Source organism: Homo sapiens, chromosome 7 (assembly GCF_000001405.40).
Source record: "Homo sapiens chromosome 7, GRCh38.p14 Primary Assembly".
Lineage (NCBI taxonomy): Eukaryota > Metazoa > Chordata > Mammalia > Primates > Hominidae > Homo > Homo sapiens.
The window spans coordinates 59,805,519-59,949,697 of record NC_000007.14 but is presented as its reverse complement, the minus strand read 5'-3'; the positions used below and the strand labels follow the sequence as shown (position 1 = coordinate 59,949,697).

General features: G+C 38.9%; 1 annotated feature.

Annotated features, from left to right (window-relative positions):
* Positions 1 to 144,179: part of a centromere (Linear centromere model derived predominantly from reads generated in PMID: 17803354. This region does not represent an actual centromere sequence, as long-range ordering of repeats and unmapped WGS contigs is not provided by the model. For details of model production, see http://arxiv.org/abs/1307.0035.) that runs on past both edges of the window.

Here is a 144,179-nt window from a genome sequence, read left to right as displayed (position 1 = left end):
TCCTCAAATCGCTTGAAATCTCCACCTGAAAATTCCACAGCGAGAGTGTTTCAAATCTGCTCTCTCTAAAGCAAGGTTCAACTCTGTGAGTTGAATACACACAACACAGAAAAGTTACTGAGAACTCTTCTTAGTCTAGCATGAAAGGAAGAAACCCCGTTTGCAACGAAGGCCTCAAAGAGGTCCAAATATCCACTTGCAGACATAACAAGCAGAGTGTTTCTAAACTGCTCTAAGAAAAGAAAAGGTTAAACTCTGTGAGTTGAAGGCACACATCACAAAGTAGTTTCTGAGAATGATTCTGTCTAGTTTTTATTTGAAGATATTTCCTTTTCTACTGTTGGCATCAAATCGCTTGAAATCTCCACTTGCAAACTCCACAAAAAGAGTGTTTCAAATCTGCTCTGTGCAAAGGGACGTTCCACTCTGTGAGTTGAATACACACAGCACAAAGAAGTTACTGAGAATTCTTCTGTCTAGCATGAAATGAAGAAATCCCGTTTCCAACGAAGGCCTCAATGCGGTCCATATATCCACTTGCAGACTTTACAAACAGAGTGTTTCCAAACTGCTCTATGAAAAGAAAGGTTAAACTATGTGAGTTGAACGCACACATCACAAAGAATCTTCTGAGAATGATTCTGTCTGGTTTTTATTTGAAGATGTTTCCCTTTCTACTGTTGGCATCAAATGGCTAGAAATCTCCACTTGCAAATTCCGCAAAAAGAGTGTTTCAAATCTGCTCTGTCTAAAGGGACGTTCCACTCTGTCAGTTGAATGCACACAACACAAAGAATTTACTGAGAATTCTTCCGTCTAGCATTCAATGAAGAAATCCCGTTTCCAACGAAGGCCTCAAACAGGTCCATATATCCACTTGCAGACTTTACAAACAGAGTGTTTCCAAACTCCTCTATGAAAAGAAAGGTTAAACTATGTGAGTTGAACGCACACATCACAAAGAATTTTCTGAGAATGATTCTGTCTGGTTATTATACGAAGATATTTCCTTTTCTGCAATTGTCCTCAAATCGCTTGAAATCTCCACCTGAAAATGCCACAGCAAGAGTGTTTCAAATCTGCTCTCTCTAAAGCAAGGTTCAACTCTGTGAGTTGAATACACACAACACAAAAAAGTTACTGAGAACTCTTCTTAGTCTAGCATTAAAGGAAGAAACCCCGTTTGCAACGAAGGCCTCAAAGAGGTCCAAATATCCACTTGCAGACATAACAAGCAGAGTGTTTCTAAACTGCTCTAAGAAAAGAAAGGTTAAACTCTGTGAGTTGAAGGCACACATCACAAAGTAGTTCCTGAGAATGATTCTGTCTAGTTTTTATTTGAAGATATTTCCTTTTCTACTGTTGGCATCAAATCGCTTGAAATCTCCACTTGCAAACTCCACAAAAAGAGTGTTTCAAATCTGCTCTGTGCAAAGGGACGTTCCACTCTGTGAGTTGAATACACACAGCACAAAGAAGTTACTGAGAATTCTTCTGTCTAGCATGAAATGAAGAAATCCCGTTTCCAACGAAGGCCTCAATGCGGTCCATATATCCACTTGCAGACTTTACAAACAGAGTGTTTCCAAACTGCTCTATGAAAAGAAAGGTTAAACTATTTGAGTTGAACGCACACATCACAAAGAATTTTCTGAGAATGATTCTGTCTGGTTTTTATTTGAAGATATTTCCCTTTCTACTGTTGGCATCAAATGGCTAGAAATCTCCACTTGCAAATTCCGCAAAAAGAGTGTTTCAAATCTGCTCTGTCTAAAGGGACGTTCCACTCTGTCAGTTGAATGCACACAACACAAAGTATTTACTGAGAATTCTTCCGTCTAGCATTCAATGAAGAAATCCCGTTTCCAACGAAGGCCTCAAACAGGTCCATATATCCAATTGCAGACTTTACAAACAGTGTGTTTCCAAACTCCTCTATGAAAAGAAAGGTTAAACTCTGTGAGTTGAACGCACACATCACAAAGCACTTTCTGAGAATGATTCTGTCTGGTTATTATACGAAGATATTTCCTTTTCTGCAATTGTCCTCAAATCGCTTGAAATCTCCACCTGAAAATGCCACAGCAAGAGTGTTTCATATCTGCTCTCTCTAAAGCAAGGTTCAACTCTGTTAGTTGAATACACACAACACAAAAAAGTTACTGAGAACTCTTCTTAGTCTAGCATGAAAGGAAGAAACCCCGTTTGCAACGAAGGCCTCAAAGAGGTCCAAATATCCACTTGCAGACATAACAAGCAGAGTGTTTCTAAACTGCTCTAAGAAAAGAAAGGTTAAACTCTGTGAGTTGAAGGCACACATCACAAAGTAGTTTCTGAGAATGATTCTGTCTAGTTTTTATTTGAAGATATTTCCTTTTCTACTGTTGGCATCAAATCGCTTGAAATCTCCACTTGCAAATTCCACAAAAAGAGTGTTTCAAATCTGCTCTGTGCAAAGGGACGTTCCACTCTGTGAGTTGAATACACACAGCACAAAGAAGTTACTGAGAATTCTTCTGTCTAGCATGAAATGAAGAAATCCCGTTTCCAACGAAGGCCTCATTGCGGTCCGTATATCCACTTGCAGACTTTACAAACAGACTGTTTCCAAACTGCTCTATGAAAAGAAAGGTTAAACTATGTGAGTTGAACGCACACATCACAAAGAATTTTCTGAGAATGATTCTGTCTGGTTTTTATTTGAAGATATTTCCCTTTCTACTGTTGGCATCAAATGGCTAGAAATCTCCACTTGCAAATTCCGCAAAAAGAGTGTTTCAAATCTGCTCTGTCTAAAGGGACGTTCCACTCTGTGAGTTGAATGCACACAACACAAAGAATTTACTGAGAATTCTTCCGTCTAGCATTCAATGAAGAAATCCCGTTTCCAACGAAGGCCTCAAACAGGTCCATATATCCACTTGCAGACTTTACAAACAGTGTGTTTCCAAACTCCTCTATGAAAAGAAAGGTTAAACTCTGTGAGTGGAACGCACACATCACAAAGCACTTTCTGAGAATGATTCTGTCTGGTTATTATACGAAGATATTTCCTTTTCTGCAATTGTCCTCAAATCGCTTGAAATCTCCACCTGAAAATGCCACAGCAAGAGTGTTTCAAATCTGCTCTCTCTAAAGCAAGGTTCAACTCTGTGAGTTGAATACACACAACACAAAAAAGTTACTGAGAACTCTTCTTAGTCTAGCATGAAAGGAAGAAACCCCGTTTGCAACGAAGGCCTCAAAGAGGTCCAAATATCCACTTGCAGACATAACAAGCAGAGTGTTTCTAAACTGCTCTAAGAAAAGAAAGGTTAAACTCTGTGAGTTGAAGGCACACATCACAAAGTAGTTTCTGAGAATGATTCTGTCTAGTTTTTATTTGAAGATATTTCCTTTTCTACTGTTGGCATCAAATCGCTTGAAATCTCCACTTGCAAACTCCACAAAAAGAGTGTTTCAAATCTGCTCTGTGCAAAGGGATGTTCCACTCTGTGAGTTGAATACACACAGCACAAAGAAGTTACTGAGAATTCTTCTGTCTAGTATGAAATGAAGAAATCCCGTTTCCAACGAAGGCCTCAATGCGGTCCATATATCCACTTGCAGACTTTACAAACAGAGTGTTTCCAAACTGCTCCATGAAAAGAAAGGTTAAACTATGTGAGTTGAACGCACACATCACAAAGAATTTTCTGAGAATGATTCTGTCTGGTTTTTATTTGAAGATATTTCCCTTTCCACTGTTGGCATCAAATGGCTAGAAATCTCCACTTGCAAATTCCGCAAAAAGACTGTTTCAAATCTGCTCTGTCTAAAGGGACGTTCCACTCTGTGAGTTGAATGCACACAACACAAAGAATTTACTGAGAATTCTTCCGTCTAGCATTCAATGAAGAAATCCCGTTTCCAACGAAGGCCTCAAACAGGTCCATATATCCAATTGCAGATTTTACAAACAGTGTGTTTCCAAACTCCTCTATGAAAAGAAAGGTTAAACTCTGTGAGTTGAACGCACACATCACAAAGTACTTTCTGAGAATGATTCCGTCTGGTTATTATACGAAGATATTTTCTTTTCTGCAATTGTCCTCAAATCGCTTGAAATCTCCACCTGAAAATGCCACAGCAAGAGTGTTTCAAATCTGCTCTCTCTAAAGCAAGGTTCAACTCTGTGAGTTGAATACACACAACACAAAAAAGTTACTGAGAACTCTCTTAGTCTAGCATGAAAGGAAGAAACCCCGTTTGCAACGAAGGCCTCAAAGAGGTCCAAATATCCACTTGCAGACATAACAAGCAGAGTGTTTCTAAACTGCTCTAAGAAAAGAAAGGTTAAACTCTGTGAGTTGAAGGCACACATCACAAAGTAGTTTCTGAGAATGATTCTGTCTAGTTTTTATTTGAAGATATTTCCTTTTCTACTGTTGGCATCAAATCGCTTGAAATCTCCACTTGCAAACTCCACAAAAAGAGTGTTTCAAATCTGCTCTGTGCAAAGGGACGTTCCACTCTGTGAGTTGAATACACACAGCACAAAGAAGTTACTGAGAATTCTTCTGTCTAGCATGAAATGAAGAAATCCCGTTTGCAACGAAGGCCTCAATGCGGTCCATATATCCACTTGCAGACTTTACAAACAGAGTGTTTCCAAACTGCTCTATGAAAAGAAAGGTTATACTATGTGAGTTGAACGCACACATCACAAAGAATTTTCTGAGAATGATTCTGTCTGGTTTTTATTTGAAGATATTTCCCTTTCTACTGTTGGCATCAAATGGCTAGAAATCTCCACTTGCAAATTCCGCAAAAAGAGTGTTTCAAATCTGCTCTGTCTAAAGGGACGTTCCACTCTGTGAGTTGAATGCACACCACACAAAGAATTTACTGAGAATTCTTCCGTCTAGCATTCAATGAAGAAATCCCGTTTCCAACGAAGGCCTCAAACAGGTCCATATATCCAATTGCAGACTTTACAAACAGTGTGTTTCCAAACTCCTCTATGAAAAGAAAGGTTAAACTCTGTGAGTTGAACGCACACATCACAAAGCACTTTCTGAGAATGATTCTGTCTGGTTATTATACGAAGATATTTCCTTTTCTGCAATTGTCCTCAAATCGCTTGAAATCTCCACCTGAAAATGTCACAGCAAGAGTGTTTCAAATCTGCTCTCTCTAAAGCAAGGTTCAACTCTGTGAGTTGAATACACACAACACAGAAAAGTTACTGAGAACTCTTCTTAGTCTAGCATGAAAGGAAGAAACCCCGTTTGCAACGAAGGCCTCAAAGAGGTCCAAATATCCACTTGCAGACATAACAAGCAGAGTGTTTCTAAACTGCTCTAAGAAAAGAAAGGTTAAACTCTGTGAGTTGAAGGCACACATCACAAAGTAGTTTCTGAGAATGATTCTGTCTAGTTTTTATTTGAAGATATTTCCTTTTCTACTGTTGGCAACAAATCGCTTGAAATCTCCACTTGCAAAGTCCACAAAAAGAGTGTTTCAAATCTGCTCTGTGTAAAGGGACGTTCCACTCTGTGAGTTGAATACACACAGCACAAAGAAGTTACTGAGAATTCTTCTGTCTAGCATGAAATGAAGAAATCCCGTTTCCAACGAAGGCCTCAATGCGGTCCATATATCCACTTGCAGACTTTACAAACAGAGTGTTTCCAAACTGCTCTATGAAAAGAAAGGTTAAACTATGTGAGTTGAACGCACACATCACAAAGAATTTTCTGAGAATGATTCTGTCTGGTTTTTATTTGAAGATATTTCCCTTTCTACTGTTGGCATCAAATGGCTAGAAATCTCCACTTGCAAATTCCGCAAAAAGAGTGTTTCAAATCTGCTCTGTCTAAAGGGACGTTCCACTCTGTGAGTTGAATGCACACAACACAAAGAATTTACTGAGAATTCTTCCGTCTAGCATTCAATGAAGAAATCCCGTTTCCAACGAAGGCCTCAAACAGGTCCATATATCCACTTGCAGACTTTACAAACAGTGTGTTTCCAAACTCCTCTATGAAAAGAAAGGTTAAACTCTGTGAGTTGAACGCACACATCACAAAGCACTTTCTGAGAATGATTCTGTCTGGTTATTATACGAAGATATTTCCTTTTCTGCAATTGTCCTCAAATCGCTTGAAATCTCCACCTGAAAATGCCACAGCAAGAGTGTTTCAAATCTGCTCTCTCTAAAGCAAGGTTCAACTCTGTGAGTTGAATACACACAACACAAAAAAGTTACTGAGAACTCTTCTTAGTCTAGCATGAAAGGAAGAATCCCCGTTTGCAACGAAGGCCTCAAAGAGGTCCAAATATCCACTTGCAGACATAACAAGCAGAGTGTTTCTAAACTGCTCTAAGAAAAGAAAGGTTAAACTCTGTGAGTTGAAGGCACACATCACAAAGTAGTTTCTGAGAATGATTCTGTCTAGTTTTTATTTGAAGATATTTCCTTTTCTACTGTTGGCATCAAATCGCTTGAAATCTCCACTTGCAAATTCCACAAAAAGAGTGTTTCAAATCTGCTCTGTGCAAAGGGACGTTCCACTCTGTGAGTTGAATACACACAGCACAAAGAAGTTACTGAGAATTCTTCTGTCTAGCATGAAATGAAGAAATCCCGTTTCCAACGAAGGCCTCAATGCGGTCCATATATCCACTTGCAGACTTTACAAACAGAGTGTTTCCAAACTGCTCTATGAAAAGAAAGGTTAAACTCTGTGAGTTGAACGCACACATCACAAAGAATTTTCTGAGAATGATTCTGTCTGGTTTTTATTTGAAGATATTTCCCTTTCTACTGTTGGCATCAAATGGCTAGAAATCTCCACTTGCAAATTCCGCAAAAAGAGTGTTTCAAATCTGCTCTGTCTAAAGGGACGTTCCACTCTGTGAGTTGAATGCACACAACACAAAGAATTTACTGAGAATTCTTCCGTCTAGCATTCAATGAAGAAATCCCGTTTCCAACGAAGGCCTCAAACAGGTCCATATATCCACTTGCAGAGTTTACAAACAGTGTGTTTCCAAACTCCTCTATGAAAAGAAAGGTTAAACTCTGTGAGTGGAACGCACACATCACAAAGCACTTTCTGAGAATGATTCTGTCTGGTTATTATACGAAGATATTTCCTTTTCTGCAATTGTCCTCAAATCGCTTGAAATCTCCACCTGAAAATGCCACAGCAAGAGTGTTTCAAATCTGCTCTCTCTAAAGCAAGGTTCAGCTCTGTGAGTTGAATACACACAACACAAAAAAGTTACTGAGAACTCTTCTTAGTCTAGCATGAAAGGAAGAAACCCCGTTTGCAACGAAGGCCTCAAAGAGGTCCAAATATCCACTTGCAGACATAACAAGCAGAGTGTTTCTAAACTGCTCTAAGAAAAGAAAGGTTAAACTCTGTGAGTTGAAGGCACACATCACAAAGTAGTTTCTGAGAATGATTCTGTCTAGTTTTTATTTGAAGATATTTCCTTTTCTACTGTTGGCATCAAATCGCTTGAAATCTCCAATTACAAACTCCACAAAAAGAGTGTTTCAAATCTGCTCTGTGCAAAGGGACGTTCCACTCTGTGAGTTGAATACACACAGCACAAAGAAGTTACTGAGAATTCTTCTGTCTAGCATGAAATGAAGAAATCCCGTTTCCAACGAAGGCCTCAATGCGGTCCATATATCCACTTGCAGACTTTACAAACAGAGTGTTTCCAAACTGCTCTATGAAAAGAAAGGTTAAACTATGTGAGTTGAACGCACACATCACAAAGAATTTTCTGAGAATGATTCTGTCTGGTTTTTATTTGAAGATATTTCCCTTTCTACTGTTGGCATCAAATGGCTAGTAAATCTCCACTTGCAAATTCCGCAAAAAGAGTGTTTCAAATCTGCTCTGTCTAAAGGGACGTTCCACTCTGTGAGTTGAATGCACACCACACAAAGAATTTACTGAGAATTCTTCCGTCTAGCATTCAATGAAGAAATCCCGTTTCCAACGAAGGCCTCAAACAGGTCCATATATCCAATTGCAGACTTTACAAACAGTGTGTTTCCAAACTCCTCTATGAAAAGAAAGGTTAAACTCTGTGAGTTGAACGCACACATCACAAAGCACTTTCTGAGAATGATTCTGTCTGGTTGTTATACGAAGATATTTCCTTTTCTGAAATTGTCCTCAAATCGCTTGAAATCTCCACCTGAAAATGCCACAGCAAGAGTGTTTCAAATCTGCTCTCTCTAAAGCAAGGTTCAGCTCTGTGAGTTGAATACACACAACACAAAAAAGTTACTGAGAACTCTTCTTAGTCTAGCATTAAAGGAAGAAACCCCGTTTGCAACGAAGGCCTCAAAGAGGTCCAAATATCCACTTGCAGACATAACAAGCAGAGTGTTTCTAAACTGCTCTAAGAAAAGAAAGGTTAAACTCTGTGAGTTGAAGGCACACATCACAAAGTAGTTTCTGAGAATGATTCTGTCTAGTTTTTATTTGAAGATATTTCCTTTTCTACTGTTGGCATCAAATCGCTTGAAATCTCCACTTGCAAACTCCACAAAAAGAGTGTTTCAAATCTGCTCTGTGCAAAGGGACGTTCCACTCTGTGAGTTGAATACACACAGCACAAAGAAGTTACTGAGAATTCTTCTGTCTAGCATGAAATGAAGAAATCCCGTTTCCAACGAAGGCCTCAATGCGGTCCATATATCCACTTGCAGACTTTACAAACAGAGTGTTTCCAAACTGCTCTATGAAAAGAAAGGTTAAACTATGTGAGTTGAACGCACACATCACAAAGAATTTTCTGAGAATGATTCTGTCTGGTTTTTATTTGAAGATATTTCCCTTTCTACTGTTGGCATCAAATGGCTAGAAATCTCCACTTGCAAATTCCGCAAAAAGAGTGTTTCAAATCTGCTCTGTCTAAAGGGACGTTCCACTCTGTGAGTTGAATGCACACAACACAAAGAATTTACTGAGAATTCTTCCGTCTAGCATTCAATGAAGAAATCCCGTTTCCAACGAAGGCCTCAAACAGGTCCATATATCCAATTGCAGACTTTACAAACAGTGTGTTTCCAAACTCCTCTATGAAAAGAAAGGTTAAACTCTGTGAGTTGAACGCACACAACACAAAGCACTTTCTGAGAATGATTCTGTCTGGTTGTTATACGAAGATATTTCCTTTTCTGCAATTGTCCTCAAATCGCTTGAAATCTCCACCTGAAAATGCCACAGCAAGAGTGTTTCAAATCTGCTCTCTCTAAAGCAAGGTTCAACTCTGTGAGTTGAATACACACAACACAAAAATGTTACTGAGAACTCTTCTTAGTCTAGCATGAAAGGAAGAAACCCCGTTTGCAACGAAGGCCTCAAAGAGGTCCAAATATCCACTTGCAGACATAACAAGCAGAGTGTTTCTAAACTGCTCTAAGAAAAGAAAGGTTAAACTCTGTGAGTTGAAGGCACACATCACAAAGTAGTTTCTGAGAATGATTCTGTCTAGTTTTTATTTGAAGATATTTCCTTTTCTACTGTTGGCATCAAATCGCTTGAAATCTCCACTTGCAAACTCCACAAAAAGAGTGTTTCAAATCTGCTCTGTGTAAAGGGACGTTCCACTCTGTGAGTTGAATACACACAGCACAAAGAAGTTACTGAGAATTCTTCTGTCTAGCATGAAATGAAGAAATCCCGTTTCCAACGAAGGCCTCAATGCGGTCCATATATCCACTTGCAGACTTTACAAACAGAGTGTTTCCAAACTGCTCTATGAAAAGAAAGGTTAAACTATGTGAGTTGAACGCACACATCACAAAGAATTTTCTGAGAATGATTCTGTCTGGTTTTTATTTGAAGATATTTCCCTTTCTACTGTTGGCATCAAATGGCTAGAAATCTCCACTTGCAAATTCCGCAAAAAGAGTGTTTCAAATCTGCTCTGTCTAAAGGGACGTTCCACTCTGTGAGTTGAATGCACACAACACAAAGAATTTACTGAGAATTCTTCCGTCTAGCATTCAATGAAGAAATCCCGTTTCCAACGAAGGCCTCAAACAGGTCCATATATCCAATTGCAGACTTTACAAACAGTGTGTTTCCAAACTCCTTTATGAAAAGAAAGGTTAACTCTGTGAGTTGAATGCACACATCACAAAGCACTTTCTGATAATGATTCTGTCTAGTTTTTGTTTGCAGATATTTCCTTTTCTACTGTTGGCATCAAATCGCTTGAAATCTCCACTTGCAAATTCCACAAAAAGAGTGTTTCAAATCTGCTCTGTGTAAAGGGACGTTCCAATCTGTGAGTTGAATACACACAACACAAAGAAGTTACTGAGAATTCTTCTGTCTAGCATGAAATGAAGAAATCCCGTTTCCAACGAAGGCCTCAAAGCGGTCCATATATCCACTTGCAGACATTACCAACAGAGTGTTCCCAAACTGCTCTATGAAAAGAAAGGTTAAACTATGTGAGTTGAACGCACACATCACAAAGAATTTTCTGAGAATGATTCTGTCTGGTTTTTATTTGAAGATATTTCCCTTTCTACTGTTGGCATCAAATGGCTAGAAATCTCCACTTGCAAATTCCGCAAAAAGAGTGTTTCAAATCTGCTCTGTCTAAAGGGACGTTCCACTCTGTGAGTTGAATGCACACAACACAAAGAATTTACTGAGAATTCTTCCGTCTAGCATTCAATGAAGAAATCCCGTTTCCAACGAAGGCCTCAAACAGGTCCATATATCCACTTGCAGACTTTACAAACAGTGTGTTTCCAAACTCCTCTATGAAAAGAAAGGTTAAACTCTGTGAGTGGAACGCACACATCACAAAGCACTTTCTGAGAATGATTCTGTCTGGTTATTATACGAAGATATTTCCTTTTCTGCAATTGTCCTCAAAACGCTTGAAATCTCCACCTGAAAATGCCACAGCAAGAGTGTTTCAAATCTGCTCTCTCTAAAGCAAGGTTCAACTCTGTGAGTTGAATACACACAACACAAAAAAGTTACTGAGAACTCTTCTTAGTCTAGCATGAAAGGAAGAAACCCCGTTTGCAACGAAGGCCTCAAAGAGGTCCAAATATCCACTTGCAGACATAACAAGCAGAGTGTTTCTAAACTGCTCTAAGAAAAGAAAGGTTAAACTCTGTGAGTTGAAGGCACACATCACAAAGTAGTTTCTGAGAATGATTCTGTCTAGTTTTTATTTGAAGATATTTCCTTTTCTACTGTTGGCATCAAATCGCTTGAAATCTCCACTTGCAAACTCCACAAAAAGAGTGTTTCAAATCTGCTCTGTGCAAAGGGACGTTCCACTCTGTGAGTTGAATACACACAGCACAAAGAAGTTACTGAGAATTCTTCTGTCTAGCATGAAATGGAGAAATCCCGTTTCCAACGAAGGCCTCAATGCGGTCCATATATCCACTTGAAGACTTTACAAACAGAGTGTTTCCAAACTGCTCTATGAAAAGAAAGGTTAAACTATGTGATTTGAACGCACACATCACAAAGAATTTTCTGAGAATGATTCTGTCTGGTTTTTATTTGAAGATATTTCCCTTTCTACTGTTGGCATCAAATGGCTAGAAATCTCCACTTGCAAATTGCGCAAAAAGAGTGTTTCAAATCTGCTCTGTCTAAAGGGACGTTCCATTCTGTGAGTTGAATGCACACTACACAAAGAATTTACTGAGAATTCTTCCGTCTAGCATTCAATGAAGAAATCCCGTTTCCAACGAAGGCCTCAAACTGGTCCATATATCCACTTGCAGACTTTACAAACAGTGTGTTTCCAAACTCCTCTATGAAAAGAAAGGTTAAACTCTGTGAGTTGAACGCACACATCACAAAGCACTTTCTGAGAATGATTCTGTCTGGTTATTATACGAAGATATTTCCTTTTCTGCAATTGTCCTCAAATCGCTTGAAATCTCCACCTGAAAATGCCACAGCAAGAGTGTTTCAAATCTGCTCTCTCTAAAGCAAGGTTCAACTCTGTGAGTTGAATACACACAACACAAAAAAGTTACTGAGAACTCTTCTTAGTCTAGCATGAAAGGAAGAAACCCCGTTTGCAACGAAGGCCTCAAAGAGGTCCAAATATCCACTTGCAGACATAATAAGCAGAGTGTTTCTAAACTGCTCTAAGAAAAGAAAGGTTAAACTCTGTGAGTTGAAGGCACACATCACAAAGTAGTTTCTGAGAATGATTCTGTCTAGTTTTTATTTGAAGATATTTCCTTTTCTACTGTTGGCATCAAATCGCTTGAAATCTCCACTTGCAAATTCCACAAAAAGAGTGTTTCAAATCTGCTCTGTGTAAAGGGACGTTCCACTCTGTGAGTTGAATACACACAGCACAAAGAAGTTACTGAGAATTCTTCTGTCTAGCATGAAATGAAGAAATCCCGTTTCCAACGAAGGCCTCAATGCGGTCCATATATCCACTTGCAGACTTTACAAACAGAGTGTTTCCAAACTGCTCTATGAAAAGAAAGGTTAAACTATGTGAGTTGAACGCACACATCACAAAGAATTTTCTGAGAATGATTCTGTCTGGTTTTTATTTGAAGATATTTCCCTTTCTACTGTTGGCATCAAATGGCTAGAAATCTCCACTTGCAAATTCCGCAAAAAGAGTGTTTCAAATCTGCTCTGTCTAAAGGGACGTTCCACTCTGTGAGTTGAATGCACACAACACAAAGAATTTACTGAGAATTCTTCCGTCTAGCATTCAATGAAGAAATCCCGTTTCCAACGAAGGCCTCAAACAGGTCCATATATCCAATTGCAGACGTTACAAACAGTGTGTTTCCAAACTCCTCTATGAAAAGAAAGGTTAAACTCTGTGAGTTGAACGCACACATCACAAAGCACTTTCTGAGAATGATTCTGTCTGGTTATTATACGAAGATATTTCCTTTTCTGCAATTGTCCTCAAATCGCTTGAAATCTCCACCTGAAAATGCCACAGCAAGAGTGTTTCACATCTGCTCTCTCTAAAGCAAGGTTCAACTCTGTGAGTTGAATACACACAACACAAAAAAGTTACTGAGAACTCTTCTTAGTCTAGCATGAAAGGAAGAAACCCCGTTTGCAACGAAGGCCTCAAAGAGGTCCAAATATCCACTTGCAGACATAACAAGCAGAGTGTTTCTAAACTGCTCTAAGAAAAGAAAGGTTAAACTCTGTGAGTTGAAGGCACACATCACAAAGTAGTTTCTGAAAATGATTCTGTCTAGTTTTTATTTGAAGATATTTCCTTTTCTACTGTTGGCATCAAATCGCTTGAAATCTCCACTTGCAAACTCCACAAAAAGAGTGTTTCAAATCTGCTCTGTGTAAAGGGACGTTCCACTCTGTGAGTTGAATACACACAGCACAAAGAAGTTACTGAGAATTCTTCTGTCTAGCATGAAATGAAGAAATCCCGTTTCCAACGAAGGCCTCAATACAGTCCATATATCCACTTGCAGACTTTACAAACAGAGTGTTTCCAAACTGCTCTATGAAAAGAAAGGTTAAACTATGTGAGTTGAATGCACACATCACAAAGAATTTTCTGAGAATGATTCTGTCTGGTTTTTATTTGAAGATATTTCCCTTTCTACTGTTGGCATCAAATGGCTAGAAATCTCCACTTGCAAATTCCGCAAAAAGAGTGTTTCAAATCTGCTCTGTCTAAAGGGACGTTCCACTCTGTGAGTTGAATGCACACAACACAAAGAATTTACTGAGAATTCTTCCGTCTAGCATTCAATGAAGAAATCCCGTTTCCAAAGAAGGCCTCAAACAGGTCCATATATCCAATTGCAGACTTTACAAACAGTGTGTTTCCAAACTCCTCTATGAAAAGAAAGGTTAAACTCTGTGAGTTGAACGCACACATCACAAAGCACTTTCTGAGAATGATTCTGTCTGGTTATTATACGAAGATATTTCCTTTTCTGCAATTGTCCTCAAATCGCTTGAAATCTCCACCTGAAAATGCCACAGCAAGAGTGTTTCAAATCTGCTCTCTCTAAAGCAAGGTTCAACTCTGTGAGTTGAATACACACAACACAAAAAAGTTACTGAGAACTCTTCTTAGTCTAGCATGAAAGGAAGAAACCCCGTTTGCAACGAAGGCCTCAAAGAGGTCCAAATATCCACTTGCAGACATAACAAGCAGAGTGTTTCTAAACTGCTCTAAGAAAAGAAAGGTTAAACTCTGTGAGTTGAAGGCACACATCACAAAGTAGTTTCTGAGAATGATTCTGTCTAGTTTTTATTTGAAGATATTTCCTTTTCTACTGTTGGCATCAAATCGCTTGAAATCTCCACTTGCAAACTCCACAAAAAGAGTGTTTCAAATCTGCTCTGTGTAAAGGGACGTTCCACTCTGTGAGTTGAATACACACAGCACAAAGAAGTTACTGAGAATTCTTCTGTCTAGCATGAAATGAAGAAATCCCGTTTCCAACGAAGGCCTCAATGCGGTCCATATATCCACTTGCAGACTTTACAAACAGAGTGTTTCCAAACTGCTCTATGAAAAGAAAGGTTAAACTATGTGAGTTGAACGCACACATCACAAAGAATTTTCTGAGAATGATTCTGTCTGGTTTTTATTTGAAGATATTTCCCTTTCTACTGTTGGCATCAAATGGCTAGAAATCTCCACTTGCAAATTCCGCAAAAAGAGTGTTTCAAATCTGCTCTGTCTAAAGGGACGTTCCACTCTGTCAGTTGAATGCACACAACACAAAGAATTTACTGAGAATTCTTCCGTCTAGCATTCAATGAAGAAATCCCGTTTCCAACGAAGGCCTCAAAGAGGTCCATATATCCACTTGCAGACTTTACAAACAGTGTGTTTCCAAACTCCTCTATGAAAAGAAAGGTTAAACTCTGTGAGTTGAACGCACACATCACAAAGCACTTTCTGAGAATGATTCTGTCTGGTTATTATACGAAGATATTTCCTTTTCTGCAATTGTCCTCAAATCGCTTGAAATCTCCACCTGAAAATGCCACAGCAAGAGTGTTTCAAATCTGCTCTCTCTAAAGCAAGGTTCAACTCTGTGAGTTGAATACACACAACACAAAAAAGTTACTGAGAACTCTTCTTAGTCTAGCATGAAAGGAAGAAACCCCGTTTGCAACGAAGGCCTCAAAGAGGTCCAAATATCCACTTGCAGACATAACAAGCAGAGTGTTTCTAAACTGCTCTAAGAAAAGAAAGGTTAAACTCTGTGAGTTGAAGGCACACATCACAAAGCAGTTTCTGAGAATGATTCTGTCTAGTTTTTATTTGAAGATATTTCCTTTTCTACTGTTGGCATCAAATCGCTTGAAATCTCCACTTGCAAACTCCACAAAAAGAGTGTTTCAAATCTGCTCTGTGTAAAGGGACGTTCCACTCTGTGAGTTGAATACACACAGCACAAAGAAGTTACTGAGAATTCTTCTGTCTAGCATGAAATGAAGAAATCCCGTTTCCAACGAAGGCCTCAATGCGGTCCATATATCCACTTGCAGACTTTACAGAGTGTTTCCAAACTGCTCTATGAAAAGAAAGGTTAAACTATGTGAGTTGAACGCACACATCACAAAGAATTTTCTGAGAATGATTCTGTCTGGTTTTTATTTGAAGATATTTCCCTTTCTACTGTTGGCATCAAATGGCTAGAAATCTCCACTTGCAAATTCCGCAAAAAGAGTGTTTCAAATCTGCTCTGTCTAAAGGGACGTTCCACTCTGTGAGTTGAATGCACACAACACAAAGAATTTACTGAGAATTCTTCCGTCTAGCATTCAATGAAGAAATCCCGTTTCCAACGAAGGCCTCAAACAGGTCCATATATCCAATTGCAGACTTTACAAACAGTGTGTTTCCAAACTCCTCTATGAAAAGAAAGGTTAAACTCTGTGAGTTGAACGCACACATCACAAAGCACTTTCTGAGAATGATTCTGTCTGGTTATTATACGAAGATATTTCCTTTTCTGCAATTGTCCTCAAATCGCTTGAAATCTCCACCTGAAAATGCCACAGCAAGAGTGTTTCAAATCTGCTCTCTCTAAAGCAAGGTTCAACTCTGTGAGTTGAATACACACAACACAAAAAAGTTACTGAGAACTCTTCTTAGTCTAGCATGAAAGGAAGAAACCCCGTTTGCAACGAAGGCCTCAAAGAGGTCCAAATATCCACTTGCAGACATAACAAGCAGAGTGTTTCTAAACTGCTCTAAGAAAAGAAAGGTTAAACTCTGTGAGTTGAAGGCACACATCACAAAGTAGTTTCTGAGAATGATTCTGTCTAGTTTTTATTTGAAGATATTTCCTTTTCTACTGTTGGCATCAAATCGCTTGAAATCTCCACTTGCAAATTCCACAAAAAGAGTGTTTCAAATCTGCTCTGTGCAAAGGGACGTTCCACTCTGTGAGTTGAATACACACAGCACAAAGAAGTTACTGAGAATTCTTCTGTCTAGCATGAAATGAAGAAATCCCGTTTCCAACGAAGGCCTCAATGCGGTCCATATATCCACTTGCAGACTTTACAAACAGAGTGTTTCCAAACTGCTCTATGAAAAGAAAGGTTAAACTATGTGAGTTGAACGCACACATCACAAAGAATTTTCTGAGAATGATTCTGTCTGGTTTTTATTTGAAGATATTTCCCTTTCTACTGTTGGCATCAAATGGCTAGAAATCTCCACTTGCAAATTCCGCAAAAAGAGTGTTTCAAATCTGCTCTGTCTAAAGGGACGTTCCACTCTGTGAGTTGAATGCACACAACACAAAGAATTTACTGAGAATTCTTCCGTCTAGCATTCAATGAAGAAATCCCGTTTCCAACGAAGGCCTCAAACAGGTCCATATATCCAATTGCAGACTTTACAAACAGTGTGTTTCCAAACTCCTCTATGAAAAGAAAGGTTAAACTCTGTGAGTTGAACGCACACAACACAAAGCACTTTCTGAGAATGATTCTGTCTGGTTATTATACGAAGATATTTCCTTTTCTGCAATTGTTCTCAAATCGCTTGAAATCTCCACCTGAAAATTCCACAGCGAGAGTGTTTCAAATCTGCTCTCTCTAAAGCAAGGTTCAACTCTGTGAGTTGAATACACACAACACAAAAAAGTTACTGAGAACTCTTCTTAGTCTAGCATGAAAGGAAGAAACCCCGTTTGCAACGAAGGCCTCAAAGAGGTCCAAATATCCACTTGCAGACATAACAAGCAGAGTGTTTCTAAACTGCTCTAAGAAAAGAAAGGTTAAACTCTGTGAGTTGAAGGCACACATCACAAAGTAGTTTCTGAGAATGATTCTGTCTAGTTTTTATTTGAAGATATTTCCTTTTCTACTGTTGGCATCAAATCGCTTGAAATCTCCACTTGCAAACTCCACAAAAAGAGTGTTTCAAATCTGCTCTGTGCAAAGGGACGTTCCACTCTGTGAGTTGAATACACACAGCACAAAGAAGTTACTGAGAATTCTTCTGTGTAGCATGAAATGAAGAAATCCCGTTTCCAACGAAGGCCTCAATGCGGTCCATATATCCACTTGCAGACTTTACAAACAGAGTGTTTCCAAACTGCTCTATGAAAAGAAAGGTTAAACTATGTGAGTTGAACGCACACATCACAAAGAATTTTCTGAGAATGATTCTGTCTGGTTTTTATTTGAAGATATTTCCCTTTCTACTGTTGGCATCAAATGGCTAGAAATCTCCACTTGCAAATTCCGCAAAAAGAGTGTTTCAAATCTGCTCTGTCTAAAGGGACGTTCCACTCTGTGAGTTGAATGCACACAACACAAAGAATTTACTGAGAATTCTTCCGTCTAGCATTCAATGAAGTAAATCCCGTTTCCAACAGAAGGCCTCAAACAGGTCCATATATCCAATTGCAGACTTTACAAACAGTGTGTTTCCAAACTCCTCTATGAAAAGAAAGGTTAAACTCTGTGAGTTGAACGCACACATCTCAAAGCACTTTCTGAGAATGATTCTGTCTGGTTATTATACGAAGATATTTCCTTTTCTGCAATTGTCCTCAAATCGCTTGAAATCTCCACCTGAAAATGCCACAGCAAGAGTGTTTCAAATCTGCTCTCTCTAAAGCAAGGTTCAACTCTGTGAGTTGAATACACACAACACAAAAAAGTTACTGAGAACTCTTCTTAGTCTAGCATTAAAGGAAGAAACCCCGTTTGCAACGAAGGCCTCAAAGAGGTCCAAATATCCACTTGCAGACATAACAAGCAGAGTGTTTCTAAACTGCTCTAAGAAAAGAAAGGTTAAACTCTGTGAGTTGAAGGCACACATCACAAAGTAGTTTCTGAGAATGATTCTGTCTAGTTTTTATTTGAAGATATTTCCTTTTCTACTGTTGGCATCAAATCGCTTGAAATCTCCACTTGCAAACTCCACAAAAAGAGTGTTTCAAATCTGCTCTGTGCAAAGGGACGTTCCATTCTGTGAGTTGAATACACACAGCACAAAGAAGTTACTGAGAATTCTTCTGTCTAGCATGAAATGAAGAAATCCCGTTTCCAACGAAGGCCTCAATGCGGTCCATATATCCACTTGCAGACTTTACAAACAGAGTGTTTCCAAACTGCTCTATGAAAAGAAAGGTTAAACTATGTGAGTTGAACGCACACATCACAAAGAATTTTCTGAGAATGATTCTGTCTGGTTTTTATTTGAAGATATTTCCCTTTCTACTGTTGGCATCAAATGGCTAGAAATCTCCACTTGCAAATTCCGCAAAAAGAGTGTTTCAAATCTGCTCTGTCTAAAGGGACGTTCCACTCTGTCAGTTGAATGCACACAACACAAAGTATTTACTGAGAATTCTTCCGTCTAGCATTCAATGAAGAAATCCCGTTTCCAACGAAGGCCTCAAACAGGTCCATATATCCAATTGCAGACTTTACAAACAGTGTGTTTCCAAACTCCTCTATGAAAAGAAAGGTTAAACTCTGTGAGTTGAACGCACACATCACAAAGCACTTTCTGAGAATGATTCTGTCTGGTTGTTATACGAAGATATTTCCTTTTCTGCAATTGTCCTCAAATCGCTTGAAATCTCCACCTGAAAATGCCACAGCAAGAGTGTTTCAAATCTGCTCTCTCTAAAGCAAGGTTCAACTCTGTGAGTTGAATACACACAACACAAAAAAGTTACTGAGAACTCTTCTTAGTCTAGCATGAAAGGAAGAAACCCCGTTTGCAACGAAGGCCTCAAAGAGGTCCAAATATCCACTTGCAGACATAACAAGCAGAGTGTTTCTAAACTGCTCTAAGAAAAGAAAGGTTAAACTCTGTGAGTTGAAGGCACACATCACAAAGTAGTTTCTGAGAATGATTCTGTCTAGTTTTTATTTGAAGATATTTCCTTTTCTACTGTTGGCATCAAATCGCTTGAAATCTCCACTTGCAAACTCCACAAAAAGAGTGTTTCAAATCTGCTCTGTGCAAAGGGACGTTCCACTCTGTGAGTTGAATACACACAGCACAAAGAAGTTACTGAGAATTCTTCTGTCTAGCATGAAATGAAGAAATCCCGTTTCCAACGAAGGCCTCAATGCGGTCCATATATCCACTTGCAGACTTTACAAACAGAGTGTTTCCAAACTGCTCTATGAAAAGAAAGGTTAAACTATGTGAGTTGAACGCACACATCACAAAGAATTTTCTGAGAATGATTCTGTCTGGTTTTTATTTGAAGATATTTCCCTTTCTACTGTTGGCATCAAATGGCTAGAAATCTCCACTTGCAAATTCCGCAAAAAGAGTGTTTCAAATCTGCTCTGTCTAAAGGGACGTTCCACTCTGTGAGTTGAATGCACACAACACAAAGAATTTACTGAGAATTCTTCCGTCTAGCATTCAATGAAGAAATCCCGTTTCCAACGAAGGCCTCAAAGAGGTCCATATATCCACTTGCAGACTTTACAAACAGTGTGTTTCCAAACTCCTCTATGAAAAGAAAGGTTAAACTCTGTGAGTGGAATGCACACATCACAAAGCACTTTCTGAGAATGATTCTGTCTGGTTATTATACGAAGATATTTCCTTTTCTGCAATTGTCCTCAAATCGCTTGAAATCTCCACCTGAAAATGCCACAGCAAGAGTGTTTCAAATCTGCTCTCTCTAAAGCAAGGTTCAACTCTGTGAGTTGAATACACACAACACAAAAAAGTTACTGAGAACTCTTCTTAGTCTAGCATGAAAGGAAGAAACCCCGTTTGCAACGAAGGCCTCAAAGAGGTCCAAATATCCACTTGCAGACATAACAAGCAGAGTGTTTCTAAACTGCTCTAAGAAAAGAAAGGTTAAACTCTGTGAGTTGAAGGCACACATCACAAAGTAGTTTCTGAGAATGATTCTGTCTAGTTTTTATTTGAAGATATTTCCTTTTCTACTGTTGGCATCAAATCGCTTGAAATCTCCACTTGCAAACTCCACAAAAAGAGTGTTTCAAATCTGCTCTGTGCAAAGGGACGTTCCACTCTGTGAGTTGAATACACACAGCACAAAGAAGTTACTGAGAATTCTTCTGTCTAGCATGAAATGAAGAAATCCCGTTTCCAACGAAGGCCTCAATGCGGTCCATAGATCCACTTGCAGACTTTACAAACAGAGTGTTTCCAAACTGCTCTATGAAAAGAAAGGTTAAACTATGTGAGTTGAACGCACACATCACAAAGAATTTTCTGAGAATGATTCTGTCTGGTTTTTATTTGAAGATATTTCCCTTTCTACTGTTGGCATCAAATGGCTAGAAATCTCCACTTGCAAATTCCGCAAAAAGAGTGTTTCAAATCTGCTCTGTCTAAAGGGACGTTCCACTCTGTCAGTTGAATGCACACAACACAAAGAATTTACTGAGAATTCTTCCGTCTAGCATGCAATGAAGAAATCCCGTTTCCAACGAAGGCCTCAAACAGGTCCATATATCCAATTGCAGACTTTACAAACAGTGTGTTTCCAAACTCCTCTATGAAAAGAAAGGTTAAACTCTGTGAGTTGAACGCACACATCACAAAGCACTTTCTGAGAATGATTCTGTCTGGTTATTATACGAAGATATTTCCTTTTCTGCAATTGTCCTCAAATCGCTTGAAATCTCCACCTGAAAATTCCACAGCAAGAGTGTTTCAAATCTGCTCTCTCTAAAGCAAGGTTCAACTCTGTGAGTTGAATACACACAACACAAAAAAGTTGCTGAGAACTCTTCTTAGTCTAGCATTAAAGGAAGAAACCCCGTTTGCAACGAAGGCCTCAAAGAGGTCCAAATATCCACTTGCAGACATAACAAGCAGAGTGTTTCTAAACTGCTCTAAGAAAAGAAAGGTTAAACTCTGTGAGTTGAAGGCACACATCACAAAGTAGTTTCTGAGAATGATTCTGTCTAGTTTTTATTTGAAGATATTTCCTTTTCTACTGTTGGCATCAAATCGCTTGAAATCTCCACTTGCAAACTCCACAAAAAGAGTGTTTCAAATCTGCTCTGTGCAAAGGGACGTTCCACTCTGTGAGTTGAATACACACAGCACAAAGAAGTTACTGAGAATTCTTCTGTCTAGCATGAAATGAAGAAATCCCGTTTCCAACGAAGGCCTCAATGCGGTCCATATATCCACTTGCAGACTTTACAAACAGAGTGTTTCCAAACTGCTCTATGAAAAGAAAGGTTAAACTATGTGAGTTGAACGCACACATCACAAAGAATTTTCTGAGAATGATTCTGTCTGGTTTTTATTTGAAGATATTTCCCTTTCTACTGTTGGCATCAAATGGCTAGAAATCTCCACTTGCAAATTCCGCAAAAAGAGTGTTTCAAATCTGCTCTGTCTAAAGGGACGTTCCACTCTGTGAGTTGAATGCACACAACACAAAGAATTTACTGAGAATTCTTCCGTCTAGCATTCAATGAAGAAATCCCGTTTCCAACGAAGGCCTCAAACAGGTCCATATATCCAATTGCAGACTTTACAAACAGTGTGTTTCCAAACTCCTCTATGAAAAGAAAGGTTAAACTCTGTGAGTTGAACGCACACATCACAAAGCACTTTCTGAGAATGATTCTGTCTGGTTATTATACGAAGATATTTCCTTTTCTGCAATTGTCCTCAAATCGCTTGAAATCTCCACCTGAAAATGCCACAGCAAGAGTGTTTCAAATCTGCTCTCTCTAAAGCAAGGTTCAACTCTGTGAGTTGAATACACACAACACAAAAAAGTTACTGAGAACTCTTCTTAGTCTAGCATGAAAGGAAGAAACCCCGTTTGCAACGAAGGCCTCAAAGAGGTCCAAATATCCACTTGCAGACATAACAAGCAGAGTGTTTCTAAACTGCTCTAAGAAAAGAAAGGTTAAACTCTGTGAGTTGAAGGCACACATCACAAAGTAGTTTCTGAGAATGATTCTGTCTAGTTTTTATTTGAAGATATTTCCTTTTCTACTGTTGGCATCAAATCGCTTGAAATTTCCACTTGCAAATTCCACAAAAAGAGTGTTTCAAATCTGCTCTGTGCAAAGGGACGTTCCACTCTGTGAGTTGAATACACACAGCACAAAGAAGTTACTGAGAATTCTTCTGTCTAGCATGAAATGAAGAAATCCCGTTTCCAACGAAGGCCTCAATGCGGTCCATATATCCACTTGCAGACTTTACAAACAGAGTGTTTCCAAACTGCTCTATGAAAAGAAAGGTTAAACTATGTGAGTTGAACGCACACATCACAAAGAATTTTCTGAGAATGATTCTGTCTGGTTTTTATTTGAAGATATTTCCCTTTCTACTGTTGGCATCAAATGGCTAGAAATCTCCACTTGCAAATTCCGCAAAAAGTGTGTTTCAAATCTGCTCTGTCTAAAGTGACGTTCCACTCTGTGAGTTGAATGCACACAACACAAAGAATTTACTGAGAATTCTTCCGTGTAGCATTCAATGAAGAAATCCCGTTTCCAACGAAGGCCTCAAACAGGTCCATATATCCACTTGCAGACTTTACAAACAGTGTGTTTCCAAACTCCTCTATGAAAAGAAAGGTTAAACTCTGTGAGTTGAACGCACACATCACAAAGCACTTTCTGAGAATGATTCTGTCTGGTTATTATACGAAGATATTTCCTTTTCTGCAATTGTCCTCAAAACGCTTGAAATCTCCACCTGAAAATGCCACAGCAAGAGTGTTTCAAATCTGCTCTCTCTAAAGCAAGGTTCAACTCTGTGAGTTGAATACACACAACACAAAAAAGTTACTGAGAACTCTTCTTAGTCTAGCATGAAAGGAAGAAACCCCGTTTGCAACGAAGGCCTCAAAGAGGTCCAAATATCCACTTGCAGACATAACAAGCAGAGTGTTTCTAAACTGCTCTATGAAAAGAAAGGTTAAACTCTGTGAGTTGAAGGCACACATCACAAAGTAGTTTCTGAGAATGATTCTGTCTAGTTTTTATTTGAAGATATTTCCTTTTCTACTGTTGGCATCAAATCGCTTGAAATTTCCACTTGCAAATTCCACAAAAAGAGTGTTTCAAATCTGCTCTGTGCAAAGGGACGTTCCACTCTGTGAGTTGAATACACACAGCACAAAGGAGTTACTGAGAATTCTTCTGTCTAGCATGAAATGAAGAAATCCCGTTTCCAACGAAGGCCTCAATGCGGTCCATATGTCCACTTGCAGACTTTACAAACAGAGTGTTTCCAAACTGCTCTATGAAAAGAAAGGTTAAACTATGTGAGTTGAACGCACACATCACAAAGAATTTTCTGAGAATGATTCTGTCTGGTTTTTATTTGAAGATATTTCCCTTTCTACTGTTGGCATCAAATGGCTAGAAATCTCCACTTGCAAATTCCGCAAAAAGAGTGTTTCAAATCTGCTCTGTCTAAAGGGACGTTCCATTCTGTGAGTTGAATGCACACAACACAAAGAATTTACTGAGAACCCTTCCGTCTAGCATTCAATGAAGAAATCCCGTTTCCAACGAAGGCCTCAAACAGGTCCATATATCCAATTGCAGACTTTACAAACAGTGTGTTTCGAAACTCCTCTATGGAAAGAAAGGTTAAACTCTGTGAATTGAACGCACACATCACAAAGCAATTTCTGAGAATGATTCTGTCTGGTTATTATACGAAGATATTTCCTTTTCTGCAATTGTCCTCAAATCGCTTGAAATCTCCACCTGAAAATGCCACAGCAAGAGTGTTTCAAATCTGCTCTCTCTAAAGCAAGGTTCAACTCTGTGAGTTGAATAAACACAACACAAAAAAGTTACTGAGAACTCTTCTTAGTCTAGCATGAAAGGAAGAAACCCCGTTTGCAACGAAGGCCTCAAAGAGGTCCAAATATCCACTTGCAGACATAACAAGCAGAGTGTTTCTAAACTGCTCTAAGAAAAGAAAGGTTAAACTCTGTGAGTTGAAGGCACACATCACAAAGTAGTTTCTGAGAATGATTCTGTCTAGTTTTTATTTGAAGATATTTCATTTTCTACTGTTGGCATCAAATCGCTTGAAATCTCCACTTGCAAACTCCACAAAAAGAGTGTTTCAAATCTGCTCTGTGTAAAGAGACGTTCCACTCTGTGAGTTGAATACACACAGCACAAAGAAGTTACTGAGAATTCTTCTGTCTAGCATGAAATGAAGAAATCCCGTTTCCAACGAAGGCCTCAATGCGGTCCATAGATCCACTTGCAGACTTTACAAACAGAGTGTTTCCAAACTGCTCTATGAAAAGAAAGGTTAAACTATGTGAGTTGAACGCACACATCACAAAGAATTTTCTGAGAATGATTCTGTCTGGTTTTTATTTGAAGATATTTCCCTTTCTACTGTTGGCATCAAATGGCTAGAAATCTCCACTTGCAAATTCCGCAAAAAGAGTGTTTCAAATCTGCTCTGTCTAAAGGGACGTTCCACTCTGTGAGTTGAATGCACACAACACAAAGAATTTACTGAGAATTCTTCCGTCTAGCATTCAATGAAGAAATCCCGTTTCCAACGAAGGCCTCAAACAGGTCCATGTATCCACCTGCAGACTTTACAAACAGTGTGTTTCCAAACTCCTCTATGAAAAGAAAGGTTAAACTCTGTGAGTTGAACGCACACATCACAAAGCACTTTCTGAGAATGATTCTGTCTGGTTATTATACGAAGATATTTCCTTTTCTGCAATTGTCCTCAAATCGCTTGAAATCTCCACCTGAAAATGCCACAGCAAGAGTGTTTCAAATCTGCTCTCTCTAAAGCAAGGTTCAACTCTGTGAGTTGAATACACACAACACAAAAAAGTTACTGAGAACACTTCTTAGTCTAGCATGAAAGGAAGAAACCCCGTTTGCAACGAAGGCCTCAAAGAGGTCCAAATATCCACTTGCAGACATAACAAGCAGAGTGTTTCTAAACTGCTCTAAGAAAAGAAAGGTTAAACTCTGTGAGTTGAAGGCACACATCACAAAGTAGTTTCTGAGAATGATTCTGTCTAGTTTTTATTTGAAGATATTTCCTTTTCTACTGTTGGCATCAAATCGCTTGAAATCTCCACTTGCAAACTCCACAAAAAGAGTGTTTCAAATCTGCTCTGTGTAAAGGGACGTTCCACTCTGTGAGTTGAATACACACAGCACAAAGAAGTTACTGAGAATTCTTCTGTCTAGCATGAAATGAAGAAATCCCGTTTCCAACGAAGGCCTCAATGCGGTCCATATATCCACTTGCAGACTTTACAAACAGAGTGTTTCCAAACTGCTCTATGAAAAGAAAGGTTAAACTATGTGAGTTGAACGCACACATCACAAAGAATTTTCTGAGAATGATTCTGTCTGGTTTTTATTTGAAGATATTTCCCTTTCTACTGTTGGCATCAAATGGCTAGAAATCTCCACTTGCAAATTCCGCAAAAAGAGTGTTTCAAATCTGCTCTGTCTAAAGGGACGTTCCACTCTGTCAGTTGAATGCACACAACACAAAGAATTTACTGAGAATTCTTCCGTCTAGCATTCAATGAAGAAATCCCGTTTCCAACGAAGGCCTCAAACAGGTCCATATATCCACTTGCAGACTTTACAAACAGTGTGTTTCCAAACTCCTCTATGAAAAGAAAGGTTAAACTCTGTGAGTGGAACGCACACATCACAAAGCACTTTCTGAGAATGATTCTGTCTGGTTATTATACGAAGATATTTCCTTTTCTGCAATTGTCCTCAAATCGCTTGAAATCTCCACCTGAAAATGCCACAGCAAGAGTGTTTCAAATCTGCTCTCTCTAAAGCAAGGTTCAACTCTGTGAGTTGAATACACACAACACAAAAAAGTTACTGAGAACTCTCTTAGTCTAGCATGAAAGGAAGAAACCCCGTTTGCAACGAAGGCCTCAAAGAGGTCCAAATATCCACTTGCAGACATAACAAGCAGAGTGTTTCTAAACTGCTCTAAGAAAAGAAAGGTTAAACTCTGTGAGTTGAAGGCACACATCACAAAGTAGTTTCTGAGAATGATTCTGTCTAGTTTTTATTTGAAGATATTTCCTTTTCTACTGTTGGCATCAAATCGCTTGAAATCTCCACTTGCAAATTCCACAAAAAGAGTGTTTCAAATCTGCTCTGTGCAAAGGGACGTTCCACTCTGTGAGTTGAATACACACAGCACAAAGAAGTTACTGAGAATTCTTCTGTCTAGCATGAAATGAAGAAATCCCGTTTCCAACGAAGGCCTCAATGCGGTCCATATATCCACTTGCAGACTTTACAAACAGAGTGTTTCCAAACTGCTCTATGAAAAGAAAGGTTAAACTATGTGAGTTGAACGCACACATCACAAAGAATTTTCTGAGAATGATTCTGTCTGGTTTTTATTTGAAGATATTTCCCTTTCTACTGTTGGCATCAAATGGCTAGAAATCTCCACTTGCAAATTCCGCAAAAAGAGTGTTTCAAATCTGCTCTGTCTAAAGGGACGTTCCACTCTGTGAGTTGAATGCACACAACACAAAGAATTTACTGAGAATTCTTCCGTCTAGCATTCAATGAAGAAATCCCGTTTCCAACGAAGGCCTCAAACAGGTCCATATATCCAATTGCAGACTTTACAAACAGTGTGTTTCCAAACTCCTCTATGAAAAGAAAGGTTAAACTCTGTGAGTTGAACGCACACATCACAAAGCACTTTCTGAGAATGATTCTGTCTGGTTATTATACGAAGATATTTCCTTTTCTGCAATTGTCCTCAAATCGCTTGAAATCTCCACCTGAAAATGCCACAGCAAGAGTGTTTCAAATCTGCTCTCTCTAAAGCAAGGTTCAACTCTGTGAGTTGAATACACACAACACAAAAAAGTTACTGAGAACTCTTCTTAGTCTAGCATGAAAGGAAGAAACCCCGTTTGCAACGAAGGCCTCAAAGAGGTCCAAATATCCACTTGCAGACATAACAAGCAGAGTGTTTCTAAACTGCTCTAAGAAAAGAAAGGTTAAACTCTGTGAGTTGAAGGCACACATCACAAAGTAGTTTCTGAGAATGATTCTGTCTAGTTTTTATTTGAAGATATTTCCTTTTCTACTGTTGGCATCAAATCGCTTGAAATCTCCACTTGCAAATTCCACAAAAAGAGTGTTTCAAATCTGCTCTGTGCAAAGGGACGTTCCACTCTGTGAGTTGAATACACACAGCACAAAGAAGTTACTGAGAATTCTTCTGTCTAGCATGAAATGAAGAAATCCCGTTTCCAAAGAAGGCCTCAATGCGGTCCATATATCCACTTGCAGACTTTACAAACAGAGTGTTTCCAAACTGCTCTATGAAAAGAAAGGTTAAACTATGTGAGTTGAACGCACACATCACAAAGAATTTTCTGAGAATGATTCTGTCTGGTTTTTATTTGAAGATATTTCCCTTTCTACTGTTGGCATCAAATGGCTAGAAATCTCCACTTGCAAATTCCGCAAAAAGAGTGTTTCAAATCTGCTCTGTCTAAAGGGACGTTCCACTCTGTGAGTTGAATGCACACAACACAAAGAATTTACTGAGAATTCTTCCGTCTAGCATTCAATGAAGAAATCCCGTTTCCAACGAAGGCCTCAAACAGGTCCATATATCCAATTGCAGACTTTACAAACAGTGTGTTTCCAAACTCCTCTATGAAAAGAAAGGTTAAACTCTGTGAGTTGAACGCACACATCACAAAGCACTTTCTGAGAATGATTCTGTCTGGTTGTTATACGAAGATATTTCCTTTTCTGCAATTGTCCTCAAATCGCTTGAAATCTCCACCTGAAAATGCCACAGCAAGAGTGTTTCAAATCTGCTCTCTCTAAAGCAAGGTTCAACTCTGTGAGTTGAATACACACAACACAAAAAAGTTACTGAGAACTCTTCTTAGTCTAGCATGAAAGGAAGAAACCCCGTTTGCAACGAAGGCCTCAAAGAGGTCCAAATATCCACTTGCAGACATAACAAGCAGAGTGTTTCTAAACTGCTCTAAGAAAAGAAAGGTTAAACTCTGTGAGTTGAAGGCACACATCACAAAGTAGTTTCTGAGAATGATTCTGTCTAGTTTTTATTTGAAGATATTTCCTTTTCTACTGTTGGCATCAAATCGCTTGAAATCTCCACTTGCAAACTCCACAAAAAGAGTGTTTCAAATCTGCTCTGTGCAAAGGGACGTTCCACTCTGTGAGTTGAATACACACAGCACAAAGAAGTTACTGAGAATTCTTCTGTCTAGCATGAAATGAAGAAATCCCGTTTCCAACGAAGGCCTCAATGCGGTCCATATATCCACTTGCAGACTTTACAAACAGAGTGTTTCCAAACTGCTCTATGAAAAGAAAGGTTAAACTATGTGAGTTGAACGCACACATCACAAAGAATTTTCTGAGAATGATTCTGTCTGGTTTTTATTTGAAGATATTTCCCTTTGCACTGTTGGCATCAAATGGCTAGAAATCTCCACTTGCAAATTCCGCAAAAAGAGTGTTTCAAATCTGCTCTGTCTAAAGGGACGTTCCACTCTGTGAGTTGAATGCACACAACACAAAGAATTTACTGAGAATTCTTCCGTCTAGCATTCAATGAAGAAATCCCGTTTCCAACGAAGGCCTCAAACAGGTCCATATATCCACTTGCAGACTTTACAAACAGTGTGTTTCCAAACTCCTCTATGAAAAGAAAGGTTAAACTCTGTGAGTTGAATGCACACATCACAAAGCACTTTCTGAGAATGATTCTGTCTGGTTATTATACGAAGATATTTCCTTTTCTGCAATTGTCCTCAAAACGCTTGAAATCTCCACCTGAAAATGCCACAGCAAGAGTGTTTCAAATCTGCTCTCTCTAAAGCAAGGTTCAACTCTGTGAGTTGAATACACACAACACAAAAAAGTTACTGAGAACTCTTCTTAGTCTAGCATTAAAGGAAGAAACCCCGTTTGCAACGAAGGCCTCAAAGAGGTCCAAATATCCACTTGCAGACATAACAAGCAGAGTGTTTCTAAACTGCTCTAAGAAAAGAAAGGTTAAACTCTGTGAGTTGAAGGCACACATCACAAAGTAGTTTCTGAGAATGATTCTGTCTAGTTTTTATTTGAAGATATTTCCTTTTCTACTGTTGGCATCAAATCGCTTGAAATCTCCACTTGCAAACTCCACAAAAAGAGTGTTTCAAATCTGCTCTGTGTAAAGGGACGTTCCACTCTGTGAGTTGAATACACACAGCACAAAGAAGTTACTGAGAATTCTTCTGTCTAGCATGAAATGAAGAAATCCCGTTTCCAACGAAGGCCTCAATGCGGTCCATATATCCACTTGCAGACTTTACAAACAGAGTGTTTCCAAACTGCTCTATGAAAAGAAAGGTTAAACTATGTGAGTTGAACGCACACATCACAAAGAATTTTCTGAGAATGATTCTGTCTGGTTTTTATTTGAAGATATTTCCCTTTCTACTGTTGGCATCAAATGGCTAGAAATCTCCACTTGCAAATTCCGCAAAAAGAGTGTTTCAAATCTGCTCTGTCTAAAGGGACGTTCCACTCTGTGAGTTGAATGCACACAACACAAAGAATTTACTGAGAATTCTTCCGTCTAGCATTCAATGAAGAAATCCCGTTTCCAACGAAGGCCTCAAACAGGTCCATATATCCAATTGCAGACATTACAAATAGTGTGTTTCCAAACTCCTCTATGAAAAGAAAGGTTAAACTCTGTGAGTTGAACGCACACATCACAAAGCACTTTCTGAGAATGATTCTGTCTGGTTATTATACGAAGATATTTCCTTTTCTGCAATTGTCCTCAAAACGCTTGAAATCTCCATCTGAAAATGCCACAGCAAGAGTGTTTCAAATCTCCTCTCTCTAAAGCAAGGTTCAACTCTGTGAGTTGAATACACACAACACAAAAAAGTTACTGAGAACTCTTCTTAGTCTAGCATGAAAGGAAGAAACCCCGTTTGCAACGAAGGCCTCAAAGAGGTCCAAATATCCACTTGCAGACATAACAAGCAGAGTGTTTCTAAACTGCTCTAAGAAAAGAAAGGTTAAACTCTGTGAGTTGAAGGCACACATCACAAAGTAGTTTCTGAGAATGATTCTGTCTAGTTTTTATTTGAAGATATTTCCTTTTCTACTGTTGGCATCAAATCGCTTGAAATCTCCACTTGCAAACTCCACAAAAAGAGTGTTTCAAATCTGCTCTGTGTAAAGGGACGTTCCACTCTGTGAGTTGAATACACACAGCACAAAGAAGTTACTGAGAATTCTTCTGTCTAGCATGAAATGAAGAAATCCCGTTTCCAACGAAGGCCTCAATGCGGTCCATATATCCACTTGCAGACTTTACAAACAGAGTGTTTCCAAACTGCTCTATGAAAAGAAAGGTTAAACTATGTGAGTTGAACGCACACATCACAAAGAATTTTCTGAGAATGATTCTGTCTGGTTTTTATTTGAAGATATTTCCCTTTCTACTGTTGGCATCAAATGGCTAGAAATCTCCACTTGCAAATTCCGCAAAAAGAGTGTTTCAAATCTGCTCTGTCTAAAGGGACGTTCCACTCTGTGAGTTGAATGCACACAACACAAAGAATTTACTGAGAATTCTTCCGTCTAGCATTCAATGAAGAAATCCCGTTTCCAACGAAGTCCTCAAACAGGTCCATATATCCACTTGCAGACTTTACAAACAGTGTGTTTCCAAACTCCTCTATGAAAAGAAAGGTTAAACTCTGTGAGTGGAACGCACACATCACAAAGCACTTTCTGAGAATGATTCTGTCTGGTTATTATACGAAGATATTTCCTTTTCTGCAATTGTCCTCAAATCGCTTGAAATCTCCACCTGAAAATGCCACAGCAAGAGTGTTTCAAATCTGCTCTCTCTAAAGCAAGGTTCAACTCTGTGAGTTGAATACACACAACACAAAAAAGTTACTGAGAACTCTTCTTAGTCTAGCATTAAAGGAAGAAACCCCGTTTGCAACGAAGGCATCAAAGAGGTCCAAATATACACTTGCAGACATAACAAGCAGAGTGTTTCTAAACTGCTCTAAGAAAAGAAAGGTTAAACTCTGTGAGTTGAAGGCACACATCACAAAGTAGTTTCTGAGAATGATTCTGTCTAGTTTTTATCTGAAGATATTTCCTTTTCTACTGTTGGCATCAAATCGCTTGAAATCTCCACTTGCAAACTCCACAAAAAGAGTGTTTCAAATCTGCTCTGTGTAAAGGGACGTTCCACTCTGTGAGTTGAATACACACAGCACAAAGAAGTTACTGAGAATTCTTCTGTCTAGCATGAAATGAAGAAATCCCGTTTCCAACGAAGGCCTCAATGCGGTCCATATATCCACTTGCAGACTTTACAAACAGAGTGTTTCCAAACTGCTCTATGAAAAGAACGGTTAAACTATGTGAGTTGAAAGCACACATCACAAAGAATTTTCTGAGAATGATTCTGTCTGGTTTTTATTTGAAGATATTTCCCTTTCTACTGTTGGCATCAAATGGCTAGAAATCTCCACTTGCAAATTCCGCAAAAAGAGTGTTTCAAATCTGCTCTGTCTAAAGGGACGTTCCACTCTGTGAGTTGAATGCACACAACACAAAGAATTTACAGAGATTTCTTCCGCCTAGCATTCAATGAAGAAATCCCGTTTCCAACGAAGGCCTCAAACAGGTCCATATATCCAATTGCAGACTTTACAAACAGTGTGTTTCCAAACTCCTCTATGAAAAGAAAGGTTAAACTCTGTGAGTTGAACGCACACATCACAAAGCACTTTCTGAGAATGATTCTGTCTGGTTATTATACGAAGATATTTCCTTTTCTGCAATTGTCCTCAAATCGCTTGAAATCTCCACCTGAAAATGCCACAGCAAGAGTGTTTCAAATCTGCTCTCTCTAAAGCAAGGTTCAACTCTGTGAGTTGAATACACACAACACAAAAAAAGTTACTGAGAACTCTTCTTAGTCTAGCATGAAAGGAAGAAACCCCGTTTGCAACGAAGGCCTCAAAGAGGTCCAAATATCCACTTGCAGACATAACAAGCAGAGTGTTTCTAAACTGCTCTAAGAAAAGAAAGGTTAAACTCTGTGAGTTGAAGGCACACATCACAAAGTAGTTTCTGAGAATGATTCTGTCTAGTTTTTATTTGAAGATATTTCCTTTTCTACTGTTGGCATCAAATCGCTTGAAATCTCCACTTGCAAACTCCACAAAAAGAGTGTTTCAAATCTGCTCTGTGTAAAGGGACGTTCCACTCTGTGAGTTGAATACACACAGCACAAAGAAGTTACTGAGAATTCTTCTGTCTAGCATGAAATGAAGAAATCCCGTTTCCAACGAAGGCCTCAATGCGGTCCATATATCCACTTGCAGACTTTACAAACAGAGTGTTTCCAAACTGCTCTATGAAAAGAAAGGTTAAACTATGTGAGTTGAACGCACACATCACAAAGAATTTTCTGAGAATGATTCTGTCTGGTTTTTATTTGAAGATATTTCCCTTTCTACTGTTGGCATCAAATGGCTAGAAATCTCCACTTGCAAATTCCGCAAAAAGAGTGTTTCAAATCTGCTCTGTCTAAAGGGACGTTCCACTCTGTGAGTTGAATGCACACAACACAAAGAATTTACTGAGAATTCTTCCGTCTAGCATTCAATGAAGAAATCCCGTTTCCAACGAAGGCCTCAAACAGGTCCATATATCCAATTGCAGACTTTACAAACAGTGTGTTTCCAAACTCCTCTATGAAAAGAAAGGTTAAACTCTGTGAGTTGAACGCACACATCACAAAGCACTTTCTGAGAATGATTCTGTCTGGTTATTATACGAAGATATTTCCTTTTCTGCAATTGTCCTCAAATCGCTTGAAATCTCCACCTGAAAATGCCACAGCAAGAGTGTTTCAAATCTGCTCTCTCTAAAGCAAGGTTCAACTCTGTGAGTTGAATACACACAACACAAAAAAGTTACTGAGAACTCTTCTTAGTCTAGCATGAAAGGAAGAAACCCCGTTTGCAACGAAGGCCTCAAAGAGGTCCAAATATCCACTTGCAGACATAACAAGCAGAGTGTTTCTAAACTGCTCTAAGAAAAGAAAGGTTAAACTCTGTGAGTTGAAGGCACACATCACAAAGTAGTTTCTGAGAATGATTCTGTCTAGTTTTTATTTGAAGATATTTCCTTTTCTACTGTTGGCATCAAATCGCTTGAAATCTCCACTTGCAAACTCCACAAATAGAGTGTTTCAAATCTGCTCTGTGTAAAGGGACGTTCCACTCTGTGAGTTGAATACACACAGCACAAAGAAGTTACTGAGAATTCTTCTGTCTAGCATGAAATGAAGAAATCCCGTTTCCAACGAAGGCCTCAATGCGGTCCATATATCCACTTGCAGACTTTACAAACAGAGTGTTTCCAAACTGCTCTATGAAAAGAAAGGTTAAACTATGTGAGTTGAATGCACACATCACAAAGAATTTTCTGAGAATGATTCTGTCTGGTTTTTATTTGAAGATATTTCCCTTTCTACTGTTGGCATCAAATGGCTAGAAATCTCCACTTGCAAATTCCGCAAAAAGAGTGTTTCAAATCTGCTCTGTCTAAAGGGACGTTCCACTCTGTGAGTTGAATGCACACAACACAAAGAATTTACTGAGAATTCTTCCGTCTAGCATTCAATGAAGAAATCCCGTTTCCAACGAAGGCCTCAAACAGGTCCATATATCCAATTGCAGACTTTACAAACAGTGTGTTTCCAAACTCCTCTATGAAAAGAAAGGTTAAACTCTGTGAGTTGAACGCACACATCACAAAGCACTTTCTGAGAATGATTCTGTCTGGTTATTATACGAAGATATTTCCTTTTCTGCAATTGTCCTCAAATCGCTTGAAATCTCCACCTGAAAATTCCACAGCGAGAGTGTTTCAAATCTGCTCTCTCTAAAGCAAGGTTCAACTCTGTGAGTTGAATACACACAACACAGAAAAGTTACTGAGAACTCTTCTTAGTCTAGCATTAAAGGAAGAAACCCCGTTTGCAACGAAGGCCTCAAAGAGGTCCAAATATCAACTTGCAGACATAACAAGCAGAGTGTTTCTAAGCTGCTCTCAGAAAAGAAAGGTTAAACTCGGTGAGTTGAAGGCACACATCACAAAGTAGTTTCTGAGAATGATTCTGTCTAGTTTTTATTTGAAGATACTTCCTTTTCTACTGTTGGCATCAAATCGCTTGAAATCTCCACTTGCAAACTCCACAAAAAGAGTGTTTCAAATCTGCTCTGTGCAAAGGGACGTTCCACTCTGTGAGTTGAATACACACAGCACAAAGAAGTTACTGAGAATTCTTCTGTCTAGCATGAAATGAAGAAATCCCGTTTCCAACGAAGGCCTCAATGCGGTCCATATATCCACTTGCAGACTTTACAAACAGAGTGTTTCCAAACTGCTCTATGAAAAGAAAGGTTAAACTATGTGAGTTGAACGCACACATCACAAAGAATTTTCTGAGAATGATTCTGCCTGGTTTTTATTTGAAGATATTTCCCTTTCTACTGTTGGCATCAAATGGCTAGAAATCTCCACTTGCAAATTCCGCAAAAAGAGTGTTTCAAATCTGCTCTGTCTAAAGGGACGTTCCACTCTGTGAGTTGAATGCACACAACACAAAGAATTTACTGAGAATTCTTCCGTCTAGCATTCAATGAAGAAATCCCGTTTCCAACGAAGGCCTCAAACAGGTCCATATATCCACTTGCAGACTTTACAAATAGTGTGTTTCCAAACTCCTCTATGAAAAGAAAGGTTAAACTCTGTGAGTGGAACGCACACATCACAAAGCACTTTCTGAGAATGATTCTGTCTGGTTATTATACGAAGATATTTCCTTTTCTGCAATTGTCCTCAAATCGCTTGAAATCTCCACCTGAAAATGCCACAGCAAGAGTGTTTCAAATCTGCTCTCTCTAAAGCAAGGTTCAACTCTGTGAGTTGAATACACACAACACAAAAAAGTTACTGAGAACTCTTCTTAGTCTAGCATGAAAGGAAGAAACCCCGTTTGCAACGAAGGCCTCAAAGAGGTCCAAATATCCACTTGCAGACATAATAAGCAGAGTGTTTCTAAACTGCTCTAAGAAAAGAAAGGTTAAACTTTGTGAGTTGAAGGCACACATCACAAAGAAGTTTCTGAGAATGATTCTGTCTAGTTTTTATTTGAAGATATTTCCTTTTCTACTGTTGGCATCAAATCGCTTGAAATCTCCACTTGCAAATTCCACAAAAAGAGTGTTTCAAATCTGCTCTGTGCAAAGGGACGTTCCACTCTGTGAGTTGAATACACACAGCACAAAGAAGTTACTGAGAATTCTTCTGTCTAGCATGAAATGAAGAAATCCCGTTTCCAACGAAGGCCTCAATGCGGTCCATATATCCACTTGCAGACTTTACAAACAGAGTGTTTCCAAACTGCTCTATGAAAAGAAAGGTTAAACTATGTGAGTTGAACGCACACATCAAAAAGAATTTTCTGAGAATGATTCTCTCTGGTTTTTATTTGAAGATATTTCCCTTTCTACTGTTGGCATCAAATGGCTAGAAATCTCCACTTGCAAATTCCGCAAAAAGAGTGTTTCAAATCTGCTCTGTCTAAAGGGACGTTCCACTCTGTGAGTTGAATGCACACAACACAAAGAATTTACTGAGAATTCTTCCGTCTAGCATTCAATGAAGAAATCCCGTTTCCAACGAAGGCCTCAAACAGGTCCATATATCCACTTGCAGACTTTACAAACAGTGTGTTTCCAAACTCCTCTATGAAAAGAAAGGTTAAACTCTGTGAGTGGAACGCACACATCACAAAGCACTTTCTGAGAATGATTCTGTCTGGTTGTTATACGAAGATATTTCCTTTTCTGCAATTGTCCTCAAATCGCTTGAAATCTCCACCTGAAAATACCACAGCAAGAGTGTTTCAAATCTGCTCTCTCTAAAGCAAGGTTCAACTCTGTGAGTTGAATACACACAACACAAAAAAGTTACTGAGAACTCTTCTTAGTCTAGCATGAAAGGAAGAAACCCCGTTTGCAACGAAGGCCTCAAAGAGGTCCAAATATCCACTTGCAGACATAACAAGCAGAGTGTTTCTAAACTGCTCTAAGAAAAGAAAGGTTAAACTCTGTGAGTTGAAGGCACACATCACAAAGTAGTTTCTGAGAATGATTCTGTCTAGTTTTTATTTGAAGATATTTCCTTTTCTACTGTTGGCATCAAATCGCTTGAAATCTCCACTTGCAAACTCCACAAAAAGAGTGTTTCAAATCTGCTCTGTGTAAAGGGACGTTCCACTCTGTGAGTTGAATACACACAGCACAAAGAAGTTACTGAGAATTCTTCTGTCTAGCATGAAATGAAGAAATCCCGTTTCCAACGAAGGCCTCAATGCGGTCCATATATCCACTTGCAGACTTTACAAACAGAGTGTTTCCAAACTGCTCTATGAAAAGAAAGGTTAAACTATGTGAGTTGAATGCACACATCACAAAGAATTTTCTGAGAATGATTCTGTCTGGTTTTTATTTGAAGATATTTCCCTTTCTACTGTTGGCATCAAATGGCTAGAAATCTCCACTTGCAAATTCCGCAAAAAGAGTGTTTCAAATCTGCTCTGTCTAAAGGGACGTTCCACTCTGTGAGTTGAATGCACACAACACAAAGAATTTACTGAGAATTCTTCCGTCTAGCATTCAATGAAGAAATCCCGTTTCCAACGAAGGCCTCAAACAGGTCCATATATCCACTTGCAGAGTTTACAAACAGTGTGTTTCCAAACTCCTCTATGAAAAGAAAGGTTAAACTCTGTGAGTGGAACGCACACATCACAAAGCACTTTCTGAGAATGATTATCTGTCTGGTTATTATACGAAGATATTTCCTTTTCTGCAATTGTCCTCAAATCGCTTGAAATCTCCACCTGAAAATGCCACAGCAGGAGTGTATCAAATCTGCTCTCTCTAAAGCAAGGTTCAACTCTGTGAGTTGAATACACACAACACAAAAAAGTTACTGAGAACTCTTCTTAGTCTAGCATGAAAGGAAGAAATCCCGTTTGCAACGAAGGCCTCAAAGAGGTCCAAATATCCACTTGCAGACATAACAAGCAGAGTGTTTCTAAACTGCTCTAAGAAAAGAAAGGTTAAACTCTGTGAGTTGAAGGCACACATTACAAAGTAGTTTCTGAGAATGATTCTGTCTAGTTTTTATTTGAAGATATTTCCTTTTCTACTGTTGGCATCAAATCGCTTGAAATCTCCACTTGCACACTCCACAAAAAGTGTGTTTCATATCTGCTCTGTGTAAAGGGACGTTCCACTCTGTGAGTTGAATACACACAGCACAAAGAAGTTACTGAGAATTCTTCTGTCTAGCATGAAATGAAGAAATCCCGTTTCCAACGAAGGCCTCAATGCGGTCCATATATCCACTTGCAGACTTTACAAACAGAGTGTTTCCAAACTGCTCTATGAAAAGAAAGGTTAAACTATGTGAGTTGAACGCACACATCACAAAGAATTTTCTGAGAATGATTCTGCCTGGTTTTTATTTGAAGATATTTCCCTTTCTACTGTTGGCATCAAATGGCTAGAAATCTCCACTTGCAAATTCCGCAAAAAGAGTGTTTCAAATCTGCTCTGTCTAAAGGGACGTTCCACTCCGTCAGTTGAATGCACACAACACAAAGAATTTACTGAGAATTCTTCCGTCTAGCATTCAATGAAGAAATCCCGTTTCCAACGAAGGCCTCAAACAGGTCCATATATCCACTTGCAGACTTTACAAACAGTGTGTTTCCAAACTCCTCTATGAAAAGAAAGGTTAAACTCTGTGAGTTGAACGCACACATCACAAAGCACTTTCTGAGAATGATTCTGTCTGGTTATTATACGAAGATATTTTCCTTTTCTGCAATTGTCCTCAAATCGCTTGAAATCTCCACCTGAAAATGTCACAGCAAGAGTGTTTCAAATCTGCTCTCTCTAAAGCAAGGTTCAACTCTGTGAGTTGAATACACACAACACAAAAAAGTTACTGAGAACTCTTCTTAGTCTAGCATGAAAGGAAGAAACCCCGTTTGCAACGAAGGCCTCAAAGAGGTCCAAATATCCACTTGCAGACATAACAAGCAGAGTGTTTCTAAACTGCTCTAAGAAAAGAAAGGTTAAACTCTGTGAGTTGAAGGCACACATCACAAAGTAGTTTCTGAGAATGATTCTGTCTAGTTTTTATTTGAAGATATTTCCTTTTCTACTGTTGGCATCAAATCGCTTGAAATCTCCACTTGCAAACTCCACAAAAAGAGTGTTTCAAATCTGCTCTGTGTAAAGGGACGTTCCACTCTGTGAGTTGAATACACACAGCACAAAGAAGTTACTGAGAATTCTTCTGTCTAGCATGAAATGAAGAAATCCCGTTTCCAACGAAGGCCTCAATGCGGTCCATATATCCACTTGCAGACTTTACAAACAGAGTGTTTCCAAACTGCTCTATGAAAAGAAAGGTTAAACTATGTGAGTTGAACGCACACATCACAAAGAATTTTCTGAGAATGATTCTGTCTGGTTTTTATTTGAAGATATTTCCCTTTCTACTGTTGGCATCAAATGGCTAGAAATCTCCACTTGTAAATTCCGCAAAAAGAGTGTTTCAAATCTGCTCTGTCTAAAGGGACGTTCCACTCTGTCAGTTGAATGCACACAACACAAAGAATTTACTGAGAATTCTTCCGTCTAGCATTCAATGAAGAAATCCCGTTTCCAATGAAGGCCTCAAACAGGTCCATATATCCAATTGCAGACTTTACAAACAGTGTGTTTCCAAACTCCTCTATGAAAAGAAAGGTTAAACTCTGTGAGTTGAACGCACACATCACAAAGCACTTTCTGAGAATGATTCTGTCTAGTTTTTATTTGAAGATATTTCCCTTTGTACTGTTGGCATCAAATGGCTAGAAATCTCCACTTGCAACTTCCGCAAAAAGAGTGTTTCAAATCTGCTCTGTCTAAAGGGACGTTCCACTCTGTGAGTTGAATGCACACAACACAAAAAAGTTACTGAGAACTCTTCTTAGTCTAGCATGAAAGGAAGAAACCCCGTTTGCAACGAAGGCCTCAAAGAGGTCCAAATATCCACTTGCAGACATAACAAGCAGAGTGTTTCTAAACTGCTCTAAGAAAAGAAAGGTTAAACTCTGTGAGTTGAAGGCACACATCACAAAGTAGTTTCTGAGAATGATTCTGTCTAGTTTTTATTTGAGAATTTCCTTTTCTACTGTTGGCATCAAATCGCTTGAAATCTCCACTTGCAAACTCCACAAAAAGAGTGTTTCAAATCTGCTCTGTGTAAAGGGACGTTCCACTCTGTGAGTTGAATACACACAGCACAAAGAAGTTACTGAGAATTCTTCTGTCTAGCATGAAATGAAGAAATCCCGTTTCCAACGAAGGCCTCAATGCGGTCCATATATCCACTTGCAGACTTTACAAACAGAGTGTTTCCAAACTGCTCTATGAAAAGAAAGGTTAAACTATGTGAGTTGAACGCACACATCACAAAGAATTTTCTGAGAATGATTCTGTCTGGTTTTTATTTGAAGATATTTCCCTTTCTACTGTTGGCATCAAATGGCTAGAAATCTCCACTTGCAAATTCCGCAAAAAGAGTGTTTCAAATCTGCTCTGTCTAAAGGGACGTTCCACTCTGTCAGTTGAATGCACACAACACAAAGTATTTACTGAGAATTCTTCCGTCTAGCATGCAATGAAGAAATCCCGTTTCCAACGAAGGCCTCAAACAGGTCCATATATCCAATTGCAGACTTTACAAACAGTGTGTTTCCAAACTCCTCTATGAAAAGAAAGGTTAAACTCTGTGAGTTGAACGCACACATCACAAAGCACTTTCTGAGAATGATTCTGTCTGGTTATTATACGAAGATATTTCCTTTTCTGCAATTGTCCTCAAATCGCTTGAAATCTCCACCTGAAAATGCCACAGCAAGAGTGTTTCAAATCTGCTCTCTCTAAAGCAAGGTTCAACTCTGTGAGTTGAATACACACAACACAAAAAAGTTACTGAGAACTCTTCTTAGTCTAGCATGAAAGGAAGAAACCCCGTTTGCAACGAAGGCCTCAAAGAGGTCCAAATATCCACTTGCAGACATAACAAGCAGAGTGTTTCTAAGCTGCTCTAAGAAAAGAAAGGTTAAACTCTGTGAGTTGAAGGCACACATCACAAAGTAGTTTCTGAGAATGATTCTGTCTAGTTTTTATTTGAAGATACTTCCTTTTCTACTGTTGGCATCAAATCGCTTGAAATCTCCACTTGCAAACTCCACAAAAAGAGTGTTTCAAATCTGCTCTGTGCAAAGGGACGTTCCACTCTGTGAGTTGAATACACACAGCACAAAGAAGTTACTGAGAATTCTTCTGTCTAGCATGAAATGAAGAAATCCCGTTTCCAACGAAGGCCTCAATGCGGTCCATATATCCACTTGCAGACTTTACAAACAGAGTGTTTCCAAACTGCTCTATGAAAAGAAAGGTTAAACTCTGTGAGTTGAACGCACACATCACAAAGCACTTTCTGAGAATGATTCTGTCTGGTTATTATACGAAGATATTTCCTTTTCTGCAATTGTCCTCAAATCGCTTGAAATCTCCACCTGAAAATGCCACAGCAAGAGTGTTTCAAATCTGCTCTCTCTAAAGCAAGGTTCAACTCTGTGAGTTGAATACACACAACACAAAAAAGTTACTGAGAACTCTTCTTAGTCTAGCATGAAAGGAAGAAACCCCGTTTGCAACGAAAGCCTCAAAGAGGTCCAAATATCCACTTGCAGACATAACAAGCAGAGTGTTTCTAAACTGCTCTAAGAAAAGAAAGGTTAAACTCTGTGAGTTGAAGGCACACATCACAAAGTAGTTTCTGAGAATGATTCTGTCTAGTTTTTATTTGAAGATATTTCCTTTTCTACTGTTGGCATCAAATCGCTTGAAATCTCCACTTGCAAATTCCACAAAAAGAGTGTTACAAATCTGCTCTGTGCAAAGGGACGTTCCACTCTGTGAGTTGAATACACACAGCACAAAGAAGTTACTGAGAATTCTTCTGTCTAGCATGAAATGAAGAAATCCCGTTTCCAACGAAGGCCTCAATGCGGTCCATATATCCACTTGCAGACTTTACAAACAGAGTGTTTCCAAACTGCTCTATGAAAAGAAAGGTTAAACTATGTGAGTTGAACGCACACATCACAAAGAATTTTCTGAGAATGATTCTGTCTGGTTTTTACTTGAAGATATTTCCCTTTCTACTGTTGGCATCAAATGGCTAGAAATCTCCACTTGCAAATTCCACATAAAGAGTGTTTCAAATCTGCTCTGTCTAAAGGGACGTTCCACTCTGTGAGTTGAATGCACACAACACAAAGAATTTACTGAGAATTCTTCCGTCTAGCATTCAATGAAGAAATCCCGTTTCCAACGAAGGCCTCAAACAGGTCCATATATCCACTTGCAGACTTTACAAACAGTGTGTTTCCAAACTCCTCTATGAAAAGAAAGGTTAAACTCTGTGAGTTGAACGCACACATCACAAAGCACTTTCTGAGAATGATTCTGTCTGGTTATTATACGAAGATATTTCCTTTTCTGCAATTGTCCTCAAATCGCTTGAAATCTCCACCTGAAAATGCCACAGCAAGAGTGTTTCAAATCTGCTCTCTCTAAAGCAAGGTTCAACTCTGTGAGTTGAATACACACAACACAAAAAAGTTACTGAGAACTCTTCTTAGTCTAGCATGAAAGGAAGAAACCCCGTTTGCAACGAAGGCATCAAAGAGGTCCAAATATCCACTTGCAGACATAACAAGCAGAGTGTTTCTAAACTGCTCTAAGAAAAGAAAGGTTAAACTCTGTGAGTTGAAGGCACACATCACAAAGTAGTTTCTGAGAATGATTCTGTCTAGTTTTTATTTGAAGATATTTCCTTTTCTACTGTTGGCATCAAATCGCTTGAAATCTCCACTTGCAAACTCCACAAAAAGAGTGTTTCAAATCTGCTCTGTGCAAAGGGACGTTCCACTCTGTGAGTTGAATACACACAGCACAAAGAAGTTACTGAGAATTCTTCTGTCTAGCATGAAATGAAGAAATCCCGTTTCCAACGAAGGCCTCAATGCGGTCCATATATCCACTTGCAGACTTTACAAACAGAGTGTTTCCAAACTGCTCTATGAAAAGAAAGGTTAAACTATGTGAGTTGAACGCACACATCACAAAGAATTTTCTGAGAATGATTCTGTCTGGTTTTTATTTGAAGATATTTCCCTTTCTACTGTTGGCATCAAATGGCTAGAAATCTCCACTTGCAAATTCCGCAAAAAGAGTGTTTCAAATCTGCTCTGTCTAAAGGGACGTTCCACTCTGTGAGTTGAATGCACACCACACAAAGAATTTACTGAGAATTCTTCCGTCTAGCATTCAATGAAGAAAACCCGTTTCCAACGAAGGCCTCAAACAGGTCCATATATCCAATTGCAGACTTTACAAACAGTGTGTTTCCAAACTCCTCTATGAAAAGAAAGGTTAAACTCTGTGAGTTGAACGCACACATCACAAAGCACTTTCTGAGAATGATTCTGTCTGGTTGTTATACGAAGATATTTCCTTTTCTGCAATTGTCCTCAAATCGCTTGAAATCTCCACCTGAAAATGCCACAGCAAGAGTGTTTCAAATCTGCTCTCTCTAAAGCAGGGTTCAACTCTGTGAGTTGAATACACACAACACAAAAATGTTACTGAGAACTCTTCTTAGTCTAGCATTAAAGGAAGAAACCCCGTTTGCAACGAAGGCCTCAAAGAGGTCCAAATATCCACTTGCAGACATAACAAGCAGAGTGTTTCTAAACTGCTCTAAGAAAAGAAAGGTTAAACTCTGTGAGTTGAAGGCACACATCACAAAGTAGTTTCTGAGAATGATTCTGTCTAGTTTATATTGGAAGATATTTCCTTTTCTACTGTTGGCATCAAATCGCTTGAAATCTCCACTTGCAAACTCCACAAAAAGAGTGTTTCAAATCTGCTCTGTGTAAAGGGACGTTCCACTCTGTGAGTTGAATACACACAGCACAAAGAAGTTACTGAGAATTCTTCTGTCTAGCATGAAATGAAGAAATCCCGTTTCCAACGAAGGCCTCAATGCGGTCCATATATCCACTTGCAGACTTTACAAACAGAGTGTTTCCAAACTGCTCTATGAAAAGAAAGGTTAAACTATGTGAGTTGAACGCACACATCACAAAGAATTTTCTGAGAATGATTCTGTCTGGTTTTTATTTGAAGATATTTCCCTTTCTACTGTTGGCATCAATGGCTAGAAATCTCCACTTGCAAATTCCGCAAAAAGAGTGTTTCAAATCTGCTCTGTCTAAAGGGACGTTCCACTCTGTCAGTTGAATGCACACAACACAAAGAATTTACTGAGAATTCTTCCGTCTAGCATGCAATGAAGAAATCCCGTTTCCAACGAAGGCCTCAAACAGGTCCATATATCCAATTGCAGACTTTACAAACAGTGTGTTTCCAAACTCCTCTATGAAAAGAAAGGTTAAACTCTGTGAGTTGAACGCACACATCACAAAGCACTTTCTGAGAATGATTCTGTCTGGTTATTATACGAAGATATTTCCTTTTCTGCAATTGTCCTCAAATCGCTTGAAATCTCCACCTGAAAATGCCACAGCAAGAGTGTTTCAAATCTGCTCTCTCTAAAGCAAGGTTCAACTCTGTGAGTTGAATACACACAACACAAAAAAGTTACTGAGAACTCTTCTTAGTCTAGCATGAAAGGAAGAAACCCCGTTTGCAACGAAGGCCTCAAAGAGGTCCAAATATCCACTTGCAGACATAACAAGCAGAGTGTTTCTAAACTGCTCTAAGAAAAGAAAGGTTAAACTCTGTGAGTTGAAGGCACACATCACAAAGTAGTTTTTGAGAATGATTCTGTCTAGTTTTTATTTGAAGATATTTCCTTTTCTACTGTTGGCATCAAATCGCTTGAAATCTCCACTTGCAAACTCCACAAAAAGAGTGTTTCAAATCCGCTCTGTGCAAAGGGACGTTCCACTCTGTGAGTTGAATACACACAGCACAAAGAAGTTACTGAGAATTCTTCTGTCTAGCATGAAATGAAGAAATCCCGTTTCCAACGAAGGCCTCAATGCGGTCCATATATCCACTTGCAGACTTTACAAACAGAGTGTTTCCAAACTGCTCTATGAAAAGAAAGGTTAAACTATGTGAGTTGAACGCACACATCACAAAGAATTTTCTGAGAATGATTCTGTCTGGTTTTTATTTGAAGATATTTCCCTTTCTACTGTTGGCATCAAATGGCTAGAAATCTCCACTTGCAAATTCCGCAAAAAGAGTGTTTCAATTCTGCTCTGTCTAAAGGGACGTTCCACTCTGTGAGTTGAATGCACACAACACAAAGAATTTACTGAGAATTCTTCCGTCTAGCATTCAATGAAGAAATCCCGTTTCCAACGAAGGCCTCAAACAGGTCCATATATCCAATTGCAGACTTTACAAACAGTGTGTTTCCAAACTCCTCTATGAAAAGAAAGGTTAAACTCTGTGAGTTGAACGCACACATCACAAAGCACTTTCTGAGAATGATTCTGTCTGGTTATTATACGAAGATATTTCCTTTTCTGCAATTGTCCTCAAATCGCTTGAAATCTCCACCTGAAAATGCCACAGCAAGAGTGTTTCAAATCTGCTCTCTCTAAAGCAAGGTTCAACTCTGTGAGTTGAATACACACAACACAAAAAAGTTACTGAGAACTCTTCTTAGTCTAGCATGAAATTAAGGAATCCCGTTTGCAACGAAGGCCTCAAAGAGGTCCAAATATCCACTTGCAGACATAACAAGCAGAGTGTTTCTAAACTGCTCTAAGAAAAGAAAGGTTAAACTCTGTGAGTTGAAGGCACACATCACAAAGTAGTTTCTGAGAATGATTCTGTCTAGTTTTTATTTGAAGATATTTCCTTTTCTACTGTTGGCATCAAATCGCTTGAAATCTCCACTTGCAAACTCCACAAAAAGAGTGTTTCAAATCTGCTCTGTGTAAAGGGACGTTCCACTCTGTGAGTTGAATACACACAGCACAAAGAAGTTACTGAGAATTCTTCTGTCTAGCATGAAATGAAGAAATCCCGTTTCCAACGAAGGCCTCAATGCGGTCCATATATCCACTTGCAGACTTTACAAACAGAGTGTTTCCAAACTGCTCTATGAAAAGAAAGGTTAAACTATGTGAGTTGAATGCACACATCACAAAGAATTTTCTGAGAATGATTCTGTCTGGTTTTTATTTGAAGATATTTCCCTTTCTACTGTTGGCATCAAATGGCTAGAAATCTCCACTTGCAAATTCCGCAAAAAGAGTGTTTCAAATCTGCTCTGTCTAAAGGGACGTTCCACTCTGTGAGTTGAATGCACACAACACAAAGAATTTACTGAGAATTCTTCCGTCTAGCATTCAATGAAGAAATCCCGTTTCCAACGAAGGCCTCAAACAGGTCCATATATCCACTTGCAGACTTTACAAACAGTGTGTTTCCAAACTCCTCTATGAAAAGAAAGGTTAAACTCTGTGAGTGGAACGCACACATCACAAAGCACTTTCTGAGAATGATTCTGTCTGGTTGTTATACGAAGATATTTCCTTTTCTGCAATTGTCCTCAAATCGCTTGAAATCTCCACCTGAAAATGCCACAGCAAGAGTGTTTCAAATCTGCTCTCTCTAAAGCAAGGTTCAACTCTGTGAGTTGAATACACACAACACAAAAAAGATACTGAGAACTCTTCTTAGTCTAGCATGAAAGGAAGAAACCCCGTTTGCAACGAAGGCCTCAAAGAGGTCCAAATATCCACTTGCAGACATAACAAGCAGAGTGTTTCTAAACTGCTCTAAGAAAAGAAAGGTTAAACTCTGTGAGTTGAAGGCACACATCACAAAGTAGTTTCTGAGAATGATTCTGTCTTGTTTTTATTTGAAGATATTTCCTTTTCTACTGTTGGCATCAAATCGCTTGAAATCTCCACTTGCAAACTCCACAAAAAGGGTGTTTCAAATCTGCTCTGTGTAAAGGGACGTTCCACTCTGTGAGTTGAATACACACAGCACAAAGAAGTTACTGAGAATTCTTCTGTCTAGCATGAAATGAAGAAATCCCGTTTCCAACGAAGGCCTCAATGCGGTCCATATATCCACTTGCAGACTTTACAAACAGAGTGTTTCCAAACTGCTCTATGAAAAGAAAGGTTAAACTATGTGAGTTGAACGCACACATCACAAAGAATTTTCTGAGAATGATTCTGTCTGGTTTTTATTTGAAGATATTTCCCTTTCTACTGTTGGCATCAAATGGCTAGAAATCTCCACTTGCAAATTCCGCAAAAAGAGTGTTTCAAATCTGCTCTGTCTAAAGGAACGTTCCACTCTGTGAGTTGAATGCACACAACACAAAGAATTTACTGAGAATTCTTCCGTCTAGCATTCAATGAAGAAATCCCGTTTCCAACGAAGGCCTCAAACAGGTCCATATATCCAATTGCAGACTTTACAAACAGTGTGTTTCCAAACTCCTTTATGAAAAGAAAGGTTAACTCTGTGAGTTGAATGCACACATCACAAAGCACTTTCTGATAATGATTCTGTCTAGTTTTTGTTTGCAGATATTTCCTTTTCTACTGTTGGCATCAAATCGCTTGAAATCTCCACTTGCAAATTCCACAAAAAGAGTGTTTCAAATCTGCTCTGTGTAAAGGGACGTTCCAATCTGTGAGTTGAATACACACAACACAAAGAAGTTACTGAGAATTCTTCTGTCTAGCATGAAATGAAGAAATCCCGTTTCCAACGAAGGCCTCAAAGCGGTCCATATATCCACTTGCAGACATTACCAACAGAGTGTTCCCAAACTGCTCTATGAAAAGAAAGGTTAAACTATGTGAGTTGAACGCACACATCACAAAGAATTTTCTGAGAATGATTCTGTCTGGTTTTTATTTGAAGATATTTCCCTTTCTACTGTTGGCATCAAATGGCTAGAAATCTCCACTTGCAAATTCCGCAAAAAGAGTGTTTCAAATCTGCTCTGTCTAAAGGGACGTTCCACTCTGTGAGTTGAATGCACACAACACAAAGAATTTACTGAGAATTCTTCCGTCTAGCATTCAATGAAGAAATCCCGTTTCCAACGAAGGCCTCAAACAGGTCCATATATCCACTTGCAGAGTTTACAAACAGTTTGTTTCCAAACTCCTCTATGAAAAGAAAGGTTAAACTCTGTGAGTGGAACGCACACATCACAAAGCACTTTCTGAGAATGATTCTGTCTGGTTATTATAGGAAGATATTTCCTTTTCTGCAATTGTCCTCAAATCGCTTGAAATCTCCACCTGAAAATGCCACAGCAAGAGTGTTTCAAATCTGCTCTCTCTAAAGCAAGGTTCAACTCTGTGAGTTGAATACACACAACACAAAAAAGTTACTGAGAACTCTTCTTAGTCTAGCATGAAAGGAAGAAACCCCGTTTGCAACGAAGGCCTCAAAGAGGTCCAAATATCCACTTGCAGACATAACAAGCAGAGTGTTTCTAAACTGCTCTAAGAAAAGAAAGGTTAAACTCTGTGAGTTGAAGGCACACATCACAAAGTAGTTTCTGAGAATGATTCTGTCTAGTTTTTATTTGAAGATATTTCCTTTTCTACTGTTGGCATCAAATCGCTTGAAATCTCCACTTGCAAACTCCACAAAAAGAGTGTTTCAAATCTGCTCTGTGCAAAGGGACGTTCCACTCTGTGAGTTGAATACACACAGCACAAAGAAGTTACTGAGAATTCTTCTGTCTAGCATGAAATGAAGAAATCCCGTTTCCAACGAAGGCCTCAATGCGGTCCATATATCCACTTGCAGACTTTACAAACAGAGTGTTTCCAAACTGCTCTATGAAAAGAAAGGTTAAACTATGTGAGTTGAACGCACACATCACAAAGAATTTTCTGAGAATGATTCTGTCTGGTTTTTATTTGAAGATATTTCCCTTTCTACTGTTGGCATCAAATGGCTAGAAATCTCCACTTGCAAATTCCGCAAAAAGAGTGTTTCAAATCTGCTCTGTCTAAAGGGACGTTCCACTCTGTCAGTTGAATGCACACAACACAAAGAATTTACTGAGAATTCTTCCGTCTAGCATTCAATGAAGAAATCCCGTTTCCAACGAAGGCCTCAAACAGGTCCATATATCCAATTGCAGACTTTACAAACAGTGTGTTTCCACACTCCTCTATGAAAAGAAAGGTTAAACTCTGTGAGTTGAACGCACACATCACAAAGCACTTTCTGAGAATGATTCTGTCTGGTTATTATACGAAGATATTTCCTTTTCTGCAATTGTCCTCAAATCGCTTGAAATCTCCACCTGAAAATGCCACAGCAAGAGTGTTTCAAATCTGCTCTCTCTAAAGCAAGGTTCAACTCTGTGAGTTGAATACACACAACACAAAAAGTTACTGAGAACTCTTCTTAGTCTAGCATGAAAGGAAGAAACCCCGTTTGCAACGAAGGCCTCAAAGAGGTCCAAATATCCACTTGCAGACATAACAAGCAGAGTGTTTCTAAAGTGCTCTAAGAAAAGAAAGGTTAAACTCTGTGAGTTGAAGGCACACATCACAAAGTAGTTTCTGAGAATGATTCTGTCTAGTTTTTATTTGAAGATATTTCCTTTTCTACTGTTGGCATCAAATCGCTTGAAATCTCCACTTGCAAACTCCACAAAAAGAGTGTTTCAAATCTGCTCTGTGCAAAGGGACGTTCCACTCTGTGAGTTGAATACACACAGCACAAAGAAGTTACTGAGAATTCTTCCCTCTAGCATTCAATGAAGAAATCCCGTTTCCAACGAAGGCCTCAAACAGGTCCATATATCCACTTGCAGACTTTACAAAAAGAGTGTTTCCAAACTGCTCTATGAAAAGAAAGGTTAAACTATGTGAGTTGAACGCACACATCACAAAGAATTTTCTGAGAATGATTCTGTCTGGTTTTTATTTGAAGATATTTCCCTTTCTACTGTTGGCATCAAATGGCTAGAAATCTCCACTTGCAAATTCCGCAAAAAGAGTGTTTCAAATCTGCTCTGTCTAAAGGGACGTTCCACTCTGTCAGTTGAATGCGCACAACACAAAGTATTTACTGAGAATTCTTCCGTCTAGCATGCAATGAAGAAATCCCGTTTCCAACGAAGGCCTCAAACAGGTCCATATATCCAATTGCAGACTTTACAAACAGTGTGTTTCCAAACTCCTCTATGAAAAGAAAGGTTAAACTCTGTGAGTTGAACGCACACATCACAAAGCACTTTCTGAGAATGATTCTGTCTGGTTGTTATACGAAGATATTTCCTTTTCTGCAATTGTCCTCAAATCGCTTGAAATCTCCACCTGAAAATGCCACAGCAAGAGTGTTTCAAATCTGCTCTCTCTAAAGCAAGGTTCAGCTCTGTGAGTTGAATACACACAACACAAAAAAGTTACTGAGAACTCTTCTTAGTCTAGCATTAAAGGAAGAAACCCCGTTTGCAACGAAGGCCTCAAAGAGGTCCAAATATCCACTTGCAGACATAACAAGCAGAGTGTTTCTAAACTGCTCTAAGAAAAGAAAGGTTAAACTCTGTGAGTTGAAGGCTCACATCACAAAGTAGTTTCTGAGAATGATTCTGTCTAGTTTTTATTTGAAGATATTTCCTTTTCTACTGTTGGCATCAAATCGCTTGAAATCTCCACTTGCAAATTCCACAAAAAGAGTGTTTCAAATCTGCTCTGTGCAAAGGGACGTTCCACTCTGTGAGTTGAATACACACAGCACAAAGAAGTTACTGAGAATTCTTCTGTCTAGCATGAAATGAAGAAATCCCGTTTCCAAAGAAGGCCTCAATGCGGTCCATATATCCACTTGCAGACTTTACAAAGAGAGTGTTTCCAAACTGCTCTATGAAAAGAAAGGTTAAACTATGTGAGTTGAACGCACACATCACAAAGAATTTTCTGAGAATGATTCTGTCTGGTTTTTATTTGAAGATATTTCCCTTTCTACTGTTGGCATCAAATGGCTAGAAATCTCCACTTGCAAATTCCGCAAAAAGAGTGTTTCAAATCTGCTCTGTCTAAAGGGACGTTCCACTCTGTGAGTTGAATGCACACAACACAAAGAATTTACTGAGAATTCTTCCGTCTAGCATTCAATGAAGAAATCCCGTTTCCAACGAAGGCCTCAAACAGGTCCATATATCCAATTGCAGACTTTACAAACAGTGTGTTTCCAAACTCCTCTATGAAAAGAAAGGTTAAACTCTGTGAGTTGAACGCACACAACACAAAGCACTTTCTGAGAATGATTCTGTCTGGTTATTATACGAAGATATTTCCTTTTCTGCAATTGTCCTCAAATCGCTTGAAATCTCCACCTGAAAATGCCACAGCAAGAGTGTTTCAAATCTGCTCTCTCTAAAGCAAGGTTCAACTCTGTGAGTTGAATACACACAACACAAAAAAGTTACTGAGAACTCTTCTTAGTCTAGCATGAAAGGAAGAAACCCCGTTTGCAACGAAGGCCTCAAAGAGGTCCAAATATCCACTTGCAGACATAACAAGCAGAGTGTTTCTAAACTGCTCTAAGAAAAGAAAGGTTAAACTCTGTGAGTTGAAGGCACACATCACAAAGTAGTTTCTGAGAATGATTCTGTCTAGTTTTTATTTGAAGATATTTCCTTTTCTACTGTTGGCATCAAATCGCTTGAAATCTCCACTTGCAAATTCCACAAAAAGAGTGTTTCAAATCTGCTCTGTGCAAACGGACGTTCCACTCTGTGAGTTGAATACACACAGCACAAAGAAGTTACTGAGAATTCTTCTGTCTAGCATGAAATGAAGAAATCCCGTTTCCAACGAAGGCCTCAATGCGGTCCATATATCCACTTTCAGACTTTACAAACAGAGTGTTTCCAAACTGCTCTATGAAAAGAAAGGTTAAACTATGTGAGTTGAATGCACACATCACAAAGAATTTTCTGAGAATGATTCTGTCTGGTTTTTATTTGAAGATATTTCCCTTTCTACTGTTGGCATCAAATGGCTAGAAATCTCCACTTGCAAATTCCGCAAAAAGAGTGTTTCAAATCTGCTCTGTCTAAAGGGACGTTCCACTCTGTGAGTTGAATGCACACAACACAAAGAATTTACTGAGAATTCTTCCGTCTAGCATTCAATGAAGAAATCCCGTTTCCAACGAAGGCCTCAAACAGGTCCATATATCCAATTGCAGACTTTACAAACAGTGTGTTTCCAAACTCCTCTATGAAAAGAAAGGTTAAACTCTGTGAGTTGAACGCACACATCACAAAGCACTTTCTGAGAATGATTCTGTCTGGTTATTATACGAAGATATTTCCTTTTCTGCAATTGTCCTCAAATCGCTTGAAATCTCCACCTGAAAATGCCACAGCAAGAGTGTTTCAAATCTGCTCTCTCTAAAGCAAGGTTCAACTCTGTGAGTTGAATACACACAACACAAAAAAGTTACTGAGAACTCTTCTTAGTCTAGCATGAAAGGAAGAAACCCCGTTTGCAACGAAGGCCTCAAAGAGGTCCAAATATCCACTTGCAGACATAACAAGCAGAGTGTTTCTAAACTGCTCTAAGAAAAGAAAGGTTAAACTCTGTGAGTTGAAGGCACACATCACAAAGTAGTTTCTGAGAATGATTCTGTCTAGTTTTTATTTGAAGATATTTCCTTTTCTACGGTTGGCATCAAATCGCTTGAAATCTCCACTTGCAAACTCCACAAAAAGAGTGTTTCAAATCTGCTCTGTGTAAAGGGACGTTCCACTCTGTGAGTTGAATACACACAGCACAAAGAAGTTACTGAGAATTCTTCTGTCTAGCATGAAATGAAGAAATCCCGTTTCCAACGAAGGCCTCAATGCGGTCCATATATCCACTTGCAGACTTTACAAACAGAGTGTTTCCAAACTGCTCTATGAAAAGAAAGGTTAAACTATGTGAGTTGAACGCACACATCACAAAGAATTTTCTGAGAATGATTCTGTCTGGTTTTTATTTGAAGATATTTCCCTTTCTACTGTTGGCATCAAATGGCTAGAAATCTCCACTTGCAAATTCCGCAAAAAGAGTGTTTCAAATCTGCTCTGTCTAAAGGGACGTTCCACTCTGTGAGTTGAATGCACACAACACAAAGAATTTACTGAGAATTCTTCCGTCTAGCATTCAATGAAGAAATCCCGTTTCCAACGAAGGCCTCAAACAGGTCCATATATCCAATTGCAGACATTACAAACAGTGTGTTTCCAAACTCCTCTATGAAAAGAAAGGTTAAACTCTGTGAGTTGAACGCACACATCACAAAGCACTTTGCTGAGAATGATTCTGTCTGGTTATTATACGAAGATATTTCCTTTTCTGCAATTGTCCTCAAATCGCTTGAAATCTCCACCTGAAAATGCCACAGCAAGAGTGTTTCAAATCTGCTCTCTCTAAAGCAAGGTTCAACTCTGTGAGTTGAATACACACAACACAAAAAAGTTACTGAGAACTCTTCTTAGTCTAGCATGAAAGGAAGAAACCCCGTTTGCAACGAAGGCCTCAAAGAGGTCCAAATATCCACTTGCAGACATAACAAGCAGAGTGTTTCTAAACTGCTCTAAGAAAAGAAAGGTTAAACTCTGTGAGTTGAAGGCACACATCACAAAGTAGTTTCTGAGAATGATTCTGTCTAGTTTTTATTTGAAGATATTTCCTTTCCTACTGTTGGCATCAAATCGCTTGAAATCTCCACTTGCAAACTCCACAAAAAGAGTGTTTCAAATCTGCTCTGTGCAAAGGGACGTTCCACTCTGTGAGTTGAATACACACAGCACAAGGAAGTTACTGAGAATTCTTCTGTCTAGCATGAAATGAAGAAATCCCGTTTCCAAAGAAGGCCTCAATGCGGTCCATATATCCACTTGCAGACTTTACAAACAGAGTGTTTCCAAACTGCTCTATGAAAAGAAAGGTTAAACTATGTGAGCTGAACGCACACATCACAAAGAATTTTCTGAGAATGATTCTGTCTGGTTTTTATTTGAAGATATTTCCCTTTCTACTGTTGGCATCAAATGGCTAGAAATCTCCACTTGCAAATTCCGCAAAAAGAGTGTTTCAAATCTGCTCTGTCTAAAGGGACGTTCCACTCTGTGAGTTGAATGCACACAACACAAAGAATTTACTGAGAATTCTTCCGCCTAGCATTCAATGAAGAAATCCCGTTTCCAACGAAGGCCTCAAACAGGTCCATATATCCAATTGCAGACTTTACAAACAGTGTGTTTCCAAACTCCTCTATGAAAAGAAAGGTTAAACTCTGTGAGTTGAACGCACACATCACAAAGCACTTTCTGAGAATGATTCTGTCTGGTTATTATACGAAGATATTTCCTTTTCTGCAATTGTCCTCAAATCGCTTGAAATCTCCACCTGAAAATGCCACAGCAAGAGTGTTTCAAATCTGCTCTCTCTAAAGCAAGGTTCAACTCTGTGAGTTGAATACACACAACACAAAAAAGTTACTGAGAACTCTTCTTAGTCTAGCATGAAAGGAAGAAACCCCGTTTGCAACGAAGGCCTCAAAGAGGTCCAAATATCCACTTGCAGACATAACAAGCAGAGTGTTTCTAAACTGCTCTAAGAAAAGAAAGGTTAAACTCTGTGAGTTGAAGGCACACATCACAAAGTAGTTTCTGAGAATGATTCTGTCTAGTTTTTATTTGAAGATATTTCCTTTTCTACTGTTGGCATCAAATCGCTTGAAATCTCCACTTGCAAACTCCACAAAAAGAGTGTTTCAAATCTGCTCTGTGTAAAGGGACGTTCCACTCTGTGAGTTGAATACACACAGCACAAAGAAGTTACTGAGAATTCTTCTGTCTAGCATGAAATGAAGAAATCCCGTTTCCAACGAAGGCCTCAATGCGGTCCATATATCCACTTGCAGACTTTACAAACAGAGTGTTTCCAAACTGCTCTATGAAAAGAAAGGTTAAACTATGTGAGTTGAACGCACACATCACAAAGAATTTTCTGAGAATGATTCTGTCTGGTTTTTATTTGAAGATATTTCCCTTTCTACTGTTGGCATGAAATGGCTAGAAATCTCCACTTGCAAATTCCGCAAAAAGAGTGTTTCAAATCTGCTCTGTCTAAAGGGACGTTCCACTCTGTCAGTTGAATGCACACAACACAAAGAATTTACTGAGAATTCTTCCGTCTAGCATTCAATGAAGAAATCCCGTTTCCAACGAAGGCCTCAAACAGGTCCATATATCCAATTGCAGACTTTACAAACAGTGTGTTTCCAAACTCCTCTATGAAAAGAAAGGTTAAACTCTGTGAGTTGAACGCACACATCACAAAGCACTTTCTGAGAATGATTCTGTCTGGTTATTATACGAAGATATTTCCTTTTCTGCAATTGTCCTCAAATCGCTTGAAATCTCCACCTGAAAATGCCACAGCAAGAGTGTTTCAAATCTGCTCTCTCTAAAGCAAGGTTCAACTCTGTGAGTTGAATACACACAACACAAAAAAGTTACTGAGAACTCTTCTTAGTCTAGCATGAAAGGAAGAAACCCCGTTTGCAACGAAGGCCTCAAAGAGGTCCAAATATCCACTTGCAGACATAACAAGCAGAGTGTTTCTAAACTGCTCTAAGAAAAGAAAGGTTAAACTCTGTGAGTTGAAGGCACACATCACAAAGTAGTTTCTGAGAATGATTCTGTCTAGTTTTTATTTGAAGATATTTCCTTTTCTACTGCTGGCATCAAATCGCTTGAAATCTCCACTTGCAAACTCCACAAAAAGAGTGTTTCAAATCTGCTCTGTGTAAAGGGACGTTCCACTCTGTGAGTTGAATACACACAGCACAAAGAAGTTACTGAGAATTCTTCTGTCTAGCATGAAATGAAGAAATCCCGTTTCCAACGAAGGCCTCAATGCGGTCCATATATCCACTTGCAGACTTTACAAACAGAGTGTTTCCAAACTGCTCTATGAAAAGAAAGGTTAAACTATGTGAGTTGAACGCACTCATCACAAAGAATTTTCTGAGAATGATTCTGTCTGGTTTTTATTTGAAGATATTTCCCTTTCTACTGTTGGCATCAAATGGCTAGAAATCTCCACTTGCAAATTCCGCAAAAAGAGTGTTTCAAATCTGCTCTGTCTAAAGGGACGTTCCACTCTGTGAGTTGAATGCACACAACACAAAGAATTTACTGAGAATTCTTCCGTCTAGCATTCAATGAAGAAATCCCGTTTCCAACGAAGGCCTCAAACAGGTCCATATATCCACTTGCAGAGTTTACAAACAGTGTGTTTCCAAACTCCTCTATGAAAAGAAAGGTTAAACTCTGTGAGTGGAACGCACACATCACAAAGCACTTTCTGAGAATGATTCTGTCTGGTTATTATACGAAGATATTTCCTTTTCTGCAATTGTCCTCAAAACGATTGAAATCTCCACCTGAAAATGCCACAGCAAGAGTGTTTCAAATCTGCTCTCTCTAAAGCAAGGTTCAACTCTGTGAGTTGAATACACACAACACAGAAAAGTTACTGAGAACTCTTCTTAGTCTAGCATGAAAGGAAGAAACCCCGTTTGCAACGAAGGCCTCAAAGAGGTCCAAATATCCACTTGCAGACATAACAAGCAGAGTGTTTCTAAACTGCTCTAAGAAAAGAAAGGTTAAACTCTGTGAGTTGAAGGCACACATCACAAAGTAGTTTCTGAGAATGATTCTGTCTAGTTTTTATTTGAAGATATTTCCTTTTCTACTGTTGGCATCAAATCGCTTGAAATCTCCACTTGCAAACTCCACAAAAAGAGTGTTTCAAATCTGCTCTGTGTAAAGGGACGTTCCACTCTGTGAGTTGAATACACACAGCACAAAGAAGTTACTGAGAATTCTTCTGTCTAGCATGAAATGAAGAAATCCCGTTTCCAACGAAGGCCTCAATGCGGTCCATATATCCACTTGCAGACTTTACAAACAGAGTGTTTCCAAACTGCTCTATGAAAAGAAAGGTTAAACTATGTGAGTTGAACGCACACATCACAAAGAATTTTCTGAGAATGATTCTGTCTGGTTTTTATTTGAAGATATTTCCCTTTCTACTGTTGGCATCAAATGGCTAGAAATCTCCACTTGCAAATTCCGAAAAAAGAGTGTTTCAAATCTGCTCTGTCTAAAGGGACGTTCCACTCTGCTCGAGTTGAATGCACACAACACAAAGAATTTACTGAGAATTCTTCCGTCTAGCATTCAATGAAGAAATCCCGTTTCCAACGAAGGCCTCAAACAGGTCCATATATCCACTTGCAGACTTTACAAACAGTGTGTTTCCAAACTCCTCTATGAAAAGAAAGGTTAAACTCTGTGAGTGGAACGCACACATCACAAAGCACTTTCTGAGAATGATTCTGTCTGGTTATTATACGAAGATATTTCCTTTTCTGCAATTGTCCTCAAATCGCTTGAAATCTCCACCTGAAAATGCCACAGCAAGAGTGTTTCAAATCTGCTCTCTCTAAAGCAAGGTTCAACTCTGTGAGTTGAATACACACAACACAAAAAAGTTACTGAGAACTCTTCTTAGTCTAGCATTAAAGGAAGAAACCCTGTTTGCAACTGAAGGCCTCAAAGAGGTCCAAATATCCACTTGCAGACATAACAAGCAGAGTGTTTCTAAACTGCTCTAAGAAAAGAAAGGTTAAACTCTGTGAGTTGAAGGCACACATCACAAAGTAGTTTCTGAGAATGATTCTGTCTAGTTTTTATTTGAAGATATCTCCTTTTCTACTGTTGGCATCAAATCGCTTGAAATCTCCACTTGCAAATTCCACAAAAAGAGTGTTTCAAATCTGCTCTGTGTAAAGGGACGTTCCCACTCTGTGAGTTGAATACACACAGCACAAAGAAGTTACTGAGAATTCTTCCGTCTTGCATTATATGAAGCAATCCCGTTTCCAACGAAATCCTCCAAGAGGTCCAAATATCCTCTTGCGGACATTACAAACAGAGTGTTTCCAAACTGCTCTATGAAAAGAAAGGTTAAACAATGTGAGTTGAACGCACACATCACAAAGTAGTTTCTGAGAATAATTCTGTCTGGTTTTTATTTGAAGATATTTCCCTTTCTACTGTTGGCATCAAATGGCTAGAAATCTCCACTTGCAAATTCCGCAAAAAGAGTGTTTCAAATCTGCTCTGTCTAAAGGGACGTTCCACTCTGTGAGTTGAATGCACACAACACAAAGAATTTACTGAGAATTCTTCCGTCTAGCATTCAATGAAGAAATCCCGTTTCCAACGAAGGCCTCAAACAGGTCCATATATCCACTTGCAGAGTTTACAAACAGTGTGTTTCCAAACTCCTCTATGAAAAGAAAGGTTAAACTCTGTGAGTGGAACGCACACATCACAAAGCACTTTCTGAGAATGATTCTGTCTGGTTGTTATACGAAGATATTTCCTTTTCTGTAATTGTCCTCAAATCGCTTGAAATCTCCACCTGAAAATGCCACAGCAAGAGTGTTTCAAATCTGCTCTCTCTAAAGCAAGGTTCAACTCTGTGAGTTGAATACACACAACACAAAAAAGTTACTGAGAACTCTTCTTAGTCTAGCATGAAAGGAAGAAACCCCGTTTGCAACGAAGGCCTCAAAGAGGTCCAAATATCCACTTGCAGACATAACAAGCAGAGTGTTTCTAAACTGCTCTAAGAAAAGAAAGGTTAAACTCTGTGAGTTGAAGGCACACATCACAAAGTAGTTTCTGAGAATGATTCTGTCTAGTTTTTATTTGAAGATATTTCCTTTTCTACTGTTGGCATCAAATCGCTTGAAATCTCCACTTGCAAACTCCACAAAAAGAGTGTTTCAAATCTGCTCTGTGCAAAGGGACGTTCCACTCTGTGAGTTGAATACACACAGCACAAAGAAGTTACTGAGAATTCTTCTGTCTAGCATGAAATGAAGAAATCCCGTTTCCAACGAAGGCCTCAATGCGGTCCATATATCCACTTGCAGACTTTACAAACAGAGTGTTTCCAAACTGCTCTATGAAAAGAAAGGTTAAACTATGTGAGTTGAACGCACACATCACAAAGAATTTTCTGAGAATGATTCTGTCTGGTTTTTATTTGAAGATATTTCCCTTTCTACTGTTGACATCAAATGGCTAGAAATCTCCACTTGCAAATTCCGCAAAAAGAGTGTTTCAAATCTGCTCTGTCTAAAGGGACGTTCCACTTCTGTGAGTTCAATGCACACAACACAAAGAATTTACTGAGAATTCTTCTGTCTAGCATTCAATGAAGAAATCCCGTTTCCAACGAAGGCCTCAAACAGGTCCATATATCCAATTGCAGACATTACAAACAGTGTGTTTCCAAACTCCTCTATGAAAAGAAAGGTTAAACTCTGTGAGTTGAACGCACACATCACAAAGCACTTTCTGAGAATGATTCTGTCTGGTTATTATACGAAGATATTTCCTTTTCTGCAATTGTCCTCAAATCGCTTGAAATCTCCACCTGAAAATGCCACAGCAAGAGTGTTTCAAATCTGCTCTCTCTAAAGCAAGGTTCAACTCTGTGAGTTGAATACACACAACACAAAAAAGTTACTGAGAACTCTTCTTAGTCTAGCATGAAAGGAAGAAACCCCGTTTGCAACGAAGGCCTCAAAGAGGTCCAAATATCCACTTGCAGACATAACAAGCAGAGTGTTTCTAAACTGCTCTAAGAAAAGAAAGGTTAAACTCTGTGAGTTGAAGGCACACATCACAAAGTAGTTTCTGAGAATGATTCTGTCTAGTTTTTATTTGAAGATATTTCCTTTTCTACTGTTGGCATCAAATCGCTTGAAATCTCCACTTGCAAACTCCACAAAAAGAGTGTTTCAAATCTGCTCTGTGCAAAGGGACGTTCCACTCTGTGAGTTGAATACACACAGCACAAAGAAGTTACTGAGAATTCTTCTGTCTAGCATGAAATGAAGAAATCCCGTTTCCAACGAAGGCCTCAATGCGGTCCATATATCCACTTGCAGACTTTACAAACAGAGTGTTTCCAAACTGCTCTATGAAAAGAAAGGTTAAACTATGTGAGTTGAACGCACACATCACAAAGAATTTTCTGAGAATGATTCTGTCTGGTTTTTATTTGAAGATATTTCCCTTTCTACTGTTGGCATCAAATGGCTAGAAATCTCCACTTGCAAATTCCGCAAAAAGAGTGTTTCAAATCTGCTCTGTCTAAAGGGACGTTCCACTCTGTGAGTTGAATGCACACAACACAAAGAATTTACTGAGAATTCTTCCGCCTAGCATTCAATGAAGAAATCCCGTTTCCAACGAAGGCCTCAAACAGGTCCATATATCCAATTGCAGACTTTACAAACAGTGTGTTTCCAAACTCCTCTATGAAAAGAAAGGTTAAACTCTGTGAGTTGAACGCACACATCACAAAGCACATTCTGAGAATGATTCTGCCTGGTTATTATACGAAGATATTCCCTTTTCTGCAATTTTCCTCAAATCGCTTGAAATCTCCACCTGAAAATGCCACAGCAAGAGTGTTTCAAATCTGCTCTCTCTAAAGCAAGGTTCAACTCTGTGAGTTGAATACACACAGCACAAAGAAGTTACTGAGAATTCTTCTTAGTCTAGCATTAGAGGAAGAAAACCCGTTTGCAACGAAGGCCTCAAAGAGGTCCAAATATCCACTTGCAGACATAACAAGCAGAGTGTTTCTAAAGTGCTCTAAGAAAAGAAAGGTTAAACTCTGTGAGTTGAAGGCACACATCACAAAGTAGTTTCTGAGAATGATTCTGTCTAGTTTTTATTTGAAGATATTTCCTTTTCTACTGTTGGCATCAAATCGCTTGAAATCTCCACTTGCAAACTCCACAAAAAGAGTGTTTCAAATCTGCTCTGTGTAAAGGGACGTTCCACTCTGTGAGTTGAATACACACAGCACAAAGAAGTTACTGAGAATTCTTCTGTCTAGCATGAAATGAAGAAATCCCGTTTCCAACGAAGGCCTCAGTGCGGTCCATATATCCACTTGCAGACTTTACAAACAGAGTGTTTCCAAACTGCTCTATGAAAAGAAAGGTAAAACTATGTGAGTTGAACGCACACATCACAAAGAATTTTCTGAGAATGATTCTGTCTGGTTTTTATTTGAAGATATTTCCCTTTCTACTGTTGGCATCAAATGGCTAGAAATCTCCACTTGCAAATTCCGCAAAAAGAGTGTTTCAAATCTGCTCTGTCTAAAGGGACGTTCCACTCTGTCAGTTGAATGCACACAACACAAAGTATTTACTGAGAATTCTTCCGTCTAGCATTCAATGAAGAAATCCCGTTTCCAACGAAGGCCTCAAACAGGTCCATATATCCAATTGCAGACTTTACAAACAGTGTGTTTCCAAACTCCTCTATGAAAAGAAAGGTTAAACTCTGTGAGTTGAACGCACACATCACAAAGCACTTTCTGAGAATGATTCTGTCTGGTTGTTATACGAAGATATTTCCTTTTCTGCAATTGTCCTCAAATCGCTTGAAATCTCCACCTGAAAATGCCACAGCAAGAGTGTTTCAAATCTGCTCTCTCTAAAGCAAGGTTCAACTCTGTGAGTTGAATACACACAACACAAAAAAGTTACTGAGAACTCTTCCTCTTTGTCTAGCATGAAAGGAAGAAACCCCGTTTGCAACGAAGGCCTCAAAGAGGTCCAAATATCCACTTGCAGACATAACAAGCAGAGTGTTTCTAAACTGCTCTAAGAAAAGAAAGGTTAAACTCTGTGAGTTGAAGGCACACATCACAAAGTAGTTTCTGAGAATGATTCTGTCTAGTTTTTATTTGAAGATATTTCCTTTTCTACTGTTGGCATCAAATCGCTTGAAATCTCCACTTGCAAACTCCACAAAAAGAGTGTTTCAAATCTGCTCTGTGCAAAGGGACGTTCCACTCTGTGAGTTGAATACACACAGCACAAAGAAGTTACTGAGAATTCTTCTGTCTAGCATGAAATTAAGAAATCCCGTTTCCAACGAAGTCCTCAAAGCGGTCCATATATCCACTTGCAGACATTACCAACAGAGTGTTTCCAGACTGGTCTATGAAAAGAAAGGTTAAACTATGTGAGTTGAACGCACACATCACAAAGAATTTTCTGAGGATGATTCTGTCTGGTTTTTATTTGAAGATATTTCCCTTTCTACTGTTGGCATCAAATGGCTAGAAATCTCCACTTGCAAATTCCGCAAAAAGAGTGTTTCAAATCTGCTCTGTCTAAAGGGACGTTCCACTCTGTGAGTTGAATGCACACAACACAAAGAATTTACTGAGAATTCTTCCGTCTAGCATTCAATGAAGAAATCCCGTTTCCAACGAAGGCCTCAAACAGGTCCATATATCCACTTGCAGACTTTACAAACAGTGTGTTTCCAAACTCCTCTATGGAAAGAAAAGTTAAACTCTGTGAGTTGAACGCACACATCACAAAGCACTTTCTGAGAATGATTCTGTCTGGTTATTATACGAAGATATTTCCTTTTCTGCAATTGTCCTCAAATCGCTTGAAATCTCCACCTGAAAATGCCACAGCAAGAGTGTTTCAAATCTGCTCTCTCTAAAGCAAGGTTCAACTCTGTGAGTTGAATACACACAACATAAAAAAGTTACTGAGAACTCTTCTTAGTCTAGCATGAAAGGAAGAAACCCCGTTTGCAACGAAGGCCTCAAAGAGGTCCAAATATCCACTTGCAGACATAACAAGCAGAGTGTTTCTAAACTGCTCTAAGAAAAGAAAGGTTAAACTCTGTGAGTTGAAGGCACACATCACAAAGTAGTTTCTGAGAATGATTCTGTCTAGTTTTTATTTGAAGATATTTCCTTTTCTACTGTTGGCATCAAATCGCTTGAAATCTCCACTTGCAAACTCCACAAAAAGAGTGTTTCAAATCTGCTCTGTGCAAAGGGACGTTCCACTCTGTGAGTTGAATACACACAGCACAAAGAAGTTACTGAGAATTCTTCTGTCTAGCATGAAATGAAGAAATCCCGTTTCCAACGAAGGCCTCAATGCGGTCCATAGATCCACTTGCAGACTTTACAAACAGAGTGTTTCCAAACTGCTCTATGAAAAGAAAGGTTAAACTATGTGAGTTGAACGCACACATCACAAAGAATTTTCTGAGAATGATTCTGTCTGCTTTTTATTTGAAGATATTTCCCTTTCTACTGTTGGCATCAAATGGCTAGAAATCTCCACTTGCAAATTCCGCCAAAAAGTGTTTCAAATCTGCTCTGTCTAAAGGGACGTTCCACTCTGTGAGTTGAATGCACACAACACAAAGAATTTACTGAGAATTCTTCCGTCTAGCATTCAATGAAGAAATCCCGTTTCCAACGAAGGCCTCAAACAGGTCCATATATCCTCTTGCAGAGTTTACAAACAGTGTGTTTCCAAACTCCTCTATGAAAAGAAAGGTTAAACTGCTGTGAGTGGAACGCACACATCACAAAGCACTTTCTGAGAATGATTCTGTCTGGTTATTATACGAAGATATTTCCTTTTCTGCAATTGTCCTCAAATCGCTTGAAATCTCCACCTGAAAATGCCACAGCAAGAGTGTTTCAAATCTGCTCTCTCTAAAGCAAGGTTCAACTCTGTGAGTTGAATACACACAACACAAAAAAGTTACTGAGAACTCTTCTTAGTCTAGCATGAAAGGAAGAAACCCCGTTTGCAACGAAGGCCTCAAAGAGGTCCAAATATCCACTTGCAGACATAACAAGCAGAGTGTTTCTAAACTGCTCTAAGAAAAGAAAGGTTAAACTCTGTGAGTTGAAGGCACACATCACAAAGTAGTTTCTGAGAATGATTCTGTCTAGTTTTTATTTGAAGATATTTCCTTTTCTACTGTTGGCATCAAATCGCTTGAAATCTCCACTTGCAAACTCCACAAAAAGAGTGTTTCAAATCTGCTCTGTGCAAAGGGACGTTCCACTCTGTGAGTTGAATACACACAGCACAAAGAAGTTACTGAGAATTCTTCTGTCTAGCATGAAATGAAGAAATCCCGTTTCCAACGAAGGCCTCAATGCGGTCCATATATCCACTTGCAGACTTTACAAACAGAGTGTTTCCAAACTGCTCTATGAAAAGAAAGGTTAAACTATGTGAGTTGAACGCACACATCACAAAGAATTTTCTGAGAATGATTCTGTCTGGTTTTTATTTGAAGATATTTCCCTTTCTACTGTTGGCATCAAATGGCTTGAAATCTCCACTTGCAAATTCCGCCAAAAAGTGTTTCAAATCTGCTCTGTCTAAAGGGACGTTCCACTCTGTGAGTTGAATGCACACAACACAAAGAATTTACTGAGAATTCTTCCGTCTAGCATTCAATGAAGAAATCCCGTTTCCAACGAAGGCCTCAAACAGGTCCATATATCCAATTGCAGACATTACAAACAGTGTGTTTCCAAACTCCTCTATGAAAAGAAAGGTTAAACTCTGTGAGTTGAACGCACACATCACAAAGCACTTTCTGAGAATGATTCTGTCTGGTTATTATACGAAGATATTTCCTTTTCTGCAATTGTCCTCAAATCGCTTGAAATCTCCACCAGAAAATTCCACAGCAAGAGTGTTTCAAATCTGCTCTCTCTAAAGCAAGGTTCAACTCTGTGAGTTGAATACACACAACACAAAAAAGTTACTGAGAACTCTTCTTAGTCTAGCATTAAAGGAAGAAACCCCGTTTGCAACGAAGGCCTCAAAGAGGTCCAAATATCAACTTGCAGACATAACAAGCAGAGTGTTTCTAAGCTGCTCTCAGAAAAGAAAGGTTAAACTCGGTGAGTTGAAGGCACACATCACAAAGTAGTTTACTGAGAATGATTCTGTCTAGTTTTTATTTGAAGATACTTCCTTTTCTACTGTTGGCATCAAATCGCTTGAAATCTCCACTTGCAAACTCCACAAAAAGAGTGTTTCAAATCTCCTCTGTGCAAAGGGACGTTCCACTCTGTGAGTTGAATACACACAGCACAAAGAAGTTACTGAGAATTCTTCTGTCTAGCATGAAATGAAGAAATCCCGTTTCCAACGAAGGCCTCAATGCGGTCCATATATCCACTTGCAGACTTTACAAACAGAGTGTTTCCAAACTGCTCTATGAAAAGAAAGGTTAAACTATGTGAGTTGAACGCACACATCACAAAGAATTTTCTGAGAATGATTCTGTCTGGTTTTTATTTGAAGATATTTCCCTTTCTACTGTTGACATCAAATGGCTAGAAATCTCCACTTGCAAATTCCGCAAAAAGAGTGTTTCAAATCTGCTCTGTCTAAAGGGACGTTCCACTCTGTGAGTTCAATGCACACAACACAAAGAATTTACTGAGAATTCTTCCGTCTAGCATTCAATGAAGAAATCCCGTTTCCAACGGAGGCCTCAAACAGGTCCATATATCCAATTGCAGACTTTACAAACAGTGTGTTTCCAAGCTCCTCTATGAAAAGAAAGGTTAAACTCTGTGAGTTGAACGCACACATCACAAAGCACTTTCTGAGAATGATTCTGTCTGGTTATTATACGAAGATATTTCCTTTTCTGCAATTGTCCTCAAATCGCTTGAAATCTCCACCTGAAAATGCCACAGCAAGAGTGTTTCAAATCTGCTCTCTCTAAAGCAAGGTTCAACTCTGTGAGTTGAATACACACAACACAAAAAAGTTACTGAGAACTCTTCTTAGTCTAGCATAAAAGGAAGAAACACCGTTTGCAACGAAGGCCTCAAAGAGGTCCAAATATCCACTTGCAGACATAACAAGCAGAGTGTTTCTAAACTGCTCTAAGAAAAGAAAGGTTAAACTCTGAGTTGAAGGCACACATCACAAAGTAGTTTCTGAGAATGATTCTGTCTAGTTTTTATTTGAAGATATTTCCTTTTCTACTGTTGGCATCAAATCGCTTGAAATCTCCACTTGCAAATTCAACAAAAAGAGTGTTTCAAATCTGCTCTGTGTAAAGGAACGTTCCACTCTGTGAGTTGAATACACACAGCACAAAGAAGTTACTGAGAATTCTTCTGTCTAGCATGAAATGAAGAAATCCCGTTTCCAACGAAGGCCTCAATGCGGTCCATATATCCACTTGCAGACTTTACAAACAGAGTGTTTCCAAACTGCTCTATGAAAAGAAAGGTTAAACTATGTGAGTTGAACGCACACATCACAAAGAATTTTCTGAGAATGATTCTGTCTGGTTTTTATTTGAAGATATTTCCCTTTCTACTGTTGGCATCAAATGGCTAGAAATCTCCACTTGCAACTTCCGCAAAAAGAGTGTTTCAAATCTGCTCTGTCTAAAGGGACGTTCCACTCTGTGAGTTGAATGCACACAACACAAAAAAGTTACTGAGAACTCTTCTTAGTCTAGCATTAAAGGAAGAAACCCCGTTTGCAACGAAGGCCTCAAAGAGGTCCAAATATCCACTTGCAGACATAACAAGCAGAGTGTTTCTAAACTGCTCTAAGAAAAGAAAGGTTAAACTCTGTGAGTTGAAGGCACACATCACAAAGTAGTTTCTGAGAATGATTCTGTCTAGTTTTTATTTGAAGATATTTCCTTTTCTACTGTTGGCATCAAATCGCTTGAAATCTCCACTTGCAAACTCCACAAAAAGAGTGTTTCAAATCTGCTCTGTGTAAAGGGACGTTCCACTCTGTGAGTTGAATACACACAGCACAAAGAAGTTACTGAGAATTCTTCTGTCTAGCATGAAATGAAGAAATCCCGTTTCCAACGAAGGCCTCAATGCGGTCCATATATCCACTTGCAGACTTTACAAACAGAGTGTTTCCAAACTGCTCTATGAAAAGAAAGGTTAAACTATGTGAGTTGAACGCACACATCACAAAGAATTTTCTGAGAATGATTCTGTCTGGTTTTTATTTGAAGATATTTCCCTTTCTACTGTTGGCATCAAATGGCTAGAAATCTCCACTTGCAAATTCCGCAAAAAGAGTGTTTCAAATCTGCTCTGTCTAAAGGGACGTTCCACTCTGTGAGTTGAATGCACACAACACAAAGAATTTACTGAGAATTCTTCCGTCTAGCATTCAATGAAGAAATCCCGTTTCCAACGAAGGCCTCAAACAGGTCCATATATCCACTTGCAGACTTTACAAACAGTGTGTTTCCAAACTCCTCTATGAAAAGAAAGGTTAAACTCTGTGAGTGGAACGCACACATCACAAAGCACTTTCTGAGAATGATTCTGTCTGGTTATTATACGAAGATATTTCCTTTTCTGCAATTGTCCTCAAATCGCTTGAAATCTCCACCTGAAAATGCCACAGCAAGAGTGTTTCAAATCTGCTCTCTCTAAAGCAAGGTTCAACTCTGTGAGTTGAATACACACAACACAAAAAAGTTACTGAGAACTCTTCTTAGTCTAGCATTAAAGGAAGAAAACCCGTTTGCAACGAAGGCCTCAAAGAGGTCCAAATATCCACTTGCAGACATAACAAGCAGAGTGTTTCTAAACTGCTCTAAGAAAAGAAAGGTTAAACTCTGTGAGTTAAAGGCACACATCAGAAAGTAGTTTCTGAGAATGATTCTGTCTAGTTTTTATTTGAAGATATTTCCTTTTCTACTGTTGGCATCAAATCGCTTGAAATCTCCACTTGCAAACTCCACAAAAAGAGTGTTTCAAATCTGCTCTGTGCAAAGGGACGTTCCACTCTGTGAGTTGAATACACACAGCACAAAGAAGATACTGAGAATTCTTCTGTCTAGCATGAAATGAAGAAATCCCGTTTCCAACGAAGGCCTCAATGCGGTCCATATATCCACTTGCAGACTTTACAAACAGAGTGTTTCCAAACTGCTCTATGAAAAGAAAGGTTAAACTATGTGAGTTGAACGCACACATCACAAAGAATTTTCTGAGAATGATTCTCTCTGGTTTTTATTTGAAGATGTTTCCCTTTCTACTGTTGGCATCAAATGGCTAGAAATCTCCACTTGCAAATTCCGCAAAAAGAGTGTTTCAAATCTGCTCTGTCTTAAGGGACGTTCCACTCTGTCAGTTGAATGCACACAACACAAAGAATTTACTGAGAATTCTTCCGTCTAGCATTCAATGAAGAAATCCCGTTTCCAACGAAGGCCTCAAACAGGTCCATATATCCAATTGCAGACTTTACAAACAGTGTGTTTCCAAACTCCTCTATGAAAAGAAAGGTTAAACTCTGTGAGTTGAACGCACACATCACAAAGCACTTTCTGAGAATGATTCTGTCTGGTTATTATACGAAGATATTTCCTTTTCTGCAATTGTCCTCAAATCGCTTGAAATCTCCACCTGAAAATTCCACAGCGAGAGTGTTTCAAATCTGCTCTCTCTAAAGCAAGGTTCAACTCTGTGAGTTGAATACACACAACACAAAAAAGTTACTGAGAACTCTTCTTAGTCTAGCATTAAAGGAAGAAACCCCGTTTGCAACGAAGGCCTCAAAGAGGTCCAAATATCCACTTGCAGACTTTACAAACAGAGTGTTTCCAAACTGCTCTATGAAAAGAAAGGTTAAACTCTGTGAGTTAAAGGCACACATCACAAAGTAGTTTCTGAGAATGATTCTGTCTAGTTTTTATTTGAAGATATTTCCTTTTCTACTGTTGGCATCAAATCGCTTGAAATCTCCACTTGCAAACTCCACAAAAAGAGTGTTTCAAATCTGCTCTGTGCAAAGGGACGTTCCACTCTGTGAGTTGAATACACACAGCACAAAGAAGTTACTGAGAATTCTTCTGTCTAGCATGAAATGAAGAAATCCCGTTTCCAACGAAGGCCTCAATACGGTCCATATATCCACTTGCAGACTTTACAAACAGAGTGTTTCCAAACTGCTCTATGAAAAGAAAGGTTAAACTATGTGAGTTGAACGCACACATCACAAAGAATTTTCTGAGAATGATTCTGTCTAGTTTTTATTTGAAGATATTTCCCTTTGTACTGTTGGCAACAAATGGCTAGAAATCTCCACCTGCAACTTCCGCAAAAAGAGTGTTTCAAATCTGCTCTGTCTAAAGGGACGTTCCACTCTGTGAGTTGAATGCACACAACACAAAAAAGTTACTGAGAACTCTTCTGTCTAGCAGTCAATGAAGAAATCCCGTTTCCAACGAAGGCCTCAAACAGGTCCATATATCCAATTGCAGACTTTACAAACAGTGTGTTTCCAAACTCCTCTATGAAAAGAAAGGTTAAACTCTGTGAGTTGAACCCACACATCACAAAGCACTTTCTGAGAATGATTCTGTCTGGTTATTATACGAAGATATTTCCTTTTCTGCAATTGTCCTCAAATCGCTTGAAATCTCCACCTGAAAATGCCACAGGAAGAGTGTTTCAAATATGCTCTCTCTAAAGCAAGGTTCAACTCTGTGAGTTGAATACACACAACACAAAAAAGTTACTGAGAACTCTTCTTAGTCTAGCATTAAATGAAGAAACCCCGTTTGCAACGAAGGCCTCAAAGAGGTCCAAATATCCACTTGCAGACATAACAAGCAGAGTGTTTCTAAACTGCTCTAAGAAAAGAAAGGTTAAACTCTGTGAGTTGAAGGCACACATCACAAAGTAGTTTCTGAGAATGATTCTGTCTAGTTTTTATTTGAAGATATTTCCTTTTCTACTGTTGGCATCAAATCGCTTGAAATCTCCACTTGCAAATTCCACAAAAAGAGTGTTTCAAATCTGCTCTGTGCAAAGGGACGTTCCACTCTGTGAGTTGAATACACACAGCACAAAGAAGTTACTGAGAATTCTTCTGTCTAGCATGAAATGAAGAAATCCCGTTTCCAACGAAGGCCTCAATGCGGTCCATATATCCACTTGCAGACTTTACAAACAGAGTGTTTCCAAACTGCTCTATGAAAAGAAAGGTTAAACTATGTGAGTTGAACGCACACATCACAAAGAATTTTCTGAGAATGATTCTGTCTGGTTTTTATTTGAAGATATTTCCCTTTCTACTGTTGGCATCAAATGGCTAGAAATCTCCACTTGCAAATTCCGCAAAAAGAGTGTTTCAAATCTGCTCTGTCTAAAGGGACGTTCCACTCTCTGAGTTGAATGCACACAACACAAAGAATTTACTGAGAATTCTTCCGTCTAGCATTCAATGAAGAAATCCCGTTTCCAACGGAGGCCTCAAACAGGTCCATATATCCAATTGCAGACTTTAAAACAGTGTGTTTCCAAACTCCTCTATGAAAAGAAAGGTTAAACTCTGTGAGTTGAACGCACACATCACAAAGCACTTTCTGAGAATGATTCTGTCTGGTTATTATACGAAGATATTTCCTTTTCTGCAATTGTCCTCAAATCGCTTGAAATCTCCACCTGAAAATGCCACAGCAAGAGTGTTTCAAATCTGCTCTCTCTAAAGCAAGGTTCAACTCTGTGAGTTGAATACACACAACACAAAAAAGTTACTGAGAACTCTTCTTAGTCTAGCATTAAAGGAAGAAACCCCGTTTGCAACGAAGTCCTCAAAGAGGTCCAAATATCCACTTGCAGACATAACAAGCAGAGTGTTTCTAAACTGCTCTAAGAAAAGAAAGGTTAAACTCTGTGAGTTAAAGGCACACATCACAAAGTAGTTTCTGAGAATGATTCTGTCTAGTTTTTATTTGAAGATATTTCCTTTTCTACTGTTGGCATCAAATCGCTTGAAATCTCCACTTGCAAACTCCACAAAAAGAGTGTTTCAAATCTGCTCTGTGTAAAGGGACGTTCCACTCTGTGAATTGAATACACACAGCACAAAGAAGTTACTGAGAATTCTTCTGTCTAGCATGAAATGAAGAAATCCCGTTTCCAACGAAGGCCTCAATGCGTTCCATATATCCACTTGCAGACTTTACAAACAGAGTGTTTCCAAACTGCTCTATGAAAAGAAAGGTTAAACTATGTGAGTTGAACGCACACATCACAAAGAATTTTCTGAGAATGATTCTGTCTGGTTTTTATTTGAAGATATTTCCCTTTCTACTGTTGGCATCAAATGGCTAGAAATCTCCACTTGCAAATTCCGCAAAAAGAGTGTTTCAAATCTGCTCTGTCTAAAGGGACGTTCCACTCTGTCAGTTGAATGCACACAACACAAAGAATTTACTGAGAATTCTTCCGTCTAGCATGCAATGAAGAAATCCCGTTTCCAACGAAGGCCTCAAACAGGTCCATATATCCAATTGCAGACTTTACAAACAGTGTGTTTCCAAACTCCTCTATGAAAAGAAAGGTTAAACTCTGTGAGTTGAACGCACACATCACAAAGCACTTTCTGAGAATGATTCTGTCTAGTTTTTATTTGAAGATATTTCCCTTTGTACTGTTGGCATCAAATGGCTAGAAATCTCCACTTGCAACTTCCGCAAAAAGAGTGTTTCAAATCTGCTCTGTCTAAAGGGACGTTCCACTGTGTGAGTTGAATGCACACAACAGAAAGAATTTACTGAGAATTCTTCCGTCTAGCATTCAATGAAGAAATCCCGTTTCCAACGAAGGCCTCAAACAGGTCCATATATCCACTTGCAGACTTTACAAACAGTGTGTTTCCAAACTCCTCTATGAAAAGAAAGGTTAAACTCTGTGAGTGGAACGCACACATCACAAAGCACTTTCTGAGAATGATTCTGTCTGGTTATTATACGGAAGATATTTCCTTTTCTGCAATTGTCCTCAAATCGCTTGAAATCTCCACCTGAAAATGCCACAGCAAGAGTGTTTCAAATCTGCTCTCTCTAAAGCAAGGTTCAACTCTGTGAGTTGAATACACACAACACAAAAAAGTTACTGAGAACTCTTCTTAGTCTAGCATGAAAGGAAGAAACCCCGTTTGCAACGAAGGCCTCAAAGAGGTCCAAATATCCACTTGCAGACATAACAAGCAGAGTGTTTCTAACCTGCTCTAAGAAAAGAAAGGTTAAACTCTGTGAGTTGAAGGCACACATCACAAAGTAGTTTCTGAGAATGATTCTGTCTAGTTTTTATTTGAAGATATTTCCTTTTCTACTGTTGGCATCAAATCGCTTGAAATCTCCACTTGCAAACTCCACAAAAAGAGTGTTTCAAATCTGCTCTGTGCAAAGGGACGTTCCACTCTGTGAGTTGAATACACACAGCACAAAGAAGTTACTGAGAATTCTTCTGTCTAGCATGAAATGAAGAAATCCCGTTTCCAACGAAGGCCTCAATGCGGTCCATATATCCACTTGCAGACTTTACAAACAGAGTGTTTCCAAACTGCTCTATGAAAAGAAAGGTTAAACTATGTGAGTTGAACGCACACATCACAAAGAATTTTCTGAGAATGATTCTGTCTGGTTTTTATTTGAAGATATTTCCCTTTCTACTGTTGGCATCAAATGGCTAGAAAACTCCACTTGCAAATTCCGCAAAAAGAGTGTTTAAAATCTTCTCTGTCTAAAGGGACGTTCCACTCGGTGAGTTGAATGCACACAACACAAAGAATTTACTGAGAATTCTTCCGTCTAGCATTATATGATAAAATCCCGTTTCCAACGAAGGCCTCAAACAGGTCCATATATCCACTTGCAGACTTTACAAACAGTGTGTTTCGAAACTCCTCTATGAAAAGAAAGGTTAAACTCTGTGAGTTGAACGCACACATCACAAAGCACTTTCTGAGAATGATTCTGTCTGGTTATTATACGAAGATATTTCCTTTTCTGCAATTTGTCCTCAAATCGCTTGAAATCTCCACCTGAAAATGCCACAGCAAGAGTGTTTCAAATCTGCTCTCTCTAAAGCAAGGTTCAACTCTGTGAGTTGAATACACACAACACAAAAAAGTTACTGAGAACTCTTCTTAGTCTAGCATGAAAGGAAGAAACCCCGTTTGCAACGAAGGCCTCAAAGAGGTCCAAATATCCACTTGCAGACATAACAAGCAGAGTGTTTCTAAACTGCTCTAAGAAAAGAAAGGTTAAACTCTGTGAGTTGAAGGCACACATCACAAAGTAGTTTCTGAGAATGATTCTGTCTAGTTTTTATTTGAAGATACTTCCTTTTCTACTGTTGGCATCAAATCGCTTGAAATCTCCACTTGCAAACTCCACAAAAAGAGTGTTTCAAATCTGCTCTGTGTAAAGGGACGTTCCACTCTGTGAGTTGAATACACACAGCACAAAGAAGTTACTGAGAATTCTTCTGTCTAGCATGAAATGAAGAAATCCCGTTTCCAACGAAGGCCTCAATGCGGTCCATATATCCACTTGCAGACTTTACAAACAGAGTGTTTCCAAACTGCTCTATGAAAAGAAAGGTTAAACTATGTGAGTTGAACGCACACATCACAAAGAATTTTCTGAGAATGATTCTGTCTGGTTTTTATTTGAAGATATTTCCCTTTCTACTGTTGGCATCAAATGGCTAGAAATCTCCACTTTCAAATTCCGCAAAAAGAGTGTTTCAAATCTGCTCTGTCTAAAGGGACGTTCCACTCTGTGAGTTGAATGCACACAACACAAAGAATTTACTGAGAATTCTTCCGTCTAGCATTCAATGAAGAAATCCCGTTTCCAACGAAGGCCTCAAACAGGTCCATATATCCACTTGCAGACTTTACAAACAGTGTGTTTCCAAACTCCTCTATGAAAAGAAAGGTTAAACTCTGTGAGTTCAACGCACACATCACAAAGCACTTTCTGAGAATGATTCTGTCTGGTTGTTATACGAAGATATTTCCTTTTCTGCAATTGTCCTCAAATCGCTTGAAATCTCCACCTGAAAATGCCACAGCAAGAGTGTTTCAAATCTGCTCTCTCTAAAGCAAGGTTCAACTCTGTGAGTTGAATACACACAACACAAAAAAGTTACTGAGAACTCTTTCTTAGTCTAGCATGAAAGGAAGAAACCCCGTTTGCAACGAAGGCCTCAAAGAGGTCCAAATATCCACTTGCAGACATAACAAGCAGAGTGTTTCTAAACTGCTCTAAGAAAAGAAAGGTTAAACTCTGTGAGTTGAAGGCACACATCACAAAGTAGTTTCTGAGAATGATTCTGTCTAGTTTTTATTTGAAGATATTTCCTTTTCTACTGTTGGCATCAAATCGCTTGAAATCTCCACTTGCAAATTCCGCAAAAAGAGTGTTTCAAATCTGCTCTGTGTAAAGGGACGTTCCACTCTGTGAGTTGAATACACACAGCACAAAGAAGTTACTGAGAATTCTTCTGTCTAGCATGAAATGAAGAAATCCCGTTTCCAACGAAGGCCTCAATGCGGTCCATATATCCACTTGCAGACTTTACAAACAGAGTGTTTCCAAACTGCTCTATGAAAAGAAAGGTTAAACTATGTGAGTTGAACGCACACATCACAAAGAATTTTCTGAGAATGATTCTGTCTGGTTTTTATTTGAAGATATTTCCCTTTCTACTGTTGGCATCAAATGGCTAGAAATCTCCACTTGCAAATTCCGCAAAAAGAGTGTTTCAAATCTGCTCTGTCTGAAGGGACGTTCCACTCTGTCAGTTGAATGCACACAACACAAAGAATTTACTGAGAATTCTTCCGTCTAGCATTCAATGAAGAAATCCCGTTTCCAACGAAGGCCTCAAACAGGTCCATATATCCACTTGCAGACTTTACAAACAGTGTGTTTCCAAACTCCTCTATGAAAGGAAAGGTTAAACTCTGTGAGTTGAACGCACACATCACAAAGCACTTTCTGAGAATGATTCTGTCTGGTTATTATACGAAGATATTTCCTTTTCTGCAATTGTCCTCAAATCGCTTGAAATCTCCACCTGAAAATGCCACAGCAAGAGTGTTTCAAATCTGCTCTCTCTAAAGCAAGGTTCAACTCTGTGAGTTGAATACACACAACACAAAAAAGTTACTGAGAACTCTTCTTAGTCTAGCATGAAAGGAAGAAACCCCGTTTGCAACGAAGGCCTCAAAGAGGTCCAAATATCCACTTGCAGACATAACAAGCAGAGTGTTTCTAAAGTGCTCTAAGAAAAGAAAGGTTAAACTCTGTGAGTTGAAGGCACACATCAGAAAGTAGTTTCTGAGAATGATTCTGTCTAGTTTTTATTTGAAGATATTTCCTTTTCTACTGTTGGCATCAAATCGCTTGAAATATCCACTTGCAAACTCCACAAAAAGAGTGTTTCAAATCTGCTCTGTGCAAAGGGACGTTCCACTATGTGAGTTGAATACACACAGCACAAAGAAGTTACTGAGAATTCTTTCTGTCTAGCATGAAATGAAGAAATCCCGTTTCCAACGAAGGCCTCAATGCGGTCCATATATCCACTTGCAGACTTTACAAACAGAGTGTTTCCAAACTGCTCTATGAAAAGAAAGGTTAAACTATGTGAGTTGAACGCACACATCACAAAGAATTTTCTGAGAATGATTCTGTCTGGTTTTTATTTGAAGATACTTCCCTTTCTACTGTTGGCATCAAATGGCTAGAAATCTCCACTTGCAAATTCCGCAAAAAGAGTGTTTCAAATCTGCTCTGTCTAAAGGGACGTTCCACTCTGTGAGTTGAATGCACACAACACAAAGAATTTACTGAGAATTCTTCCGTCTAGCATTCAATGAAGAAATCCCGTTTCCAACGAAGGCCTCAAAGAGGTCCATATATCCACTTGCAGACTTTACAAACAGTGTGTTTCCAAACTCCTCTATGAAAAGAAAGGTTAAACTCTGTGAGTGGAACGCACACATCACAAAGCACTTTCTGAGAATGATTCTGTCTGGTTATTATACGAAGATATTTCCTTTTCTGCAATTGTCCTCAAATCGCTTGAAATCTCCACCTGAAAATGCCACAGCAAGAGTGTTTCAAATCTGCTCTCTCTAAAGCAAGGTTCAACTCTGTGAGTTGAATACACACAACACAAAAAAGTTACTGAGAACTCTTCTTAGTCTAGCATGAAAGGAAGAAACCCCGTTTGCAACGAAGGCCTCAAAGAGGTCCAAATATCCACTTGCAGACATAACAAGCAGAGTGTTTCTAAACTGCTCTAAGAAAAGAAAGGTTAAACTCTGTGAGTTGAAGGCACACATCACAAAGTAGTTTCTGAGAATGATTCTGTCTAGTTTTTATTTGAAGATATTTCCTTTTCTACTGTTGGCATCAAATCGCTTGAAATCTCCACTTGCAAACTCCACAAAAAGAGTGTTTCAAATCTGCTCTGTGCAAAGGGACGTTCCACTCTGTGAGTTGAATACACACAGCACAAAGAAGTTACTGAGAATTCTTCTGTCTAGCATGAAATGAAGAAATCCCGTTTCCAACGAAGGCCTCAATGCGGTCCATATATCCACTTGCAGACTTTACAAACAGAGTGTTTCCAAACTGCTCTATGAAAAGAAAGGTTAAACTATGTGAGTTGAACGCACACATCACAAAGAATTTTCTGAGAATGATTCTGTCTGGTTTTTATTTGAAGATATTTCCCTTTCTACTGTTGGCATCAAATGGCTAGAAATCTCCACTTGCAAATTCCGCAAAAAGAGTGTTTCAAATCTGCTCTGTCTAAAGGGACGTTCCACTCTGTGAGTTGAATGCACACCACACAAAGAATTTACTGAGAATTCTTCCGTCTAGCATTCAATGAAAAAATCCCCTTTCCAACGAAGGCCTCAAACAGGTCCATATATCCACTTGCAGACTTTACAAACAGTGTGTTTCCAAACTCCTGTATGAAAAGAAAGGTTAAACTCTGTGAGTGGAACGCACACATCACAAAGCACTTTCTGAGAATGATTCTGTCTGGTTGTTATACGAAGATATTTCCTTTTCTGCAATTGTCCTCAAATCGCTTGAAATCTCCACCTGAAAATGCCACAGCAAGAGTGTTTCAAATCTGCTCTCTCTAAAGCAACGTTCAACTCTGTGAGTTGAATACACACAACACAAAAAAGTTACTGAGAACTCTTCTTAGTCTAGCATGAAAGGAAGAAACCCCGTTTGCAAAGAAGGCCTCAAAGAGGTCCAAATATCCACTTGCAGACATAACAAGCAGAGTGTTTCTAAACTGCTCTAAGAAAAGAAAGGTTAAACTCTGTGAGTTGAAGGCACACATCACAAAGTAGTTTCTGAGAATGATTCTGTCTAGTTTTTATTTGAAGATATTTCCTTTTCTACTGTTGGCATCAAATCGCTTGAAATCTCCACTTGCAAATTCCACAAAAAGAGTGTTTCAAATCTGCTCTGTGCAAAGGGACGTTCCACTCTGTGAGTTGAATACACACAGCACAAAGAAGTTACTGAGAATTCTTCTGTCTAGCATGAAATGAAGAAATCCCGTTTCCAACGAAGGCCTCAAAGCGGTCCATATATCCACTTGCAGACATTACCAACAGAGTGTTCCCAAACTGCTCTATGAAAAGAAAGGTTAAACTATGTGAGTTGAACGCACACATCACAAAGAATTTTCTGAGAATGATTCTGTCTGGTTTTTATTTGAAGATATTTCCCTTTCTACTGTTGGCATCAAATGGCTAGAAATCTCCACTTGCAAATTCCGCAAAAAGAGTGTTTCAAATCTGCTCTGTCTAAAGGGACGTTCCACTCTGTGAGTTGAATGCACACAACACAAAGAATTTACTGAGAATTCTTCCGTCTAGCATTCAATGAAGAAATCCCGTTTCCAACGAAGGCCTCAAACAGGTCCATATATCCACTTGCAGACTTTACAAACAGTGTGTTTCCAAACTCCTCTATGAAAAGAAAGGTTAAACTCTGTGAGTGGAACGCACACATCACAAAGCACTTTCTGAGAATGATTCTGTCTGGTTATTATACGAAGATATTTCCTTTTCTGCAATTGTCCTCAAAACGCTTGAAATCTCCACCTGAAAATGCCACAGCAAGAGTGTTTCAAATCTGCTCTCTCTAAAGCAAGGTTCAACTCTGTGAGTTGAATACACACAACACGGAAAAGTTACTGAGAACTCTTCTTAGTCTAGCATGAAAGGAAGAAACCCCGTTTGCAACGAAGGCCTCAAAGAGGTCCAAATATCCACTTGCAGACATAACAAGCAGAGTGTTTCTAAACTGCTCTAAGAAAAGAAAGGTTAAACTCTGTGAGTTGAAGGCACACATCACAAAGTAGTTTCTGAGAATGATTCTGTCTAGTTTTTATTTGAAGATATTTCCTTTTCTACTGTTGGCATCAAATCGCTTGAAATCTCCACTTGCAAACTCCACAAAAAGAGTGTTTCAAATCTGCTCTGTGCAAAGGGACGTTCCACTCTGTGAGTTGAATACACACAGCACAAAGAAGTTACTGAGAATTCTTCTGTCTAGCATGAAATGAAGAAATCCCGTTTCCAACGAAGGCCTCAATGCGGTCCATATATCCACTTGCAGACTTTACAAACAGAGTGTTTCCAAACTGCTCTATGAAAAGAAAGGTTAAACTATGTGAGTTGAACGCACACATCACAAAGAATTTTCTGAGAATGATTCTGTCTGGTTTTTATTTGAAGATATTTCCCTTTCTACTGTTGGCATCAAATGGCTAGAAATCTCCACTTGCAAATTCCGCAAAAAGAGTGTTTCAAATCTGCTCTGTCTAAAGGGACGTTCCACTCTGTGAGTTGAATGCACACAACACAAAGAATTTACTGAGAATTCTTCCGTCTAGCATTCAATGAAGAAATCCCGTTTCCAACGAAGGCCTCAAAGAGGTCCATATATCCACTTGCAGACTTTACAAACAGTGTGTTTCCAAACTCCTCTATGAAAAGAAAGGTTAAACTCTGTGAGTGGAACGCACACATCACAAAGCACTTTCTGAGAATGATTCTGTCTGGTTATTATACGAAGATATTTCCTTTTCTGCAATTGTCCTCAAATCGCTTGAAATCTCCACCTGAAAATGCCACAGCAAGAGTGTTTCAAATCTGCTCTCTCTAAAGCAAGGTTCAACTCTGTGAGTTGAATACACACAACACAAAAAAGTTACTGAGAACTCTTCTTAGTCTAGCATGAAAGGAAGAAACCCCGTTTGCAACGAAGGCCTCAAAGAGGTCCAAATATCCACTTGCAGACATAACAAGCAGAGTGTTTCTAAACTGCTCTAAGAAAAGAAAGGTTAAACTCTGTGAGTTGAAGGCACACATCACAAAGTAGTTTCTGAGAATGATTCTGTCTAGTTTTTATTTGAAGATATTTCCTTTTCTACTGTTGGCATCAAATCGCTTGAAATCTCCACTTGCAAACTCCACAAAAAGAGTGTTTCAAATCTGCTCTGTGCAAAGGGACGTTCCACTCTGTGAGTTGAATACACACAGCACAAAGAAGTTACTGAGAATTCTTCTGTCTAGCATGAAATGAAGAAATCCCGTTTCCAACGAAGGCCTCAATGCGGTCCATATATCCACTTGCAGACTTTACAAACAGAGTGTTTCCAAACTGCTCTATGAAAAGAAAGGTTAAACTATGTGAGTTGAACGCACACATCACAAAGAATTTTCTGAGAATGATTCTGTCTGGTTTTTATTTGAAGATATTTCCCTTTCTACTGTTGGCATCAAATGGCTAGAAATCTCCACTTGCAAATTCCGCAAAAAGAGTGTTTCAAATCTGCTCTGTCTAAAGGGACGTTCCACTCTGTGAGTTGAATGCACACCACACAAAGAATTTACTGAGAATTCTTCCGTCTAGCATTCAATGAAGAAATCCCGTTTCCAACGAAGGCCTCAAACAGGTCCATATATCCAATTGCAGACTTTACAAACAGTGTGTTTCCAAACTCCTCTATGAAAAGAAAGGTTAAACTCTGTGAGTTGAACGCACACATCACAAAGCACTTTCTGAGAATGATTCTGTCTGGTTGTTATACGAAGATATTTCCTTTTCTGCAATTGTCCTCAAATCGCTTGAAATCTCCACCTGAAAATGCCACAGCAAGAGTGTTTCAAATCTGCTCTCTCTAAAGCAAGGTTCAACTCTGTGAGTTGAATACACACAACACAAAAATGTTACTGAGAACTCTTCTTAGTCTAGCATGAAAGGAAGAAACCCCGTTTGCAACGAAGGCCTCAAAGAGGTCCAAATATCCACTTGCAGACATAACAAGCAGAGTGTTTCTAAACTGCTCTAAGAAAAGAAAGGTTAAACTCTGTGAGTTGAAGGCACACATCACAAAGTACTTTCTGAGAATGGTTCTGTCTAGTTTTTATTTGAAGATATTTCCTTTTCTACTGTTGGCATCAAATCGCTTGAAATCTCCACTTGCAAATTCCACAAAAAGAGTGTTTCAAATCTGCTCTGTGCAAACGGACGTTCCAGTCTGTGAGTTGAATACACACAGCACAGAGAAGTTACTGAGAATTCTTCTGTCTAGCATGAAATGAAGAAATCCCGTTTCCAACGAAGGCCTCAATGCGGTCCATAGATCCACTTGCAGACTTTACAAACAGAGTGTTTCCAAACTGCTCTATGAAAAGAAAGGTTAAACTATGTGAGTTGAACGCACACATCACAAAGAATTTTCTGAGAATGATTCTGTCTGGTTTTTATTTGAAGATATTTCCCTTTCTACTGTTGGCATCAAATGGCTAGAAATCTCCACTTGCAAATTCCGCAAAAAGAGTGTTTCAAATCTGCTCTGTCTAAAGGGACGTTCCACTCTGTGAGTTGAATGCACACAACACAAAGAATTTACTGAGAATTCTTCCGTCTAGCAGTCAATGAAGAAATCCCGTTTCCAACGAAGGCCTCAAACAGGTCCATATATCCACTTGCAGACTTTACAAACAGTGTGTTTCCAAACTCCTCTATGAAAAGAAAGGTTAAACTCTGTGAGTGGAACGCACACATCACAAAGCACTTTCTGAGAATGATTCTGTCTGGTTGTTATACGAAGATATTTCCTTTTCTGCAATTGTCCTCAAATCGCTTGAAATCTCCACCTGAAAATGCCACAGCAAGAGTGTTTCAAATCTGCTCTCTCTAAAGCAAGGTTCAACTCTGTGAGTTGAATACACACAACACAAAAAAGTTACTGAGAACTCTTCTTAGTCTAGCATTAAAGGAAGAAACCCCGTTTGCAACGAAGGCCTCAAAGAGGTCCAAATATCCACTTGCAGACATAACAAGCAGAGTGTTTCTAAACTGCTCTAAGAAAAGAAAGGTTAAACTCTGTGAGTTGAAGGCACACATCACAAAGTAGTTTCTGAGAATGATTCTGTCTAGTTTTTATTTGAAGATATTTCCTTTTCTACTGTTGGCATCAAATCGCTTGAAATCTCCACTTGCAAATTCCACAAAAAGAGTGTTTCAAATCTGCTCTGTGCAAAGGGACGTTCCACTCTGTGAGTTGAATACACACAGCACAAAGAAGTTACTGAGAATTCTTCTGTCTAGCATGAAATGAAGAAATCCCGTTTCCAACGAAGGCCTCAATGCGGTCCATATATCCACTTGCAGACTTTACAAACAGAGTGTTTCCAAACTGCTCTATGAAAAGAAAGGTTAAACTATGTGAGTTGAACGCACACATCACAAAGAATTTTCTGAGAATGATTCTGTCTGGTTTTTATTTGAAGATATTTCCCTTTCTACTGTTGGCATCAAATGGCTAGAAATCTCCACTTGCAAATTCCGCAAAAAGAGTGTTTCAAATCTGCTCTGCCTAAAGGGACGTTCTACTCTGTGAGTTGAATGCACACAACACAAAGAATTTACTGAGAATTCTTCCGTCTAGCATTCAATGAAGAAATCCCGTTTCCAACGAAGGCCTCAAACAGGTCCATATATCCACTTGCAGAGTTTACAAACAGTGTGTTTCCAAACTCCTCTATGAAAAGAAAGGTTAAACTCTGTGAGTGGAACGCACACATCACAAAGCACTTTCTGAGAATGATTCTGTCTGGTTATTATACGAAGATATTTCCTTTTCTGCAATTGTCCTCAAATCGCTTGAAATCTCCACCTGAAAATGCCACAGCAAGAGTGTTTCAAATCTGCTCTCTCTAAAGCAAGGTTCAACTCTGTGAGTTGAATACACACAACACAAAAAAGTTACTGAGAACTCTTCTTAGTCTAGCATTAAAGGAAAAAACCCCGTTTGCAACGAAGGCCTCAAAGAGGTCCAAATATCCACTTGCAGACATAACAAGCAGAGTGTTTCTAAACTGCTCTAAGAAAAGAAAGGTTAAACTCTGTGAGTTGAAGGCACACATCACAAAGAATTTTCTGAGAATGATTCTGTCTAGTTTTTATTTGAAGATATTTCCTTTTCTACTGCTGGCATCAAATCGCTTGAAATCTCCACTTGCAAACTCCACAAAAAGAGTGTTTCAAGTCTGCTCTGTGTAAAGGGACGTTCCACTCTGTGAGTTGAATACACACAGCACAAAGAAGTTACTGAGAATTCTTCTGTCTAGCACGAAATGAAGAAATCCCGTTTCCAACGAAGGCCTCAATGCGGTCTATATATCCACTTGCAGACTTTACAAACAGAGTGTTTCCAAACTGCTCTATGAAAAGAAAGGTTAAACTATGTGAGTTGAACGCACACATCACAAAGAATTTTCTGAGAATGATTCTGTCTGGTTTTTATTTGAAGATATTTCCCTTTCTACTGTTGGCATCAAATGGCTAGAAATCTCCACTTGCAAATTCCGCAAAAAGAGTGTTTCAAATCTGCTCTGTCTAAAGGGACGTTCCACTCTGTGAGTTGAATGCACACAACACGAAGAATTTACTGAGAATTCTTCCGTCTAGCATTCAATGAAGAAATCCCGTTTCCAACGAAGGCCTCAAACAGGTCCATATATCCAATTGCAGACTTTACAAACAGTGTGTTTCCAAACTCCTCTATGAAAAGAAAGGTTAAACTCTGTGAGTTGAACGCACACATCACAAAGCACTTTCTGAGAATGATTCTGTCTGGTTGTTATACGAAGATATTTCCTTTTCTGCAATTGTCCTCAAATCGCTTGAAATCTCCACCTGAAAATGCCACAGGAAGAGTGTTTCAAATCTGCTCTCTCTAAAGCAAGGTTCAACTCTGTGAGTTGAATACACACAACACAAAAAAGTTACTGAGAACTCTTCTTAGTCTAGCATGAAAGGAAGAAACCCCGTTTGCAACGAAGGCCTCAAAGAGGTCCAAATATCCACTTGCAGACATAACAAGCAGAGTGTTTCTAAACTGCTCTAAGAAAAGAAAGGTTAAACTCTGTGAGTTGAAGGCACACATCACAAAGTAGTTTCTGAGAATGATTCTGTCTAGTTTTTATTTGAAGATATTTCCTTTTCTACTGTTGGCATCAAATCGCTTGAAATCTCCACTTGCAAACTCCACAAAAAGAGTGTTTCAAATCTGCTCTGTGTAAAGGGACGTTCCACTCTGTGAGTTGAATACACACAGCACAAAGAAGTTACTGAGAATTCTTCTGTCTAGCATGAAATGAAGAAATCCCGTTTCCAACGAAGGCCTCAATGCGGTCCATATATCCACTTGCAGACTTTACAAACAGAGTGTTTCCAAACTGCTCTATGAAAAGAAAGGTTAAACTATGTGAGTTGAACGCACACATCACAAAGAATTTTCTGAGAATGATTCTGTCTGGTTTTTATTTGAAGATATTTCCCTTTCTACTGTTGGCATCAAATGGCTAGAAATCTCCACTTGCAACTTCCGCAAAAAGAGTGTTTCAAATCTGCTCTGTCTAAAGGGACGTTCCACTCTGTGAGTTGAATGCACACAACACAAAAAAGTTACTGAGAACTCTTCTTAGTCTAGCATTAAAGGAAGAAACCCCGTTTGCAACGAAGGCCTCAAAGAGGTCCAAATATCCACTTGCAGACATAAAAAGCAGAGTGTTTCTAAACTGCTCTAAGAAAAGAAAGGTTAAACTCTGTGAGTTGAAGGCACACATCACAAAGTAGTTTCTGAGAATGATTCTGTCTAGTTTTTATTTGAAGATATTTCCTTTTCTACTGTTGGCATCAAATCGCTTGAAATCTCCACTTGCAAACTCCACAAAAAGAGTGTTTCAAATCTGCTCTGTGTAAAGGGACGTTCCACTCTGTGAGTTGAATACACACAGCACAAAGAAGTTACTGAGTATTCTTCTGTCTAGCATGAAATGAAGAAATCCCGTTTCCAACGAAGGCCTCAATGCGGTCCATATATCCACTTGCAGACTTTACAAACAGAGTGTTTCCAAACTGCTCTATGAAAAGAAAGGTTAAACTATGTGAGTTGAACGCACACATCACAAAGAATTTTCTGAGAATGATTCTGTCTGGTTTTTATTTGAAGATATTTCCCTTTCTACTGTTGGCATCAAATGGCTAGAAATCTCCACTTGCAAATTCCGCAAAAAGAGTGTTTCAAATCTGCTCTGTCTAAAGGGACGTTCCACTCTGTGAGTTCAATGCACACAACACAAAGAATTTACTGAGAATTCTTCCGTCTAGCATTCAATGAAGAAATCCCGTTTCCAACGAAGGCCTCAAACAGGTCCATATATCCAATTGCAGACTTTACAAACAGTGTGTTTCCAAACTCCTCTATGAAAAGAAAGGTTAAACTCTGTGAGTGGAACGCACACATCACAAAGCACTTTCTGAGAATGATTCTGTCTGGTTATTATACGAAGATATTTCCTTTTCTGCAATTGTCCTCAAATCGCTTGAAATCTCCACCTGAAAATGCCACAGCAAGAGTGTTTCAAATCTGCTCTCTCTAAAGCAAGGTTCAACTCTGTGAGTTGAATACACACAACACAAAAAAGTTACTGAGAACTCTTCTTAGTCTAGCATGAAAGGAAGAAACCCCGTTTGCAACGAAGGCCTCAAAGAGTTCCAAATATCCACTTGCAGACATAACAAGCAGAGTGTTTCTAAACTGCTCTAAGAAAAGAAAGGTTAAACTCTGTGAGTTGAAGGCACACATCACAAAGTAGTTTCTGAGAATGATTCTGTCTAGTTTTTATTTGAAGATATTTCCTTTTCTACTGTTGGCATCAAATCGCTTGAAATCTCCACTTGCAAACTCCACAAAAAGAGTGTTTCAAATCTGCTCTGTGTAAAGGGACGTTCCACTCTGTGAGTTGAATACACACAGCACAAAGAAGTTACTGAGAATTCTTCTGTCTAGCATGAAATGAAGAAATCCCGTTTCCAACGAAGGCCTCAATGCGGTCCATATATCCACTTGCAGACTTTACAAACAGAGTGTTTCCAAACTGCTCTATGAAAAGAAAGGTTAAACTATGTGAGTTGAACGCACACATCACAAAGAATTTTCTGAGAATGATTCTGTCTGGTTTTTATTTGAAGATATTTCCCTTTCTACTGTTGGCATCAAATGGCTAGAAATCTCCACTTGCAAATTCCGCAAAAAGAGTGTTTCAAATCTGCTCTGTCTAAAGGGACGTTCCACTCTGTGAGTTGAATGCACACAACACAAAGAATTTACTGAGAATTCTTCCGTCTAGCATTCAATGAAGAAATCCCGTTTCCAACGAAGGCCTCAAACAGGTCCATATATCCACTTGCAGACTTTACAAACAGTGTGTTTCCAAACTCCTCTATGAAAAGAAAGGTTAAACTCTGTGAGTTGAACGCACACATCACAAAGCACTTTCTGAGAATGATTCTGTCTGGTTATTATACGAAGATATTTCCTTTTCTGCAATTGTCCTCAAATCGCTTGAAATCTCCACCTGAAAATGCCACAGCAAGAGTGTTTCAAATCTGCTCTCTCTAAAGCAAGGTTCAACTCTGTGAGTTGAATACACACAACACAAAAAAGTTACTGAGAACTCTTCTTAGTCTAGCATGAAAGGAAGAAACCCCGTTTGCAACGAAGGCCTCAAAGAGGTCCAAATATCCACTTGCAGACATAACAAGCAGAGTGTTTCTAAACTGCTCTAAGAAAAGAAAGGTTAAACTCTGTGAGTTGAAGGCACACATCACAAAGTAGTTTCTGAGAATGATTCTGTCTAGTTTTTATTTGAAGATATTTCCTTTTCTACTGTTGGCATCAAATCGCTTGAAATCTCCACTTGCAAATTCCACAAAAAGAGTGTTTCAAATCTTCTCTGTGTAAAGGAACGTTCCACTCTGTGAGTTGAATACACACAGCACAAAGAAGTTACTGAGAATTCTTCTGTCTAGCATGAAATGAAGAAATCCCGTTTCCAACGAAGGCCTCAATGCGGTCCATATATCCACTTGCAGACTTTACAAACAGAGTGTTTCCAAACTGCTCTATGAAAAGAAAGGTAAAACTATGTGAGTTGAACGCACACATCACAAAGAATTTTCTGAGAATGATTCTGTCTGGTTTTTATTTGAAGATATTTCCCTTTCTACTGTTGGCATCAAATGGCTAGAAATCTCCACTTGCAAATTCCGCAAAAAGAGTGTTTCAAATCTGCTCTGTCTAAAGGGACGTTCCACTCTGTCAGTTGAATGCACACAACACAAAGAATTTACTGAGAATTCTTCCGTCTAGCATTCAATGAAGAAATCCCATTTCCAACGAAGGCCTCAAACAGGTCCATATATCCAATTGCAGACTTTACAAACAGTGTGTTTCCAAACTCCTCTATGAAAAGAAAGGTTAAACTCTGTGAGTTGAACGCACACATCACAAAGCACTTTCTGAGAATGATTCTGTCTAGTTTTTATTTGAAGATATTTCCCTTTGTACTGTTGGCATCAAATGGCTAGAAATCTCCACTTGCAACTTCCGCAAAAAGAGTGTTTCAAATCTGCTCTGTCTAAAGGGACGTTCCACTCTGTGAGTTGAATGCACACAACACAAAAAAGTTACTGAGAACTCTTCTTAGTCTAGCATTAAAGGAAGAAACCCCGTTTGCAACGAAGGCCTCAAAGAGGTCCAAATATCCACTTGCAGACATAACAAGCAGAGTGTTTCTAAACTGCTCTAAGAAAAGAAAGGTTAAACTCTGTTAGTTGAAGGCACACATCACAAAGTAGTTTCTGAGAATGATTCTGTCTAGTTTTTATTTGAAGATATTTCCTTTTCTACTGTTGGCATCAAATCGCTTGAAATCTCCACTTGCAAACTCCACAAAAAGAGTGTTTCAAATCCGCTCTGTGCAAAGGGACGTTCCACTCTGTGAGTTGAATACACACAGCACAAAGAAGTTACTGAGAATTCTTCTGTCTAGCATGAAATGAAGAAATCCCGTTTCCAACGAAGGCCTCAATGCGGTCCATATATCCACTTGCAGACTTTACAAACAGAGTGTTTCCAAACTGCTCTATGAAAAGAAAGGTTAAACTATGTGAGTTGAACGCACACATCACAAAGAATTTTCTGAGAATGATTCTGTCTGGTTTTTATTTGAAGATATTTCCCTTTCTACTGTTGGCATCAAATGGCTAGAAATCTCCACTTGCAAATTCCGCAAAAAGAGTGTTTCAAATCTGCTCTGTCTAAAGGGACGTTCCACTCTGTGAGTTGAATGCACACAACACAAAGAATTTACTGAGAATTCTTCCGTCTAGCATTCAATGAAGAAATCCCGTTTCAAACGAAGGCCTCAAACAGGTCCATATATCCAATTGCAGACTTTACAAACAGTGTGTTTCCAAACTCCTCTATGAAAAGAAAGGTTAAACTCTGTGAGTTGAACGCACACATCACAAAGCACTTTCTGAGAATGATTCTGTCTGGTTATTATACGAAGATATTTCCTTTTCTGCAATTGTCCTCAAATCGCTTGAAATCTCCACCTGAAAATGCCACAGCAAGAGTGTTTCAAATCTGCTCTCTCTAAAGCAAGGTTCAACTCTGTGAGTTGAATACACACAACACAAAAAAGTTACTGAGAACTCTTCTTAGTCTAGCATTAAAGGAAGAAACGCCGTTTGCAACGAAGGCCTCAAAGAGGTCCAAATATCCACTTGCAGACATAACAAGCAGAGTGTTTCTAAACTGCTCTAAGAAAAGAAAGGTTAAACTCTGTGAGTTGAAGGCACACATCACAAAGTAGTTTCTGAGAATGATTCTGTCTAGTTTTTATTTGAAGATATTTCCTTTTCTACTGTTGGCATCAAATCGCTTGAAATCTCCACTTGCAAACTCCACAAAAAGAGTGTTTCAAATCTGCTCTGTGCAAAGGGACGTTCCACTCTGTGAGTTGAATACACACAGCACAAAGAAGTTACTGAGAATTCTTCTGTCTAGCATGAAATGAAGAAATCCCGTTTCCAACGAAGGCCTCAATGCGGTCTATATATCCACTTGCAGACTTTACAAACAGAGTGTTTCCAAACTGCTCTATGAAAAGAAAGGTTAAACTATGTGAGTTGAACGCACACATCACAAAGAATTTTCTGAGAATGATTCTCTGTCTGGTTTTTATTTGAAGATATTTCCCTTTCTACTGTTGGCATCAAATGGCTAGAAATCTCCACTTGCAAATTCCGCAAAAAGAGTGTTCCAAATCTGCTCTGTCTAAAGGGACGTTCCACTCTGTGAGTTGAATGCACACAACACAAAGAATTTACTGAGAATTCTTCCGTCTAGCATTCAATGAAGAAATCCCGTTTCCAACGAAGGCCTCAAACAGGTCCATATATCCAATTGCAGACTTTACAAACAGTGTGTTTCCAAACTCCTTTATGAAAAGAAAGGTTAACTCTGTGAGTTGAATGCACACATCACAAAGCACTTTCTGATAATGATTCTGTCTAGTTTTTGTTTGCAGATATTTCCTTTTCTACTGTTGGCATCAAATCGCTTGAAATCTCCACTTGCAAACTCCACAAAAAGAGTGTTTCAAATCTGCTCTGTGTAAAGGGACGTTCCACTCTGTGAGTTGAATACACACAGCACAAAGAAGTTACTGAGAATTCTTCTGTCTAGCATGAAATGAAGAAATCCCGTTTCCAACGAAGGCCTCAAAGCGGTCCATATATCCACTTGCAGACATTACCAACAGAGTGTTCCCAAACTGCTCTATGAAAAGAAAGGTTAAACTATGTGAGTTGAACGCACACATCACAAAGAATTTTCTGAGAATGATTCTGTCTGGTTTTTATTTGAAGATATTTCCCTTTCTACTGTTGGCATCAAATGGCTAGAAATCTCCACTTGCAAATTCCGCAAAAAGAGTGTTTCAAATCTGCTCTGTCTAAAGGGACGTTCCACTCTGTGAGTTGAATGCACACAACACAAAGAATTTACTGAGAATTCTTCCGTCTAGCATTCAATGAAGAAATCCCGTTTCCAACGAAGGCCTCAAACAGGTCCATATATCCAATTGCAGACTTTACAAACAGTATGTTTCCAAACTCCTCTATGAAAAGAAAGGTTAAACTCTGTGAGTTGAACGCACACATCACAAAGCACTTTCTGAGAATGATTCTGTCTGGTTGTTATACGAAGATATTTCCTTTTCTGTAATTGTCCTCAAATCGCTTGAAATCTCCACCTGAAAATGCCACAGCAAGAGTGTTTCAAATCTGCTCTCTCTAAAGCAAGGTTCAACTCTGTGAGTTGAATACACACAACACAAAAAAGTTACTGAGAACTCTTCTTAGTCTAGCATTAAAGGAAGAAACCCCGTTTGCAACGAAGGCCTCAAAGAGGTCCAAATATCCACTTGCAGACATAACAAGCAGAGTGTTTCTAAACTGCTCTAAGAAAAGAAAGGTTAAACTCTGTGAGTTGAAGGCACACATCACAAAGTAGTTTCTGAGAATGATTCTGTCTAGTTTTTATTTGAAGATATTTCCTTTTCTACTGTTGGCATCAAATCGCTTGAAATCTCCACTTGCAAACTCCACAAAAAGAGTGTTTCAAATCTGCTCTGTGCAATGGGACGTTCCACTCTGTGAGTTGAATACACACAGCACAAAGAAGTTACTGAGAATTCTTCTGTCTAGCATGAAATGAAGAAATCCCGTTTCCAACGAAGGCCTCAATGCGGTCCATATATCCACTTGCAGACTTTACAAACAGAGTGTTTCCAAACTGCTCTATGAAAAGAAAGGTTAAACTATGTGAGTTGAACGCACACATCACAAAGAATTTTCTGAGAATGATTCTGTCTAGTTTTTATTTGAAGATATTTCCCTTTCTACTGTTGGCATCAAATGGCTAGAAATCTCCACTTGCAACTTCCGCAAAAAGAGTGTTTCAAATCTGCTCTGTCTAAAGGGACGTTCCACTCTGTGAGTTGAATGCACACAACACAAAGAATTTACTGAGAATTCTTCCGTCTAGCATTCAATGAAGAAATCCCGTTTCCAACGAAGGCCTCAAACAGGTCCATATATCCACTTGCAGACGTTACAAACAGTGTGTTTCCAAACTCCTCTATGAAAAGAAAGGTTAAACTCTGTGAGTTGAACGCACACATCACAAAGCACTTTCTGAGAATGATTCTGTCTGGTTATTATACGAAGATATTTCCTTTTCTGCAATTGTCCTCAAATCGCTTGAAATCTCCACCTGAAAATGCCACAGCAAGAGTGTTTCAAATCTGCTCTCTCTAAAGCAAGGTTCAACTCTGTGAGTTGAATACACACAACACAAAAAAGTTACTGAGAACTCTTCTTAGTCTAGCATGAAAGGAAGAAACCCCGTTTGCAACGAAGGCCTCAAAGAGGTCCAAATATCCACTTGCAGACATAACAAGCAGAGTGTTTCTAAACTGCTCTAAGAAAAGAAAGGTTAAACTCTGTGAGTTGAAGGCACACATCACAAAGTAGTTTCTGAGAATGATTCTGTCTAGTTTTTATTTGAAGATATTTCCTTTTCTACTGTTGGCATCAAATCGCTTGAAATCTCCACTTGCAAACTCCACAAAAAGAGTGTTTCAAATCTGCTCTGTGCAAAGGGACGTTCCACTCTGTGAGTTGAATACACACAGCACAAAGAAGTTACTGAGAATTCTTCTGTCTAGCATGAAATGAAGAAATCCCGTTTCCAACGAAGGCCTCAATGCGGTCCATATATCCACTTGCAGACTTTACAAACAGAGTGTTTCCAAACTGCTCTATGAAAAGAAAGGTTAAACTATGTGAGTTGAACGCACACATCACAAAGAATTTTCTGAGAATGATTCTGTCTGGTTTTTATTTGAAGATGTTTCCCTTTCTACTCTTGGCATCAAATGGCTAGAAATCTCCACTTGCAAATTCCGCAAAAAGAGTGTTTCAAATCTGCTCTGTCTAAAGGGACGTTCCACTCTGTGAGTTGAATGCACACAATACAAAGAATTTACTGAGAATTCTTCCGTCTAGCATTCAATGAAGAAATCCCGTTTCCAACGAAGGCCTCAAACAGGTCCATATATCCAATTGCAGACTTTACAAACAGTGTGTTTCCAAACTCCTCTATGAAAAGAAAGGTTAAACTCTGTGAGTTGAACGCACACATCACAAAGCACTTTCTGAGAATGATTCTGTCTTGTTATTATACGAAGATATTTCCTTTTCTGCAATTGTCCTCAAATCGCTTGAAATCTCCACCTGAAAATGCCACAGCAAGAGTGTTTCAAATCTGCTCTCTCTAAAGCAAGGTTCAACTCTGTGAGTTGAATACACACAACACAAAAAAGTTACTGAGAACTCTTCTTAGTCTAGCATGAAAGGAAGAAACCCCGTTTGCAACGAAGGCCTCAAAGAGGTCCAAATATCCACTTGCAGACATAACAAGCAGAGTGTTTCTAAACTGCTCTAAGAAAAGAAAGGTTAAACTCTGTGAGTTGAAGGCACACATCACAAAGTAGTTTCTGAGAATGATTCTGTCTAGTTTTTATTTGAAGATATTTCCTTTTCTACTGTTGGCATCAAATCGCTTGAAATCTCCACTTGCAAACTCCACAAAAAGAGTGTTTCAAATCTGCTCTGTGTAAAGGGACGTTCCACTCTGTGAGTTGAATACACACAGCACAAAGAAGTTACTGAGAATTCTTCTGTCTAGCATGAAATGAAGAAATCCCGTTTCCAACGAAGGCCTCAATGCGGTCCATATATCCACTTGCAGACTTTACAAACAGAGTGTTTCCAAACTGCTCTATGAAAAGAAAGGTTAAACTATGTGAGTTGAACGCACACATCACAAAGAATTTTCTGATAATGATTCTGTCTGGTTTTTATTTGAAGATATTTCCCTTTCTACTGTTGGCATCAAATGGCTAGAAATCTCCACTTGCAAATTCCGCAAAAAGAGTGTTTCAAATCTGCTCTGTCTAAAGGGACGTTCCACTCTGTCAGTTGAATGCACACAACACAAAGAATTTACTGAGAATTCTTCCGTCTAGCATTCAATGAAGAAATCCCGTTTCCAACGAAGGCCTCAAAGAGGTCCATATATCCACTTGCAGACTTTACAAACAGTGTGTTTCCAAACTCCTCTATGAAAAGAAAGGTTAAACTCTGTGAGTGGAACGCACACATCACAAAGCACTTTCTGAGAATGATTCTGTCTGGTTGTTATACGAAGATATTTCCTTTTCTGCAATTGTCCTCAAATCGCTTGAAATCTCCACCTGAAAATGCCACAGCAAGAGTGTTTCAAATCTGCTCTCTCTAAAGCAAGGTTCAGCTCTGTGAGTTGAATACACACAACACAAAAAAGTTACTGAGAACTCTTCTTAGTCTAGCATGAAAGGAAGAAACCCCGTTTGCAACGAAGGCCTCAAAGAGGTCCAAATATCCACTTGCAGACATAACAAGCAGAGTGTTTCTAAACTGCTCTAAGAAAAGAAAGGTTAAACTCTGTGAGTTGAAGGCACACATCACAAAGTAGTTTCTGAGAATGATTCTGTCTAGTTTTTATTTGAAGATATTTCCTTTTCTACTGTTGGCATCAAATCGCTTGAAATCTCCACTTGCAAACTCCACAAAAAGAGTGTTTCAAATCTGCTCTGTGCAAAGGGACGTTCCACTCTGAGAGTTGAATACACACAGCACAAAGAAGTTACTGAGAATTCTTCTGTCTAGCATGAAATGAAGAAATCCCGTTTCCAACGAAGGCCTCAATGCGGTCCATATATCCACTTGCAGACTTTACAAACAGAGTGTTTCCAAACTGCTCTATGAAAAGAAAGGTTAAACTATGTGAGTTGAACGCACACATCACAAAGAATTTTCTGAGAATGATTCTGTCTGGTTTTTATTTGAAGATATTTCCCTTTCTACTGTTGGCATCAAATGGCTAGAAATCTCCACTTGCAAATTCCGCAAAAAGAGTGTTTCAAATCTGCTCTGTCTAAAGGGACGTTCCACTCTGTGAGTTGAATGCACACAACACAAAGAATTTACTGAGAATTCTTCCGTCTAGCATTCAATGAAGAAATCCCGTTTCCAACGAAGGCCTCAAACAGGTCCATATATCCAATTGCAGACTTTACAAACAGTGTGTTTCCAAACTCCTCTATGAAAAGAAAGGTTAAACTCTGTGAGTTGAACGCACACATCACAAAGCACTTTCTGAGAATGATTCTGTCTAGTTTTTATTTGAAGATATTTCCCTTTCTACTGTTGGCATCAAATGGCTAGAAATCTCCACTTGCAACTTCCGCAAAAAGAGTGTTTCAACTCTGCTCTGTCTAAAGGGACGTTCCACTGTGTGAGTTGAATGCACACAACACAAAGAATTTACTGAGAATTCTTCCGTCTAGCATTCAATGAAGAAATCCCGTTTCCAACGAAGGCCTCAAACAGGTCCATATATCCACTTGCAGACGTTACAAACAGTGTGTTTCCAAACTCCTCTATGAAAAGAAAGGTTAAACTCTGTGAGTTGAACGCACACATCACAAAGCACTTTCTGTGAATGATTCTGTCTGGTTATTATACGAAGATATTTCCTTTTCTGCAATTGTCCTCAAATCGCTTGAAATCTCCACCTGAAAATGCCACAGCAAGAGTGTTTCAAATCTGCTCTCTCTAAAGCAAGGTTCAACTCTGTGAGTTGAATACACACAACACAAAAAAGTTACTGAGAACTCTTCTTAGTCTAGCATTAAAGGAAGAAACCCCGTTTGCAACGAAGGCCTCAAAGAGGTCCAAATATCCACTTGCAGACATAACAAGCAGAGTGTTTCTAAACTGCTCTAAGAAAAGAAAGGTTAAACTCTGAGAGTTGAAGGCACACATCACAAAGTAGTTTCTGAGAATGATTCTGTCTAGTTTTTATTTGAAGATACTTCCTTTTCTACTGTTGGCATCAAATCGCTTGAAATCTCCACTTGCAAACTCCACAAAAAGAGTGTTTCAAATCCGCTCTGTGCAAAGGGACGTTCCACTCTGTGAGTTGAATACACACAGCACAAAGAAGTTACTGAGAATTCTTCTGTCTAGCATGAAATGAAGAAATCCCGTTTCCAACGAAGGCCTCAATGCGGTCCATATATCCACTTGCAGACTTTACAAACAGAGTGTTTCCAAACTGCTCTATGAAAAGAAAGGTTAAACTATGTGAGTTGAACGCACACATCACAAAGAATTTTCTGAGAATGATTCTGTCTGGTTTTTATTTGAAGATATTTCCCTTTCTACTGTTGGCATCAAATGGCTAGAAATCTCCACTTGCAAATTCCGCAAAAAGAGTGTTTCAAATCTGCTCTGTCTAAAGGGACGTTCCACTCTGTGAGTTGAATGCACACAACACAAAGAATTTACTGAGAATTCTTCCGTCTAGCATTCAATGAAGAAATCCCGTTTCCAACGAAGGCCTCAAACAGGTCCATATATCCAATTGCAGACTTTAGAAACAGTGTGTTTCCAAACTCCTCTATGAAAAGAAAGGTTAAACTCTGTGAGTTGAACGCACACATCACAAAGCACTTTCTGAGAATGATTCTGTCTGGTTATTATACGAAGATATTTGCTTTTCTGCAATTGTCCTCAAATCGCTTGAAATCTCCACCTGAAAATGCCACAGCAAGAGTGTTTCAAATCTGCTCTCTCTAAAGCAAGGTTCAACTCTGTGAGTTGAATACACACAACACAAAAAAGTTACTGAGAACTCTTCTTAGTCTAGCATGAAAGGAAGAAACCCCGTTTGCAACGAAGGCCTCAAAGAGGTCCAAATATCCACTTGCAGACATAACAAGCAGAGTGTTTCTAAACTGCTCTAAGAAAAGAAAGGTTAAACTCTGTGAGTTGAAGGCACACATCACAAAGTAGTTTCTGAGAATGATTCTGTCTAGTTTTTATTTGAAGATATTTCCTTTTCTACTGTTGGCATCAAATCGCTTGAAATCTCCACTTGCAAACTCCACAAAAAGAGTGTTTCAAATCTGCTCTGTGTAAAGGGACGTTCCACTCTGTGAGTTGAATACACACAGCACAAAGAAGTTACTGAGAATTCTTCTGTCTAGCATGAAATGAAGAAATCCCGTTTCCAACGAAGGCCTCAATGCGGTCCATATATCCACTTGCAGACTTTACAGAGTGTTTCCAAACTGCTCTATGAAAAGAAAGGTTAAACTATGTGAGTTGAACGCACACATCACAAAGAATTTTCTGAGAATGATTCTGTCTGGTTTTTATTTGAAGATATTTCCCTTTCTACTGTTGGCATCAAATGGCTAGAAATCTCCACTTGCAAATTCCGCAAAAAGAGTGTTTCAAATCTGCTCTGTCTAAAGGGACGTTCCACTCTGTGAGTTCAATGCACACCACACAAAGAATTTACTGAGAATTCTTCCGTCTACCATTCAATGAAGAAATCCCGTTTCCAACGAAGGCCTCAAACAGGTCCATATATCCAATTGCAGACTTTACAAACAGTGTGTTTCCAAACTCCTCTATGAAAAGAAAGGTTAAACTCTGTGAGTTGAACGCACACATCACAAAGCACTTTCTGAGAATGATTCTGTCTGGTTGTTATACGAAGATATTTCCTTTTCTGCAATTGTCCTCAAATCGCTTGAAATCTCCACCTGAAAATGCCACAGCAAGAGTGTTTCAAATCTGCTCTCTCTAAAGCAAGGTTCAACTCTGTGAGTTGAATACACACAACACAAAAAAGTTACTGAGAACTCTTCTTAGTCTAGCATGAAAGGAAGAAACCCCGTTTGCAACGACGCCTCAAAGAGGTCCAAATATCCACTTGCAGACATAACAAGCAGAGTGTTTCTAAACTGCTCTAAGAAAAGAAAGGTTAAACTCTGTGAGTTGAAGGCACACATCACAAAGTAGTTTCTGAGAATGATTCTGTCTAGTTTTTATTTGAAGATATTTCCTTTTCTACTGTTGGCATCAAATCGCTTGAAATCTCCACTTGCAAATTCCACAAAAAGTGTGTTTCAAATCTGCTCTGTGCAAAGGGACGTTCTACTCTGTGAGTTGAATACACACAGCACAAAGAAGTTACTCAGAATTCTTCTGTCTAGCATGAAATGAAGAAATCCCGTTTCCAACGAAGGCCTCAATGCGGTCCATATATCCACTTGCAGACTTTACAAACAGAGTGTTTCCAAACTGCTCTATGAAAAGAAAGGTTAAACTATGTGAGTTGAACGCACACATCACAAAGAATTTTCTGAGAATGATTCTGTCTGGTTTTTATTTGAAGATATTTCCCTTTCTACTGTTGGCATCAAATGGCTAGAAATCTCCACTTGCAAATTCCGCAAAAAGAGTGTTTCAAATCTGCTCTGTCTAAAGGGACGTTCCACTCTCTGAGTTGAATGCACACAACACAAAGAATTTACTGAGAATTCTTCCGTCTAGCATTCAATGAAGAAATCCCGTTTCCAACGGAGGCCTCAAACAGGTCCATATATCCAATTGCAGACTTTACAAACAGTGTGTTTCCAAACTCCTCTATGAAAAGAAAGGTTAAACTCTGTGAGTTGAACGCACACATCACAAAGCACTTTCTGAGAATGATTCTGTCTGGTTATTATACGAAGATATTTCCTTTTCTGCAATTGTCCTCAAATCGCTTGAAATCTCCACCTGAAAATTCCACAGCGAGAGTGTTTCAAATCTGCTCTCTCTAAAGCAAGGTTCAACTCTGTGAGTTGAATACACACAACACAAAAAAGTTACTGAGAACTCTTCTTAGTCTAGCATTAAAGGGAAGAAACCCCGTTTGCAACGAAGGCCTCAAAGAGGTCCAAATATCCACTTGCAGACATAACAAGCAGAGTGTTTCTAAACTGCTCTAAGAAAAGAAAGGTTAAACTCTGTGAGTTGAAGGCACACATCACAAAGTAGTTTCTGAGAATGATTCTGTCTAGTTTTTATTTGAAGATATTTCCTTTTCTACTGTTGGCATCAAATCGCTTGAAATCTCCACTTGCAAATTCCACAAAAAGAGTGTTTCAAATCTGCTCTGTGTAAAGGAACGTTCCACTCTGTGAGTTGAATACACACAGCACAAAGAAGTTACTGAGAATTCTTCTGTCTAGCATGAAATGAAGAAATCCCGTTTCCAACGAAGGCCTCAATGCGGTCCATATATCCACTTGCAGACTTTACAAACAGAGTGTTTCCAAACTGCTCTATGAAAAGAAAGGTTAAACTATGTGAGTTGAACGCACACATCACAAAGAATTTTCTGAGAATGATTCTGTCTGGTTTTTATTTGAAGATATTTCCCTTTCTACTGTTGGCATCAAATGGCTAGAAATCTCCACTTGCAAATTCCGCAAAAAGAGTGTTTCAAATCTGCTCTGTCTAAAGGGACGTTCCACTCTGTGAGTTGAATGCACACAACACAAAGTATTTACTGAGAATTCTTCCGTCTAGCATTCAATGAAGAAATCCCGTTTCCAACGAAGGCCTCAAACAGGTCCATATATCCACTTGCAGACTTTACAAACAGTGTGTTTCCAAACTCCTCTATGAAAAGAAAGGTTAAACTCTGTGAGTGGAACGCACACATCACAAAGCACTTTCTGAGAATGATTCTGTCTGGTTATTATACGAAGATATTTCCTTTTCTGCAATTGTCCTCAAATCGCTTGAAATCTCCACCTGAAAATGCCACAGCAAGAGTGTTTCAAATCTGCTCTCTCTAAAGCAAGGTTCAACTCTGTGAGTTGAATACACACAACACAAAAAAGTTACTGAGAACTCTTCTTAGTCTAGCATGAAAGGAAGAAACCCCGTTTGCAACGAAGGCCTCAAAGAGGTCCAAATATCCACTTGCAGACATAACAAGCAGAGTGTTTCTAAACTGCTCTAAGAAAAGAAAGGTTAAACTCTGTGAGTTGAAGGCACACATCACAAAGTAGTTTCTGAGAATGATTCTGTCTAGTTTTTATTTGAAGATATTTCCTTTTCTACTGTTGGCATCAAATCGCTTGAAATCTCCACTTGCAAACTCCAGAAAAAGAGTGTTTCAAATCTGCTCTGTGCATAGGGATGTTCCACTCTGTGAGTTGAATACACACAGCACAAAGAAGTTACTGAGAATTCTTCTGTCTAGCATGAAATGAAGAAATCCCGTTTCCAACGAAGGCCTCAATGCGGTCCATATATCCACTTGCAGACTTTACAAACAGAGTGTTTCCAAACTGCTCTATGAAAAGAAAGGTTAAACTATGTGAGTTGAACGCACCCATCACAAAGAATTTTCTGAGAATGATTCTGTCTGGTTTTTATTTGAAGATATTTCCCTTTCTACTGTTGGCATCAAATGGCTAGAAATCTCCACTTGCAAATTCCGCAAAAAGAGTGTTTCAAATCTGCTCTGTCTAAAGGGACGTTCCACTCTGTGAGTTGAATGCACACAACACAAAGAATTTACTGAGAATTCTTCCGTCTAGCATTCAATGAAGAAATCCCGTTTCCAACGAAGGCCTCAAACAGGTCCATATATCCAATTGCAGACTTTACAAACAGTGTGTTTCCAAACTCCTCTATGGAAAGAAAGGTTAAACTCTGTGAGTTGAACGCACACATCACAAAGCACTTTCTGAGAAAGATTCTGTCTGGTTATTATACGAAGATATTTCCTTTTCTGCAATTGTCCTCAAATCGCTTGAAATCTCCACCTGAAAATGCCACAGCAAGAGTGTTTCAAATCTGCTCTCTCTAAAGCAAGGTTCAACTCTGTGAGTTGAATACACACAACACAAAAAAGTTACTGAGAACTCTTCTTAGTCTAGCATTAAAGGAAGAAACCCTGTTTGCAACGAAGGCCTCAAAGAGGTCCAAATATCCACTTGCAGACATAACAAGCAGAGTGTTTCTAAACTGCTCTAAGAAAAGAAAGGTTAAACTCTGTGAGTTGAAGGCACACATCACAAAGTAGTTTACTGAGAATGATTCTGTCTAGTTTTTATTTGAAGATATTTCCTTTTCTACTGTTGGCATCAAATCGCTTGAAATCTCCACTTGCAAATTCCACAAAAAGAGTGTTTCAAATCTGCTCTGTGCAAAGGGACCTTCCACTCTGTGAGTTGAATACACACAGCACAAAGAAGTTACTGAGAATTCTTCTGTCTAGCATGAAATGAAGAAATCCCGTTTCCAACGAAGGCCTCAATGCGGTCCATATATCCACTTGCAGACTTTACAAACAGAGTGTTTCCAAACTGCTCTATGAAAAGAAAGGTTAAACTATGTGAGTTGAACGCACACATCACAAAGAATTTTCTGAGAATGATTCTGTCTGGTTTTTATTTGAAGATATTTCCCTTTCTACTGTTGGCATCAAATGGCTAGAAATCTCCACTTGCAAATTCCGCAAAAAGAGTGTTTCAAATCTGCTCTGTCTAAAGGGACGTTCCACTCTGTGAGTTGAATGCACACAACACAAAGAATTTACTGAGAATTCTTCCGTCTAGCATTCAATGAAGAAATCCCGTTTCCAACGAAGGATTCAAACAGGTCCATATATCCAATTGCAGACTTTAGAAACAGTGTGTTTCCAAACTCCTCTATGAAAAGAAAAGTTAAACTCTGTGAGTTGAACGCACACATCACAAAGCACTTTCTGAGAATGATTCTGTCTGGTTGTTATACGAAGATATTTCCTTTTCTGCAATTGTCCTCAAATCGCTTGAAATCTCCACCTGAAAATGCCACAGCAAGAGGGTTTCAAATCTGCTCTCTCTAAAGCAAGGTTCAGCTCTGTGAGTTGAATACACACAACACAAAAAAGTTACTGAGAACTCTTCTTAGTCTAGCATGAAAGGAAGAAACCCCGTTTGCAACGAAGGCCTCAAAGAGGTCCAAATATCCACTTGCAGACATAACAAGCAGAGTGTTTCTAAACTGCTCTAAGAAAAGAAAGGTTAAACTCTGTGAGTTGAAGGCACACATCACAAAGTAGTTTCTGAGAATGATTCTGTCTAGTTTTTATTTGAAGATATTTCCTTTTCTACTGCTGACATCAAATCGCTTGAAATCTCCACTTGCAAATTCCACAAAAGGTGTGTTTCAAATCTGCTCTGTCTAAAGGGACGTTCCACTCTGTGAGTTGAATACACACAACACAAAGAAGTTACTGAGAATTCTTCTGTCTAGCATGAAATGAAGAAATCCCGTTTCCAACGAAGGCCTCAAAGCGGTCCATATATCTACTTGCAGACTTTACAAACAGAGTGTTTCCAAACTGCTCTATGAAAAGAAAGGTTAAACTATGTGAGTTGAACGCACACATCACAAAGAATTTTCTGAGAATGATTCTGTCTAGTTTTTATTTGAAGATATTTCCCTTTCTATTGTTGGCATCAAATGGCTTGAAATCTCCACTTCCAAATTTCGCAAAAAGAGTGTTTCAAATCTGGTCTGTCTAAAGGGACGTTCCACTCGGTGAGTTGAATGCACACAACACAAAGAATTTACTGAGAATTCTTCTGTCTAGCATTCAATGAAGAAATCCCGTTTCCAAGGAATGCCTCAAAGCGGTACATATATCCACTTGCAGATTTTACAAATAGTGTGTTTCGAAACTGCTCTATGAAAAGAAAGGTTAAACTATGTGAGCTGAACGCACACATCACAAAGAATTTTCTGAGAATGATTCTGTCTGGTTATTATACGAAGATATTTCCTTTTCTGCAATTGTCCTCAAATCGCTTGAAATCTCCACCTGAAAATGCCACAGCAAGAGTGTTTCAAATCTGCTCTCTCTAAAGCAAGGTTCAACTCTGTGAGTTGAATACACACAACACAAAAAAGTTACTGAGAACTCTTCTTAGTCTAGCATTAAAGGAAGAAATCCCGTTTGCAACGAAGGCCTCAAAGAGGTCCAAATATCCACTTGCAGACATAACAAGCAGAGTGTTTCTAAACTGCTCTAAGAAAAGAAAGGTTAAACTCTGCGAGTTGAAGGCACACATCACATAGTAGTTTCTGAGAATGATTCTGTCTAGTTTTTATTTGAAGATATTTCCTTTTCTACTGTTGGCATCAAATCGCTTGAAATCTCCACTTGCAAACTCCACAAAAAGAGTGTTTCAAATCTGCTCTGTGTAAAGGGACGTTCCACTCTGTGAGTTGAATACACACAGCACAAAGGAGTTACTGAGAATTCTTCTGTCTAGCATGAAATGAAGAAATCCCGTTTCCAACGAAGGCCTCAATGCGGTCCATATATCCACTTGCAGACTTTACAAACAGAGTGTTTCCAAACTGCTCTATGAAAAGAAAGGTTAAACTATGTGAGTTGAACGCACACATCACAAAGAATTTTCTGAGAATGATTCTGTCTGGTTTTTATTTGAAGATATTTCCCTTTCTACTGTTGGCATCAAATGGCTAGAAATCTCCACTTGCAAATTCCGCAAAAAGAGTGTTTCAAATCTACTCTGTCTAAAGGGACGTTCCACTCTGTCAGTTGAATGCACACAACACAAAGAATTTACTGAGAATTCTTCCGCCTAGCATTCAATGAAGAAATCCCGTTTCCAACGAAGGCCTCAAACAGGTCCATATATCCAATTGCAGACTTTACAAACAGTGTGTTTCCAAACTCCTCTATGAAAAGAAAGGTTAAACTCTGTGAGTTGAACGCACACATCACAAAGCACTTTCTGAGAATGATTCTGTCTGGTTATTATACGAAGATATTTCCTTTTCTGCAATTGTCCTCAAATCGCTTGAAATCTCCACCTGAAAATGCCACAGCAAGAGTGTTTCAAATCTGCTCTCTCTAAAGCAAGGTTCAACTCTGTGAGTTGAATACACACAACACAAAAAAGTTACTGAGAACTCTTCTTAGTCTAGCATGAAAGGAAGAAACCCCGTTTGCAACGAAGGCCTCAAAGAGGTCCAAATATCCACTTGCAGACATAACAAGCAGAGTGTTTCTAAACTGCTCTAAGAAAAGAAAAGGTTAAACTCTGTGAGTTGAAGGCACACATCACAAAGTAGTTTCTGAGAATGATTCTGTCTAGTTTTTATTTGAAGATATTTCCTTTTCTACTGTTGGCATCAAATCGCTTGAAATCTCCACTTGCAAACTCCACAAAAAGAGTGTTTCAAATCTGCTCTGTGCAAAGGGACGTTCCACTCTGTGAGTTGAATACACACAGCACAAAGAAGTTACTGAGAATTCTTCTGTCTAGCATGAAATGAAGAAATCCCGTTTCCAACGAAGGCCTCAATGCGGTCCATAGATCCACTTGCAGACTTTACAAACAGAGTGTTTCCAAACTGCTCTATGAAAAGAAAGGTTAAACTATGTGAGTTGAACGCACACATCACAAAGAATTTTCTGAGAATGATTCTGTCTGGTTTTTATTTGAAGATGTTTCCCTTTCTACTGTTGGCATCAAATGGCTAGAAATCTCCACTTGCAAATTCCGCAAAAAGAGTGTTTCAAATCTGCTCTGTCTAAAGGGACGTTCCACTCTGTCAGTTGAATGCTCACAACACAAAGAATTTACTGAGAATTCTTCCGTCTAGCATTCAATGAAGAAATCCCGTTTCCAACGAAGGCCTCAAACAGGTCCATATATCCACTTGCAGACTTTACAAACAGTGTGTTTCCAAACTCCTCTATGGAAAGAAAGGTTAAACTCTGTGAGTTGAACGCACACATCACAAAGCACTTTCTGAGAATGATTCTGTCTGGTTATTATACGAAGATATTTCCTTTTCTGCAATTGTCCTCAAATCGCTTGAAATCTCCACCTGAAAATGCCACAGCAAGAGTGTTTCAAATCTGCTCTCTCTAAAGCAAGGTTCAACTCTGTGAGTTGAATACACATAACACAAAAAAGTTACTGAGAACTCTTCTTAGTCTAGCATGAAAGGAAGAAACCCCGTTTGCAACGAAGGCCTCAAAGAGGTCCAAATATCCACTTGCAGACATAACAAGCAGAGTGTTTCTAAACTGCTCTAAGAAAAGAAAGGTTAAACTCTGTGAGTTGAAGGCACACATCACAAAGTAGTTTCTGAGAATGATTCTGTCTAGTTTTTATTTGAAGATATTTCCTTTTCTACTGTTGGCATCAAATCGCTTGAAATATCCACTTGCAAACTCCACAAAAAGAGTGTTTCAAATCTGCTCTGTGCAAAGGGACGTTCCACTCTGTGAGTTGAATACACACAGCACAAAGAAGTTACTGAGAATTCTTGTCTAGCATGAAATGAAGAAATCCCGTTTCCAACGAAGGCCTCAATGCGGTCTATATATCCACTTGCAGACATCACAAACAGAGTGTTTCCAAACTGCTCTATGAAAAGAAAGGTTAAACTATGTGAGTTGAACGCACACATCACAAAGAATTTTCTGAGAATGATTCTGTCTGGTTTTTATTTGAAGATATTTCCCTTTCTACTGTTGGCATCAAATGGCTAGAAATCTCCACTTGCAAATTCCGCAAAAAGAGTGTTTCAAATCTGCTCTGTCTAAAGGGACGTTCCACTCTGTGAGTTGAATGCACACCACACAAAGAATTTACTGAGAATTCTTCCGCCTAGCATTCAATGAAGAAATCCCGTTTCCAACGAAGGCCTCAAACAGGTCCATATATCCACTTGCAGACTTTACAAACAGTGTGTTTCCAAACTCCTCTATGAAAAGAAAGGTTAAACTCTGTGAGTGGAACGCACACATCACAAAGCACTTTCTGAGAATGATTCTGTCTGGTTGTTATACGAAGATATTTCCTTTTCTGCAATTGTCCTCAAATCGCTTGAAATCTCCACCTGAAAATGCCACAGCAAGAGTGTTTCAAATCTGCTCTCTCTAAAGCAAGGTTCAGCTCTGTGAGTTGAATACACACAACACAAAAAAGTTACTGAGAACTCTTCTTAGTCTAGCATTAAAGGAAGAAACCCCGTTTGCAACGAAGGCCTCAAAGAGGTCCAAATATCCACTTGCAGACATAACAAGCAGAGTGTTTCTAATCTGCTCTAAGAAAAGAAAGGTTAAACTCTGTGAGTTGAAGGCACACATCACAAAGTAGTTTCTGAGAATGATTCTGTCTAGTTTTTATTTGAAGATATTTCCTTTTCTACTGTTGGCATCAAATCGCTTGAAATCTCCACTTGCAAATTCCACAAAAAGAGTGTTTCAAATCTGCTCTGTGCAAAGGGACGTTCCACTCTGTGAGTTGAATACACACAGCACAAAGAAGTTACTGAGAATTCTTCTGTCTAGCATGAAATGAAGAAATCCCGTTTCCAACGAAGGCCTCAATGCGGTCCATATATCCACTTGCAGACTTTACAAACAGAGTGTTTCCAAACTGCTCTATGAAAAGAAAGGTTAAACTATGTGAGTTGAACGCACACATCACAAAGAATTTTCTGAGAATGATTCTGTCTGGTTTTTATTTGAAGATATTTCCCTTTCTACTGTTGGCATCAAATGGCTAGAAATCTCCACTTGCAAATTCCGCAAAAAGAGTGTTTCAAATCTGCTCTGTCTAAAGGGACGTTCCACTCTGTGAGTTGAATGCACACAACACAAAGAATTTACTGAGAATTCTTCCGACTAGCAGTCAATGAAGAAATCCCGTTTCCAACGAAGGCCTCAAACAGGTCCATATATCCAATTGCAGACTTTACAAACAGTGTGTTTCCAAACTCCTCTATGAAAAGAAAGGTTAAACTCTGTGAGTTGAACGCACACATCACAAAGCACTTTCTGAGAATGATTCTGTCTGGTTATTATACGAAGATATTTCCTTTTCTGCAATTGTCCTCAAATCGCTTGAAATCTCCACCTGAAAATGCCACAGCAAGAGTATTTCAAATCTGCTCTCTCTAAAGCAAGGTTCAACTCTGTGATTTGAATACACACAACACAAAAAAGTTACTGAGAACTCTTCTTAGTCTAGCATGAAAGGAAGAAACCCCGTTTGCAACGAAGGCCTCAAAGAGGTCCAAATATCCACTTGCAGACATAACAAGCAGAGTGTTTCTAAACTGCTCTAAGAAAAGAAAGGTTAAACTCTGTGAGTTGAAGGCACACATCACAAAGTAGTTTCTGAGAATGATTCTGTCTAGTTTTTATTTGAAGATATTTCCTTTTCTACTGTTGGCATCAAATCGCTTGAAATCTCCACTTGCAAACTCCACAAAAAGAGTGTTTCAAATCTGCTCTGTGTAAAGGGACGTTCCACTCTGTGAGTTGAATACACCCAGCACAAAGAAGTTACTGAGAATTCTTCTGTCTAGCATGAAATGAAGAAATCCCGTTTCCAACGAAGGCCTCAATGCGGTCCATATATCCACTTGCAGACTTTACAAACAGAGTGTTTCCAAACTTCTCTATGAAAAGAAAGGTTAAACTATGTGAGTTGAACGCACACATCACAAAGAATTTTCTGAGAATGATTCTGTCTGGTTTTTATTTGAAGATATTTCCCTTTCTACTGTTGGCATCAAATGGCTAGAAATCTCCACTTGCAAATTCCGCAAAAAGAGTGTTTCAAATCTGCTCTGTCTAAAGGGACGTTCCACTCTGTGAGTTGAATGCACACAACACAAAGAATTTACTGAGAATTCTTCCGTCTAGCATTCAATGAAGAAATCCCGTTTCCAACGAAGGCCTCAAACAGGTCCATATATCCACTTGCAGACTTTACAAACAGTGTGTTTCCAAACTCCTCTATGAAAAGAAAGGTTAAACTCTGTGAGTGGAACGCACACATCACAAAGCACTTTCTGAGAATGATTCTGTCTGGTTGTTATACGAAGATATTTCCTTTTCTGCAATTGTCCTCAAATCGCTTGAAATCTCCACCTGAAAATGCCACAGCAAGAGTGTTTCAAATCTGCTCTCTCTAAAGCAAGGTTTAACTCTGTGAGTTGAATACACACAACACAAAAAAGTTACTGAGAACTCTTCTTAGTCTAGCATGAAAGGAAGAAACCCCGTTTGCAACGAAGGCCTCAAAGAGGTCCAAATATCCACTTGCAGACATAACAAGCAGAGTGTTTCTAAACTGCTCTAAGAAAAGAAAGGTTAAACTCTGTGAGTTGAAGGCACACATCACAAAGTAGTTTCTGAGAATGATTCTGTCTAGTTTTTATTTGAAGATATTTCCTTTTCTACTGTTGGCATCAAATCGCTTGAAATCTCCACTTGCAAATTCCACAAAAAGAGTGTTTCAAATCTGCTCTGTGCAAAGGGACGTTCCACTCTGTGAGTTGAATACACACAGCACAAAGAAGTTACTGAGAATTCTTCTGTCTAGCATGAAATGAAGAAATCCCGTTTCCAACGAAGGCCTCAATGCGGTCCATATATCCACTTGCAGACTTTACAAACAGAGTGTTTCCAAACTGCTCTATGAAAAGAAAGGTTAAATTATGTGAGTTGAACGCACACATCACAAAGAATTTTCTGAGAATGATTCTGTCTGGTTTTTATTTGAAGATATTTCCCTTTCTACTGTTGGCATCAAATGGCTAGAAATCTCCACTTGCAAATTCCGCAAAAAGAGTGTTTCAAATCTGCTCTGTCTAAAGGGACGTTCCACTCTGTGAGTTGAATGCACACAACACAAAGAATTTACTGAGAATTCTTCCGTCTAGCATTCAATGAAGAAATCCCGTTTCCAACGAAGGCCTCAAACAGGTCCATATATCCACTTGCAGACTTTACAAACAGTGTGTTTCCAAACTCCTCTATGAAAAGAAAGGTTAAACTCTGTGAGTTGAACGCACACATCACAAAGCACTTTCTGAGAATGATTCTGTCTGGTTATTATACGAAGATATTTCCTTTTCTGCAATTGTCCTCAAATCGCTTGAAATCTCCACCTGAAAATGCCACAGCAAGAGTGTTTCAAATCTGCTCTCTCTAAAGCAAGGTTCAACTCTGTGAGTTGAATACACACAACACAAAAAAGTTACTGAGAACTCTTCTTAGTCTAGCATGAAAGGAAGAAACCCCGTTTGCAACGAAGGCCTCAAAGAGGTCCAAATATCCACTTGCAGACATAACAAGCAGAGTGTTTCTAAACTGCTCTAAGAAAAGAAAGGTTAAACTCTGTGAGTTGAAGGCACACATCACAAAGTAGTTTCTGAGAATGATTCTGTCTAGTTTTTATTTGAAGATATTTCCTTTTCTACTGTTGGCATCAAATCGCTTGAAATCTCCACTTGCAAACTCCACAAAAAGAGTGTTTCAAATCTGCTCTGTGCAAAGGGACGTTCCACTCTGTGAGTTGAATACACACAGCACAAAGAAGTTACTGAGAATTCTTCTGTCTAGCATGAAATGAAGAAATCCCGTTTCCAACGAAGGCCTCAATGCGGTCCATATATCCACTTGCAGACTTTACAAACAGAGTGTTTCCAAACTGCTCTATGAAAAGAAAGGTTAAACTATGTGAGTTGAACGCACACATCACAAAGAATTTTCTGAGAATGATTCTGTCTGGTTTTTATTTGAAGATATTTCCCTTTCTACTGTTGGCATCAAATGGCTAGAAATCTCCACTTGCAAATTCCGCAAAAAGAGTGTTTCAAATCTGCTCTGTCTAAAGGGACGTTCCACTCTGTGAGTTGAATGCACACAACACAAAGAATTTACTGAGAATTCTTCCGTCTAGCATTCAATGAAGAAATCCCGTTTCCAACGAAGGCCTCAAACAGGTCCATATATCCAATTGCAGACTTTACAAACAGTGTGTTTCCAAACTCCTCTATGAAAAGAAAGGTTAAACTCTGTGAGTTGAACGCACACATCACAAAGCACTTTCTGAGAATGATTCTGTCTGGTTATTATACGAAGATATTTCCTTTTCTGCAATTGTCCTCAAATCGCTTGAAATCTCCACCTGAAAATGCCACAGCAAGAGTGTTTCAAATCTGCTCTCTCTAAAGCAAGGTTCAACTCTGTGAGTTGAATACACACAACACAAAAAAGTTACTGAGAACTCTTCTTAGTCTAGCATTAAAGGAAAAAACCCCGTTTGCAACGAAGGCCTCAAAGAGGTCCAAATATCCACTTGCAGACATAACAAGCAGAGTGTTTCTAAACTGCTCTAAGAAAAGAAAGGTTAAACTCTGTGAGTTGAAGGCACACATCACAAAGAATTTTCTGAGAATGATTCTGTCTGGTTTTTATTTGAAGATATTTCCCTTTCTACTGTTGGCATCAAATGGCTAGAAATCTCCACTTGCAAATTCCGCAAAAAGAGTGTTTCAAATCTGCTCTGTCTAAAGGGACGTTCCACTCTGTGAGTTGAATGCACACAACACAAAGAATTTACTGAGAATTCTTCCGTCTAGCATTCAATGAAGAAATCCCGTTTCCAACGAAGGCCTCAAACAGGTCCATATATCCACTTGCAGACTTTACAAACAGTGTGTTTCCAAACTCCTCTATGAAAAGAAAGGTTAAACTCTGTGAGTTGAACGCACACATCACAAAGCACTTTCTGAGAATGATTCTGTCTGGTTATTATACGAAGATATTTCCTTTTCTGCAATTGTCCTCAAATCGCTTGAAATCTCCACCTGAAAATGCCACAGCAAGAGTGTTTCAAATCTGCTCTCTCTAAAGCAAGGTTCAACTCTGTGAGTTGAATACACACAACACAAAAAAGTTACTGAGAACTCTTCTTAGTCTAGCATTAAAGGAAGAAACCCCGTTTGCAACGAAGGCCTCAAAGAGGTCCAAATATCCACTTGCAGACATAACAAGCAGAGTGTTTCTAAACTGCTCTAAGAAAAGAAAGGTTAAACTCTGTGAGTTGAAGGCACACATCACAAAGTAGTTTCTGAGAATGATTCTGTCTAGTTTTTATTTGAAGATATTTCCTTTTCTACTGTTGGCATCAAATCGCTTGAAATCTCCACTTGCAAATTCCACAAAAAGAGTGTTTCAAATCTGCTCTGTGTAAAGGGACGTTCCACTCTGTGAGTTGAATACACACAGCACAAAGAAGTTACTGAGAATTCTTCTGTCTAGCATGAAATGAAGAAATCCCGTTTCCAACGAAGGCCTCAATGCGGTCCATATATCCACTTGCAGACTTTACAAACAGAGTGTTTCCAAACTGCTCTATGAAAAGAAAGGTTAAACTATGTGAGTTGAACGCACACATCACAAAGAATTTTCTGAGAAATGATTCTGTCTGGTTTTTATTTGAAGATATTTCCCTTTCTACTGTTGGCATCAAATGGCTAGAAATCTCCACTTGCAAATTCCGCAAAAAGAGTGTTTCAAATCTGCTCTGTCTAAAGGGACGTTCCACTCTGTGAGTTGAATGCACACAACACAAAGAATTTACTGAGAATTCTTCCGTCTAGCATTCAATGAAGAAATCCCGTTTCCAACGAAGGCCTCAAACAGGTCCATATATCCAATTGCAGACTTTACAAACAGTGTGTTTCCAAACTCCTCTATGAAAAGAAAGGTTAAACTCTGTGAGTTGAACGCACACAACACAAAGCACTTTCTGAGAATGATTCTGTCTGGTTATTATACGAAGATATTTCCTTTTCTGCAATTATCCTCAAATCGCTTGAAATCTCCACCTGAAAATGCCACAGCAAGAGTGTTTCAAATCTGCTCTCTCTAAAGCAAGGTTCAACTCTGTGAGTTGAATACACACAACACAAAAAAGTTACTGAGAACTCTTCTTAGTCTAGCTTGAAAGGAAGAAACCCCGTTTGCAACGAAGGCCTCAAAGAGGTCCAAATATCCACTTGCAGACATAACAAGCAGAGTGTTTCTAAACTGCTCTAAGAAAAGAAAGGTTAAACTCTGTGAGTTGAAGGCACACATCACAAAGTAGTTTCTGAGAATGATTCTGTCTAGTTTTTATTTGAAGATATTTCCTTTTCTACTGTTGGCATCAAATCGCTTGAAATCTCCACTTGCAAACTCCACAAAAAGAGTGTTTCAAATCTGCTCTGTGCAAAGGGACGTTCCACTCTGTGAGTTGAATACACACAGCACAAAGAAGTTACTGAGAATTCTTCTGTCTAGCATGAAATGAAGAAATCCCGTTTCCAACGAAGGCCTCAATGCGGTCCATATATCCACTTGCAGACTTTACAAACAGAGTGTTTCCAAACTGCTCTATGAAAAGAAAGGTTAAACTATGTGAGTTGAACGCACACATCACAAAGAATTTTCTGAGAATGATTCTGTCTGGTTTTTATTTGAAGATATTTCCCTTTCTACTGTTGGCATCAAATGGCTAGAAATCTCCACTTGCAAATTCCGCAAAAAGAGTGTTTCAAATCTGCTCTGTCTAAAGGGACGTTCCACTCTGTGAGTTGAATGCACACAACACAAAGAATTTACTGAGAATTCTTCCGTCTAGCATTCAATGAAGAAATCCCGTTTCCAACGAAGGCCTCAAACAGGTCCATATATCCACTTGCAGACTTTACAAACAGTGTGTTTCCAAACTCCTCTATGAAAAGAAAGGTTAAACTCTGTGAGTTGAACGCACACATCACAAAGCACTTTCTGAGAATGATTCTGTCTGGTTATTATACGAAGATATTTCCTTTTCTGCAATTGTCCTCAAATCGCTTGAAATCTCCACCTGAAAATGCCACAGCAAGAGTGTTTCAAATCTGCTCTCTCTAAAGCAAGGTTCAACTCTGTGAGTTGAATACACACAACACAAAAAAGTTACTGAGAACTCTTCTTAGTCTAGCATGAAAGGAAGAAACCCCGTTTGCAACGAAGGCCTCAAAGAGGTCCAAATATCCACTTGCAGACATAACAAGCAGAGTGTTTCTAAACTGCTCTAAGAAAAGAAAGGTTAAACTCTGTGAGTTGAAGGCACACATCACAAAGTAGTTTCTGAGAATGATTCTGTCTAGTTTTTATTTGAAGATATTTCCTTTCCTACTGTTGGCATCAAATCGCTTGAAATCTCCACATGCAAACTCCACAAAAAGAGTGTTTCAAATCTGCTCTGTGCAAAGGGACGTTCCACTCTGTGAGTTGAATACACACAGCACAAAGAAGTTACTGAGAATTCTTCTGTCTAGCATGAAATGAAGAAATCCCGTTTCCAACGAAGGCCTCAAAGCGGTCCATATATCTACTTGCAGACTTTACAAACAGAGTGTTTCCAAACTGCTCTATGAAAAGAAAGGTTAAACTATGTGAGTTGAACGCACACATCACAAAGAATTTTCTGAGAATGATTCTGTCTAGTTTTTATTTGAAGATATTTCCCTTTCTATTGTTGGCATCAAATGGCTTGAAATCTCCACTTCCAAATTTCGCAAAAAGAGTGTTTCAAATCTGGTCTGTCTAAAGGGACGTTCCACTCGGTGAGTTGAATGCACACAACACAAAGAATTTACTGAGAATTCTTCCGTCTAGCATTCAATGAAGAAATCCCGTTTCCAACGAAGGCCTCAAACAGGTCCATATATCCACTTGCAGACTTTACAAACAGTGTGTTTCCAAACTCCTCTATGAAAAGAAAGGTTAAACTCTGTGAGTTGAACGCACACATCACAAAGCACTTTCTGAGAATGATTCTGTCTGGTTGTTATACGAAGATATTTCCTTTTCTGCAATTGTCCTCAAATCGCTTGAAATCTCCACCTGAAAATGCCACAGCAAGAGTGTTTCAAATCTGCTCTCTCTAAAGCAAGGTTCAACTCTGTGAGTTGAATACAGACAACACAAAAAAGTTACTGAGAACTCTTCTTAGTCTAGCATGAAAGGAAGAAACCCCGTTTGCAACGAAGGCCTCAAAGAGGTCCAAATATCCACTTGCAGACATAACAAGCAGAGTGTTTCTAAACTGCTCTAAGAAAAGAAAGGTTAAACTCTGTGAGTTGAAGGCACACATCACAAAGTAGTTTCTGAGAATGATTCTGTCTAGTTTTTATTTGAAGATATTTCCTTTTCTACTGTTGGCATCAAATCGCTTGAAATCTCCACTTGCAAACTCCACAAAAAGAGTGTTTCAAATCTGCTCTGTGTAAAGGGACGTTCCACTCTGTGAGTTGAATACACACAGCACAAAGAAGTTACTGAGAATTCTTCTGTCTAGCATGAAATGAAGAAATCCCGTTTCCAACGAAGGCCTCAATGCGGTCCATATATCCACTTGCAGACTTTACAAACAGAGTGTTTCCAAACTGCTCTATGAAAAGAAAGGTTAAACTATGTGAGTTGAACGCACACATCACAAAGAATTTTCTGAGAATGATTCTGTCTGGTTTTTATTTGAAGATATTTCCCTTTCTACTGTTGGCATCAAATGGCTAGAAATCTCCACTTGCAAATTCCGCAAAAAGAGTGTTTCAAATCTGCTCTGTCTAAAGGGACGTTCCACTCTGTCAGTTGAATGCACACAACACAAAGTATTTACTGAGAATTCTTCCGTCTAGCATTCAATGAAGAAATCCCGTTTCCAACGAAGGCCTCAAACAGGTCCATATATCCAATTGCAGACTTTACAAACAGTGTGTTTCCAAACTCCTCTATGAAAAGAAAGGTTAAACTCTGTGAGTTGAACGCACACAACACAAAGCACTTTCTGAGAATGATTCTGTCTGGTTGTTATACGAAGATATTTCCTTTTCTGCAATTGTCCTCAAATCGCTTGAAATCTCCACCTGAAAATACCACAGCAAGAGTGTTTCAAATCTGCTCTCTCTAAAGCAAGGTTCAACTCTGTGAGTTGAATACACACAACACAAAAAAGTTACTGAGAACTCTTCTTAGTCTAGCATGAAAGGAAGAAACCCCGTTTGCAACGAAGGCCTCAAAGAGGTCCAAATATCCACTTGCAGACATAACAAGCAGAGTGTTTCTAAACTGCTCTAAGAAAAGAAAGGTTAAACTCTGTGAGTTGAAGGCACACATCACAAAGTAGTTTCTGAGAATGATTCTGTCTAGTTTTTATTTGAAGATATTTCCTTTTCTACTGTTGGCATCAAATCGCTTGAAATCTTCACTTGCAAACTCCACAAAAAGAGTGTTTCAAATCTGCTCTGTGTAAAGGGACGTTCCACTCTGTGAGTTGAATACACACAGCACAAAGAAGTTGCTGAGAATTCTTCTGTCTAGCATGAAATGAAGAAATCCCGTTTCCAACGAAGGCCTCAATGCGGTCCATATATCCACTTGCAGACTTTACAAACAGAGTGTTTCCAAACTGCTCTATGAAAAGAAAGGTTAAACTATGTGAGTTGAACGCACACATCACAAAGTATTTTCTGAGAATGATTCTGTCTGGTTTTTATTTGAAGATATTTCCCTTTCTACTGTTGGCATCAAATGGCTAGAAATCTCCACTTGCAAATTCCGCAAAAAGAGTGTTTCAAATCTGCTCTGTCTAAAGGGACGTTCCACTCTGTGAGTTGAATGCACACAACACAAAGAATTTACTGAGAATTCTTCCGTCTAGCATTCAATGAAGAAATCCCGTTTCCAACGAAGGCCTCAAAGAGGTCCATATATCCACTTGCAGACTTTACAAACAGTGTGTTTCCAAACTCCTCTATGAAAAGAAAGGTTAAACTCTGTCAGTTGAACGCACACATCACAAAGCACTTTCTGAGAATGATTCTGTCTGGTTATTATACGAAGATATTTCCTTTTCTGCAATTGTCCTCAAATCGCTTGAAATCTCCACCTGAAAATGCCACAGCAAGAGTGTTTCAAATCTGCTCTCTCTAAAGCAAGGTTCAACTCTGTGAGTTGAATACACACAACACAAAAAAGTTACTGAGAACTCTTCTTAGTCTAGCATGAACGGAAGAAACCCCGTTTGCAACGAAGGCCTCAAAGAGGTCCAAATATCCACTTGCAGACATAACAAGCAGAGTGTTTCTAAACTGCTCTAAGAAAAGAAAGGTTAAACTCTGTGAGTTGAAGGCACACATCACAAAGTAGTTTCTGAGAATGATTCTGTCTAGTTTTTATTTGAAGATATTTCCTTTTCTACTGTTGGCATCAAATCGCTTGAAATCTCCACTTGCAAACTCCACAAAAAGAGTGTTTCAAATCTGCTCTGTGTAAAGGGACGTTCCACTCTGTGAGTTGAATACACACAGCACAAAGAAGTTACTGAGAATTCTTCTGTCTAGCATGAAATGAAGAAATCCCGTTTCCAACGAAGGCCTCAATGCGGTCCATATATCCACTTGCAGACTTTACAAACAGAGTGTTTCCAAACTGCTCTATGAAAAGAAAGGTTAAACTATGTGAGTTGAACGCACACATCACAAAGAATTTTCTGAGAATGATTCTGTCTGGTTTTTATTTGAAGATATTTCCCTTTCTACTGTTGGCATCAAATGGCTAGAAATCTCCACTTGCAAATTCCGCAAAAAGAGTGTTTCAAATCTGCTCTGTCTAAAGGGACGTTCCACTCTGTGAGTTGAATGCACACAACACAAAGAATTTACTGAGAATTCTTCCGTCTAGCATTCAATGAAGAAATCCCGTTTCCAACGAAGGCCTCAAACAGGTCCATATATCCACTTGCAGACTTTACAAACAGTGTGTTTCCAAACTCCTCTATGAAAAGAAAGGTTAAACTCTGTGAGTTGAACGCACACATCACAAAGCACTTTCTGAGAATGATTCTGTCTGGTTATTATACGAAGATATTTCCTTTTCTGCAATTGTCCTCAAATCGCTTGAAATCTCCACCTGAAAATGCCACAGCAAGAGTGTTTCAAATCTGCTCTCTCTAAAGCAAGGTTCAACTCTGTGAGTTGAATACACACAACACAAAAAAGTTACTGAGAACTCTTCTTAGTCTAGCATGAAAGGAAGAAACCCCGTTTGCAACGAAGGCCTCAAAGAGGTCCAAATATCCACTTGCAGACATAACAAGCAGAGTGTTTCTAAACTGCTCTGAGAAAAGAAAGGTTAAACTCTGTGAGTTGAAGGCACACATCACAAAGTAGTTTCTGAGAATGATTCTGTCTAGTTTTTATTTGAAGATATTTCCTTTTCTACTGTTGGCATCAAATCGCTTGAAATCTCCACTTGCAAACTCCACAAAAAGAGTGTTTCAAATCTGCTCTGTGCAAAGGGATGTTCCACTCTGTGAGTTGAATACACACAGCACAAAGAAGTTACTGAGAATTCTTCTGTCTAGCATGAAATGAAGAAATCCCGTTTCCAACGAAGGCCTCAATGCGGTCCATATATCCACTTGCAGACTTTACAAACAGAGTGTTTCCAAACTGCTCTATGAAAAGAAAGGTTAAACTATGTGAGTTGAACGCACACATCACAAAGAATTTTCTGAGAATGATTCTGTCTGGTTTTTATTTGAAGATATTTCCCTTTCTACTGTTGGCATCAAATGGCTAGAAATCTCCACTTGCAAATTCCGCAAAAAGAGTGTTTCAAATCTGCTCTGTCTAAAGGGACGTTCCACTCTGTGAGTTGAATGCACACAACACAAAGAATTTACTGAGAATTCTTCCGCCTAGCATTCAATGAAGAAATCCCGTTTCCAACGAAGGCCTCAAAGCGGTCCATATATCCACTTGCAGACTTTACAAACAGTGTGTTTCCAAACTCCTCTATGAAAAGAAAGGTTAAACTCTGTGAGTGGAACGCACACATCACAAAGCACTTTCTGAGAATGATTCTGTCTGGTTATTATACGAAGATATTTCCTTTTCTGCAATTGTCCTCAAATCGCTTGAAATCTCCACCTGAAAATGCCACAGCAAGAGTGTTTCAAATCTGCTCTCTCTAAAGCAAGGTTCAACTCTGTGAGTTGAATACACACAACACAAAAAAGTTACTGAGAACTCTTCTTAGTCTAGCATGAAAGGAAGAAACCCCGTTTGCAACGAAGGCCTCAAAGAGGTCCAAATATCCACTTGCAGACATAACAAGCAGAGTGTTTCTAAACTGCTCTAAGAAAAGAAAAGGTTAAACTCTGTGAGTTGAAGGCACACATCACAAAGTAGTTTCTGAGAATGATTCTGTCTAGTTTTTATTTGAAGATATTTCCTTTTCTACTGCTGGCATCAAATCGCTTGAAATCTCCACTTGCAAACTCCACAAAAAGAGTGTTTCAAATCTGCTCTGTGTAAAGGGACGTTCCACTCTCTGAGTTGAATACACACAGCACAAAGAAGTTACTGAGAATTCTTCTGTCTAGCATGAAATGAAGAAATCCCGTTTCCAACGAAGGCCTCAATGCGGTCCATATATCCACTTGCAGACTTTACAAACAGAGTGTTTCCAAACTGCTCTATGAAAAGAAAGGTTAAACTATGTGAGTTGAACGCACACATCACAAAGAATTTTCTGAGAATGATTCTGTCTGGTTTTTATTTGAAGATATTTCCCTTTCTACTGTTGGCATCAAATGGCTAGAAATCTCCACTTGCAAATTCCGCAAAAAGAGTGTTTCAAATCTGCTCTGTCTAAAGGGACGTTCCACTCTGTGAGTTGAATGCACACAACACAAAGAATTTACTGAGAATTCTTCCGTCTAGCATTCAATGAAGAAATCCCTTTTCCAACGAAGGCCTCAAACAGGTCCATATATCCACTTGCAGACTTTACAAACAGTGTGTTTCCAAACTCCTCTATGAAAAGAAAGGTTAAACTCTGTGAGTGGAACGCACACATCACAAAGCACTTTCTGAGAATGATTCTGTCTGGTTATTATACGAAGATATTTCCTTTTCTGCAATTGTCCTCAAATCGCTTGAAATCTCCACCTGAAAATGCCACAGCAAGAGTGTTTCAAATCTGCTCTCTCTAAAGCAAGGTTCAACTCTGTGAGTTGAATACACACAACACAAAAAAGTTACTGAGAACTCTTCTTAGTCTAGCATTAAAGGAAGAAACCCCGTTTGCAACGAAGGCCTCAAAGAGGTCCAAATATCCACTTGCAGACATAACAAGCAGAGTGTTTCTAAGCTGCTCTAAGAAAAGAAAGGTTAAACTCTGTGAGTTGAAGGCACACATCACAAAGTAGTTTCTGAGAATGATTCTGTCTAGTTTTTATTTGAAGATATTTCCTTTTCTACTGTTGGCATCAAATCGCTTGAAATCTCCACTTGCAAACTCCACAAAAAGAGTGTTTCAAATCTGCTCTGTGTAAAGGGACGTTGCACTCTGTGAGTTGAATACACACAGCACAAAGAAGTTACTGAGAATTCTTCTGTCTAGCATGAAATGAAGAAATCCCGTTTCCAACGAAGGCCTCAATGCGGTCCATAGATCCACTTGCAGACTTTACAAACAGAGTGTTTCCAAACTGCTCTATGAAAAGAAAGGTTAAACTATGTGAGTTGAACGCACACATCACAAAGAATTTTCTGAGAATGATTCTGTCTGGTTTTTATTTGAAGATATTTCCCTTTCTACTGTTGGCATCAAATGGCTAGAAATCTCCACTTGCAAATTCCGCAAAAAGAGTGTTTCAAATCTGCTCTGTCTAAAGGGACGTTCCACTCTGTGAGTTGAATGCACACAACACAAAGAATTTACTGAGAATTTTTCCGTCTAGCATTCAATGAAGAAATCCCGTTTCCAACGAAGGCCTCAAACAGGTCCATATATCCACTTGCAGACTTTACAAACAGTGTGTTTCCAAACTCCTCTATGAAAAGAAAGGTTAAACTCTGTGAGTTGAACGCACACATCACAAAGCACTTTCTGAGAATGATTCTGTCTGGTTATTATACGAAGATATTTCCTTTTCTGCAATTGTCCTCAAATCGCTTGAAATCTCCACCTGAAAATGCCACAGCAAGAGTGTTTCAAATCTGCTCTCTCTAAAGCAAGGTTCAACTCTGTGAGTTGAATACACACAACACAAAAAAGTTACTGAGAACTCTTCTTAGTCTAGCATGAAAGGAAGAAACCCCGTTTGCAACGAAGGCCTCAAAGAGGTCCAAATATCCACTTGCAGACATAACAAGCAGAGTGTTTCTAAACTGCTCTAAGAAAAGAAAGGTTAAACTCTGTGAGTTGAAGGCACACATCACAAAGTAGTTTCTGAGAATGATTCTGTCTAGTTTTTATTTGAAGATATTTCCTTTTCTACTGTTGGCATCAAATCGCTTGAAATCTCCACTTGCAAACTCCACAAAAAGAGTGTTTCAAATCTGCTCTGTGCAAAGGGACGTTCCACTCTGTGAGTTGAGTACACACAGCACAAAGAAGTTACTGAGAATTCTTCTGTCTAGCATGAAATGAAGAAATCCCGTTTCCAACGAAGGCCTCAATGCGGTCCATATATCCACTTGCAGACTTTACAAACAGAGTGTTTCCAAACAGCTCTATGAAAAGAAAGGTTAAACTATGTGAGTTGAACGCACACATCACAAAGAATTTTCTGAGAATGATTCTGTCTGGTTTTTATTTGAAGATATTTCCCTTTCTACTGTTGGCATCAAATGGCTAGAAATCTCCACTTGCAAATTCCGCAAAAAGAGTGTTTCAAATCTGCTCTGTCTAAAGGAACGTTCCACTCTGTGAGTTGAATGCACACAACACAAAGAATTTACTGAGAATTCTTCCGTCTAGCATTCAATGAAGAAAACCCGTTTCCAACGAAGGCCTCAAACAGGTCCATATATCCACTTGCAGAGTTTACAAACAGTGTGTTTCCAAACTCCTCTATGAAAAGAAAGGTTAAACTCTGTGAGTGGAACGCACACATCACAAAGCACTTTCTGAGAATGATTCTGTCTGGTTATTATACGAAGATATTTCCTTTTCTGCAATTGTCCTCAAAACGCTTGAAATCTCCACCTGAAAATGCCACAGCAAGAGTGTTTCAAATCTGCTCTCTCTAAAGCAAGGTTCAACTCTGTGAGTTGAATACACACAACACAGAAAAGTTACTGAGAACTCTTCTTAGTCTAGCATTAAAGGAAGAAACCCCGTTTGCAACGAAGGCCTCAAAGAGGTCCAAATATCCACTTGCAGACATAACAAGCAGAGTGTTTCTAAACTGCTCTAAGAAAAGAAAGGTTAAACTCTGTGAGTTGAAGGCACACATCACAAAGTAGTTTCTCAGAATGATTCTGTCTAGTTTTTATTTGAAGATATTTCCTTTTCTACTGTTGGCATCAAATCGCTTGAAATCTCCACTTGCAAACTCCACAAAAAGAGTGTTTCAAATCTGCTCTGTGTAAAGGGACGTTCCACTCTGTGAGTTGAATACACACAGCACAAAGAAGTTACTGAGAATTCTTCTGTCTAGCATGAAATGAAGAAATCCCGTTTCCATCGAAGGCCTCAATGCGGTCCATATATCCACTTGCAGACTTTACAAACAGAGTGTTTCCAAACTGCTCTATGAAAAGAAAGGTTAAACTATGTGAGTTGAACGCACACATCACAAAGAATTTTCTGAGAATGATTCTGTCTGGTTTTTATTTGAAGATATTTCCCTTTCTACTGTTGGCATCAAATGGCTAGAAATCTCCACTTGCAAATTCCGCAAAAAGAGTGTTTCAAATCTGCTCTGTCTAAAGGGACGTTCCACTCTGTGAGTTGAATGCACACAACACAAAGAATTTACTGAGAATTCTTCCGTCTAGCATTCAATGAAGAAATCCCGTTTCCAACGAAGGCCTCAAACAGGTCCATATATCCACTTGCAGACTTTACAAACAGTGTGTTTCCAAACTCCTCTATGAAAAGAAAGGTTAAACTCTGTGAGTGGAACGCACACATCACAAAGCACTTTCTGAGAATGATTCTGTCTGGTTATTATACGAAGATATTTCCTTTTCTGCAATTGTCCTCAAATCGCTTGAAATCTCCACCTGAAAATGCCACAGCAAGAGTGTTTCAAATCTGCTCTCTCTAAAGCAAGGTTCAACTCTGTGAGTTGAATACACACAACACAGAAAAGTTACTGAGAACTCTTCTTAGTCTAGCATGAAAGGAAGAAACCCCGTTTGCAACGAAGGCCTCAAAGAGGTCCAAATATCCACTTGCAGACATAACAAGCAGAGTGTTTCTAAACTGCTCTAAGAAAAGAAAGGTTAAACTCTGTGAGTTGAAGGCACACATCACAAAGTAGTTTCTGAGAATGATTCTGTCTAGTTTTTATTTGAAGATATTTCCTTTTCTACTGTTGGCATCAAATCGCTTGAAATCTCCACTTGCAAACTCCAGAAAAAGAGTGTTTCAAATCTGCTCTGTGCAAAGGGATGTTCCACTCTGTGAGTTGAATACACACAGCACAAAGAAGTTACTGAGAATTCTTCTGTCTAGCATGAAATGAAGAAATCCCGCTTCCAACGAAGGCCTCAATGCGGTCCATATATCCACTTGCAGACTTTACAAACAGAGTGTTTCCAAACTGCTCTATGAAAAGTAAGGTTAAACTATGTGAGTTGAATGCACACATCACAAAGAATTTTCTGAGAATGACTCTGTCTGGTTTTTATTTGAAGATATTTCCCTTTCTACTGTTGGCATCAAATGGCTAGAAATCTCCACTTGCAAATTCCGCAAAAAGAGTGTTTCAAATCTGCTCTGTCTAAAGGGACGTTCCACTCTGTGAGTTGAATGCACACAACACAAAGAATTTACTGAGAATTCTTCCGTCTAGCATTCAATGAAGAAATGCCGTTTCCAACGAAGGCCTCAAACAGGTCCATATATCCACTTGCAGACTTTACAAACAGTGTGTTTCCAAACTCCTCTATGAAAAGAAAGGTTCAACTCTGTGAGTTGAACGAACACATCACAAAGCACTTTCTGAGAATGATTCTGTCTGGTTGTTATACGAAGATATTTCCTTTTCTGCAATTGTCCTCAAATCGCTTGAAATCTCCACCTGAAAATGCCACAGCAAGAGTGTTTCAAATCTGCTCTCTCTAAAGCAAGGTTCAACTCTGTGAGTTGAATACACACAACACAAAAAAGTTACTGAGAACTCTTCTTAGTCTAGCATGAAAGGAAGAAACCCCGTTTGCAACGAAGGCCTCAAAGAGGTCCAAATATCCACTTGCAGACATAACAAGCAGAGTGTTTCTAAACTGCTCTAAGAAAAGAAAGGTTAAACTCTGTGAGTTGAAGGCACACATCACAAAGTAGTTTCTGAGAATGATTCTGTCTAGTTTTTATTTGAAGATATTTCCTTTTCTACTGTTGGCATCAAATCGCTTGAAATCTCCACTTGCAAACTCCACAAAAAGAGTGTTTCAAATCTGCTCTGTGCAAAGGGACGTTCCACTCTGTGAGTTGAATACACACAGCACAAAGAAGTTACTGAGAATTCTTCTGTCTAGCATGAAATGAAGAAATCCCGTTTCCAACGAAGGCCTCAATGCGGTCCATATATCCACTTGCAGACTTTACAAACAGAGTGTTTCCAAACTGCTCTATGAAAAGAAAGGTTAAACTATGTGAGTTGAACGCACACATCACAAAGAATTTTCTGAGAATGATTCTGTCTGGTTTTTATTTGAAGATATTTCCCTTTCTACTGTTGGCATCAAATGGCTAGAAATCTCCACTTGCAAATTCCGCAAAAAGAGTGTTTCAAATCTGCTCTGTCTAAAGGGACGTTCCACTCTGTGAGTTGAATGCACACAACACAAAGAATTTACTGAGAATTCTTCCGTCTAGCATTCAATGAAGAAATCCCGTTTCCAACGAAGGCCTCAAAGAGGTCCATATATCCACTTGCAGACTTTACAAACAGTGTGTTTCCAAACTCCTCTATGAAAAGAAAGGTTAAACTCTGTGAGTGGAACGCACACATCACAAAGCACTTTCTGAGAATGATTCTGTCTGGTTATTATACGAAGATATTTCCTTTTCTGCAATTGTCCTCAAATCGCTTGAAATCTCCACCTGAAAATGCCACAGCAAGAGTGTTTCAAATCTGCTCTCTCTAAAGCAAGGTTCAACTCTGTGAGTTGAATACACACAACACAAAAAAGTTACTGAGAACTCTTCTTAGTCTAGCATGAAAGGAAGAAACCCCGTTTGCAACGAAGGCCTCAAAGAGGTCCAAATATCCACTTGCAGACATAACAAGCAGAGTGTTTCTAAACTGCTCTAAGAAAAGAAAGGTTAAACTCTGTGAGTTGAAGGCACACATCACAAAGTAGTTTCTGAGAATGATTCTGTCTAGTTTTTATTTGAAGATATTTCCTTTTCTACTGTTGGCATCAAATCGCTTGAAATCTCCACTTGCAAACTCCACAAAAAGAGTGTTTCAAATCTGCTCTGTGTAAAGGGACGTTCCACTCTGTGAGTTGAATACACACAGCACAAAGAAGTTACTGAGAATTCTTCTGTCTAGCATGAAATGAAGAAATCCCGTTTCCAACGAAGGCCTCAATGCGGTCCATATATCCACTTGCAGACTTTACAAACAGAGTGTTTCCAAACTGCTCTATGAAAAGAAAGGTTAAACTATGTGAGTTGAACGCACACATCACAAAGAATTTTCTGAGAATGATTCTGTCTGGTTTTTATTTGAAGATATTTCCCTTTCTACTGTTGGCATCAAATGGCTAGAAATCTCCACTTGCAAATTCCGCAAAAAGAGTGTTTCAAATCTGCTCTGTCTAAAGGGACGTTCCACTCTGTGAGTTGAATGCACACAACACAAAGAATTTACTGAGAATTCTTCCGTCTAGCATTCAATGAAGAAATCCCGTTTCCAACGAAGGCCTCAAACAGGTCCATATATCCAATTGCAGACTTTACAAACAGTGTGTTTCCAAACTCCTCAATGAAAAGAAAGGTTAAACTCTGTGAGTTGAATGCACACATCACAAAGCACTTTCTGAGAATGATTCTGTCTGGTTATTATACGAAGATATTACCTTTTCTGCAATTGTCCTCAAATCGCTTGAAATCTCCACCTGAAAATGCCACAGCAAGAGTGTTTCAAGTCTGCTCTCTCTAAAGCAAGGTTCAACTCTGTGATTTGAATACACACAACACAAAAAAGTTACTGAGAACTCTTCTTAGTCTAGCATGAAAGGAAGAAACCCCGTTTGCAACGAAGGCCTCAAAGAGGTCCAAATATCCACTTGCAGACATAACAAGCAGAGTGTTTCTAAACTGCTCTAAGAAAAGAAAGGTTAAACTCTGTGAGTTGAAGGCACACATCACAAAGTAGTTTCTGAGAATGATTCTGTCTAGTTTTTATTTGAAGATATTTCCTTTTCTACTGTTGGCATCAAATCGCTTGAAATCTCCACTTGCAAATTCCACAAAAAGAGTGTTTCAAATCTGCTCTGTGCAAAGGGACGTTCCACTCTGTGAGTTGAATACACACAGCACAAAGAAGTTACTGAGAATTCTTCTGTCTAGCATGAAATGAAGAAATCCCGTTTCCAACGAAGGCCTCAATGCGGTCCATATATCCACTTGCAGACTTTACAAACAGAGTGTTTCCAAACTGCTCTATGAAAAGAAAGGTTAAACTATGTGAGTTGAACGCACACATCACAAAGAATTTTCTGAGAATGATTCTGTCTGGTTTTTATTTGAAGATGTTTCCCTTTCTACTGTTGGCATCAAACGGCTAGAAATCTCCACTTGCAAATTCCGCAAAAAGAGTGTTTCAAATCTGCTCTGTCTAAAGGGACGTTCCACTCTGTGAGTTGAATGCACACAACACAAAGAATTTACTGAGAATTCTTCCGTCTAGCATTCAATGAAGAAATCCCGTTTCCAACGAAGGCCTCAAACAGGTCCATATATCCAATTGCAGACTTTACAAACAGTGTGTTTCCAAACTCCTCTATGGAAAGAAAGGTTAAACTCTGTGAGTTGAACGCACACATCACAAAGCACTTTCTGAGAATGATTCTGTCTGGTTATTATACGAAGATATTTCCTTTTCTGCAATTGTCCTCAAATCGCTTGAAATCTCCACCTGAAAATGCCACAGCAAGAGTGTTTCAAATCTGCTCTCTCTAAAGCAAGGTTCAACTCCGTGAGTTGAATACACACAACACAAAAAAGTTACTGAGAACTCTTCTTAGTCTAGCATGAAAGGAAGAAACCCCGTTTGCAACGAAGGCCTCAAAGAGGTCCAAATATCCACTTGCAGACATAACAAGCAGAGTGTTTCTAAACTGCTCTAAGAAAAGAAAGGTTAAACTCTGTGAGTTGAAGGCACACATCACAAAGTAGTTTCTGAGAATGATTCTGTCTAGTTTTTATTTGAAGATATTTCCTTTTCTACTGTTGGCATCAAATCGCTTGAAATCTCCACTTGCAAATTCCACAAAAAGAGTGTTTCAAATCTGCTCTGTGCAAAGGGACGTTCCACTCTGTGAGTTGAATACACACAGCACAAAGAAGTTACTGAGAATTCTTCTGTCTAGCATGAAATGAAGAAATCCCGTTTCCAACGAAGGCCTCAATGCGGTCCATATATCCACTTGCAGACTTTGCAAACAGAGTGTTTCCAAACTGCTCTATGAAAAGAAAGGTTAAACTATGTGATTTGAACGCACACATCACAAAGAATTTTCTGAGAATGATTCTGTCTGGTTTTTATTTGAAGATATTTCCCTTTCTACTGTTGGCATCAAATGGCTAGAAATCTCCACTTGCAAATTCCGCAAAAAGAGTGTTTCAAATCTGCTCTGTCTAAAGGGACGTTCCACTCTGTGAGTTGAATGCACACAACACAAAGAATTTACTGAGAATTCTTCTGTCTAGCAGTCAATGAAGAAATCCCGTTTCCAACGAAGGCCTCAAACAGGTCCATATATCCAATTGCAGACTTTACAAACAGTGTGTTTCCAAACTCCTCTATGAAAAGAAAGGTTAAACTCTGTGAGTTGAACCCACACATCACAAAGCACTTTCTGAGAATGATTCTGTCTAGTTGTTATACGAAGATATTTCCTTTTCTGCAATTGTCCTCAAATCGCTTGAAATCTCCACCTGAAAATGCCACAGCAAGAGTGTTTCAAATCTGCTCTCTCTAAAGCATGGTTCAACTCTGTGAGTTGAATACACACAACACAAAAAAGTTACTGAGAACTCTTCTTAGTCTAGCATGAAAGGAAGAAACCGCGTTTGCAACGAAGGCCTCAAAGAGGTCCAAATATCCACTTGCAGACATAACAAGCAGAGTGTTTCTAAACTGCTCTAAGAAAAGAAAGGTTAAACTATGTGAGTTGAACGCACACATCACAAAGAATTTTCTGAGAATGATTCTGTCTGGTTTTTATTTGAAGATATTTCCCTTTCTACTGTTGGCATCAAATGGCTAGAAATCTCCACTTGCAAATTCCGCAAAAAGAGTGTTTCAAATCTGCTCTGTCTAAAGGGACGTTCCACTCTGTGAGTTGAATGCACACAACACAAAGAATTTACTGAGAATTCTTCCGTCTAGCATTCAATGAAGAAATCCCGTTTCCAACGAAGGCCTCAAACAGGTCCATATATCCACTTGCAGACTTTACAAACAGTGTGTTTCCAAACTCCTCTATGAAAAGAAAGGTTAAACTCTGTGAGTGGAACGCACACATCACAAAGCACTTTCTGAGAATGATTCTGTCTGGTTGTTATACGAAGATATTTCCTTTTCTGCAATTGTCCTCAAATCGCTTGAAATCTCCACCTGAAAATGTCACAGCAAGAGTGTTTCAAATCTGCTCTCTCTAAAGCAAGGTTCAACTCTGTGAGTTGAATACACACAACACAGAAAAGTTACTGAGAACTCTTCTTAGTCTAGCATGAAAGGAAGAAACCCCGTTTGCAACGAAGGCCTCAAAGAGGTCCAAATATCCACTTGCAGACACAACAAGCAGAGTGTTTCTAAACTGCTCTAAGAAAAGAAAGGTTAAACTCTGTGAGTTGAAGGCACACATCACAAAGTAGTTTCTGAGAATGATTCTGTCTAGTTTTTATTTGAAGATATTTCCTTTTCTACTGTTGGCATCAAATCGCTTGAAATCTCCACTTGCAAACTCCACAAAAAGAGTGTTTCAAATCTTCTCTGTGTAAAGGGACGTTCCACTCTGTGAGTTGAATACACACAGCACAAAGAAGTTACTGAGAATTCTTCTGTCTAGCATGAAATGAAGAAATCCCGTTTCCAACGAAGGCCTCAATGCGGTCCATATATCCACTTGCAGACTTTACAAACAGAGTGTTTCCAAACTGCTCTATGAAAAGAAAGGTTAAACTATGTGAGTTGAACGCACACATCACAAAGAATTTTCTGAGAATGATTCTGTCTGGTTTTTATTTGAAGATATTTCCCTTTCTACTGTTGGCATCAAATGGCTAGAAGTCTCCACTTGCAAATTCCGCAAAAAGAGTGTTTCAAATCTGCTCTGTCTAAAGGGACGTTCCACTCTGTCAGTTGAATGCACACAACACAAAGAATTTACTGAGAATTCTTCCGTCTAGCATTCAATGAAGAAATCCCGTTTCCAACGAAGGGCCTCAAACAGGTCCATATATCCACTTGCAGACTTTACAAACAGTGTGTTTCCAAACTCCTCTATGAAAAGAAAGGTTAAACTCTGTGAGTTGAACGCACACATCACAAAGCACTTTCTGAGAATGATTCTGTCTGGTTATTATACGAAGATATTTCCTTTTCTGCAGTTGTCCTCAAATCGCTTGAAATCTCCACCTGAAAATGCCACAGCAAGAGTGTTTCAAATCTGCTCTCTCTAAAGCAAGGTTCAACTCTGTGAGTTGAATACACACAACACAAAAAAGTTACTGAGAACTCTTCTTAGTCTAGCATGAAAGGAAGAAACCCCGTTTGCAACGAAGGCCTCAAAGAGGTCCAAATATCCACTTGCAGACATAACAAGCAGAGTGTTTCTAAACTGCTCTAAGAAAAGAAAGGTTAAACTCTGTGAGTTGAAGGCACACATCACAAAGTAGTTTCTGAGAATGATTCTGTCTAGTTTTTATTTGAAGATATTTCCTTTTCTACTGTTGGCATCAAATCGCTTGAAATCTCCACTTGCAAACTCCACAAAAAGAGTGTTTCAAATCTGCTCTGTGCAAAGGGACGTTCCACTCCTGTGAGTTGAATACACACAGCACAAAGAAGTTACTGAGAATTACTTCTGTCTAGCATGAAATGAAGAAATCCCGTTTCCAACGAAGGCCTCAATGCGGTCCATATATCCACTTGCAGACTTTACAAACAGAGTGTTTCCAAACTGCTCTATGAAAAGAAAGGTTAAACTATGTGAGTTGAACGCACACATCACAAAGAATTTTCTGAGAATGATTCTGTCTGGTTTTTATTTGAAGATATTTCCCTTTCTACTGTTGGCATCAAATGGCTAGAAATCTCCACTTGCAAATTCCGCAAAAAGAGTGTTTCAAATCTGCTCTGTCTAAAGGGACGTTCCACTCTGTGAGTTGAATGCACACAACACAAAGAATTTACTGAGAATTCTTCCGTCTAGCATTCAATGAAGAAATCCCGTTTCCAACGAAGGCCTCAAAGAGGTCCATATATCCACTTGCAGACTTTACAAACAGTGTGTTTCCAAACTCCTCTATGAAAAGAAAGGTTAAACTCTGTGAGTGGAACGCACACATCACAAAGCACTTTCTGAGAATGATTCTGTCTGGTTATTATACGAAGATATTTCCTTTTCTGCAATTGTCCTCAAATCGCTTGAAATCTCCACCTGAAAATGCCACAGCAAGAGTGTTTCAAATCTGCTCTCTCTAAAGCAAGGTTCAACTCTGTGAGTTGAATACACACAACACAAAAAAGTTACTGAGAACTCTTCTTAGTCTAGCATGAAAGGAAGAAACCCCGTTTGCAACGAAGGCCTCAAAGAGGTCCAAATATCCACTTGCAGACATAACAAGCAGAGTGTTTCTAAACTGCTCTAAGAAAAGAAAGGTTAAACTCTGTGAGTTGAAGGCACACATCACAAAGTAGTTTCTGAGAATGATTCTGTCTAGTTTTTATTTGAAGATATTTCCTTTTCTACTGTTGGCATCAAATCGCTTGAAATCTCCACTTGCAAACTCCACAAAAAGAGTGTTTCAAATCTGCTCTGTGCAAAGGGACGTTCCACTCTGTGAGTTGAATACACACAGCACAAAGAAGTTACTGAGAATTCTTCTGTCTAGCATGAAATGGAGAAATCCCGTTTCCAACGAAGGCCTCAATGCGGTCCATATATCCACTTGCAGACTTTACAAACAGAGTGTTTCCAAACTGGTCTATGAAAAGAAAGGTTAAACTATGTGATTTGAACGCACACATCACAAAGAATTTTCTGAGAATGATTCTGTCTGGTTTTTATTTGAAGATGTTTCCCTTTCTACTGTTGGCATCAAATGGCTAGAAATCTCCACTTGCAAATTCCGCAAAAAGAGTGTTTCAAATCTGCTCTGTCTAAAGGGACGTTCCACTCTGTCAGTTGAATGCACACAACACAAAGAATTTACTGAGAATTCTTCCGTCTAGCATTCAATGAAGAAATCCCGTTTCCAACGAAGGCCTCAAACAGGTCCATATATCCAATTGCAGACTTTACAAACAGTGTGTTTCCAAACTCCTCTATGAAAAGAAAGGTTAAACTCTGTGAGTTGAACGCACACATCACAAAGCACTTTCTGAGAATGATTCTGTCTGGTTGTTATACGAAGATATTTCCTTTTCTGCAATTGTCCTCAAATCGCTTGAAATCTCCACCTGAAAATGCCACAGCAAGAGTGTTTCAAATCTGCTCTCTCTAAAGCAAGGTTCAACTCTGTGAGTTGAATACACACAACACAAAAAAGTTACTGAGAACTCTTCTTAGTCTAGCATGAAAGGAAGAAACCCCGTTTGCAACGAAGGCCTCAAAGAGGTCCAAATATCCACTTGCAGACATAACAAGCAGAGTGTTTCTAAACTGCTCTAAGAAAAGAAAGGTTAAACTCTGTGAGTTGAAGGCACACATCACAAAGTAGTTTCTGAGAATGATTCTGTCTAGTTTTTATTTGAAGATATTTCCTTTTCTACTGTTGGCATCAAATCGCTTGAAATCTCCACCTGCAAACTCCACAAAAAGAGTGTTTCAAATCTGCTCTGTGTAAAGGGACGTTCCACTCTGTGAGTTGAATACACACAGCACAAAGAAGTTACTGAGAATTCTTCTGTCTAGCATGAAATGAAGAAATCCCGTTTCCAACGAAGGCCTCAATGCGGTCCATATATCCACTTGCAGACTTTACAAACAGAGTGTTTCCAAACTGCTCTATGAAAAGAAAGGTTAAACTATGTGAGTTGAACGCACACATCACAAAGAATTTTCTGAGAATGATTCTGTCTGGTTTTTATTTGAAGATATTTCCCTTTCTACTGTTGGCATCAAATGGCTAGAAATCTCCACTTGCAAATTCCGCAAAAAGAGTGTTTCAAATCTGCTCTGTCTAAAGGGACGTTCCACTCTGTGAGTTGAATGCACACAACACAAAGAATTTACTGAGAATTCTTCCGTCTAGCATTCAATGAAGAAATCCCGTTTCCAACGAAGGCCTCAAACAGGTCCATATATCCAATTGCAGACTTTACAAACAGTGTGTTTCCAAACTCCTCTATGAAAAGAAAGGTTAAACTCTGTGAGTGGAACGAACACATCACAAAGCACTTTCTGAGAATGATTCTGTCTGGTTGTTATACGAAGATATTTCCTTTTCTGAAATTGTCCTCAAATCGCTTGAAACCTCCACCTGAAAATGCCACAGCAAGAGTGTTTCAAATCTGCTCTCTCTAAAGCAAGGTTCAGCTCTGTGAGTTGAATACACACAACACAAAAAAGTTACTGAGAACTCTTCTTAGTCTAGCATTAAAGGAAGAAAGCCCGTTTGCAACGAAGGCCTCAAAGAGGTCCAAATATCCACTTGCAGACATAACAAGCAGAGTGTTTCTAAACTGCTCTAAGAAAAGAAAGGTTAAACTCTGTGAGTTGAACGCACACATCACAAAGTAGTTTCTGAGAATGATTCTGTCTAGTTTTTATTTGAAGATATTTCCTTTTCTACTGTTGGCATCAAATCGCTTGAAATCTCCACTTGCAAATTCCACAAAAAGAGTGTTTCAAATCTGCTCTGTGCAAAGGGACGTTCCACTCTGTGAGTTGAATACACACAGCACAAAGAAGTTACTGAGAATTCTTCTGTCTAGCATGAAATGAAGAAATCCCGTTTCCAACGAAGGCCTCAATGCGGTCCATATATCCACTTGCAGACTTTACAAACAGAGTGTTTCCAAACTGCTCTATGAAAAGAAAGGTTAAACTATGTGAGTTGAACGCACACATCACAAAGAATTTTCTGAGAATGATTCTGTCTGGTTTTTATTTGAAGATATTTCCCTTTCTACTGTTGGCATCAAATGGCTAGAAATCTCCACTTGCAAATTCCGCAAAAAGAGTGTTTCAAATCTGCTCTGTCTAAAGGGACGTTCCACTCTGTGAGTTGAATGCACACAACACAAAGAATTTACTGAGAATTCTTCCGTCTAGCATTCAATGAAGAAATCCCGTTTCCAACGAAGGCCTCAAACAGGTCCATATATCCAATTGCAGACTTTACAAACAGTGTGTTTCCAAACTCCTCTATGAAAAGAAAGGTTAAACTCTGTGAGTTGAACGCACACATCACAAAGCACTTTCTGAGAATGATTCTGTCTGGTTATTATACGAAGATATTTCCTTTTCTGCAATTGTCCTCAAATCGCTTGAAATCTCCACCTGAAAATGCCACAGCAAGAGTGTTTCAAATCTGCTCTCTCTAAAGCAAGGTTCAACTCTGTGAGTTGAATACACACAACACAAAAAAGTTACTGAGAACTCTTCTTAGTCTAGCATGAAAGGAAGAAACCCCGTTTGCAAGGAAGGCCTCAAAGAGGTCCAAATATCCACTTGCAGACATAACAAGCAGAGTGTTTCTAAACTGCTCTAAGAAAAGAAAGGTTAAACTCTGTGAGTTGAAGGCACACATCACAAAGTAGTTTCTGAGAATGATTCTGTCTAGTTTTTATTTGAAGATATTTCCTTTTCTACTGTTGGCATCAAATCGCTTGAAATCTCCACTTGCAAATTCCACAAAAAGAGTGTTTCAAATCTTCTCTGTGTAAAGGAACGTTCCACTCTGTGAGTTGAATACACACAGCACAAAGAAGTTACTGAGAATTCTTCTGTCTAGCATGAAATGAAGAAATCCCGTTTCCAACGAAGGCCTCAATGCGGTCCATATATCCACTTGCAGACTTTACAAACAGAGTGTTTCCAAACTGCTCTATGAAAAGAAAGGTTAAACTATGTGAGTTGAACGCACACATCACAAAGAATTTTCTGAGAATGATTCTGTCTGGTTTTTATTTGAAGATATTTCCCTTTCTACTGTTGGCATCAAATGGCTAGAAATCTCCACTTGCAAATTCCGCAAAAAGAGTGTTTCAAATCTGCTCTGTCTAAAGGGACGTTCCACTCTGTGAGTTGAATGCACACAACACAAAGAATTTACTGAGAATTCTTCCGTCTAGCATTCAATGAAGAAATCCCGTTTCCAACGAAGGCCTCAAAGAGGTCCATATATCCACTTGCAGACTTTACAAACAGTGTGTTTCCAAACTCCTCTATGAAAAGAAAGGTTAAACTCTGTGAGTGGAACGCACACATCACAAAGCACTTTCTGAGAATGATTTTGTCTGGTTATTATACGAAGATATTTCCTTTTCTGCAATTGTCCTCAAATCGCTTGAAATCTCCACCTGAAAATGCCACAGCAAGAGTGTTTCAAATCTGCTCTCTCTAAAGCAAGGTTCAACTCTGTGAGTTGAATACACACAACACAAAAAAGTTACTGAGAACTCTTCTTAGTCTAGCATGAAAGGAAGAAACCCCGTTTGCAACGAAGGCCTCAAAGAGGTCCAAATATCCACTTGCAGACATAACAAGCAGAGTGTTTCTAAACTGCTCTAAGAAAAGAAAGGTTAAACTCTGTGAGTTGAAGGCACACATCACAAAGTAGTTTCTGAGAATGATTCTGTCTAGTTTTTATTTGAAGATATTTCCTTTTCTACTGTTGGCATCAAATCGCTTGAAATCTCCACTTGCAAATTGCACAAAAAGAGTGTTTCAAATCTGCTCTGTGCAAAGGGACGTTCCACTCTGTGAGTTGAATACACACAGCACAAAGAAGTTACTGAGAATTCTTCTGTCTAGCATGAAATGAAGAAATCCCGTTTCCAACGAAGGCCTCAATGCGGTCCATATATCCACTTGCAGACTTTACAAACAGAGTGTTTCCAAACTGCTCTATGAAAAGAAAGGTTAAACTATGTGAGTTGAACGCACACATCACAAAGAATTTTCTGAGAATGATTCTGTCTGGTTTTTATTTGAAGATATTTCCCTTTCTACTGTTGGCATCAAATGGCTAGAAATCTCCACTTGCAAATTCCGCAAAAAGAGTGTTTCAAATCTGCTCTGTCTAAAGGGACGTTCCACTCTGTGAGTTGAATGCACACAACACAAAGAATTTACTGAGAATTCTTCCGTCTAGCATTCAATGAAGAAATCCCGTTTCCAACGAAGGCCTCAAACAGGTCCATATATCCACTTGCAGACTTTACAAACAGTGTGTTTCCAAACTCCTCTATGAAAAGAAAGGTTAAACTCTGTGAGTTGAACGCACACATCACAAAGCACTTTCTGAGAATGATTCTGTCTGGTTATTATACGAAGATATTTCCTTTTCTGCAATTGTCCTCAAATCGCTTGAAATCTCCACCTGAAAATGCCACAGCAAGAGTGTTTCAAATCTGCTCTCTCTAAAGCAAGGTTCAACTCTGTGAGTTGAATACACACAACACAAAAAAGTTACTGAGAACTCTTCTTAGTCTAGCATGAAAGGAAGAAACCCCGTTTGCAACGAAGGCCTCAAAGAGGTCCAAATATCCACTTGCAGACATAACAAGCAGAGTGTTTCTAAACTGCTCTAAGAAAAGAAAGGTTAAACTCTGTGAGTTGAAGGCACACATCACAAAGTAGTTTCTGAGAATGATTCTGTCTAGTTTTTATTTGAAGATATTTCCTTTTCTACTGTTGGCATCAAATCGCTTGAAATCTCCACTTGCAAACTCCACAAAAAGAGTGTTTCAAATCTGCTCTGTGTAAAGGGACGTTCCACTCTGTGAGTTGAATACACACAGCACAAAGAAGTTACTGAGAATTCTTCTGTCTAGCATGAAATGAAGAAATCCCGTTTCCAACGAAGGCCTCAATGCGGTCCATATATCCACTTGCAGACTTTACAAACAGAGTGTTTCCAAACTGCTCTATGAAAAGAAAGGTTAAACTATGTGAGTTGAACGCACACATCACAAAGAATTTTCTGAGAATGATTCTGTCTGGTTTTTATTTGAAGATATTTCCCTTTCTACTGTTGGCATCAAATGGCTAGAAATCTCCACTTGCAAATTCCGCAAAAAGAGTGTTTCAAATCTGCTCTGTCTAAAGGGACGTTCCACTCTGTGAGTTGAATGCACACAACACAAAGAATTTACTGAGAATTCTTCCGTCTAGCATTCAATGAAGAAATCCCGTTTCCAACGGAGGCCTCAAACAGGTCCATATATGCAATTGCAGACTTTACAAACAGTGTGTTTCCAAACTCCTCTATGAAAAGAAAGGTTAAACTCTGTGAGTTGAACGCACACATCACAAAGCACTTTCTGAGAATGATTCTGTCTGGTTATTATACGAAGATATTTCCTTTTCTGCAATTGTCCTCAAATCGCTTGAAATCTCCACCTGAAAATGCCACAGCAAGAGTGTTTCAAATCTGCTCTCTCTAAAGCAAGGTTCAACTCTGTGAGTTGAATACACACAACACAAAAAAGATACTGAGAACTCTTCTTAGTCTAGCATAAAAGGAAGAAACCCCGTTTGCAACGAAGGCCTCAAAGAGGTCCAAATATCCACTTGCAGACATAACAAGCAGAGTGTTTCTAAACTGCTCTAAGAAAAGAAAGGTTAAACTCTGTGAGTTGAAAGCACACATCACAAAGTAGCTTCTGAGAATGATTCTGTCTAGTTTTTATTTGAAGATATTTCCTTTTCTACTGTTGGCATCAAATCGCTTGAAATCTCCACTTGCAAACTCCACAAAAAGAGTGTTTCAAATCTGCTCTGTGCAAAGGGACGTTCCACTCTGTGAGTTGAATACACACAGCACAAAGAAGTTACTGAGAATTCTTCTGTCTAGCATGAAATGAAGAAATCCCTTTTCCAACGAAGGCCTCAATGCGGTCCATATATCCACTTGCAGACTTTACAAACAGAGTGTTTCCAAACTGCTCTATGAAAAGAAAGGTTAAACTATGTGAGTTGAACGCACACATCACAAAGAATTTTCTGAGAATGATTCTGTCTGGTTTTTATTTGAAGATATTTCCCTTTCTACTGTTGGCATCAAATGGCTAGAAATCTCCACTTGCAAATTCCGCAAAAAGAGTGTTTCAAATCTGCTCTGTCTAAAGGGACGTTCCACTCTGTGAGTTGAATGCACACAACACAAAGAATTTACTGAGAATTCTTCCGTCTAGCATTCAATGAAGAAATCCCGTTTCCAACGAAGGCCTCAAACAGGTCCATATATCCACTTGCAGACTTTACAAACAGTGTGTTTCCAAACTCCTCTATGAAAAGAAAGGTTAAACTCTGTGAGTGGAACGCACACATCACAAAGCACTTTCTGAGAATGATTCTTTCTGGTTATTATACGAAGATATTTCCTTTTCTGCAATTGTCCTCAAATCGCTTGAAATCTCCACCTGAAAATGTCACAGCAAGAGTGTTTCAAATCTGCTCTCTCTAAAGCAAGGTTCAACTCTGTGAGTTGAATACACACAACACAAAAAAGTTACTGAGAACTCTTCTTAGTCTAGCATTAAAGGAAGAAACCCCGTTTGCAACGAAGGCCTCAAAGAGGTCCAAATATCCACTTGCAGACATAACAAGCAGAGTGTTTCTAAACTGCTCTAAGAAAAGAAAGGTTAAACTCTGTGAGTTGAAGGCACACATCACAAAGTAGTTTCTGAGAATGATTCTGTCTAGTTTTTATTTGAAGATATTTCCTTTCCTACTGTTGGCATTAAATCGCTTGAAATCTCCACTTGCAAACTCCACAAAAAGAGTGTTTCAAATCTGCTCTGTGCAAAGGGACGTTCCACTCTGTGAGTTGAATACACACAGCACAAAGAAGTTACTGAGAATTCTTCTGTCTAGCATGAAATGAAGAAATCCCGTTTCCAACGAAGGCCTCAATGCGGTCCATATATCCACTTGCAGACTTTACAAACAGAGTGTTTCCAAACTGCTCTATGAAAAGAAAGGTTAAACTATGTGAGTTGAACGCACACATCACAAAGAATTTTCTGAGAATGATTCTGTCTGGTTTTTATTTGAAGATATTTCCCTTTCTACTGTTGGCATCAAATGGCTAGAAATCTCCACTTGCAAATTCCGCAAAAAGAGTGTTTCAAATCTGCTCTGTCTAAAGGGACGTTCCACTCTGTGAGTTGAATGCACACAACACAAAGAATTTACTGAGAATTCTTCCGTCTAGCATTATATGATAAAATCCCGTTTCCAACGAAGGCCTCAAACAGGTCCATATATCCAATTGCAGACTTTACAAACAGTGTGTTTCCAAACTCCTCTATGAAAAGAAAGGTTAAACTCTGTGAGTTGAACGCACACATCACAAAGCACTTTCTGAGAATGATTCTGTCTGGTTATTATACGAAGATATTTCCTTTTCTGTAATTGTCCTCAAATCGTTTGAAATCTCCACCTGAAAATGCCACAGCGAGAGTGTTTCAAATCTGCTCTCTCTAAAGCAAGGTTCAACTCTGTGAGTTGAATACACACAACACAAAAAAGTTACTGAGAACTCTTCTTAGTCTAGCATTAAAGGAAGAAACCCCGTTTGCAACGAAGGCCTCAAAGAGGTCCAAATATCCACTTGCAGACATAACAAGCAGAGTGTTTCTAAGCTGCTCTAAGAAAAGAAAGGTTAAACTCTGTGAGTTGAAGGCACACATCACAAAGTAGTTTCTGAGAATGATTCTGTCTAGTTTTTATTTGAAGATATTTCCTTTTCTACTGTTGGCATCAAATCGCTTGAAATCTCCACTTGCAAACTCCACAAAAAGAGTGTTTCAAATCTGCTCTGTGTAAAGGGACGTTGCACTCTGTGAGTTGAATACACACAGCACAAAGAAGTTACTGAGAATTCTTCTGTCTAGCATGAAATGAAGAAATCCCGTTTCCAACGAAGGCCTCAATGCGGTCCATAGATCCACTTGCAGACTTTACAAACAGAGTGTTTCCAAACTGCTCTATGAAAAGAAAGGTTAAACTATGTGAGTTGAACGCACACATCACAAAGAATTTTCTGAGAATGATTCTGTCTGGTTTTTATTTGAAGATATTTCCCTTTCTACTGTTGGCATCAAATGGCTAGAAATCTCCACTTGCAAATTCCGCAAAAAGAGTGTTTCAAATCTGCTCTGTCTAAAGGGACGTTCCACTCTGTCAGTTGAATGCACACAACACAAAGAATTTACTGAGAATTCTTCCGTCTAGCATTCAATGAAGAAATCCCGTTTCCAACGAAGGCCTCAAACAGGTCCATATATCCAATTGCAGACTTTACAAACAGTGTGTTTCCAAACTCCTCTATGAAAAGAAAGGTTAAACTCTGTGAGTTGAACGCACACATCACAAAGCACTTTCTGAGAATGATTCTGTCTGGTTGTTATACGAAGATATTTCCTTTTCTGCAATTGTCCTCAAATCGCTTGAAATCTCCACCTGAAAATGCCACAGCAAGAGTGTTTCAAATCTGCTCTCTCTAAAGCAAGGTTCAGCTCTGTGAGTTGAATACACACAACACAAAAAAGTTACTGAGAACTCTTCTTAGTCTAGCATGAAAGGAAGAAACCCCGTTTGCAACGAAGGCCTCAAAGAGGTCCAAATATCCACTTGCAGACATAACAAGCAGAGTGTTTCTAAACTGCTCTAAGAAAAGAAAGGTTAAACTCTGTGAGTTGAAGGCACACATCACAAAGTAGTTTCTGAGAATGATTCTGTCTAGTTTTTATTTGAAGATATTTCCTTTTCTACTGTTGGCATCAAATCGCTTGAAATCTCCACTTGCAAATTCCACAAAAAGAGTGTTTCAAATCTGCTCTGTGCAAAGGGACGTTCCACTCTGTGAGTTGAATACACACAGCACAAAGAAGTTACTGAGAATTCTTCTGTCTAGCATGAAATGAAGAAATCCCGTTTCCAACGAAGGCCTCAATGCGGTCCATATATCCACTTGCAGACTTTACAAACAGAGTGTTTCCAAACTGCTCTATGAAAAGAAAGGTTAAACTATGTGAGTTGAACGCACACATCACAAAGAATTTTCTGAGAATGATTCTGTCTGGTTTTTATTTGAAGATATTTCCCTTTCTACTCTTGGCATCAAATGGCTAGAAATCTCCACTTGCAAATTCCGCAAAAAGAGTGTTTCAAATCTGCTCTGTCTAAAGGGACGTTCCACTCTGTGAGTTGAATGCACACAACACAAAGAATTTACTGAGAATTCTTCCGTCTAGCATTCAATGAAGAAATCCCGTTTCCAACGAAGGCCTCAAACAGGTCCATATATCCAATTGCAGACTTTACAAACAGTGTGTTTCCAAACTCCTCTATGAAAAGAAAGGTTAAACTCTGTGAGTTGAACGCACACATCACAAAGCACTTTCTGAGAATGATTCTGTCTAGTTTTTATTTGAAGATATTTCCCTTTCTACTGTTGGCATCAAATGGCTAGAAATCTCCACTTGCAACTTCCGCAAAAAGAGTGTTTCAAATCTGCTCTGTCTAAAGGGACGTTCCACTGTGTGAGTTGAATGCACACAACACAAAGAATTTACTGAGAATTCTTCCGTCTAGCATTCAATGAAGAAATCCCGTTTCCAACGAAGGCCTCAAACAGGTCCATATATCCACTTGCAGACTTTACAAACAGTGTGTTTCCAAACTCCTCTATGAAAAGAAAGGTTAAACTCTGTGAGTTGAACGCACACATCACAAAGCACTTTCTGAGAATGATTCTGTCTGGTTATTATACGAAGATATTTCCTTTTCTGCAGTTGTCCTCAAATCGCTTGAAATCTCCACCTGAAAATGCCACAGCAAGAGTGTTTCAAATCTGCTCTCTCTAAAGCAAGGTTCAACTCTGTGAGTTGAATACACACAACACAAAAAAGTTACTGAGAACTCTTCTTAGTCTAGCATGAAAGGAAGAAACCCCGTTTGCAACGAAGGCCTCAAAGAGGTCCAAATATCCACTTGCAGACATAACAAGCAGAGTGTTTCTAAACTGCTCTAAGAAAAGAAAGGTTAAACTCTGTGAGTTGAAGGCACACATCACAAAGTAGTTTCTGAGAATGATTCTGTCTAGTTTTTATTTGAAGATATTTCCTTTTCTACTGTTGGCATCAAATCGCTTGAAATCTCCACTTGCAAATTCCACAAAAAGAGTGTTTCAAATCTGCTCTGTGCAAAGGGACGTTCCACTCTGTGAGTTGAATACACACAGCACAAAGAAGTTACTGAGAATTCTTCTGTCTAGCATGAAATGAAGAAATCCCGTTTCCAACGAAGGCCTCAATGCGGTCCATATATCCACTTGCAGACTTTACAAACAGAGTGTTTCCAAACTGCTCTATGAAAAGAAAGGTTAAACTATGTGAGTTGAACGCACACATCACAAAGAATTTTCTGAGAATGATTCTGTCTGGTTTTTATTTGAAGATATTTCCCTTTCTACTGTTGGCATCAAATGGCTAGAAATCTCCACTTGCAAATTCCGCAAAAAGAGTGTTTCAAATCTGCTCTGTCTAAAGGGACGTTCCACTCTGTGAGTTCAATGCACACAACACAAAGAATTTACTGAGAATTCTTCCGTCTAGCATGCAATGAAGAAATCCCGTTTCCAACGAAGGCCTCAAACAGGTCCATATATCCAATTGCAGACTTTACAAACAGTGTGTTTCCAAACTCCTCTATGAAAAGAAAGGTTAAACTCTGTGAGTTGAACGCACACATCACAAAGCACTTTCTGAGAATGATTCTGTCTGGTTATTATACGAAGATATTTCCTTTTCTGCAATTGTCCTCAAATCGCTTGAAATCTCCACCTGAAAATGCCACAGCAAGAGTGTTTCAAATCTGCTCTCTCTAAAGCAAGGTTCAACTCTGTGAGTTGAATACACACAACACAAAAAAGTTACTGAGAACTCTTCTTAGTCTAGCATGAAAGGAAGAAACCCCGTTTGCAACGAAGGCCTCAAAGAGGTCCAAATATCCACTTGCAGACATAACAAGCAGAGTGTTTCTAAACTGCTCTAAGAAAAGAAAGGTTAAACTCTGTGAGTTGAAGGCACACATCACAAAGTAGTTTCTGAGAATGATTCTGTCTAGTTTTTATTTGAAGATATTTCCTTTTCTACTGTTGGCATCAAATCGCTTGAAATCTCCACTTGCAAACTCCACAAAAAGAGTGTTTCAAATCTGCTCTGTGCAAAGGGACGTTCCACTCTGTGAGTTGAATACACACAGCACAAAGAAGTTACTGAGAATTCTTCTGTCTAGCATGAAATGAAGAAATCCCGTTTCCAACGAAGGCCTCAATGCGGTCCATATATCCACTTGCAGACTTTACAAACAGAGTGTTTCCAAACTGCTCTATGAAAAGAAAGGTTAAACTATGTGAGTTGAACGCACACATCACAAAGAATTTTCTGAGAATGATTCTGTCTGGTTTTTATTTGAAGATATTTCCCTTTCTACTGTTGGCATCAAATGGCTAGAAATCTCCACTTGCAAATTCCGCAAAAAGAGTGTTTCAAATCTGCTCTGTCTAAAGGGACGTTCCACTCTGTGAGTTGAATGCACACAACACAAAGAATTTACTGAGAATTCTTCCGTCTAGCATTCAATGAAGAAATCCCGTTTCCAACGAAAGCCTCAAACAGGTCCATATATCCACTTGCAGACTTTACAAACAGTGTGTTTCCAAACTCCTCTATGAAAAGAAAGGTTAAACTCTGTGAGTGGAACGCACACATCACAAAGCACTTTCTGAGAATGATTCTGTCTGGTTATTATACGAAGATATTTCCTTTTCTGCAATTGTCCTCAAATCGCTTGAAATCTCCACCTGAAAATGCCACAGCAAGAGTGTTTCAAATCTGCTCTCTCTAAAGCAAGGTTCAACTCTGTGAGTTGAATACACACAACACAAAAAAGTTACTGAGAACTCTTCTTAGTCTAGCATTAAAGGAAGAAATCCCGTTTGCAACGAAGGCCTCAAAGAGGTCCAAATATCCACTTGCAGACATAAGAAGCAGAGTGTTTCTAAACTGCTCTAAGAAAAGAAAGGTTAAACTCTGTGAGTTGAAGGCACACATCACAAAGTAGTTTCCTGAGAATGATTTCTGTCTAGTTTTTATTTGAAGATATTTCCTTTTCTACTGGTGGCATCAAATCGCTTGAAATCTCCACTTGCAAATTCCACAAAAAGAGTGTTTCAAATCTGCTCTGTGTAAAGGGACGTTCCACTCTGTGAGTTGAATACACACAGCACAAAGAAGTTACTGAGAATTCTTCTGTCTAGCATGAAATGAAGAAATCCCGTTTCCAACGAAGGCCTCAATGCGGTCCATATATGCACTTGCAGACTTTACAAACAGAGTGTTTCCAAACTGCTCTATGAAAAGAAAGGTTAAACTATGTGAGTTGAACGCACACATCACAAAGAATTTTCTGAGAATGATTCTGTCTGGTTTTTATTTGAAGATATTTCCCTTTCTACTGTTGGCATCAAATGGCTAGAAATCTCCACTTGCAAATTCCGCAAAAAGAGGGTTTCAAATCTGCTCTGTCTAAAGGGACGTTCCACTCTGTGAGTTGAATGCACACAACACAAAGAATTTACTGAGAATTCTTCCCGTCTAGCATTCAATGAAGAAATCCCGTTTCCAACGAAGGCCTCAAACAGGTCCATATATCCACTTGCAGACTTTACAAACAGTGTGTTTCCAAACTCCTCTATGAAAAGAAAGGTTAAACTCTGTGAGTTGAACGCACACATCACAAAGCACTTTCTGAGAATGATTCTGTCTGGTTATTATACGAAGATATTTCCTTTTCTGCAATTGTCCTCAAATCGCTTGAAATCTCCACCTGAAAATGCCACAGCAAGAGTGTTTCAAATCTGCTCTCTCTAAAGCAAGGTTCAACTCTGTGAGTTGAATACACACAACACAAAAAAGTTACTGAGAACTCTTCTTAGTCTAGCATGAAAGGAAGAAACCCCGTTTGCAACGAAGGCCTCAAAGAGGCCCAAATATCCACTTGCAGACATAACAAGCAGAGTGTTTCTAAACTGCTCTAAGAAAAGAAAGGTTAAACTCTGTGAGTTGAAGGCACACATCACAAAGTAGTTTTTGAGAATGATTCTGTCTAGTTTTTATTTGAAGATATTTCCTTTTCTACTGTTGGCATCAAATCGCTTGAAATCTCCACTTGCAAACTCCACAAAAAGAGTGTTTCAAATCCGCTCTGTGCAAAGGGACGTTCCACTCTGTGAGTTGAATACACACAGCACAAAGAAGTTACTGAGAATTCTTCTGTCTAGCATGAAATGAAGAAATCCCGTTTCCAACGAAGGCCTCAATGCGGTCCATATATCCACTTGCAGACTTTACAAACAGAGTGTTTCCAAACTGCTCTATGAAAAGAAAGGTTAAACTATGTGAGTTGAACGCACACATCACAAAGAATTTTCTGAGAATGATTCTGTCTGGTTTTTATTTGAAGATATTTCCCTTTCTACTGTTGGCATCAAATGGCTAGAAATCTCCACTTGCAAATTCCGCAAAAAGAGTGTTTCAAATCTGCTCTGTCTAAAGGGACGTTCCACTCTGTGAGTTGAATGCACACAACACAAAGAATTTACTGAGAATTCTTCCGTCTAGCATTCAATGAAGAAATCCCGTTTCCAACGAAGGCCTCAAACAGGTCCATATATCCACTTGCAGACTTTACAAACAGTGTGTTTCCAAACTCCTCTATGAAAAGAAAGGTTAAACTCTGTGAGTGGAACGCACACATCACAAAGCACTTTCTGAGAATGATTCTGTCTGGTTATTATACGAAGATATTTCCTTTTCTGCAATTGTCCTCAAATCGCTTGAAATCTCCACCTGAAAATTCCACAGCAAGAGTGTTTCAAATCTGCTCTCTCTAAAGCAAGGTTCAAATCTGTGAGTTGAATACACACAACACAAAAAAGTTACTGAGAACTCTTCTTAGTCTAGCATTAAAGGAAGAAACCCCGTTTGCAACGAAGGCCTCAAAGAGGTCCAAATATCCACTTGCAGACATAACAAGCAGAGTGTTTCTAAACTGCTCTAAGAAAAGAAAGGTTAAACTCTGTGAGTTGAAGGCACACATCACAAAGTAGTTTCTGAGAATGATTCTGTCTAGTTTTTATTTGAAGATATTTCCTTTTCTACTGTTGGCATCAAATCGCTTGAAATCTCCACTTGCAAACTCCACAAAAAGAGTGTTTCAAATCTGCTCTGTGCAAAGGGACGTTCCACTCTGTGAGTTGAATACACACAGCACAAAGAAGTTACTGAGAATTCTTCTGTCTAGCATGAAATGAAGAAATCCCGTTTCCAACGAAGGCCTCAATGCGGTCCATATATCCACTTGCAGACTTTACAAACAGAGTGTTTCCAAACTGCTCTATGAAAAGAAAGGTTAAATTATGTGAGTTGAACGCACACATCACAAAGAATTTTCTGAGAATGATTCTGTCTGGTTTTTATTTGAAGATATTTCCCTTTCTACTGTTGGCATCAAATGGCTAGAAATCTCCACTTGCAAATTCCGCAAAAAGAGTGTTTCAAATCTGCTCTGTCTAAAGGGACGTTCCACTCTGTCAGTTGAATGCACACAACACAAAGAATTTACTGAGAATTCTTCCGTCTAGCAGTCAATGAAGAAATCCAGTTTCCAACGAAGGCCTCAAACAGGTCCATATATCCACTTGCAGACTTTACAAACAGTGTGTTTCCAAACTCCTCTATGAAAAGAAAGGTTAAACTCTGTGAGTTGAACGCACACATCACAAAGCACTCTCTGAGAATGATTCTGTCTGGTTGTTATACGAAGATATTTCCTTTTCTGCAATTGTCCTCAAATCGCTTGAAATCTCCACCTGAAAATGCCACAGCAAGAGTGTTTCAAATCTGCTCTCTCTAAAGCAAGGTTCAACTCTGTGAGTTGAATGCACACAACACAAAAAAGTTACTGAGAACTCTTTAGTCTAGCATTAAATGAAGAAATCCCGTTTGCAACGAAGGCCTCAAAGAGGTCCAAATATCCACTTGCAGACATAACAAGCAGAGTGTTTCTAAACTGCTCTAAGAAAAGAAAGGTTAAACTCTGTGAGTTGAAGGCATACTTCACAAAGTAGTTTCTGAGAATGATTCTGTCTATTTTTTATTTGAAGATATTTCCTTTTCTACTGTTGGCATCAAATCGCTTGAAATCTCCACTTGCAAACTCCACAAAAAGAGTGTTTCAAATCTGCTCTGTGCAAAGGGACGTTCCACTCTGTGAGTTGAATACACACAGCACAAAGAAGTTACTGAGAATTCTTCTGTCTAGCATGAAATGAAGAAATCCCGTTTCCAACGAAGGCCTCAATGCGGTCCATATATCCACTTGCAGACTTTACAAACAGAGTGTTTCCAAACTGCTCTATGAAAAGAAAGGTTAAACTATGTGAGTTGAAAGTACACATCACAAAGAATTTTCTGAGAATGATTCTGTCTGGTTTTTATTTGAAGATATTTCCCTTTCTACTGTTGGCATCAAATGGCTAGAAATCTCCACTTGCAAATTCCGCAAAAAGAGTGTTTCAAATCTGCTCTGTCTAAA